Raw genomic sequence first — 144,179 nt, 5'->3', positions numbered from 1 at the left:
AAAAGCAAGAGGCCAAGGAGGCCTCTGGCCAACAGTCACTGGGTCCTGAGGCTGTCACTCTAACACGACTGCAGGAATAGCCATCTGCCGACAGCCACAGATCCTTTCCTGCTGGTGTCCCAGATGAAACTTCAGTGCTGCCTGACCACTGGACTGCAGCTCCTGAGAGGCCCTAAGCTAGATTCTTTAGATTCTGATTCTCAGACCCTGGGAGATAAGGGCAGAGGGTTGGTTAAGCTGCTAACTGTGTAGCAATCGTGTTGGCAATAACAGATAACTAAGTATCTACTCTCAGTATGACCTTGAGGAAGTCATTAAATCAATTTATGCCCTAGTTTCCTCATTTGGAACATGGAAAAAAAAGCTAACTTTGGAGGTCTGGGTGAGCATGAAGCAAGTTAACTGGAATATGCTTAAAGCTACCCCAGCTAGAGGTAACTTGTCACACATAAATGTTGGCTAATGTTTTTAGAGCAACAGCAGATTCTGTGCCCCTTAAGGAACAGCCTTCTCAGATGAGCAGTTATAATTGCTCCTGTCCTCTCTGCTGGCTCTCTCTCTCTCTCTCTCTCTCTCTCTCTCTCTCTCTCTCTCTCTCTCACTTGAACGTTTGGTGAACCTTACTTGCAGTTAGAGATTTTTTCAAAGCACAAAGCACTTTGCCTGGGAGCATGGCCCAGAACAGTTGGCTACCATCTGTCACACTCTGTGGCTCTCCCACATGGGGATCTTTCAGCACCATAGAAGGGGCAGGTAGCAGTTTAGCTTGGCCGGTATGTGGGAACTCAGAAGCACAGTATGGCTGTGGATATCTGCTACACTCATATTTCTTATAATGCATTCCTGTAGGGGCCAGCAGAGCATCAGAGAACTGTACCATGAAGCAGCTGAGAGAATTCTTTCCAGCTCTGAAGAGAGAGGCTTCCTGCCTCTCAAGGGTCCTTTTGCTGTTCTGCAACAAGCTTCCAACCTCTCCCCCTTGCATCTGATCAATGTCCACACTTCCTGTCAGTCTCCTTCACACATCCCTTCTGCATAAGCACCTCGCCTTCAGGTCCACCTTCTGCCAGGATCCAGCAGGGCACTCTATGCTGGTTCGCTTTTCTTCACAGTACCTAATGTGTGTGACCCTTTTACTTTCCCATCCAACAAGCCCTTCTGGTTTGGTGGCAGGAGAATAAGGCAGGAAGAGGAAGGTATGAAGATTAGCATGTGGGAGAAAGCGGCGGTAGATAGATAAAGGACAGACAACAGCCATGCATAAGGAGAGAGCAGGAGAAAAGCCTGAGACCTGTGAGTGAGCAAGAATGACCCATAAAGGGTTGAGCCTCTAGTGAACCCGAGCTTCTAAACCTCTGGGCTCTGGCCTACATTCCAGAGAGTACCTTCCCCTTTCTTAATAACTAAGCTGTCTATTTCAGCCACTATCCATGCATGTCCTTCATCTAGTAAGAACCTGGGAGTTTCAGCATGTGCCTTCTAGGCGCTGATCCGTGCTTCTGACATTTTCACACTCACCTTTGTCTCCTCTTCCCACCTCCCTTTGATCTGGTGGATGCTTCCCGTTGTCCCCCAAAGTCAACTGCCTAATGAACACACATGGCCTCCCTTCGCAAAGATACCAAGCAAAAGCTTTGCTGGCTAGCTGGTTTACATTCTGCTAGGGATGGGTGACACTCCAGCTGAGCAACTAGTTTAGTGAGACAGTACTTACCTACCAAATGGGCTGTGGGGTTCACACCCAACACACACACACACACACACACACACACACACACACACACACACACACAAGTATGAAGTGACCCTCATCAATCCTGAGACCAAGTTCTGACCCCAGGGATACAATCACACTTTCAGGATTCCAAATAGACACAGCAGACTACAGAACCATCTTGTTGGTGGTGTCCAATCAGCCATGCGAGAGTGTGTTCCTTCTTCAAGGACTGACCCCTCCAAGAAGTAGGTAAGCTCTCACTCTCAAGATAGCTTTGGATACAGTAGGAGACTGATTCTAACTTTAGCTTCTTTCAAAGCTCAGGGGTTGAGGATGGAGGAGTTTGGGAGGTAGAACACCACACTTCTGCCTGTGGTTGTGCAGCCTTTGTGAGAGGTGCTTCTGTCAGGGTGTCCTACCTGCTTACCGCTGCCACTCTGGAGAAGGCTTCACGGTGTGCAAGTTCCATTTCAGCACAGGAAAGAGAATTCTTATCACTGCTGACTTTGTAACTGGCTTTGTAACATGGGTTTGTGACTGTGGGCAAAAGTTTTCATGGATATAAATCACCCTCCAGAGAATGAGACCTACCATGGAAGGAAGGAGAGAGGGAGGGAGGAAGGGAGGGAGGGAAGGGGAGGAAGAGAGAGATGGAGGGAGGGAAGGAGAGGGAAGGAAGGAAGGAGAGGGAAGGAGGGAGGGAAGGAGAGGGAAGGAAGGAAGGAACAAAGGAACAGGAAGGAAGGAAGGAAGGAAGGAAGGAAGGAAGGAAGGAAGGAAGGAAGGAAGGAAGGAAGGAAGAGGTTTGCTTACAGACCCAGTATTGCTAGCACCAGGAGCACTCGAGCTTGCTCTTGGTCACCTTCCTCCCTCTCCCCTCATTTACCACTCCCCTCCATTCTCCCTCTCTCCCCTTTTGCCCTTGAGAGAGAGAGAGAGAGAGAGAGAGAGAGAGAGAGAGAGAGAGAGAGAGAGAGAGAGAGAAGCTGTAGTTGTGTGGGTGGGTGGTCGGACAAGTGGGTGGATAGACAGACGGAAGAGGGAGTTTCCTTCTTGGGATTCTTGTAATTGGTATGTGGTTTACATTCCATTCATCTGGAGGACTGTGATATTAATCGGAAACAGCTTGAGCTCAGCTTGCCTGTAGTGTCCTAAGGATGCTGAACTCAGGCAAAGGTCGCTGTTTCCCTTCCTACAGGTCAACCCCCTCTTCAAGTGTCTGTCAGCTTCAGTAACTGGCATATGTGGCTCACATCTGGTAAAAAAGCACCATTACACAGTTCAAAACAAAAACAAAAGCAAACCCAAGCAGGGCAAAGAAATGTCTAGTGGAACTGGAAAGATGTCTCAGGAGTCTGGGCTGCTGGCTGCTCTTTCAGAGGACCTGGGTTTGATTCACAGCACTTGGGTGGTGGTTCACAGCTGTTAACTCCAGTTTCGAGAGATCCAATGTTCTTTTCTGGCTTCTACTGGCATCAGGCATGTGTGTGGTACACAGACATACGTGCAGACAAAACACTCATACACATACAATTAAATTAAATTTAAAAATATGCAACGAAGCTACTGGTGGTCTTCCCCCAAAGTAACATTAATAGTTGTATACTTGAAAAAGTGTCTACCCCTCAACCAGTAAAGGTTATGTATATTTTGTTTACACAAAACATTTCTCTATACCCGTTGCTTGAGCCCTTCATGATTTTACTTACTACATATTAAAGATCTAGTTCGTTCTACTGCACTACACTGTATGCTGAATTTGCATATACTGCTAGCTGTAGTTCAATCTCTGTAACGAATAGGACAGACTGGGTAGCTTTAAAAACAGCCATGTGGAGCTGGAGAGATGGCCCAGAGGTTAAGAGCACTGACTGCTCTTCCAGAGATCCTGAGTTCAAATCCCAACAACCACATGGTGGCTCACAACCATTTGTAATGGGATCTGATGCCCTCTTCTGGTGTATCTGAAGACAGCTATAGTATACTCATATAAATACAAATAAATCTTTAAAATAATAATAATAAAAAACAGCCATTCAGTTTTCATAGTTCTGTAGGCTGGGGTGTGTAAGACCAAGCTCCTGTCAGACTGAGGGTCTAGCAAGAACCCACTTCTTGGTTCTTCTGTCTTGCTAATCCCTCACATGTCTCTTCCAAAAATGGCTCTAATCCCTTTGTGGCATAATCGCCTTCCCCAGATCTGATCTCCTAAAAACATCACAATGAAGAATAGGAATTGAACATGGATAAGAACCATTAAGCCAATGCTGTAGTGTTTGGGAAAATCGTGGTCTTAACGTGGTGTAACTGCTGCCATCTTGAAGTCAGACTGACCACCCTCATGAGACCCTCACAAGATTCCCCCCTGGAATGTATGGCTGACTCATAGGCTCCCAATGTCCTTCACTTTCCAGGATATTTACGTAGCTAATAATTGTTGAGGAAGGAAGGGAGTCTTCTTTCGTGGTATGGCTGCCTAGCTGCCTGTAATTATTCATAGTCCTGTAGGAAACCCCTCACGCATACTCTTGTATGTTATCTCAATTAAACTCATTAGTGCACCAAGCTGAACTCGGATGGAATCTGATATATTTTTGCCCTCTCTGTCTGGAGTAAACAGACATAGACTCCCCAGGAAGTCATGTAAAACTTGCTATCTGGATATGAACACGACAGAATCAAAGATGACTGGGAAGAACAAATGCATAGTCCTTGCTATGTGTGGTAAGACACGAAGCTGAGGCCAAGCATCTGAGGGTGGCCTATCTGTGGACTGATCCCACTATGGGCACCCTGTCTCCTGTGATTATGGTGGTGTGACATCTTACTGTGGCCACAGTTGTGAGGTCCCAACTGCCATCAGGTAGTAAGGCTCGTAACTAAGGATAAACTGTCTGAATGTGGAATACCTTAAAGGGAATCCCAGATGGTTGTCTTCTTCTATAAGGTATAAAGTGAGACTCCTCCTTGATACATGGAGTCCTCTGTGTGAAGATGGTGAATAGTACTATGAGTGAATCAAAAATCAGTTCAGAGTTATGGATGGCTCTGCAATCCCTAGAAGTGGAGCAGATTGGGTGGGATTGTAAGCAGGCTACAGCAGCCATTTGGGGCCTCTGCTATAGCAGTATGATATGCAACTGAGCTGCCTGTCCAAAAGGAAAGCACCTATGGAAAGGGAGAAATTCCATGAATGACATCCTCTGCATTAGCCTCTGGTTTGGAATGAGAGAGGGAGAGGGCGTTGGATAGCGAGGGGAGAGAAAATGTGCAAACAAAGGAGACTACCACTAAAGTCACATCCTCAGCACAGAGAAGGCAAGACTCTGCGATTCAGCATGCAGACAGGACTTCAGTCATAGTCCAGGAAACCGATAATCAGGGCATACTTTACCACTGAACTGCTTGAATTGGAAACAGCTTTTAAACAACAATTGAAAGAGGTTCTTAGAACCTGGCTCCAGGGGTGCAGATAGAATCAGCCAAGTGTCACAAAAGCAGAGAAATGCAGTGACCTAATTCCTCATCTTTCCTTGAGACAAGGGTGTCAGGACCTGAAGCACTGTGGGAAATCAGCCCCCAATGGGCTGGCCCAGTCAGGCCCATTTGGGATATGTGGTTATTTCTAGCTGAGATCCCCCAAAATATCACAGACTAGAAGGCATGATTAAGAGAGCTGGGCCTAAAAGAGATAGCATTTGATTTCCATTTCATGGGACCAGATAGCACCACGATCACAAGACAGTTAAAAAAAGAAGTTAATTTATCCGAGATCTCAAGACAGCAAAGCCATTATAGGGTGGTGGTATGGGAGTTTAGTGGCCTTGCTGATCCTCATGGCAGGCCATGGTCTTTTTGAGGTACAAAGGGGTATGGAAGGTTCTAAGGAACAGACCAGCAAGTTAGGCAAGGTGTAGTGGCACACACCTTTAATCAGTACTCAACAGGTAGAGTAGGTAGATCTCTGTGAACCATGCCACCAGACAGGAGAACTGGTGAGGCTGAGCAGGCTCAGATTCCAGGGACTCTCAAATTGAGTGGAGCCATTTCCTACCTCTCTCTATTTGCTCTGGACCATGTAACCACTATGTCTCACTGAAGACCATGGGCACTAGGTCACATAGCATAAAAATCTAGAGTTCTCTGTGTTAATTGTTGTGTCTGGCCAGTAGATCACAACATGGGTTCTAGCCTGGAAAGGCATTTTGGAAACCTGGAAGAGAAGAGGGGCTGGGCTGCGCGAGATAAGGAAGGAACCAAGACAAAGCTCTCTGCTCAAGGTTCAATTTTTACTATTTCGGCACTCAGTTATAAAGGAAGGGGGAGGGGCCCAATTCCCGCCAAATAATCTTGGAGTCCAGTAGCAGGGTGATCACGTGATGGCTTTGGAACAGCAAAGCAGCAGGTTCCAGCAGTGGGCGTGGCAGAAAGATTGAGCAGGAAGCTCCACCCCTGAGCAAGCAGGTTTCAGGCTGGGGGAGGAGAGACTACAGTTAATGATATATCTAGATAGGCCAATGAGCTTACCTTCTTGGACATGCCTTCCCCAAAAGGTATTTAATCCCTGGCTCACCTTGGATAAGCAAGGACAGTCTCTTCTTCATCAAGGATCCTCATGGGGAAGGTGTCACTTAGAACCAAACTGTTCTGCCCCCATCCCAGGCTCAGCCTTCCCCTTCCTGCCTGGTGACACCCTGAGGGGAAGCACTGACCAAGGACCCGATTCCTAACTTCCAGCGATAGCAGGAGCGCCTGGGTACACAGGAGACTGGAAACCAGAGCAATTGTCCCAGCCCCCACTGTTTCCTACTGGAGAAAATACGGACTGAGGACCCCCATTGTGGACTGTGTTCTGCCATCTCCACCCCCGTCCCCCAGCAGCTTGCCAGTGGCTCTCAGGTGATGCTTTAAGCACCCCAGTAGTGAGGCAAACACAAACATCGGGCACCATGACAGCCAGGGTTCTGTAAAGACCCTATCTGAAAAGCCAAAAAAAAGTAATAAAAAATAAATCAAATCAGTGGGTAAATTGAGTTCATAAAGTGCAAAGCAATCAAGGAGGAAAGGAAAAGCTAAAAGCAGAATCCTGAAGATGTAGCTCACGTTGTACACTCCTTTTCTGGCATGAATAAGGCCCTGGGTTCAATAACACTCCTTTGGGGTTGAGGCAGGAAGACAGAAATTCAAGGTCATCCTTGACTTCATAGAAAGTTCCAGGCCAGGGTGGGCTGCATGAGACAGTCTCAAAAAGAAAAGAAAAGGAAGGACGGACAGACGGAAGGAAGGTAGGGAGGGAGGGAGGGAGGGAGGGAGGGAGGGAGGGAGGGAGGGAGGGAGCAGACAAGAGGGTGTGCCCAGGTCACTGGAAAGAAAATGAAAAGATTGGTGACAAGCCAGAGTACCTAGGGGAGAAAATGACAAGAAACCAAGTTGTCTTGTGAGTTGTCAGTGCTTGTGAGCCCCAAGGAGGCTATAAACCCCAAAGGAATAAAGGAAAAAGCTTGTTCCAGGGGTTGGCAATTAGCCCTCAGTAGTGTGCTATGTACATTTCTCTCCCATCATAAAATAAAGTGTGTGTGTGTGTGTGTGTGTGTGTGTGTGTGTGTGTGTGTGTGTGTGTGTTTCTGAGGGGTTTGACCAACCTGGAATCTTTTTAGCTTTACCAGCCAAGTGTGGCCAGAGGCTATGCAGTGTCCTGAGACTTTGTTTTCAGGATACCAGAACTGGAGTGCTGGATTAAGCTGGTGCCAGCAAGGCAGACAAGACCAAGGCCCTACTCCCTCTTGAGTAGTAGGAAGTACTCCCAGGCTAGAGGAAGCAACAGAAGCCAGCCCTACTGTGTCCCCAGGGCTGGGGAGACTCACAGAAGGCTTTGTCAGTGCACTGGGATGACTGTGTAATTGTAGAGTACCAATAAGATAATACTTCTCACCCACACAAATATACCCATCTTTGAGGAAATGGTCCACAGTTGCAATAGAATCTTTTCATAGTGTATTGAACCTTGATAATGTTTGTGCACTTGAGCTTATACCCTTAGCTGCAGAATATCAAGGCCATATAGTACAGCACTGAGCTTCAGACATCCTGCCCATCCTTTGTACAAAGATCTTGCCATGTAAGTGGCATGCTACCTCTGAGATTCTTTTACAGAATCTGAAAGGCATCTGAAAGATGTATAAATGTATGTAAAGAAGCAAGGAGGGGAATTCAGTTCACTCAGGCTGCATGGGCCAGGCACAGCTGGGAAACTCTTGGGTGTTTTTTGTTGTATCAAGGGTAGATGGTACCCAACAAGATGACAGAGAAAAATCCTACAACATCCCATGCCTCTAAATGTAAGAATATCCATTAGAGAGTTTAAGTTCAGAAGGCATCCTATATGGGTGAGAAAGGCACACCTAGAAACCATAATGTTATTGAATATGATCTCAGTGTCAGGAGTAGGTTACTTTCCTATGAGTTGCTGGGCTGGGAGCAGAAGTGTGGATGAGACTACATATATGATGCAGGCTATGGATATTGCTGCTGATTGTGTGCCAGAATGATTACTGAAAGACTACACTGTTTTCACAGCATGAAGAAGTTGGGCTGGGTCTGAGCTGAAAAATCCCTTCCTCCTGGCAAGCTTTTGTAGTGTTGGCAGGGGATATGTAGACTGCTGGTAAAAGATTGTTGCCAATGGTCCTGCTTATTTATGGAGCCGAATGTTAATACTATTTGCATGCTAGATAATATGTGTCTATGGGTGCAACAGTGGTACAACTGATATGGGATGCAACCAACTACTTTTTCATTGGATTTAATGGTCACTCCTCAGGAAGGAATCTATGTTTGTACTACAATAGAGACCAAAAAACCTGTGGCTGGAGAAGTCATAGTCCTAGTGAAGGAGTTACAGTGTGTCAAAATATGCTTTCTAAACATTTATGTTTACAACCAAAGTCTGTTGTTACTGTTAGTACTGGTCGGGGAGCTCTTCTTCCTATGAGAAGAAGTTACTACAGAGTCTCAACACTAGTCATACTGTTGAAAACAACTGACTGTTGCTGAGGCATGGTGGTCCAGTGCTTCTAGCCACAAATGAAAGAAAATAACAAAACGTCTATATCACACCTCCTCTCCAAAGCTCAGGAAACATGGAAAAGACAGTGGAAACAATGGAAGAGCTAGAGAAGGATAGAGTGTTGTGGAACTCTCCATCAAGCACAACATCTTGGAATCTGAACAGTTTTGATTACTTGCATGAAGCACGCAGACAAGATTGGGCCAGTCGCCATTTTCTTGTGGAAGAGAACAACTCACTAGGTCCACAACCATCCCTCATGGATACAAAAGCAGTTCACAGTCATATGGGAGTAAAGAAGCCTCCTGGGGGTGGGGGTAGCTGACCATAAATTGTCTACACTTCTATAAGTCACCTTTTTGTCATACATCTACAGTAACCCTAATTAAAGTCATTGATTCATCAATGTGGGTGGAATCATTTCTTTGGCATGTTATTGCTTTCTCCATCTGCGGTGAATGCACATAGACTCTCCAGGAAGTCATATAATGCATGTTTTGTTTTGTTTTATTTTGTTTTGTTTTGTTTTTATGGTTTGTAGTTCTTAGCTGAGACCAAATGTGTATGATAACTTTAGGACCAGAAGATCCCCTTATCTGGAATTTGGGGCTCACCAGTGGTCAGAAGGAGACCACTTTGTGTGTTGTGTGTTGGTCTGTCAGCCAGTGGCTGAGTCCCTGGCCTCTGAGAGATGTCCCAACTAGTTTTGAAGCCTTTGAGGCAACAGGATCTAAAACAAACAAACAAACAAACAAACAAAAAACAAAGATAAATGGTGTGAGTTAGAAGCCAGGGGTAACAAAGGTACCACCATAGAAAGTGGTGATAGGCTCCAGGGGCCCAAGGATGCTGGCTGCAGACCTGCCTCTGCAAAGGAAAAGCTCTTCACTGCTCCAATTGCTGTGGTACTTCATACCACAGTATCCTCAGTTCCTGAACAACTGGAGCAAACCTGACCTGGGCATTTGCTGCAGTCATTTCTTAGACTAAATCTGAGCTGAAAACTGTTCCTTCAACTCTCCTTTGCCCTCTCTTCACCTGTACCTTTCTAACTTTATTTTTTAACCTTTAAAACAAATAAAGTGAAGTAAAAAGACTTTTTTTCCCCTGAGCACTCACAGTGTTCAAACCTCTTTTGCCCACTTTATTCTGTAGGCATCCAACTTAGGATGTTTTGGAGAAATAAATTGTCTAAGATCACAGAGACAAGAAGCCTCCCTGGCGGGCCATAGCATCTACATAATCTACATAAAGTAACAGGGATTGCAAGATTTACTCTCCTGACTAAGTCACTAAGGTCTTCCTACTGCCTGCAAGCTGGTGAGCTCCAGAACAGTGCTGACCACAGGCTCCTGCAGACTTCAGAGAGGTGTATTTTAGGCTGAGTGTCACAGGCAATGGTGCTATAAAGGGTGGGATCTTAGAGCTGCTTGTGGTTAGGGCCAAGAGAACAGTGTGGGGCAGATGATAGCCCAGTCAGACCTCCATTTCCATATCTAACTCAACTGCCTGTGGATGGAAAATGAGGAAAAATCACATCTGTGTACTGAATTTGGCCTGACACATTTTCTGCCTATTCATTGAATTATTCAGTACACAGCATATAATCCATTTGGATAACAGTTAGTCTAGAGATGATAAGCAAATAGGAGGTGGCTACATGTGAACACCACACTATTTTACCCGAGGAGTTTGAACACCCCCTCACTAATTTTTGGTCTCCTGGAAGGGGGGAGGTGTGCCATAGAGAACATCTTTCATGGGTGTCGGGAAACGATTTCACGTCCCGGGCAAGCTGGGGAGACTGAAAGATAGGAAATAGTCATACCTTCCTCTGCCCCTTCCCACACACACCAGCATCCTGCCAGTGGGAGCTCCCCCTACCTCCTATTTCTAGCCAGCCCTAGGGCTGTCAGCAAATCTAGAGACCCTGCAAAACCATTCCAAAGTTTACGTCAGAACAATCACAGCCATACGCAGGCAGTCTCTAGACCAGGAACTACTTTGGTCCATCACAAATCCCCACAGCAGCAGCCCTTCAGGTCAGATCCACACTTATATTGTATAAATAGGAAACCGGAATTTTGTGCCAGGAAATGTATCTCAGAGCCCAGAGCAGCTGGGTGAGCTTGAACCAGAGCAGGAACCTTGGGTGGCAGCCTATGGTTGGCAAGAGGTAGCTCTGGCTGGGGAATGGGCAGGCATTGCACTAGAAAGGCCCTTTGGGCCTTGTCCTCTGTGAATGGAGCCATTTACTGGTGTATCCGTAATGGTGGGGCCGACTGAGTTCCTTGGCAAAGCCCTTGGCAGGCCTTCCCCAGTGGAATGTCCAGAGAGAAAACGTCCCCTGTCCTCCCCTGTGGCCTGTGTAACCTCCGGCCTGGTCTGCGCCAGGCTGTGCCCCAGCGCCCCACCCAGGGGTCTTGTTTGCTCTGGCAGACAGGGAGTCCATTCAGCCCCTCGGGTGGCACCGGGGGTGTCTGGCCTGGGAGGCCCTGGCTGAGCTCCGGCAGGCTCAGTGGCCTGCGGGGTTCCAGAAGCTTCCCCAGGCTCCAGTGGGGGCGGGGAGCTGACTTTCTTCTGGCCGCCGAGAATTACTGACTTTACAGGTCCGTCTTGCTCCATAAACCAGAAAGCCACTTCCAGCTGGTGGGATGGAGTCTGGTGGGCGGGTGTCTGGTGCCATCCTGTCCCGGCTGGGAGGGGTCCCCAGCGCCGTGGAGGAGCTGTGGTCTGTCACAGCCCCTGGCCAGGCAGGTTTTTATGGCCTCAGTTCTGGAGTGGGGAGCACAGGCCACATCCACAGGGATAATATTTGCTGTACCTGGTCCTGATGCTGAGGCCACAGCTTCCCTGTTCACGTTCCTGCCTCGCTATCCCAGTTTCCTTTTCTCCTGGAGGTCTGCTGAGACTTGCTTTTTGAATAGGGAAGCAATGAGTTAGGATCAAACCACAAAGCTCATGAAAAGACTGGATGACTCCCCTTGCAAGCTGCCACTATGAGGCACACAGGTCTGGAGCCAGTGGGAAGCCTGGAGGCCCTGTTGGCCCCTCGAAGGGACAGCAGACCCACCTGAAGGAACACTTGCAGCTCCAGTTCCCTCGGCCAGCTTTCCTGGCTGCCAGCCACTGCTCCTGCATAGCTGAAGGTTATGATGTTTAAATATTAAAAATGCTTAGCTAAATACGCTGGCTTGTTTTCTTTTGCCGATAGTAACAGTCTGCCCACAGAGCCCTTTCAAACCTCTTCAGTGTTTAGAAAACGGATAAGGTACTCATTCACTGACGCTCAAGTTTGCCAGAGCCAGGAATGAAGCCCGGGATTTCGTGAAGGGAGAACCAGCCTGGACCACACACATAGGCTGTTCTGCTTCCTCCTCCCTGCCCAAGCTGGCTCTCCCCTGCGCGCTCTCTCTCTCTCTCTCTCTCTCTCTCTCTCTCTCTCTCTCTCTCTCTCTCTCTCTCTCTCTCTCTCTCTCTCTCTCTCTCTCTCTTCTCCCTTCCCCCTCCCTCTCTGCCCTCATTCTAACAAACTGGCCATGACTGGCAACCAGAAAAATCCATAATAGAAGTCAGAGGGGGGCTTCCAGGGCTTAGAGGGCCCTTTGGTATCCAGGAGATGAATAAAAAAAAAAAATGGATTACCAAAGTGTGTGTTCCTATAACTAAAGAGAGCACACACACACACACACACAAAGCTGGGGCCACCCCCAAAACATCTTTTATGAGACACGGGAGCCAAACAGAATTATTAAAATCACTTTTTTTTTTTGGTGGGGTTACAGAAAGAAATACACTCTCTTCAAGAATAGGGCTGGTTTGGGCCCCACCCACTAGCTGCCCCCCCCCCCCCCACACTGCCCTGAGACATTAATTATCTCCCCAGCACGGTTGGAGGAGTCCTTTGACTTGGCTGGATATAGTATTTGCATTTATCAAATAAGGACCTGTTGGGCACAGGAGACCAGGGCTGGAGGAGGAGGTGATTAGGTGCGAACTTCTTTTAGGAAACACGAGCAAGACTCTGTACTTTCTCCTCACGAGTACCCATCCTTGACTGCAGACTTCAAACAGGAGTAAGCTGGATCCAACTGGAGCCCTGTGGGAACTTGGAAAGACGTTGAGCTTCTTTTATTTCAGTGTGAGCTCCAGTGTGTGCAGAAAGAATGAAGCAGTTAAATTCAAGAAGTATTTATGGCGCTGCTGAGACGAAATGAGGCAGGACTTGGCACGAGAGGCCAGCTCTGGGCAGCAGAGCCTGGAGCACAGCCACCTCAGAGCAGCCCTGGCCCGTTGAGCTGTGGCAGGGCAGCTTCTGATTAAAGAAGTCGGCTCGCACATTTTTGTTGTGTGAATCAGCTTTTTGCCACTGTAGCAAACACTCAGGATGATCAACTTATAAAAGACAAAGGTTTCTCTTGACTTACAGCTTTAAGGCTCTGGACAACGATGAACTTAGCCCAGTTCTTTGGGCCTGTGGGAAGGAAGGTATCATGGTGGCAATGTTTGACAGAGTCCAATCATGTCGAAGCCACAGCCCAGCTGGTAAAAGAGAGGAAGAGGAGGAGACAGGATTTCCTATCATTGCCCCCAGAAGGCATTTCCCTAGGAACCTAAAAATCTGCCACCTTGAGGTCCTGGCCGGGGGTGGGGGGTGGGGTGGGGGGTGGGGTGGGGGAGATATTCAGCTTAGGGAATCCAGTGCAAGGGGGTTCTTTGTCTGCAGTGTAGTCTGCTTGAGCATAGCTGTCCTACCAGTTGATGTTGGATATTGAACATCTGTCAGTATACATTGTACTAAGCAAGATAGAGCCATGGAAAAAGTGTGTCAGACAGTATACTCCTCAGCTGACATATGCGCTAACTCTAGACACGTGCCACACAATCCACACAATCATGTCTTCTCGGGGGCAGACAACCTATATACCAATGGTTCCCCAAGGTTCCTGTCACCTAGGAACATTGTAGAGTGTGTGTGTGTGTGTGTGTGTGTGTGTGTGTGTGCGCGCGCGTGCTCAGGAAAGCCATGGATCAGTGTCAGGTGTCTTTCTTCATCGATTTCCACCTTATCTTTTGAGATAGGGTCTCACTGGACCTGGAACTTTCTCACTTTCTTCATGGAATTCTCAGGCACCGCTTCCTACCTCAGGCATTGCACCTCCTACCAACATCATCTTGATGGTATTCCACTACAAGTAGCTTGTTTCGCTCTTTTAAAATGAGGAGTTAAAGGGTGCACCTGTAATCCTGGCACTGGGGAGGGATACACTCTTGGCTACATAGAGTCTGGATGCCTGCCTGGGCTATGTGAGACCCATGGAAAGCTCCAAAATCAAGCAAATAAAAAGGACACTTGTGTCTAGCACCGTGTACTAGAAGCCTGGACTGTTAGCAGCACATTTACTACCACAGAAGACATTTTAAGCCAGGCAAGGTGGTGAAATCCCATCACCCAGGAGACAAAGACAGGCTTTCAAAGCCAGTCTGGTTACCTGGCCACATGTTGTCACAAAACAACATTCCAGTAGGCTACTCTAGTAGTAGAGTGTGACTTTTACACTCAGCCTAGCTAGTTCTTATTTTCCTTGCAAGGAAGATAGGCCAGGAAGGAAAGAAGAAAGGCTTTGTCTTCATTCTTTCACAGAAATCGGTTATCACTCTATGAAGAGCAGTTAGTGTCTTGTGGCTTCTCTGTTGTTGAAAAGATACCCAGACCTCTGCAAATTTTCAGTTATTCTCCAACTGGAATGTAAATCAGTATACTGATCCTTTCCAAAGAGCTGAGTCATGGCCTCATTAATAATATAACCTTGGAGCCCACTTGTACCCATAAGCCTGGCCCTGGGAGGCATTCATAGCTTAAGTTTAAGACTTGATTCCTGACTAATAACTGCCCCCCCCCAACAATCCATACCCCCATTTTACCCTGCACAAAAAGAGGTCATGATATTTAAGTGGAATTTTAAAATGCCAAAACCACACAAAAGAATGCAGGCCTGGGTGTAGCACCCATATGCTAAGGAGGAGATCTCCACCCCATCCCCCCCCCCCCCAGAGCTAGTTCTGTATGAGCAAGGTCAGCAGGAAAGGCAACACTACCTTAGCCAGAGAAAGGCCGATGGCGCCATTAACAGCTTTTGCCAGTGGTTACCTCAGACAATGTAAATACAAAACTGGTGCTTGTGTTTATTTAAAGTTATTGGCATCAGGCTCTTTCCTGGTAGACAAAGATTATCTTGTTTACAGCAGTATCCAGATGATGGACAAGACTCTGTTTAATATAAATCTAACTATGCAGAGGGGGGACCCGTTAGCATAAACAACTTCCCTCAAGCAAAACAAATCCTGCCAAGACTCAAGCTGGAATTCATTTATTATCCAGCTTCAAGTTGACTTGTCTCAACATTAAACAACGGAGGGGCAGAGGGCTGAAGCTGAGGTCCGAGGGCACGACAGACCGGGTTTGGAGGGTCTCAAGCTTTGCAAAGGTGTTTGTGCCTCTTGGTATGCACGCACGCAGGCACACACACACACACACACACACACACTCTCTCTCTCTCTCTCCCTCTCTCTCTCTCTCTCTCTCTCTCTCTCTCTCTCTCTCTCTCGCACGCATGGCTTGGGGCGCGGGACCACTGCTCAGGACCTTCCTGACACTCAAGTTGTTTCCTTTCTGAGTGGTAACAGGCCTTCCCCCAGGAATGTTTCAGTTCCAGGTACAGGTAACTGGTACACACCAAAGAGGTAACTGGACGTTTTAGGACAAAATACTCAACTAAACTGGTCACTTGCTGTGACTCTGTAACCAGCACCTGGTTCATTAATCTCTTACCACTGCCAGGAGTCTTCATTTTAACCAGCCTTCCACTTTAGCCTTCACACAAGCCACTTGAACTCTGCTGTGACCTCCTTGGCCTTCTTTCCTTCTTTCCTTCCTTCCTTCCTTCCTTCCTTCCTTCCTTCCTTCCTTCCTTCCTTCCTTCCTTCCTTCCTTCCTTCCTTTTTTCTTCCTTCCTTTAGAATTTGTTATCTTTTAAAGTATTTATATTTATCACCCATATCTATTTCTTTCTATGTATATCTATTTATCACCAATATCTATCTATCTATCTATCTATCTATCTATCTATCTATCTCATCAATATCTATGTATATCTATCACCAATATCTATCTTTCTTCCTATTTTTCTTTCTATTTATCATTAATATCTATTATTAATATCTATGTATATCTATCATCTATCTTAAATACCTATTTATATCTAAATACCTATTTATATCTACCATCAATATCTATGTATATCTATCACCAATATCTATCTATCTATCTATCTATCTATCTATCTATCCCTTCTCTTTTTATTATACAGGTCCTTTTTATATACCTTATGGCTTCCAGTTTAGTTTTTTAAAAGGATTCCTAAGTGTGTAAACAAGTGGGTCTCTGCATCTGTATCATGTGCCTTTTTGAGGGGTTCATTTCCTTCTGTTTGTTTTGTCCTATTCTGGTGTGATAGTTTTTGTTCTATCTTACTATATTGTATCATATTATTCTAGTCTATTATTACCTCTTAGAAGCCTGTTTGTTTTCTGATGAGAGCCAGAAAGGGGGTGGATGTGGATGGAAGATGTGGACAGAGAATGGGAGGAATAAAAGGATGGAAAAGTGCAATCAGGAAATACTATGTGAGAAAATAATCTATTTTCAATAAAAGGGAAAAAAGATATTATGGCTAAGCTTCCTTGTCAACTTTACTAGATTTAGTCACCCCCCAAGACACTCCTCTGTAAGAGTGTTTCCAGAAATATTAGCTGAGACTCCATATGATCACACCTATCCTTCGTTTCTCATCCATATAATCAATCACACCTGCCCTCCATTTCCCGTCCATATGATCACTGCTGCCCTCCATTTTCCCTTCCAATTCCTTTACGTTTCCCCTCACAATCCTTTCTAACATCATACTTTCTTAAAAAAAAAAAAAACAAAACAAAAACAAAAACCAACTCACTAGGTCCAGTTCTATTAGTGTTGTTACGTGCATATGGGTATGGTGTGGGGCCATCCACTGGAGCATAAAACCAACCTCCCAGCAACTATTAAAATATCTTTAATAAAATCTCCAACTCGGCTTCACTGTGCCAGTGAGTCTTGAAACTCAGCATGAAAGCTGCAAGCCCTGGTGTGTCTAAGTTGAGGTTTCTAGAAGCTTTGTCTGTGGAGGGTGGCCATGTCGAGTTCCGCCCACCTCTCCGTGCTGATGTTGACCTCTGGCATGTAGTCACCTAGCCTGTAGCTGCCCAAACCATGTACAAGTCTGTAGCAATGACAGGTAATCCCTTAGAACACTCGCCTCTTCTAGAAGCTACAAAAAGGATCCACTTTGCTGCCCGGGGTGCTCTTTCAGTTGAGATTCAGAACTGATTCCCTGTGGTAGCAGTCAGCATCATTAAAAGATCTTTTTCACCTGAAATAATCAATGTCTCACCTGGAACAGAATGTGTTAACTTAAGACATCATGGAACTCCCAGGCCAGACAGTGAACTGAAGCTTCAGTGAGAGATCTGTCTCAGAAAAAAATATGGTGGAGCTTATTAAAGGAAGACACTTGCTACTGACCACTGACCTCTGACCTCCACGCCCATATGCACATATGCATATGTGTACCTGCTTGTACATGTAAACACACACATAAACATGCACAATACACTACACTTCTGTCCCCCGTACCACCACACATAAACTGAACATGCTTGACAAATAGAAAGATTCTTTGTTGACATCCTTAAGCCAGTTGGGAGCCTTGAGAAATGAAGCTCTGTTGTACTGGCTGGTTTTGTGTGTCAACTTGACACGGGCTGGAGTTATCACAGAGAAAGGAGCTTCATCTGGGGACATGCATCCATGAGATCCAGCTGTGGGACATTTTCTCAGTTGGTGATCAATGGGGGAGAGCTGCTCCATTGTGGGTGTTGCCATCTCTGGACTGGTAGTCCTGGGTTCTATAAGAAAGCAAGCTGAGCAAGCCAGGGGAAGCAAGCCAGTAAGAAACACCGCCCCCCCCCCCATGGCCTCTGCATCAGTTCCTGTATCCTGACCTGCTTGAGTTCCAGTCCTGACTTCCTTTAGTGATGAACAGCAGTGTGGAAGTATAAGCTGAATAAACCCTTTCCTCCCCAACTTGTTTCTTGGCCATGGTGTTTGTGCAGGAATAGAAACCCTGACTAAGACACTTATACAGAGGAATGGAGCTATTCCCAGGCTATTAACTGAATGGCAGAGTAGGAGAGACCCAGAGTTAGGGGAAGACAATAGCATGTTGGAGATGAGCAGAACTGTGTTCTGGCCACACAGAGACTCCCTCTAGCTCTGCCAGTCACAAGCTCCTGGGGGGAGGCCTGCTGGTTTTAAGTTGCTGCAAGGACCAGTCCTTCTGTGCTTGGCTAGCTCTGGAGTATGACATGAGTGACAGACAAAGACTCCCAGAGGACAACTATCAAAAGCAGATGAGCTGTGTTTGTATAAATACACAAACCTACCAGGGAGATCAATGGTGGGAGATAAACTCCTAGCATTCCAGGCAAAGATAAAGAAGCCTTGACACAGCCAGGTCTTCCCAGAGTTCACAAGGAGATGTCTGAAGCAGGGCTGCTACTGGCACTGAGGCTATAAGGAGAGATGAGGCTGCGGACAGGGGCCAGGGCTGAGGCACAAGCAGCAGCTTTAGTTATAGTCACTCAAGCTCTGTAAGCCCTCAACTCCCACTGCCTCAAGTGATCTGCAGATCTGGGGCCCTAGTCTTTTCTTGGCAAGGAAAGCTAGCTATGTAGAGTTCTGGCTAGGAGTCTCTCCCCCATCCCCTGCCGTGTGTGTGTGTGTGTGTGTGTGTGTGTGTGTGTGTGTGTGTGTGTGTGTGTGCAAGTTCCCAGTCACTGACGGGTCAGGAACCTGTGATGTCAACTTTTTTACTCATAATGTATGTATTCTAATAGTTCCCCAAAATAGTAAGATTTAATTTTATGAGAGATGCTAGGGGTGTAGCTCGGTTGGTTGTATGCTTGCCTAACATGGACAAAAGCCTGGTTTTATCCTCAGCACCTGGCATGGTAACACAGGCCTGTAAATCCCAGCACTCAGGAAGTTCAAGGTCATAGCAAGGGGAGTCATAGTGAGTTCTAGGACAGATTAGGATACATGAGACCCTGTAGAGAAGGGGGAAGGGAGAGAAGAAAAAATGGGGAAAGAGAGATGAGAGAGACAGAGACAGAGAGACAAAGAGAAAGACAGAGAGATGAGAGAGACAGAGACAGAGAGACAAAGAGAAAGACAGAGAGATAGAGAGAGACAGAGAGACAAAGAGAAAGACAGAGAGATAGAGAGAGACAGAGACAGAGAGACAAAGAGAAAGACAGAGAGATAGAGAGAGACAGAGACAGAGAGACAAAGAGAAAGACAGAGAGATAGAGAGAGACAGAGACAGAGAGACAAAGAGAAAGACAGAGAGATAGAGAGAGACAGAGACAGAGAGACAAAGAGAAAGACAGAGAGAGAGACAGAGAGAGAGAGAGACTTGACTGAGGTGGTCAGTCTTCCTTTTCTGGTATGAGCCCTCACAGAAGGGCTCCTACATCTGGCCTGGCTGGTACCATTCTGAAATGGTGATAGGCAGTAGGTCTACAGGGAATATGGAAACAAAAGCATCCAGAGATCTTCACAGTGACTTTTTATTTACAAACAAATTGTAAACACTCAAGCAAGCTGGGCCAGAGCTTGGGGTCTGGCATGAGGCCTGCCCATCTCTTAGATCCTTGAGCTTGGGCGTCTCAGCTTTATGGCATTTGGAAAGCCACTTGATTGGAGAAGGCTGATGTTGATGCTGGGAAATTATTTTCTCCTGGATTCAAGCCCTCATTTGCTTATTGGGAAAGAGACAGCATTTATCCTGGCTGAGCATCAACAGCAGATAAAACATTTTGCTTCCCCTCGAAGCTGCCAGGCACTCAGTGCAGACCTCTGGGTGCTTTGGTGTGTGAACAGCAACGCTTCCTGCCTCAGTCTAGGGCACTCAGACTATGTAACTCTATCTGGACATGCCGTATCTGTCCTTTTGCTTGTGAATGGTCTCTGTCAACTCTGTGAGCTCAGGGGCCTTGTTTGAGTGATCACTGTTCTGTCTCTGGTATTTAAAACTATGCCTAGGGCTGGGGCCATAGCTCAGTTGATAGAATGTTTACCTAGCCTGAAGCCATGGCTCCATCTGTAACACCACAGATACCATGCATGGTGGTGCAGGCCTGCAAGCCCGACACTCAGGAGGTTTACACCATCTCCTTATGTACATCTGGTAAATGTACATTTGTAATCCCAGCCATGAGCAGTGGAAGGCAGAGACAGACAGATCTCTGGAAGCTCAACCCAAGGTTGTCTTCTGATTACCACATGTGCTGCACATGTGTTCCCCCACCCCAGTGAATACATAATTAAATAAACAGATAAGTATATAAGCAAATATCAAATGTACCAGCATTTGGGAGATGGAGGCAGAAAGATCAAGAATTTGAGGCCAGCCTAAACTATTCAGTGACTTTAGACCAGCCTGGGTTAACACAGTGAATCCTTGACTCAAAAAAACTAAGACCCAAAATATAGCTCAGTGGAAGACCCTGCTCAGCATGTGTAAGGCCCTGGGTTCAAACCCAGTACTACTGCTACACACACACACATACACACACACACACACACACACACACACACACACACACACACACACACACACACACACACACCACTCATACACACCACTCATACACACACACACCACTGACACACACACACACACACACACCACTGACACACACACACACACACACACACACCACTCTCTCTCTCTCTCTCTCTCTCACACACACACACACACACACACACACACACACACACACACACACACCACACATGCATGTGCATAACATATACACAGGTTAGATTTTCTTTTTTTGGGTTTTTTTTTTGAATTTTTAGAATTAATTTTTTATTAGGTATTTTCCTCATTTACATTTCCAGTGCTATCCAAAAAGTCCCCAATACACCCCCCCAACTCCCCTACCCACCCACTCCCACACAAGTTAGATTTAAAAAAAACAAACAAACATAACTATGATTTCATGGGAAGGAATGGATACCACAGCTCAGCAGGCTTCCAAATGAGTAGTTAATGATGTGGAGAGCTCTGGGCTGCACCGTGGTCCCTAGTTGTTGAGAACCTGCTTGTTAGGGTAGGGGAAGTGTGCGCACCACACAGTGATGTAGTGTGTGCTCTGGACTGGTTAGTCTGCTTAAGACACTCTTAGGCGATGTACTGTCTGTCTGTGGGAACTGGCTAACACTGAAGCGGGCAGTTCCTACAAGGCCTCCAATTCGAAGCATTATAAAATCTATGAAAACAAAACATGGTTGCTGGTGAATTCTCTCTGAGGGGCAGAAATGGTGGTGCAAGTGTTTCCAAAGTAGAGACAAGTAGTACTTGAAGTGAGCTACGAACTAGAGGGCGTGGGCATGGGCAGGGGCATGGGCAGGGACATGGGCAGGGGCATGGACAGGGACAGGGGCATGGGCAGGGACAGGGGCATGGGCATGGGCAGGGACATGGGCATGGGCAGGGGCATGGGCAGGGGCATGGGCAGGGACATGGGCATGGACATGGGCATGGGCAGGGACATGGGCAGGGGCATGGGCATGGGCAGGGACATGGGCATGGGCATGGACAGGGGCATGGGCATGGGCAGGGACATGGGCATGGGCAGGGGCAGGGGCATGGGCAGGGGCAGGGATGGTGTTGAGGGTAGGGTGGGGGTAGGATTTGGGGTGGAGGTTGGGGGGTGAAGGTCAGAGTGGGGGTGGGGTGGGGTCAGGGTAGGGATGGGGATCAGAGTAGGCATGAGGGTCAGTATGGGGGTGAGGTCAGGGTTGGGGTAGGAGTTAGGGTGGGGGATCAGGGTTGGGATGAGAGTCAGGGTGTGGCCCGTTTCTGTTGCTCTTGAAATCGGATTCTTCCTTTGGGTAGCTTTTCCGATGGTGTCTGCACTGGGGATAATTGTCTCTGATGACCTCTCCAGACTCTTTACTAGAAAAACATTTACTCAGAAAATTTCATGATGTTCAAAAACTCAGGAAACACAAACCTGGAACAAGGGGTCCATGGCCTCAGTTACAGGAGGTCTCCGACATCTCCTCACTTCCAAGGCAGTCATTTTGTTTGTTTGTTTGTTTGTTTGTTTGAATCTCAGTGCCAATGTGACCTGGGGGACAGAACAAAGCTGCATCGAAGCAGAGTGGACTCATTCTCATCTGATGCAGCGAGATGTTGCTGAGGCAGAGAAGTTCCACTCACCTTTGTCTCGTATTTCTGTATTCTCTCTTTATTTTTAAAGCCTTGGCTAGAGTGTCCACTGTCCTAATGAAAGAATCGTAGCACACTTCATCCCCAGAATCCATAAAAGTGTCTCTGGCCTGCTCCGTAATAGCTCAGTAAAATTACCACATTATACATCCACAACATAAACAAGCAGATAAACCACCCAAGCCCAACAAGCAGACAAGGGCTGCTTAAACCTCAGCAGGCAACAGTGTCGCTCACGCTGTCGTACGCAGGGGCACATTCTCCCTGGTGCTACAGAACATGAAGCGTGCCCTTAATCTATCGTAGCGATTTCCTGAAGCTGCAGCTCAGGTTAAAGAGGAGGTCTTCCCACTTCAAAGATCGGGATTTTAAAAGTTGGTCTTCCCATGCTGAGTGATTCTCACAGGTGTGCCTGGTCGGCTTGGGTTTTAGTTAATTCCAGAAGTAGTCAAGTTGATGTCCTGGTGTTGATGCCATCACAGGTGGCAAGGGAGTGGAAAAAGAACAGACACAGGTAAAGAAAAGCTAGGATTGGGTGGGCTCTGTGTGCTCTAGAGGGCGCTGTACCCACTACCACAACAATCCAAGCACGGGGGAAGAGTCAGCCAGACTAGGTGGTGGGGGTGGGGGGTCTCTGTAGGCCATCAGTCTCAGGCTGTGGTCATCCCAGAAAGGAAAGCTACAGTTGTTAATTTTTTAACACTCAGAGCAAAGGAAGGCTTTGCCTATTGCAAGCCTGACCTGAATGGGGAAAGCTTTGTCATTTCCATTAGTCTGTTACTTCGGGTCCCTGGCATGGCTGCACCATGCAAACAATATACATTCATTCACTCAAGGCTTCCTAGGTGCCCTACACTTGTGTAGACTGTGTGTGGCAGCTGTCAAGTGTATATGGCATGGCTAAGGGCATATAGTATGTGTCCACCTAGTGTATAGTATATGTACTTAGTGTATGGTGTGTGTCCTTGGTGTGTGGTGTGTGTACCTGGTGTGTGGTGTATGCACCTGGTGGTGTGGTTTGTACACTTGGTATGTGGTGCATTTAGCTGGTATATGATATGTATACTTGGTGTGTGTACCTGGTGTGCGGTATGGTCAGCTGGTGTTTATGCTTCATATGTGATGTGTGTACCTGTTATATCGAGTATGTACCGATTGTTATTGATATGTATAGCTGGTGTATGCTATGTATACATGGTGTATGGTGTGTATGACAGGTATGGTGGAGGGCAAATAGCACGTGTGCACCTGGTGTATGATGTGTGCTGTGTGTGCTAACAGCACATGAAAGCACAGTTGCAGGTGTCAAGGAGGTAGTTGAGGCTGAACAGCAGCTACCCACTTGCTGCTGGTGGGTGTACTTCTGTGCGGAGATCACCCAGAGCAGCCCACAGACTGGCCCTTGCGCAATGCACTCTCTTGCTGCACTCTCCCTTCTCCTCCATGTGTCCTATGCCAGTTAAGGAGGCTTCACCTTGTGCTCTGCACTGTGCAGTTGGCACCAAACCCAGACTTGTTCCCGGGCAGAGGCTTTGCCAGCTGGGCCTTGGGAGCTGTTGGCTGAGCAGGTGGCAGGAAGGAACTTGCTCCACACAGTTGTTGCTGCTTCCCCAGGAACAACCCGTACTACAGGTAACTTCTGATGCTTGTTTGTTTCTGAATCTCTCAAAGCTGCTTCAACAAACCAGCATAAACTGCCTGGAGGGACCAGGGAGACCCTGTGGTTACTTCCTTCCAATTGCTCTGAGTGGCTACTCCTTGGCCATGGTGGTTGTTACTGCAGAGTACTATATCTGAATCCCTTTGCTGTGCCGTGTTCTCATGTGGTCCCTCTGCGGAAGCCTGTCTTCTCCACTAGACTCCTCCCCCGCCCCTCACTCCTTCCTCCTCCTCTTCTTCCTCCTCTTCTTCTTTGGACAGGGTCTTACTATGTAACTCTGGCTGCCTGGAACTTGCTATGTTGATCAGGCTGGCCTTAAACTCAAAGAGATCTGCTTACTTCTGCCTCCCAAGTGCTGGGATTAAAAGTATTTCACCACCAATCTGGGCCTTCCCACTAGACTCTTAACCACAGGACTGCCACCTCTCAGAGTAACTCCTGAAAGTTGTTCTCTGACAACTTTACAACTATAGTAATATTTTTGAAACGTTATTCTTCCTAAACTTTACCGATAGAAATATCAATGCAAACAAAACCTCAACATAGGAAAATTGCATATTTACTGAAGAATAAAATCATCCTAATAAAATCTCAATTGGCAAAATTTGTCCTGAGACATTTTCTGCAAGGGGCAGTATGGGTCAGGTGAGATGGGCTGCACTTGGTTTAAAAAACTGACCTGTAATTGTGCAGATGAACTGACCGAAGAGCTGCTCTGCAACCATCAAATCTGGGCATCAGTAAGTGCCTCTCACTCACTCCAAGCACACCTTGACAGTGTGGATTAGCCCAGAGGAGCTATGCTAAGTGGGATAAGTCAGGTACAGAGGAGCAGGCACTGTGTGCCTGGGTGCTCCCTCTTTGCTCTTTGAGGTGTAAGCTGAAAAGCTCATATCAAATTGAGAGAAAAGGGAAGAACAGGGGCAGTGGGTACAAAGAAAAGTTAGGCAGGAGTAGGGATAGAGAGATGGCTCAACCATCTAGAGAACTGGCTGCTTTTGCAAGATGACCTTGGTTCCATGTTCAGCACACACGTGGCAGTGCACAATCATCTGTAACTCTACCTCAAAGGGGGTCAGATGTCATCCCCTAGTCTCCGAAAGGACGAGGGGTACACACAGACATGCAGTCAAGCACTCATACATATACAAATAAATACATCTTTAAAGTTTAGACAGAAGGAGATAAGGCAAGAGAGTGAGCTAGAGAGTGAGATCTTACTCCACAGTACTGTGGACTTACTCCACAGTAACTGCAAAGAGGAAAAAGAAAAGTGGGAGATGAAGGCCAGAAGGCCCTGCATTCTCTCAGCCACAGCCACCAAAACTAAAACACACATAACCTAGCTGGACATTTCAGATACTAGTCAGACATGCACCACATGAAGTCTGTATGTATAACTATATGCTACAAATAGTGTGCACAGGAGAAGCCCATGCAATGCAAATAAGCTGCTCTGGCTGATATGTGTGATACAAAAGCCCCCAAGCTGCTAAACTCCGGTTTTTGCCTGCTCTGGCCTTGGAATGGATCTTTTCCTAAAGTCTCATGCTTTGTTTGCTTTGTGTCTCTGTCCATCTCTGCTCCAGGACCAAGAACCTCCAGGGCCCAATTAGCCCTGCTACCTGATATCAGAGTTAGTTCTGGTGATCAGTTGAAGAGTAGGGTGACTAAGAATTTAGGTCAGTTGATAAGGTACTTGCATAGTTTGCAACCTGGGTTCCATGCCCATTTAAGTTATAAATTGGAGTGGTATCAGTTCGAGGCCATCCTCAGCTACACAGGGTTAGAGTTCAATCTATATGGTTCGCCAGACCTTATCTAAACCACATAACTACAAAAGAGGACTTCAAATGTTTTAGCATAGAGAAATTAAGTCAGCCTTTGGAAATGGGGCAACACTGCTTGCAAGTGCTGCAGACCTCAGGCCTGATGGTCTCTACTTTATCAAGCCCCACCTTAAGCAGTAACACCAGCGACTATCTTGTGATGTTTTTGGACAAATTTTAGAAATAATAGATTTCTGTTGGAATGGCAAAGAAGAAGCTACAGGAAGAGTTGGGGTGGGGTGGAAGTTGTGATCTAAATACATTGTATTTATGTGTGGGATCACCACAGAATAGATAAAAAATTTAAAAGAAAAAGAAAAACAAAAACAAAAGAATAGGTTTCTCTAGGAAGCCTAAAAAAGGAAGATCTTCAATGGACAGTGATGGTGGTAGAACTTTGAACAAGCAAGGGTCAGATTAAAAGATCCTTAAGCAGAGAAAGTCCAAGGATTGATTGGCTTCTTGAGAGGAACCTTTGGGGAGAAAAATGAATAGACCAGCAGTTTCTGCTGTCACTGAGTCAGGAGTTAAGGACGGGAGGAGCAGGAGTTGCTGACTTGATGATGAAGACATCTGCTCCAGACAGACTATGAGGCATCCTGAGATCAGCCAAGGGACTAAGGTGAAGCTACTAAGTGGTCCTGAGATTCAAACTATTTGCCACAGGCATATACTGATACAAAATATCAGTGGACAGGAAAATCCACAGACCTGTTAGATCACAAACCTTTTAGCAGTTCTCTCTTTGCCAGGCACATAGCCCTGTAGACTCTTTCCCTGGACAGAATTGTAACCAGGAATCCTGCAACCTTGTAACTTTCAAAGTTGAGTTCTCTTTTCCCATCAAGACTACTGGCCTGCCTCTCCTCCCAGGATCGCCCAGATCCAAGGCAGCCTTGAGTTATAGTTAGTTCCCAGCAGTGCCTTTTTAGTTAAGCAAGTAGAAAAAGATAACAGAACCAGAGATGGGATGGGGCTCAGTGCTCCATTCTGAAACAGCATCATATTTCTTGGTATATAGCTGAGGTTTAGTTCAGAAAGCACTGAAAATATAGTTGCTAAGAAGCAGGCTTATAATCGTGAGGCCCATGCCTAAGAAACCCTGATGATTAGCTAGACATAGTGACATAGTCCTGTAACCTCTAATGGCAGGAGGACCATGAGCCCAAGACCATTCGCTCATAGTGACCATGGGACCAGCTAGGATACATGAGATCCTCTCAAAGTAAGTAAACAAATTTAAAAACTACCAAAAGCTGGTGAGGAACAACAGAATGATAGCACTTGTACCCTGAAGGGAACCAAATCTTTGTCCTATTATGGATCTATATAAGAAAAGGAATAAAGTTTTTATTGGAAAGCTGCTAATAGGCACATATGCCAGAAGAAACAAACTCAAGCACTATTACATGTAGGAGACCAGAAGCAGAGGCACACATTAGCTACCAAATCAAGGTCTCCTACTCACTGCTATCCTGAGTCTCTGTTTCAGGCCACAGGAGAGCAGTGAGGGTCAGGCAAGGTATAGAGCCTTTGTTAACTCCTAGGTGGGAAAAATAGGGCTAGGGACTCAGTGATACCATTTTTTTTTAGGGTGGGTGGGAGGATGACTGGAAAAGGCCCACTGTTGATTCTAGATTTCCCAGCCACAAATTAAAGACTGGAATCCCACTCCTCCCAGACAATAGGAATCAGGACTCTTTTACAAGCAGAGGACATGGCCGGAGATTGTCAGGCAGGGATGCAAAAACATGGGGGGTGGGGGAGCAGGTAGGAGGGTTGAGAGCTCTAAAGAGCTTGTGTTGGAAGGAGGGACAGAAGAGTGTCTCCATCAGTCATGAGGTATCTCCTAGGCATTGTTAGTCAAGAATAATGTAATGACCTGGGCTTCTAGTGTTCAGAAGCCAAATGTGGGGGACTGTGCTAGTTTGATTTAATAGCCTGGTCTACTTACTAACTAGAACCTGGTGCTTCTGGGAGATTCTCAGGTAGAAGAGAAACAGTCCGAGCAGCTATTGCCAATACAGGGCTGTGTGGCCTCTCTGCCTAAGTTTCTTCCTCAATAAAACAGATAACACCTGCCCGGGAGAGGTCTAGGGCAGATTAAATGTGAAAAGCACTTGAAATGTTAAACAAACGACTAAGTAAATGCTCAATAAATGTGAACTGATGTAGTTATTCCCCAGCCCAATCCCCTTTACCCTCCCTAACAGAGGAAATGAGAGGTTTACTACAGCGGAGGTCCCTATGTTTCAACAGGCTTTGGGGATGCAGTGTGGAAAATGGATTAGAGAGGGAGGAGGCCGAAGCCTGGGAACCCAGGGAGAAGTCTGCAGGCATCCAGATGGGAGGTGGAGGGACAGAAACTCAGGCTCTTGGCAGTGGGATTCAGGAACTATTTCAGAGACATTTTCTCCAGGACGTGATAACAGGTTGGGAATGGAGGCTTGGCAGAAGGCTCTGGCTTTGAGGGAAGCTTGAAGGTGGGAGGGCAGTGAAGGCAACCGCAGGGCCTGTCCTAGAGGGTGTGTGGCCAAGGACTGGAGGCCCAGCCAGCAGGTCCAACAAGCGCAAGGGCAAGACGTGCACCGGCTTGGGGGAGTGCGTCTGGACGTGGGGGGCCGCTTCCCGGGGCAGCTGGCCGGGGAATCTTAGGTGGAGTTCGCCAAGGTGCTAAGTCGGATTTCCTCCTGGGCCAGCCTGCTGTGTGTTTGTGAGGCTTGCCTGGCTGCGTCCCCGCGGCCCTCGCTAACACGGAGCCTGGAACCGGCCAGGAGTTCCACCCTGCCAGTTTCCCACTTCCTTCCTAGCTCTGCTTTGCAGCTCTGTCTAGGTGCTTGCGGGAAGGGGGGAGCCTTCGTCTGGCAGCTTCCCAAGACTGCGCGTTGGGGATCAGTTGAAAGTGATTTAGACAGCAGAAACCGGCGCCTCTGGCCTCCAGGATTCAGAACATTTAAGCCTGGGGTGCACTCGCCCAGTCAACTGTGCCAAGCTGTGCCCCGTGGGGGTCCCCACCTGCTCCTGCCTATTGACTGTCCATATACTCGCTTGGTCTCTTGACTGACACCGCACTAGGTGACCATCCCCACTCTCCTGCCAGGATACTATAGGGACTCCACAGGATCGCTGACATACGGCGTCCCCTTGCTTTAGGGCTTCAGTTCTTTAAGCTCCTGCACTACCAAAGCTGGACCACCCACGGCGTCACGCTGTGAGGGATGCGGGAAGCCGCCTGGCTTTCGGCTGGTGGCAGATAACGCGCCCCCCACTGGCTTGAGCTCAGGAGTTTTCCGTCGCTACTGCCAAAGCATAATTCCATTAGCCATTCTTCTCTTTTAGGGTAGATGCTCTGTCCTGCCAAGTGGGAGGGAGAGCAGCGCTAGGCTTTGTGGCCCCTTTCCGGGAGTTGCCAGCCACCGGAAGTACAGAGAAGTCCTCATTTGGGGCTCACAGTATCTGCAGTTTGTCCGCAGGGTACGGCCAAGCTCATTTGGCGGTGGTCCATCTTGTTGCAGGCAGAAAAGGAAAAGCCCAGGAGTTGCACCTTGCCTACCCTCGGATGGTCAGCTGCCTACTGAGTGTCAAACCTATCTCTGGACTGATTCTGACTTACTCCGCAACCCGGGTGTACCCCCAAATACACAAGAGGTTAATCTGTCAACAGTTCTTAGTTTGGCTAATCCAAAGCCTGCTCCCCTACTAAAAGGGCCCCTTCATGCTCCCCGGGGAGTGGTGTGGGACTAGAGGCCTCCAAAGACTGGAGAAGCCCTCGGGAGCCCATTTCTTCTGGTTTCCATCAGTGGGAGTGCTTTACTGGGGGGCGGGGCACTGATTTCTGCCCATGCAAACACAGCTCTCCCTCCCCTATATGCTCCAGCTGCCAAGTGTGAGTGACCATGGCCGGCCCTGGGACACAGATTCAAGTTACCTCAAATGCTGTGTTCCAACATGGTAAGAGGTTCATGAGTTTCTTGTAGTAACAGAATAAAGTAATAAAGTATTCCTGTGTGTGTGTGTGTGTGTGTGTGAGAGAGAGAGAGAGAGAGAGAGAGAGAGAGAGACAGAGACAGAGAGAGACAGACCTGGAGAGCCTGCTGTTTTCTGAATAGATAGTTCCTATATGGTCCTGTGAGCTCAGCTGAATGTGGGCAGGTACTAGCCTGACACTTCAATGTGCCAGTCTCAATGCCAGGAGCTATACAACATGAAACTTTACAGATAGGACCTCCTTGCCTTTACATATAGCTGTCACTTAACACACTGTCACCTACACTGCTGCTCTTACCACTGTCACCTACATAGCCGTACCTATCACAGACCAGAGAAGCTGGGAAAGGGGTACTAAATGAATAAATCAGAGTGTGTAAACCATATATATTAAATTCGATGAAAGAGGTTTCAATTAAAATCAAATGTTTATTCATTTCCTTTTACTTAAGAAATACAAAGTTAGGCTATAAATCTATTTATATTTACTAAATCATAGTAATGTGAAAAGTTAAGGCATCGGAATCCTGGGCAAAGATAAAAATCCCATTTCTTTAGACCACAGCACACAAACTCTGAGTGATTATAAAAATTAGCATTTTTAACATAATGCCATACATTGAGTCCTAATTGTTGAGTCTTCATTATAACTTTTATCTAAAATAATTTAATAGTAATAGAACATAATTCCAAGGAAGAAGGAAAACAGTAAGTTCCCAATGCCAATGAGGAGAGGGCAGTGGCTGCCACTTGACTTTGGGGCATTCTGGAGTTTAAAAGTGGAAGGCTGTGTGTCGGTTATCTTTCAGATAATGAATGGGCAAGTCACTCACGTAAGGCCACGGACTCACACAGGAGGGAAGATGCCAGTTAATAATAGTTATATTATGACACGTTACAATATGATACAATTACATTTGTTCTGAAGACCAAATCTGGGGCAGGAGATGTAGCTCAGTTGCCCAGAGTGCTTGCATAAAGTCCTGGGCTTGACCTCCAGTACTACATAAACTACATACATGAGCGTTAATGATTAAAACAGATATTAGGGAAAGAACCCATGATAACATGCTAGGCTGTTTAGATTATACTAAAGCAATAATTTAATACACAAGTTTGTAAACAAATGTTCAGTGTGCCCCATACATGAACATCCATAGCCAGGGCCAGCAGCTCATCAATATCTAGGTTAATGGCACGTCCATGTCCTACTCTCTCTCTGTATTGCTTATGCTTTCATCGTCAACATCTGAGCTTAATGTCTTCCACAAAAACTTCTCGTTTGCTTTCCAAAGGGAAGCTTCCAGCTCATCTTTCCTTTTGGAGGCTGAGGTACTGGGTGCTTTGGTACACAGCGTCTCTATCACTGCCAAGTCAGTGAGTTTGCTGAGACTGTCATCATTCTGCTCATTCAAGATGTCCCAGAAATCTTTTGGTTTCTGCTTTGCTTTTGCCACAGGTCCTGAAAGAACATTCTTTGGCAGCTGTGTGGGACCTTCCCCGTGGCTTTTAAAGAGGTCGTTAAGAATAGAGGTGTCACCAAGTAAGCCATCCTCAGGAGTGTTTTCTGACCCTGGGTTTTCTACCCTTTTGTTTCTCAACTTGAAAAGTGGTCTGTTTCTTGAACCGCATGCTCCTGTGAGGTCCCACTGACGTCCTGGGGAATTTCCTAGCTCTGCCTCCAGGGCTTCAGAGTTGCTGTTTGGACAGAAGACTGTTGTGGTATCCTTGGGTGTGTGGTCCTTTCTCTCACTGTGAAGCTCTTCAGTAAAGCTGACAGGTGATTTGTTAATCTCTGCATCACTAGAAAATGTGTCTTCTCTATGGAAAACATGATTCTGAGATCTGACTGATTTTCCTTCACATATTTTTCTGTTGTAAACTTGAGACATTTTGTTGGTGGAATCATAACATGATAAAGTACTATCATTTGAGGGGTTTTCTTTTAAAAGAGATTCTTTTTCTTTAGATTTATTCCTCACCCTCTCTTCTTTCTTGTGGACAGATTTTATCAATTCTGAAGCAGAATTCACAAAGAACTCCTTTACCTCTGGGTGCTGAAGACTGTAGAAGTCTCTGAGCATTTTCTGTCGCTCTTCAGATGTGGCCCTAGTAACTTGTTCAGCAAACTCCTTTACAGGCAGCTTATAGTAAGAGGCCATTTCTTCAAACTGCTTTCTAAAGATAGGACAGACAAAGCCAGTGGTCATTTTAAAAAATTACATTACATTTTATTTTTAAAGAGTTTATCAGGAAGCTGTTGAGATGCTTCAACAAGGTACAAGTGACAAGCTGCGTTCAGTCCCTAGAGCCTATGTAATGGAGGAAAGAGGTCAACTCCACAAAGTTGTCCTCTGGCCTCTAGGCACATTTTGTGGCACATGTGCCTGCACTTACTGAATGTGCTCGTCAGCAGTGACAGGAAACACAAAGGTAAACAAAGGTCAAACAATGTGCCTCATCCCTCCACAACATCAGCTTAACTCCATTCTCTTCCCCAGTGCTTGCTACAAGAAATGGTCTTTGAGCTCACTAAGTCATCAGCTTTTTAGGTAACTCTGATTTATACTATTATATATTTCCTGGGAATTATGAGAGCCCATCAGGTTACTCTTCCAGTCAGCCAATTTATGACTAACATGAGAATCATCACTTATACAATCTGTATTTAAGAATCTATATAGCAATCAAGTCCCATAGAATAACATTGTTAAAGAATGGCTTTGGTTTTAGCTGAGCAGACTTAGGAGCAAGCAAACCTGCATAAGAACGTACCCAGAATCCCTAGGTAAAATCTCAATGTTTCCTTTTTTCTTTTTCTTTTTTAAATTAAATCATTGCTTTGGAAATGTCTCCCAAGCTCTCCTTAAATAATTATGTAAATATGTAATAAATAAACATCTAAGTAAATACATAACAAATTAAAAATAGAATGGCTTTGGTAAACAGAAAATTCGAGAAAAATTAAAATTTCCTTTCTTTCACAGTATAGAATTTCATGACACTTTGTTGAGCTTAAAAGAAAGCTCTGTAAGTGTAGTTCTTTTTTCCTATTGATTCACCTTTAGTGCAGACAGCTAATCTTGGAAGCCAGATACTACTTTCTAAGCATGGTGGTGCACAGCTGCAAACCTAGTCCTCAGGAGGCATGAGGATGAAAAGTTTAAGGTAGTTTGGTTTATACAGGGTGACCCTGTTTCAAAAGCAAAGCAAGCAAATAAGCAAAAAGAGTAAGAGGTTATTTGAAGAAGTGAATTGCCATTCTTGAATAAGATACCAACAAACACTTCAATATGTACACACACAAATGAGCCTTCTGGAAACCAGGTAAAGTGGAGGTAGAAAATTTAGGTTCCTTGAGCCACAGACTGCTGCTTTTCACAGGGAAGGATTTGAACTCTGAATTGTACCTACTCCTTAAACCACACTGAAGTCCAATGTTAGAGTACTGGCAAAAGTACCTATATGATTAATGTAAGGTTATGGGGAGAGAGCATGGAATCCCCCAGCGTTAAGTCTTCCTAGGGTGAGAGAAAGAACTAGCACAATGGTACAATGGTGTTTTTAAAATCTGAGTTTTGAGCCAGGCTTGGCAGATCAGATGTGTTTTTTTGTTTTGTTTTGTTTTGTTTTTTTGTTTTTTTCTGATGCTCTGTTTGGGCTTTAAGTTGTGAGAGGTCAGTGTCCATTGAATTGTCTTTACAAAAAAACCAAAGCCAGTGCTGCAAATGTTAAAGGTCCTACTCATTTTTATACAACAGGTCTACCAGTTTTTATAGAGTCCTGTTGTGTCCAAGCACCACTGTACAAACTATACAATAGCAAGACAGACCCAGTCCCCTGCCTCACAAAGTTCTGTCTTGCTAAGGGAGTGGAAGCAATGCAGTCAATGTAGTCTCATGATGCAGGGTAAATTCAGCTCTACAGGCTCACAGTGGGTACCTGAGTACTTGCTGGTAGGCAAGGAGGTTCTCTGCTGTCATCTCAACCTGTCAGGTAAGGATGAGCCAAGAACCACTCAAGAACTAGTTCTCATGGGATCTAGAACATACCAGAACAGGTGAAAAAGCAGAACTGGCCAGCAATCACAGGTCTTCATTGGTGGGTTTTAAGGCTGAATTTTCTCCTACATATAACATTCTTAGGGTAAAACAATGTTGTTTTAAATGTATGTTTGTAGGAGCATTAACACCACTGCTTTTTGTGATTTCTTGTTCATTTGTCTCTGCCTCCCAGGCCAGGTAACAGTCTCTTGTGGTTGTAGTGACAGCCTAAGATGAGTGCCCACATTCTTTTGTGGCTGAGAGGTGTGCCATGGCTTCTGGAGTTCATTCATGTCTTATCATATGTTCCACACCTGATCAACAGTTATACCCACCAACAACAATGTATTTCATTCCATCAGTAACCCCCACCCCCACCCCAATTCTATCCTGGAAACTGCCAATGTTCTTGTTGGAACACAAGCATGTCCTTAAATGGTTCCATTGTAATGTCAAATGAAGTAAGAGGATGCTACATTCGGCCCTTACTCATCATCAAATCCATTTCTAGGACCCAGTAAGTGTTTGTACTTATTTACAAAGATTTAGTAACCAGTAGGGTGTTAGGTAATGTCTTTAATTTATCCAAGACTTGGTGATGTCTCAGCAGATGCCAAGTAATTTTATCTCTTTTGCGCTAAGACAACACATAGCCTCACCTGTGACCCTGGGGCAGTCCCCTGGGAGGCGTGATGCTTCAAGGCTACTTAACCCAAGGAGCCTTTGAGTGAGTTATGCTTATGGCTGTCCTTTACAGAATGATTTTTGGCCTTCCCACTAATTTTCCTAATTCTGGGACTTCAATAGAATTTTCTTTAAGAATTCAAGGAAATGCAAAGTATAACAGAAACATAAGCTAACCACTCTTATGAAAAAAAAATGGTAGAGTAGCTTTAAGAAAAGGGAAAATAAAAACCAAGTTAGGAATCCATTAGCATGTCTACCAGAAGTCATGATGATTAAATTTGAAAGCACTTTCCCGAGTGGGAAGGAGCTGGACTATATCTGACACCACCATGTCACTACCTTGCTTTCTGAGGCTAGATGTATTGAAAACCCTAGAAGGTTATCACTCAGTTACTACAAGGTACAGCTTCGACTCTGACTGACTGTGACGGCAGCAGGAAGGGATGAGAAAACAATGAAAGGAAGGAAGAAAACATCAGTGCTATACTTGCTTCCTTTTGAACAGACATCACTATAGGGACCAAGACCCATGTGTCTTTAAAGACCGGGGAAATAAAGTGAGTCTTCTAGAAGAATCACTGATAACAATAAAAAAGTATACCCTGCAGAAGTCTGTTGCCAGGCAAGCAGGGCAGGATAAGGTGCTGCCTTGTGCCAGCTCTATGGGTTACTGTGGGGCTCACTACTCCTTTTCCAGGCAGTTCAGGTACCAACTGTAAGTGAGAACAGGTATCATTCCCACTGCCCACAGAGGCCATGAGAACCAGGCTAGCTGTGCCACCCCACCATCTCTTGACATCATTCTTGGTAATATTAATAACTGTGTGCGGAGATCCCAGTGCCTCACTCATTATTTCAGCTGGCCCCTGGGGACTACCTCGATACCATGTTTGTCCCATACTTCTACTCTCTGTGATTCCAGAACTTAGGAGTTAAGGCAGGATATTCATATTACCAGCCTGGACTATTCCACCAAATTCCAGGCCAATCTGAGCTATTTAGTGAAATCCTGACTCAAAAGCATTTGCTTTTATTTTTTTAAATATAAAAGTTCCAGTTTTCTGAAGTTTGGATGTGAGGTATAACTATACATTGCATATCTTATTATGAATCTGTATTTCTTTTGAGAATTGACCTGAAGTCTAGACACAGACAAACATACCTGCGGATTCCTCTTGGTGTTTCTCCAATGATGAAGGTAGTATGGTTAGTACGATATACATCTTTCTTTTTCTGGACTACAGGGTGGGATACGTACAGAGGAGAGGAAATGCCTCCATCACTTGGTGGTTGATCTTTCTCTGTAGGTGACACTATGTTTGCCTTCACCTGAGTTTTGTATGTCTGAAAAATAAGAGGAAGTACAACCTAAGCCTGAAGAAAAAACCAGTTTTGGATTGATATGACAAAGAATGTCACAGTTATTTTCCAGACACTTTTTATAGTGAAGCAGATCATGTTACCCAACTGAAGCAACTATTGGAGGATGTTAGTGTAGGTCATTAAAAGGACAGAATACAGAAAGATGTGGTATTGTCTGCTGTCAAGGCTATAGTTGCACTGACACACTGGCTGATCGCTACTACCCTAAGGATAATAACCAATGATTAAATGAACGAGGTTCAGAATTGGTCTGTCTAGGTCAGGTGTGGTTGTGTAGACCTTCAATCTCAGCAATTTGGAGGCAGAGGTAAGTGGATCAGGCACTGAAGGTTATTCTGAACAATATAGGGCTACTAGGCCAACATGAACTACCTGAGATCCAATCTCAACAAATAAGACAGGACAAAAGAGACAGCTCAGGAGGAAGAGATTCTTGTATAAGGCCCTATTAATTAGATCCCACAAGGCAGGAGAGAACCAATACCAGAGGCTTGTCCTCTGACCTACATATGTATGTTATAGCACACATGCATGCTCCATAAACAATATTTAAAAAAATAAAACCAAAAATAGTTCACCTAATTTTTAAAATTTTGTTTTTCTAAAAATTATCATGCAATCTGTATTTAATTTTACACAAGCACACAAACTAGAAAAATAAACTGTTATGTAACAAAAAGGAAAACCAGTTTTTAAAGTCCTACTTGTCAACCTCTGTAGGCTACAGCATATTTAATATTTTAAAATATTGTCTACAGTTTGTAAGGTATAAAGAAAACCAAACTTTACAATAATTTTATAGCTGTTTGTTTGTGAATTGACATAAAATAGTGGATAAGGAAAAAAAATGTTATATGCATCTAATCTAAATGATAAGTGTGACCAGGTGGAAAGTTCTATTCCATTACAAAAATAAAAATAAAGATACAAATTTACAACAACAACAAAAATATATTTAAGCCTAAAAGTGAGAAAAATCAAGCCTTCTGGGTACCAAAACCAAAGAAATGACAGAGCAATGAATGTAAGCCCAGCATCCACAGGTTAGAACACAGCCTGAGGGCCTGTAATGGAGCTGGAGGGTAGATATGACTTAATGCCCTGAAATAAAAAAAACAAAGAAACAGGCTGGGAAGACAGCTTCATTGGCAAAATGTTTACTGCACAAGCAAGAGATCTGTACTGGGAGCTGGCTAGATGGCTTGGAGGGGTGAGGTACTTGCTGTAAAGTCTGATGACCTAATTTTGATTCCCAGAAATCACTTGTGGATGGAGAGAACTAATTTCTGAAAACTGCTCTCTGATCACTGTGGCACTAGCACATATGCACACATGATTCTTAACTAAATAAAAGCATTAATACTTCTACTAATAATAAAAGATCCAAGTGTGATCCACAGAACTCATCAAAGCTGGGTAGTGTGGTGCACACTTGTAATCCGGATGCTGGGGAGGAAGCAGGGAGATCCTAGGGCTCACTGTCCCAAGGACAACAAGACACTATGTGCATATATACCGTTGCCCATATGAGAAATATACATGGAGCAGTAGCAGCAGCAATGCTGAAGATGTAGCACAATAGTAAAATGCTGGCCCAAAACATGCAAGTTTTTTAGTCCCGGCAAGAAGGACTGCTGATTTAAAGTTTTAAAGCTAGGCAAACCTAAACAGGTACACAGAACAGAAGCGGGGGCTACCTTCTTTCTCTAGACATAAAGAATGACGAGAGACAACAGAATGGCCAGTGGGTGACAACTGGAAAATCTGATTTTGTACATCTGTGTAGTAAGAAAAGCTATGCTGAAAATCACATAAAAAACTGGCTAAGAACCATTGAAAACCAGAGTCCAATGAGGTGCAAATACCGGAACAGTATAGGAAAGCTTGTGATTCAGTAGGGAAAGAATTCAGAAACTCATAGAACACTAAAAACCCACCACTGTTAAGCCACAGGTGCACCCAATATGAGAACTCTATTGCAGAATTGAAGGACACTTCCAAAGAACTTAGCTGGAAAAATTAAATAACCAAACAAAAACAAACAAACAAACAAGCAAACAAAAAAATCCAGCAAGGCATTGTATAAGTATACTTGAGACAGACCAAACATAAACTTTAAGAAAAAATTTAAAACAAAATAGAAACAATACATGGGTTAGACAGTCAATAAACAGATCTGCAATGATAGTTGATAAACTAGGAGAATAAAGTGACTTAGAATGTAGTACAGGATTGGAGGGAGAAGAGATAGAAAACATACTTTGAAATTCAAGGAAAGGACAGAGAAAATGGGAGATAATGCACCTATAGGGCAAAAAAATTAAAGAAAACTTCCAATTAAAAAAAAGGAGAGAGGATCTTTACTAGGAAAAATGAAAATAAATGTCCTCCTTTAGATTACAGATAAGGAAACATTCTAAAACCTACTGGAGGGAGAGAGAGGGAAAAAGAATCAGCCAAAGTAAGACTTGTAACTGGTGCTACCTGACAGAACAGGGCAATGTATCCAGCATACACTGCAACAGCACACAAGGCACCATCACCTATAATCACATAGCAGTCCAACTTCAGCTTGGCACTTGCTAACGCCAGGCCCTGTACTACATGCCTGTACGCCCAGCTACTTGAGAAGCTGAAGCAGGATTGTGATCTCAAGGTCATATATGCAGCTGCTACAAAGACACTAAGGTATACATTGAAGCCATATTTTCCAGAGATACAAGACCATATAGAAACTATGTACATTTAGCCCCTTCTTTTTCTTGTATAACACTTATAACTTAACTTATATTCACGCCCTCTCCAACTCCTTAAAGCAACTTGTATACAAACCATTTCTACTGAAGATTAAACAGAATTCTTCAGAAGCAACAATGCTGCACATGGACAAACAGTGCTAGGCAGACAGCTGATGTCAGTCAGTAATACTGAAGGCTGTTTTGCTAAGGTCATCAGATTTTTAACATCAGGTTTTTAAATTGTCTGAAAACATCAATAAAGAGAGGAAAATACTGATCTTTAAGGTAAATCCAAAAGAGATGTTATGTATTTATTTCCATTAGAAACAAAATGAGGGCTACAAGTTACTGACAGCTTCTGATACCAGAAATGATTATTCATTATTTTAAGAGACAAGAATGTTAATATGAGTATAAAGAAAGCAATTAGAAAGAGCAGCTGAGCCAACCAATATCTCTTCCTCTTACGCTGAGATCTCTGAAGCCATGCAGGGATGGCGCCTGGCAATGGCTCTTTTCAATTGTATATCCAATTGCTCTTTCTGACATCACAAAGCTCACATTTTATACACATCTAAAGAACCAGTTTTATACATCCTTCAGGAATTCTGCCTTCACAAACACAGATGCTGGACATATGGGTCATTAGATTTTTGTGACATATTCCACAATTTAAAACAAGATTCTTAAAAGGAGAAAATCATTTTCCCTCATATGAATTTTACATCTTATCTTTTATTATTTTAAAAAGACATCATTTCAGATTGCTTAGTAGATAAACTTTTATTGAAATTAGGTTATAGAACATAAATTTGTATTTAGCCCAACTGTATTAAGAGTTCAGGAATATATGTGCTGTCACTGTTATACTGAATTATAAGTATGGAATGAAGGTAGTGAATTATATTCTGATTGCTGTTTAACAAGTTACCATGGTATTACTGGCTTGAAACAACATAAACTTCTGACCTTACATTTCTGTAGGTGTGTCTGACATGGGTCTCCCTGGGCTAAAATCAAAGTGCTGGCAGAGTTATGTTCCTTCTTCTGAGGCTCTATGGGACAATTCATTCCCATACTTTCCTAACTCCCAGATGCAGACCACAGTCCTTTTCTTCCTCTAACACTTCTCTCAGCGTTGCACCACGCTACAAGTACATCCAGGAAAGATTCTTCTGAGAACCTTCTAAGCCCAGCGAGATACTCACAGCACAGGATTCTGGCCAGTTAGCTACTGTCCTTAATAGTATCCATCTAGTTAACTCAACAAGGTCAGCTTGAGTCAACCTGAATTGCACTTGCAACCTTAATTCTCTGTCAGCAGGTAAGGAAACATTAATGGGCTCTAGAGTTTGGCCATGGCAGGGGTCTTAGGGATTAGGGGACTTTTCCTTACTAAGGGTCCTTTGCCAGCATCCACTGATCCTTTGAAGGTTCTGGGACCACAGAGAAAGGTACTCTTGAGCCTTTTGAAGCTCCATTTGTAAGGTGTATTATATGTGAGTATCCACACATCTCTCAGACAGAAGAGCCTAGGACATTTTATCGCTGCCTTAAAGTATGTGTAAGCAGAAAGAATTATGAACTGCTGGTTTACACAGCTCCATTTATATAGTTTTAAAAATTCATATTACTTTTGAAAAGAAAAGTCGGTATTAATTTATAAAAATCTTGGTGCTCTTGTTATAGAGGTGGCTTCACTGTTTTATCATAAAGTAGCATAATGAACTCGTCATAAAAGCTGAGCTGGGCAATGCCCGTGAAGCTTCAGCTGCACTGATACTGTGCGGCCAGAACAGAACAATTCCAGATCACGTGACCTGAAAGTATGGCGTTCTGACAATGAGATAACACTAAGCCCCTAAAACAAAGTAGATTAAAAAGCACTTTTCTTCTCTGGGAGAGCAGGACAGGCAAACAACTGGATCACTGTGTTAAAACTGGATGGAAAACTTTGCAATTAAAAGGTAAAGGATGAAAGCAAAAGCCTGTTTCTGCACAGCCATAATTATCCCCCTTTCTACTGATTAGTGAATTGGTTGAGACATTGTTTCAAAATGTAGCCCAGGCTGGCCTTGAACTCATTATGAAAGTCCCATACTGGTCTTAAGTTCGCATTTTCTTGCCTGTTTCCTGTGTGCTAGAATTACAGACACAAACCTGGCATCTCTAATATTTTCTCTAAAATTTTTTTTACAGTTTATATATGAAATCCTCCTACAGGGGTATGAGTTTGAACATTTGGTCCCCAGCTGGTGACACTGTCTGAGGAAGCTGTGGAACCGTTGGAATGTAGGCTTTGCTGACAGACATAGACTATTAGGGTTTGCCTTAAGGGTTAGAGCCTGGCCCTGTTTTTGATCCCCCTCTTCCTGACTTGCCACACATTTCTGCTGCCACGAACTCTGACATGCCTTCCCATCATGACAACTGAGGCTCTGAGCCAAAATATGTCTCCTGTTAAGTTGCTTCTGTCATGTATTTTGTTACAGTGACAATAAAAGTAACTAACGCAGCTGCTTAAAAATATCAAGAGTAGGGGACTGGAGAGATGGCTCAGTAGTCAAGAGTAGTCGCTGCTCTTGAAGAGGACTTGGCTCTGATTCCCAGCACCCACGAGGTGGCTCACAACCATCCATAACTCCAGTTCTAGGAGATTTAATACCATCTTCTGACCTGTGTGTGCACCAGACATGCATGAAAAACACTCATACACATGAGTTGATGATGATGATGATGACGAGGAAGAGGAGGAGGAGGAAAAGGAAGAGGAAGAAGAAGGAGTAGAAGAAGACGAAGACGAAGCAGCAGCAGTAGCAGCAGCATCTTGACTTGAAGCTGGGCATGGTGGTGCACACTTATAGTTCCAGCACTCAGGAGTACAGGTAGGAGGGTTGTGAATTTGTGGCCAGCCTGAGCTATGCAACAAAACCTTGGCTCAAAAGAAAAAGAAAATTAAATCATCTCAAAAGAAAAATTAATAAAAAACATTTTCATTATTGAAGTACTTTCTCAAGGTGAAGGCACTAACATACTAATGGTTTGGAAGCTGCTATTACATATAATAAAATTCTGAGTTCTAAGTATGGTTATAGTAAAAACAAGAAAGGAACTATGAAAGTAAGACCCTTGTTTACTGTAGATTGAGTGAGATAATTTCTGTTAAGCTCTTACGTTAGAGAACATCCCACTTCCAACAGCCAGTCACTTGGTAGTTTCTAGTTGAGGACCACTCCCATAAACTATGCAGCACTGTTAGGCATGTTCACTATACTATCTGTACTAAAAAGAACAAATCTAACTTTTAGAATCTTTGTTAAAAAATAAAACTTACTACACAAATTTAGGAAATGCAGCAATCATTCCTCAATATAAACACAAAGTTAAATAAAACCGATGAAAAGATGTACTGAATAAAAACCAGGAGGCTACTCATAAAGGTGAACTTACCAGAGGACAGTAAAGTAATAACTCTAATTAATAAGCACTAAGGAACATCTCGCCCTTCTTTGGACTGTGGAGTCTACATGGAACAGTCAGTTGGAAGTGGGAAAATAAGGGAAAACTCCTGTACCTTTAGACTTTTAGACTAAAACAAAAAGGTAGACAGTAGGCTAAGCTAATTATGTGGACCCTAGTCTTACTTATATCACTAAAACTTTAAATACAGTGTACTGTCTTTACAAAGATGATTGCCATTAAAATTAAACTTCAGTATATAAAAGTTAATCTATATAAAACCCTTCTACAAAGGAAATTGCTCTGACGTAGGTTGGCCAAACCAGTCTTCCTATCTACCAATAATCAAACACTAAATTTGGAAATTGTTTACTTCAAAACCTCCATAAATAATTGCTTTGCAATAGCTTTGATAAGGCTATTGAATCATTATTGATTTTTCGGATTTACCTATAAAATGTGCTTCAAAATATAAAACTGCTATTTAAGGCAGACTAATGCATATATTCATGACTTGTGATTTTTAAATTATAAAAGACACGTGAGGACAGGAACTAAGAAGGCACTTGTGTAGGGATGTGTTCACTGTGCACCTGCCCTTCTCTCTCACGCTACATAAGAGCATGCCCAGTTGAATCTTATGCATGTTGTACAAATCTGAAACTCAAATCAACCCTTTCACACTTAGGAAGAAAAAACAAAACAAAACAAAACAAAACAAACAAAACCACACACACAAATAAAATCTCCAAAGCAAAACTTGAGAAAATAAATGAGTCCACACTAGGTCTTATCAGTCATAATTCTGAACAACTCACTTCTTACTATAGTTTTAGGCTTACATTGGTTATATACCATGAAAGTTATTTATCATCCTGTAACAATATGAAACAGTCAAATGTCCTTGGATAATCTGGATCTTATCTTTTTAGTATTCTTTTTACATTCATTTATTTATTTTGTACTCACATGCCAAGGCATGTGTGTGGAGGTCAAAGGACAACTTTCAGAGTCAGTTCTTTTTTCTATCACAAGGTCCCAGGGTTGCTGGCTTTTACCTGCTTGCTAAGCTGTCTCACTAGCCATCATTCCTTTAGTAAAGTACATGATCTGTAATTCAAAGCAATAGACCTAAGTCAAGGGCCTTACTTTTACTCAAGCAACAGTTTTTCAGTGCAGACTCAACTAAAAAAAAAAAGCTACAGATTTTCCAATATGAAAAGCTTAAGAAAACTGTAGATAGCAATCTTTAATGTCAGTATACTTTCAAAGGAAGGAATCCTTCTACCTTACAGCTCTATGATCACATTTGCATTTTTCTGTTTATTCGGCCACATATGGAATGTGTATATTAGAAAACAGCACTGTATAGTTCAGGGAATATTTATTAAAAAAAACCCAAAACCTCCTTTTATTAACATTAATTAAAATGTAATATAAATTTGAAGGTAAACTGCTAAAGAAAGGTTCTTACATAGAAATGAGAATTTGACAGGGAAAGGCCCTCTCATAACCACATCCTGTAACAAATGTATCAAGAGTTTAAAATCCAGGAGAGTAAAGAACTGTGGGTTTTTTTTTTTCTGTTTTCTTCTTTTCTTTTTAAACACAAGGGTTTTCAGTATAGCTGCAGGAGGCCTTAGAACTAATGATGTAGTCCAAGCTGGCCTTGAACTTGGGTACTTTTGCTTCGGCCTTGTGGTTATACAAGCTTGCCACCGTGATGCTAACTTTTGAAGATAATCATGAAGAGCCTTGTGGTTTAAATGAAAATGGCCCCTCTAGGCCCATAGGGATGGGTACTACTGGGAGGTGTGGCCTTGTTTGAGAAAGTGTCACTGGGCTTTGGGGTTTCTCTCTTCCTGCTGCCTGCAGATCCAGATATAGAACACTCTTCGATGCTGGATGCTGCCATGCTACCTACTGTGACAATCATGAACTAAACCTCTGAACTGTAAGCCAGCTCTAATTAAATGTTTTCCCTTGTAAGTGTCGCTGTGGTCATGGTGTCTCCTCACAGCAATAAAACCCAAACTAAGACAAGCCTCTAGTTTCTATTTTACAGAAAAGGTATTATGGATAATCTCTCTTGGGACTAATTCTGGAGACACATCCATAGCCAGCACACAGAATCTCCCCAGCTCACCTCATCCTACACATTGCAGAGGAAGGCTGCTCACAGTGGTGCACAGACAGGATAGCCTGTCTGTGGCAGGTTACCAGGAACTAGTGAAATCTTTGACTAGGTAGATGAGGAATGGATCTGGCTATGGCGCTGGTTCCTTTTAGGGCACACAAGAAAAGTGGATACCAGTCATACTGATGTCCTAAATCCAGGTGGTTAGCCAGTAATGGGAAACTGGAACTAAGTGGAGATTTTCAAAGGCAGTGGAAAGTCATGATGGTAGAAGGCTGAACTCAGAAAGCTGGTTCTAAGATGAACTGAGGGCCTGCCTATGCCAGTAAAGTCTGGGGCCTACAACTTGTTCCCAAAGCTAAACAGTTCTAAGCACACTCTAAGGTCACCATCATGTGTGGCCCTGCCTCTCCATCATCCTGATCACACCAAGTATGCCACGAAGAATACAAATCAAGTGTTCTTTCAGTTTCTGTTTTCATCAAGCCTTAAACTGTGAAGTCTGAAGCAGCAATGTTTTGTTTACACATCTGTTCAAACAAAAGACTTAAAAAGAGATCTCTTTGGTTAAGGGCCAAACTGTAAGCACACACAAAGGCATAAATTCGCTTATCTTTGCAATGCAAGGAACTGGGAGAGCTATCAAAACAGACAGAACAGTGAAAGAAAATCCATGCAAATGGCAGCTGGATCTAAAGTGATAAAACTGTTTAACGATCTTTGGGCAACAGTGAAAAATATTCAAATTAATTATGCAAGGTTATCATAAAGTAGGGTCTCTGTATTCAACAAAAACCTAAGGCTAAAACCTACTCCTGAACCTTAAACCACTGTCTAGGAAAAAACCAACTGGTTAGTGGATTGAACCCAAATATATACCAAAGCCACATTTTCTGCATATGTTCAAAACTGACAATCAGGCCTGAAAACACAAACATGTTGTGAGAGGAAGAGGGGACTGAAGTTGGAAACTCTAGCTCCTTTCCTCCCAGAAGGTACAATAGCTGCAATCTAAAGCAACTTTATTTTGTGTGTTGGCTTTACGGCAGGATCCTAGGCTAGCCTAAAACTCATCACGCAGCATAGGATGGTACTGAACTTACAATTCTGCTTGAGACTCTGGAGTGCTGGCATGATATAGATGTGCATCTCCATACCCAGTCTGTAGTAAGAAACTTCACAAAACTTGCCTGGCAGACGGCTCAGAAGACATAGGTGCTTGCTTCTAAACCCAATGACCTGAGTTCAATCCCCAAACCCCACACAGTGGAAGTAGAAAACCGAATCCTTCAAGCTCCATGTACATGTAACACACACACACACACACACACACAGACACACACACACAGACACACACACACACAGATACAGATACAGATAGACACACACACAGGGGGGGGGAGGGATACATGGTAAAACACACACACTAAACAAATGTAAAAGAAGAAGGAGAACGAAAATGAGAAGGGAAGAAGAAGGAGGAGGAGGAGGAGGAAGAGGAGGAGAAGAAGAAGGAGAAGAAGGAATTTCACAGAACTGTGGGAGACAGAGGATGAAGTCACATTGTAGCTCCATACATAGGCAGGCCATCTTCCTTACTCAATTCTCTACATGCTCCTTTATTAAGCAGGCTTCCTTTGCCAGCACTATGACCAACAATGATGTATAGTAAGCACGCATGCTGCTCAAACCTGACTAATTGTTCTGCATTACCTGCCACCATGGCCACTTTAATCTGAGCAGCTCAGTTGAAGGAGTTTTACTGTAAAATGGTAGTAGGGATCTGCTTTATGCTGTATTTTAATGTGGGATTAAGTAACAAGCATGTGCTGAATGCCCACTCTCTGTTGCTGTTGCTAAGTGGTGGTGGCCATGTTTAGAAATGTATGTTACTGTCTTTGTCTTCAAGTCTTGTAACATACATAAAGAACAGACACACATGAGGTCACGTTACAGGAAATTCACATCACGTCGGCAATGATGACCTGCATTGAGAAATGTGAATTGGAAGACTAGGTCTGGTTGGAGGCATGGGGTTACACACAAATCTGAGAGTATTTCCATGTTTAAGCAAAGCAAAGTGTTTTCCCTCTCGTCTTACACTACTGTCCACACTGAGGCTTCTGCTCTCAGTGTGTAGGGATTTCTGCACTAGAAAGCAGCAGTAAGCATACAGTTGGTATCCGCTAATTTAATTCTGGCACCATCTCTCCAAGACTAGCGATTCCCTGACTCCAGATGCCAATTGTAAGCCTCACTTTAGCACAGCTGTGCTTGTTAGAGCAGCTCACAAAACTTGAAAGCACTCACTTCTGCTCACTAGTTTATTACTGAGGCTATTCCACACACGGAAGCAATATGCAGAGGCAAATTTGTGGGGGGTGTGGTATGGAGCACCCATGCCTACTCTGGGTGTGCCACACTACAGTAACCTCCACATGCTCAGCGATTCAGAAGATCAAAACCCACTCTCCTTGGGTTTTATGGGTGTTTTACTGCACAGGCATAATTACTAGCAGGCTGAATGGGGACACCAACGAGGCCTATCTACTCCACTGTTCTTCACAGCCTCTTCCTCTAGGAATGGGACAGGACCCTTCCAGAATGAGGGTTTCAAGTCAGGGAATTTCTGTAAGTTGGCCCTAAGACAAAAAAGTGTTGGTGGAAGATGGGTATCTAGAACCCACTTTGGAGAGGGCATTATGAGCCAAACAGTGACCAAAACCAAAACATGTGTGTCAGAATATCACAATTTCTCATCCATATAGAAGGCTCTGGTCTGTATACACTCAGTGTTATCGTTGACTAAGGCAATTTCCGGGAAAATTATAAAATTGTTCATAGAAAAATGATTCAAACCACCTAAAGTGTTTAGAACACAGGTAGGGGTAAGACTTGGTGGGTATGTCTGCTCAGCAAGTACAAATGGCCTGCATTTATCTCCCTTACTGAAAACCAAACCAATTGCAAGACAGACACCTTAAGACCAAAACAGGGTCTGAAGTCACTAGACCTTGACAAAACTAAACAATTTTTCTGAAAAAAGTATTTATTCAGATATGAACTATATATATCATTTTAGGTTATTAAAACTGAGTCAGATACATGCTACTTAGAAAATCTAAGCTTATTTGAAGGTTATTTCTTATAGGCACCTAAAGAATGCTGAAAGTAGGAAAAACTGTGGCCTTACGGATAAACCCTCAGGGATTATCTCAAACCAAGCTACTGCTCTGAAACCATATATATATGTGATGAACATTACAAAGAATGAGGATGTTGTATTTATATTTGTAGGCATGTGTGTGTGTGTGTATAGCAGTAACAAGTAAAGAAAAAAAGGCAATGATTTTGAGAGGGAGCAAGGAAGAAACAGTACATGGGGGAGATTAGAAGGAGGAAAGAGAAGGGGGAAATAATTAATTTTAATTTTTAAAAAGAGATAAATCTTAACCCAACTATATCATTACTCTCAAAGACATATTTTAAAGCAAACATTGGCCACACAAAGTTCTTCCACTGAGTGAAGAAGGAAAGCATAAAAGGAAGGGCAATTTATTTCCAGGTAAGGAAGAAACTAGTGGAGACCGAGGGAAGAGATGATACATTTGTGGTGGTATATTTTGGAAGGCAGAGAGATTTGGAAGATATAAATGCAAAGCTGAATAGTATTCTAGGTAAAGGAAAAGTACACGTATAAATCAGGTTCTCCAAAGGAAAAGAACACACACACACACACACACACACACACACACACACACACACACCACACCACACCACACACCACACACACACCACACACACACACACACACACACAAAGGGATTTATTACACTGGCTTGATTAAACAAAGGTTAAATAATCCTACAATGGCCATCCCTAAGTGAGGAACTAGAGAGTACAGTACTAAGCACTTAGAGTGCTTAGTCTAAGAAGCTAGAAACCTTAGAACAGGAGGGACCAATGAAGCAGCTCCAATCAGGGGCTGAAAGTCTGGAAGCCCCTTGGAGAGTTGTTGATGGGAGCTGGTATTCAAAGGCTAAAGAATTGCCAATATCTGATGGCCACTGGCAATCGCAACAGCAGTGTACCCTCTCAGGAAGGATCAAGTCAGGACATGAGGGAGCGTTCTCATCTAGCCAGAGTTCAGGCCATGTTGAGGGCAGATCTTCCCCTTCACCTTACCAATCTCCAGATCAATTGTCTAGAAATCCATCAAAGACACACCAGAGGCTGACTACTAATTTTCTTAGCATCTCTTAATCTAGTCATGCTGATAACTAATACTAACCATCACAATGTTTAGAAAAAGTAAAATCATGCCTTTGTCAAAATATCTTTGGTAGAGTTGATTCTCTTTATAGTCTTGTCATGCTTCTTGTAAGTGTTTGGTATCTGGAGGTCAGAGGAGAACCTTTTTACCTCTAGGCATGGTTTCTTTGTTGTTAGCTAATATGTATGCTCATGGATATGCCTAAGCCCAGGAACTAGCCATGAGCTTCCAGGAACTCTTTGATCTCCACTTCACATCTCTCTATGGGAGCCCCGGGATTAGACAATTGCTACTACAGTAGACTTTATATGAGCTCTGGGGATTCAAACTCAGGTCTCACGCACATGCACCAATCACTACTTTCTCCACCAAGCTACATCTCCAATCCTTGGTTAACTTCTTGAGTCCAGACAGAGTTTAATTCCTTGAAATAAATATTTTAAAAAGAAGTATGAATTCAATCTAGTTGTTGGCTTGTTTTTTTAATAGGTCCAATTAGAATAAATTTTTCAAAAATTAGATATATTAGAAAAATAAGATTAATATGTCAAACATTAGAAATCAAATCTGAAAGCTTCAAGCAGAGACCAAAGGAAGTAAGAAAAAACACAAGAAAAGACAGTGAGAGAGGCCACAGTATGGAAGCTGACAGCCATTTCTGGGGCCTGAAGGAGACCCTTAGCTTCTCATTTTAAAAATAAGTACAATGTGTAGATATACTTCCCCAAAACTCTTCAAACTGAAATGTAATGATTATTTCCCAAATTTTATGTTTATATAACAACTCAGAATTTCGTGTGCAGAGGCAATGTTCTTAGATGACAAGGCAGTAGGTGTTTCTATTAAGTGTCTGTCTGATGGATACCATGTTTTTTACAGAGAGATAAAATATAGCCTGAAAAAGCACTGCACATTGTTTATTATCATCCCTTAATTCACTAGGTAGAATCAGTGAGAGTTCAATGAGGCTTTTTACCTCTGAACTTCTAACCTATTACCAGAAGGCATTTTCTGAAGAAATGACACTTTGCAAATTATTAAAACCTTACAACCGTCTAAACCAAGAAGTTGCTCAAAGTCAATTTCTCTCTACAATAATAAGGATCACCAGCTAGGAAAAATGCTAGAATTGTAACACTTCCTAATAAGAGAAACTACTTTTGTTAATCTAATCCAACGTTAGCCAAGGTTGTAGCTTCTTAAAAAAATATATGTATGTATGTATGTATGTATGTATGTATGTATGTGTATGTATATACGTATGTATGTTTTCTCTATCCCTTTTCATGGGAAACCAGCCATAGTTCAGGGCAGGTTCTTAATAAAATTAACCAGGTAGCTTATAAAGCATTCTAAAAGCTTTATTGGTACAATGAGCAAAAAGTAATAATAGATAACTATACAGATCCAAAGAGGAGTTTACTCCTCATGTAATTGTTAAGCAATTATCACAACTACAATAATAAAAGTATACGTTCTGTTTTGAGTAATCTCAGCACCTTTTTGGCAAGGAGGTGTATATGTTTTGGACATTAAGAGGAAGAACGCTGCAGGTTGTCCTTGACCCTAGTTGTAAGAAGGAACAGGCTATGTGTACAAATAGCACTGGCTTGCCCTTCTCCTGCTTAATAAATGAGTACTCTTCCCTTAGATGACACACTGTTTTTGTGGAACTGAATGTTACCTACAATATTCCTCCTCTTACGCCAATAGCACCATAATAACCTCATACATATACATAGCAATCTTAGAAGCCTTAATCCTATTTTATACTTGGGGAAAAAAACCTATCTGATAAAGCTACATAAAGTTAATATTGAGATAAAATAAATAGACTTAAGGAAAAATCCTACTAAGAGTTAATTCTGTTAACATGCTGCAACCATAAACTTTACCTACTGGACTACCTCATAAGCTGGTAAATTACTTTCTACCATTGACAACTCAGGATCCCGAAACGTAGAACTACAGCGTGTGCTCCTTCCCCAACAGCGTGCTCATACTAAACAGTCCATCCCTCCTTATACAAGCTGTATAAACACACTGCAATCAAACCCACCAAAGCTCACAAGTCCTTGCTTTAAGTAATCTCCAAGCTGTCAGTCCAACACATATACAAGAAAAGTTTCTGCTAACACAACAGTCTGAGTTTACAGTATTCTCAACAATACTTAAATCTGCATTGGTTATAAAAGAGACACTTCCACCACAGCCTGACAACTTGCTTAGTTCTCTCATTTACAGAACACTGCAATAATATAAAGAAGGCTTTACTATTAATCCAGGTTTTACTACAAAGCAACCCATTATTTTTCTGTCAAAAGCTGGCAGGAGTGCCAAGTGTCTGTCATCCAATTCAGGGGATTAAGTCTTCTTTTATAGTCTGATACTTGTACCAATGTATAAAAATACAGATATAGTTTCTTAGAGTTGGTCACAGTCTATATTTTGGCTTGGGTTCAGGCAGCAGAGGTTGACTATGACAGCTGGCAGGAAACTCAGGAGAGAATACATCCTCCTCCTTTAGTCACCATATCTCTGTTGCCATAGTGATTAATCCTTAATTGAATGCTGTCTTTGTACATTCTTTTCAGAAAACTTTAAGTAAACTTAAGTTGAGGACATGCAGCTGATTGAGAAAGGAGGCACTGCACCACCACAGGTGCAGTTAAAGTGTATGACACACACCACAGTCCCAGTGAAGTCCTTGACACACGTCACCACAGGTAGAGTTCTGTGACACACACACCACAGGAACAGTAGAGTCTGACACATAGCACCAAAGATATGGTAAAGTTTGGTGATACAGTCTGTGTAATAAAAGAACACAGTGATTCTAATAAAGGCATTATCATTCCTTTAGACATTTAAAACCTTTCTTTCTGATATGAACTGAAACACAAGACATATGGTTTTCATTCCAGATATCCTAACTTTTAAAAGGAGCTCTTTACAAAGATGGTTTTGAAATATCAGAGTATCAATTTCATTTTTTGTTATGGTTCAGTAGTATTCCATAGTGAGTATGTACCACATTTTCACTACCCATTTATCTGCTCAAGGACAGTTAGGCTGTTTTCATTTTAGAACAACAATGAATGGGATCCAATGCCCTCTTTTGGTGTGTCTGAAGACAGCTATGGTGTAGTCATATACATAAAATAAATAAATCTTAAAACTTAGGAAAAAGAGATATCTAAGTAGAATACATTGCTCTATCCATCCATAGTCTATCTTTCTCTCAATCCTCAACTTTTAAACTCATATTTCTGTAGTCATGAGTTTTACTTTGCACTCTGGTTTTATTGTTAAGACATTCTGAATCCTAATGAAGACAGCTGGAAAGTTTAGAGGGATTTTCCCCTTCTTCATCCTTAAAAGCAACATTACATTTTATCACTGTTATATGCAACATGTACTTTTAGCCCCTACCCATACAACAATAAACATTAAGCTTCTAGATGAATACACCAATGGATACATATTTAAAAGCCTCTGATGAAAATGACCACATATAAACAAAAAATTATATTTACGTAAGGCTTTATTTCCATGTAACAGCAATCTTAAATAGGAAAAATCCACAGAATTTATTATTTTAACATTATGAAAATCCTTCATAAAAGATAATAGGAAATCCTAGAATTTTGTGTATGTATCTTTCAGATTCAAAAACAAAACAAAACAAAACAATACAAACAAAAACCGGAAGAAACTGAATTCTATACTTTTCTTCTTTCATAGAAGAAGTAGTAGTTTAGGGTTATGAATTAATATGTACAACCCTTAGAGGTTGCTTTGAATTTGGGGACATAGGCTCATTTTTAAAAAGTGAAACTATTAGTCAACTCAGTATTATTGGGCATTTTAATTTAGGTTTGTCACTTAATTTGTCTTAGTTACTTTTCTTTGCTGTGATAAAATGCCACAATGAAGGCAACATATGAAAGAAAAAAGGTTTATGTGGCGCTTAGCGTTTCAGAGGGTTAGAGTCCATGACCATCACTGCAGGGAGGCTGCTAGCAGGCAGGCAGGCAGGCAGGCAGACCAGTGATAGGGTAGGCAGAAGTGCTAACTAAGGTAGGCAGAAGCTAAGGACTCACAACTTGATCCATAATTCAGAGGCAGAGAAAGAACTCTGAAGATGGTTAGAATCATTTGAAACCTCAGAACCTGCCCACAGTGACACACCTCCTTCAACAAGGCTACTCACACCTCCTAATCCTTCCAGACAGTTTCAACAACTGGGGACCTAGCATTCAAACATATGAGGCCTGGGGACCATTCTCATTTAAATCACCACAAATTCCAAACATTTGTGATTACAACTATTATGTTATATGGCTTTTCAACACTTAGCTGTGTCTCTTAACAGATTTAACAGCTATTTTGAGGGCGTAAAGAGGACCCTATTGATAAACTTTTGTGAGAAATAAGATAAAAACTAATGTTTCTTACCTTAGAACTGCAAACAGCTACATTAGCAGGGAGCTGGGAAAACTGCTTCAACTCAAACACATCACGCGTTGCCCATCGGCTCATGTGGTTCTCAGCTCTGCTTGAGCCGATCACATTCTGATTTGAGTGGATATAAGCCACTTCCTGAACACCATCTAGGAGGCAACAATATTTATCACGTAATTCATCACTATGAAGCAATATGGTTCTATTATCAACAGCACACTAAGAACAGGAAATACTTCTTTCTTATTTCCTCTATTTTTTGAGACAGTCTTGCTACATAGCCAGGCTAGTTTCAAACCTGTGATTCTTCTGCTTCAGCCTCCTAGCTATGTGTGCATGTATGCCTTCCTGCTCCACTTTCCCTATTTCCAGACAGTGCCTACTTTGTCGCCCTGGCTGGCCTGGGGCTCACCAGGATAGTCTTGAATTCATAGAAATCTACCTCCTCTTGAATCTGCAGTGCTGGGGTTAAAGTTGTTCATCATGACACATGGGTATGCTTGATTTATTTTAAAATTATTATCTTTTCTGTTTTCTCGAGACAAAGGCTAACTCTGTAGCCCAGGATGGCCTACAATTTATGCTAATTCTATCTCAGTCTCCCGAGTGTTATTAAAATTACAGGTATAAACTACTATGCTTAACTGCTTGCTTTATTCTGAAACTTTTAAAAAAATTATGTTATTATCACAATGTTTTCAGAAGTAAGTGGAAAAGAAGTTCAAATATATTGGTCCAGGCCAACTTAGAAATGACTTTCTACTTTCAACAATATAAGAGCTGCTGAGATTTAAGTAACAAACTTTAAATTGAAATCTGAAATAGAGATGTTTGTCTGTGGAAATCATGGTTAATGGTCTTCCATAGATTTTTCTTCTTTGTTAATTTCAAAATGTTTGGGCATGTAAGGAGGTTTATTGCTCCTTTAAAAGAGTACTTGATGGCACTGATGGAAGGGATCATGGGTTTATGACCAGGGAACTGTGTCTGATCGGTGGGACTTTGTTTTATTGTTTGTATTTTGTCCTTTTTGTACACATGCCCAAAGAATGTCAAGATGAGAGCTTTTTAGGAAATGGAAAAAAAAATTAACTCATAGCTTTTATCTAAAAGAGATTTTAAAAGTAGCTGTATTTTTTTACTGCTTTGCTTCTAGGCTCTAATAATTTATTTTGAAATTGTGGTCATAAAAGAGGAGGCTAGAACTGAGGCCTGTAAAATATCCCTCAAACAGCCCTGGCAATGTCCTCAACACTCTGCTGTTTTAGCCCTGAACTGCCCAGCAATCACAAAGCACAAAACACAAGATACTTCTACATCATGTAGTTAGGAAAACACCTACTTGCTACATAAAATTCCACTACTTCCAACCGCTGACACCTGCAGCTACAAAGCTCAAATGATTATTTTTAAAAGCACTGTAATAATTCCTTAAGCTTCTAATTTCGCTCTAGTAAACAAACCAGTTGATAATCCTGTATTGGATTAATACTGGTACCAATACACACACACACACACACACACACACACACACATATATATATACATATATACATATATATATCATAGGAAAAATTTAAACGAGTCTTAACTATAATAGAAAGCCTAATGTGTAAATAAATAAAATTTAACAATTAAGGTGCCTGTAGCACTTTTTTTTTTTTTTTTTTTTGAGACAGGGTTTCTCTGTGTAGCCCTGGCTGTCCTAGAACTCACTCTGCAGACCAGGCTGGCCTCGAACTCAGAAATCTGCCTGCCTCTGCTTTCCAAGTGCTGGGATTAAAGGCGCACGCCACCACTGCTCAGTCCTGTAGCACCTTATTTCATAGTTCTCCACATGATTTATGGGAATTAAGTAAGACACTTGTAAAGCAATGCCAAAACGATCACTAAGCAGTCTGAATAGGGGCTGTTCATTCCCTCAGAATCTTCAAGTGAACTCAAATAGTGACTAGACAATACAAGTAGACACCTATGGACCACATGAAAACAAAATTAGATGGCAAGACACCCCATGAGCCCTAAATTACCAAATTACCATCAAGTGGAGGCAATCTGCCAATAGAAACTATAAAACATCAGTTCTCAACTTGTGGGTTGACAACCCTTAGGGGGTGTCAAATGACTCTTTTACAGGGGTCAACTAAGACCACTGGAAAACAGATACTTATAACTCATAACAGTAGCAAAATTACAGTTATAAAGTAGCAATGAAAATAGTTTTATGGTTGGGGGTCACCACAACACGAGGAACTGTATTAAAGAGCTATAGTGCCGGGCGGTGGTGACACACACACCTTTAATCCCAGCCCTCGGGAGGCAGAGGCAGGCAGATTTCTGAGTTCAAGGCTAGCCTGGTCTACAGAGTGAGTTCCAGGACAGCCAGGGCTGCACAGAGAAACCCTGTCTCGAAAAACCAAAAAAAAAAAAAAAAGAAAGAAAGAAAGAAAGAAAGAAAGAAAGAAAGAAAGAAAGAAAGAAAGAAAGAAAGAAAGAAAGAAAGAAAGAAAAAAGATCTACAGCACTAGGAAGGTTAAGAACCCTGCGATATAGTATCCACATCTGTGTTATGGAAGAGGAAAGCTACAGGGTGTGGCATATGTGGCATATGGCAGATGTAAGAACAGGAGACCCCAGGATAGCAACATTCCAAGAGAATTAGAAGGCACAAAGGGCCACCCAGAGGTAAGCAGCTTCTGGGAAGGCGGCTGCTCTCCAGAGTTGAGGGGACCAGAAGAAGGCCTCAGGAGGCACTGTAGTTAGTAAGCTTACTATATAAATTCTCACACTGGCCCACTAACCAGTGCTCCTGCCCAAACAAAGAGAAGCAATGTGGTGGGGGGCAGGGGAGTAATCAGAGTGGGCATAATAGTAGGATTCAACAATAAGCAGGAAAAAAAGGACCAAGCAGCAGAGACATCCTTGCCAGAAATGACAGGTTCAAAAAGAGATGAAAGCCACAGTGGATCTTAAACAAGGTAAGAACATGAAAGAAGACACAAATTAACAATATAAATCATAATTAGAGTAACAGAAATGAGTGATAGAATGTCTCAAAAAGACTTAGACATTAAGAAAATGTTCTTTGCAAATGAAGACTAATCTAGAAGAAACATGAAGAAGAAACACGATAATGACAAAAAAATCCAGACAAATGAAAAATTAAAATTAATTTTAGAGTGATGAATTCTCAAGACAGGCAACAAAGACAGATCATCTGGACAACTGAAAGACGTGAACAAGTGACTAACAACAGCACAGATGTTCCTGAGAAACCAAGAGGAAACTACACTTGCACATGAGAATATGGACTCGGAATGCAGACAAACACAATCTGGCAAAACTACTGGACAGCAACGGTATTGGAAGGAATGAAAATGAAGCTATGTACTGAATACTCAACAAAGTGCCAGTCAAGGATTCACAAAACATTATCACAAGAGTGGCAGAGAAAAAAACCCAGTAACACTGTCTTAAAAAATTTACTAGAAAACAAGGTCCAGATGATCCAGATGCTGTATAGACATTGACACAGGAAGGAAAGCAACTGTAGTATTTCTAGTTACCTATACACCAGGAGGGAGTGAAACCAAAGCACTAAAGCAAGAACTTATAGACATAACAATGTCTCTGGCAGGTTAGACACAATGTATCCATTGTAAAGATGGAAAGAAATAGAATGGTATGTTTAAAAAAAAAAAACCCTAAAAGAATGTGTCTAGTGATGCTCTTGTAGTAATAACACTGAGCAAATGCTCTCTTATGGATACACCTTCAGCCTTTACTGTGGTACCATGTCAACTCATCCTTTAACTATTGTGTAGTATGGGACAAAACAAATAAGCAGTTATGGACTATTATAACTAAATCAATTTCTGTATATAGACAAGAAAGAGAACTTTGTAATTACCAAAACAAATATGAAAATATAAATAATTCATGAAGTATATTCATCATCATATACAACTATGGATAAATATATGTATACATATTCATACATGTATAAGTATATAATATATATTAAGATATATAATTACAAGTAATATGTATATACATAAAATACAAAGACATACATACAAATACTATATGACTACTGAAGTTTCAGAAATCCTACTCATTCACAGGTAATAAAGACATCAAGCATGACTGACTGCAGAGAACGGTGAGCGAAATGCACATTGTGAGAAACTATAAGTAAATTCTATGGTACTGAGAGGATGGAGGATTCTTACAGATTGCAGACTGCATGAACTGAGTGAAGTGGACAAGGCTAAACTATACCATCACAGAATATACATCCATGTAACAAAACCTTGGCAATATATGTAAGGAATGACCATACATGTCAGAATAATTGGTTGTCTGGCACACAAAGGCTGTGATGAGTGTGGGCCGGTCACATGGAAGGGCATTATAGGGATACAGCAACACTCTCTATCCTGTAGGTAGCCAGCCCTGTATCCTGCCACTTCATTACTTCTGCTTCAAAGCAGCATCTTGATTTTAGAGCTGTTTTATGGCTAACTGAACAATCTCTCATAGAATATGTACCTTAAAAAAAGCAGTTATTTAGAGAAATGTTTTCAGAATGTTTATTTACCTAATATTTTATCCATTGAGTTGCATATTTGCTCTTGACTGATAACTCCTTCATTTAGAAAGCTTGGTGGTTTTCTTGATATAAAAGTGTTATTTTTCTTATCTGGGCCAGGCAGCTTGGGGGACAAGCTGATTTTATCTTTTACAGTTTCTGCTCTGTGACTTAGTTTAGTGAAACTCAAGTGGCTGAGAGATAAATTGTCATCTGAGGATGAAAAATCCTCAATAACCTGAGAGCTACGGTCTCCATCAGCTGCACACACTTGATTTGCTTCCTTTGCTGTTACAGGAGAATTATCAAGTTTCCTTTTGTTTTCCTTTTTTCTCTTAAATTTCAAGGAAGTAGTGGCTCTTTGCTTTCTTATTCTTGACTTGGGGAACATGTCAATGTCATCAGACTCATCGCTAATATCATCTGTACCTTTTCTTTTCCTAACAGATTTTGAGGTCATGTTCTCGAGACACAAGAGATTTGGAACTGGTCCATTCCCTCTGCCACTGTTCTGTCTGTCATCACCATGATTTACTTTCACAGGGTTTTCTGCTTCAGAATCTTCAGATTCACCTAACAGCAGCTTAAAGCGTATATGGTTCTTAGGGATTCTCTGAGTGGGATACTGTGTGGGAAAGATGACATCACTGTCTTCTGACTCTGTGTCACCCTGTCCCATGCAATGATGTCCAGCTGTACGGTGATCCTTTGTCTCATCATCAGATTCAGAAGAAACATTCTGTTCTAAAGTCTTTTCACTTTTATCAGAAACACATTTTTCATCTGGAGTTTGGATGTTATCTGATTTCTGATGTTCTGAAGTACAAACAGAGTCCCAAGTCTTTTGACGAGCAGCCTGTCTGGCTTCTGCAGAAAGACACATGGGCTGCTCATCAGAACTTCCGTCACTGGGGACAGGGTTGCCATCGCCATCCTGGTCTGACTTATACTTTGCCTCAAACAACTTAGAGAATCCACATTGTAGCAAAGTGAGCTGTGCTGGGAAGCCTGGAGTTCTACTGGTGTCAGAGAATTTGTGTTTATCAGTCTTTCCCAGGGAATGGCCCACCGACTCCTCATCACTGATGTCGCTGTAGAGCTCACAAACATCTGTGGGTTCTTGACAGTCAGGGTCTCTAGGCTACATGAAAAGCAGATAGAAACATTAGAAAACACAAGGGAAGAGCTGTACGCAGTGGTGCATGTTTGCAGTAAGAAAAGCAAAGGGCTTGAAAAATAGACAGGAAGATCAGGGGTTCAAGACCATCCTCTACTTTACCTGGAATTAAAGGCCAGTCATGACTATATGAGACCCTGTCTCAAGAAGAAAATTTGCTACAAAATTATATCCAATTCCCTTTTCACAGTAACCAAGTTAAGGAAAAGCTTCAGTTCCCTAAAATTGAGGCTTAACTTGTTGAGATTTTGGGAAAGTTATCTAATACTTCTGCCAATATTTGACTTTTGTGTTTATCTAAATTAAAAACAAAACAAAACAAAAATCAACCTGGGCCAGCAAGATGGCTCAGAGGGAAAGGCACCTTTCACCAAGCCTAACAAACTGAACCTGATCCCCAGGAACCAACTTGGTATGCATACAAAATAGGTGAATAAAAATGAGTTTCTTAAGTTAAGGCCACTCAATTCACATAAATTTAAATCTCAGAAACAAAACAAAACAACCCCAAAAAAACAAGAACAAACAACAAATTACCCAGCAAGAATAGCAATGTAAAAATCTTCTTCATGTTTCCTGTACCTTACACCTAAAAGAGCCTCTGGTGACAGCATAGGGTCTCAAGAATGATGAGATCTTAAGGTCACAGACTCAAAGAATACAATACTCGCTCTGATTTACAGAATGGTTTTGATACACACTAATGGTCATTTCTCTATTTAGCTTGTCCTTTAATAAAACAACAACAACAACAACAACAACAATAATAATGATAATAAATAATAAAGCTGGTGTGTTCACTAACACAGGATGTTTAATTTGTGATTGACTGCTCCTGAATTTGTTTTTATAAATATTAATCACTGTAATAATTATTTTCATTCACTTTGTATCCCTGAGTTTTTAGAAGTTTCTCTTTTTTCGTACTGAAGAATGAAGGAAAAGAGTAAAGGAAAAAGATGTCACAGTCCTTATTTTCTGGGTACCCACTGTTTCTAGTTCTTGTGCTGAAGGTTCCCCTTTCAACCATGTTGTGGCTGTCATGATGCCAGCTTCCACTTGGCCTTCCCTCTGTAATTTCCACAAGGAAGAATATACACAGCTGTAAATACAGGGTGAAAACAACCAAAAAAGAAAACAGAAACAAAACAAAAACCAACCAACCAACCAAACAAACAAACAAAAACAAGCAAAGGCAGGCTAAGTGTAAGAGGGTTTGCATTCTTAACAATACTTTCTCATTTGCTAAGAAAGAAACTCACAGTTTCACAGGATACAAAACTAGTGCCTGTGTTCAATTTTACTAAAAGCACTGTTGGAAGGCACAAAAGTGTCAAACATTTGCCCAAGAATTCTGCCTGCATCAGCTGCTCTTACATAATTAAAGAGTACACAATAATACTGCCCCATCTAAGCATCTCAATGCTGAGTGTGCAAAGCGTGATGCTCCAGCTTGTGCCACTAGTGCATGTGCTATTCGTATCTTCTACACAACAGTATTGGGCAATTCAACTACTTGGAGTCAGTAGTGATGTAGAACACTAGACACTACTGAGCAGGACACAGACAGTACAGGTCTTCTCTCCATCCACAGATGCTCGTCCTTAAGGATCAGAGATGGTGACATTATATATGACACTCACAGCACATGTCTATTACGGGAATGTCCTCCACCTTTGCCAGTGCTCATCATGAATGATTATTGGAGCAACATGTAACACTGACAGTACATGTCCCGTGTCTGAATGTCCTCCGCCTCCATCTAGACTGTCATTGCTCAAAGACAGGGAGTAATTTTTCTTGAACTTTATTTATGATGCTTACTAAATGAAGTACAATTAAGAATTTTACTACAAAGTCCCAGAAGCCAAGAGAAGTAATCTGGAGCTCTCCTTGGTGATTCATCATCTATGTAGTAAGGAGATGAAAAAGTGATATTCCAGGGCTGTATGATCTCCACACTAAGATCAGCTGGAAAACAGGTCAATATTCTCAGTGTTCTGGTAAATTAATGAACTAAAGGAATTTTTAAAGCCATGTAAGTGTCTCATTTGAAGAATAAGAAACATCTGTATTGAACATGAACATAGTGGAGAGTTTGAAATATTGTTGTGGAATTTTTATTGGGAACAGAAAATAAAAAAATCTCTCAGAGACATGAGAGTACATCTCAGGGGGTATTTTGTAACTTCTAATCAAAACATATTTTACAGTTTTGTTTATTTAGGAAAAAAAATCTTAATTTTTTTAAAATTCTCAATTTCAACAGCTGTTTTCAAACTAATAAATCCCTCTCAACTCTGTCTGTCTGAAAATGCCCACGGAGGTCATATTATCTCACATGCAGATTGGACTCATAATGCATGTGTATTATCTATAAGTATCCATGAGTAAGTTTTGGCTTTGAGGTAAAATTCATTTCCCACTTCTTTAAATGTAGAAATTCTAAACATGTATTTTTGAGAAGGAATACCAAAAATTTCTCTGAAAAGGAAACGCCAATTGTATTTCAAAATCCCTGAGTGATACTGTTAAACTGTACTTAAAACATTATTGAAGAGGTCACAGAACAACTTCACACCTCCAGGATGTCTCTCGTAAGACATGACCCTTGGGACCTTAGTTTGAAGAGGTTGTGGACACCAAAGAGCTCTCCTCGATGTTCTTTTGATCCTTGTACTGCTTCAAAGTATCGCTTGGCATTTTCACTTCCAACCACCACACAGTGAAGTTGCTATAACAGAAAAATACAAGATATTTTTGAAGTGTTTGCTCCAACAGTATGTCAGAATTTCCTGGCACTCCCTGCATACACACAACTTTAGCTGGGGCTGGCTGGATAGCCTTAGGGAGAAGATTTTGTTTTAATTTCCCTGCAGATGTTGCCATTATGGTGAAATAATGATAATCTGGCCACCTCATTGGAGCACACATATTACATTTTCTATTTTATCATTGAATTAAGGTTACATTATTATAAATGTTTAATAATGTAAGCTGACATCTGAATACACATTTCTTCTTTAAAATTATTACATTAAAAACTAATATTGGCAGAATTATTATATTCCTTGTGTTACAATCTAAAGTATATAATAAACATGTGGATACCAAGCTAACTGTATATTTAATGACAGTGACAACTACTGTAAAACCCTAGAACTGCCATCCTCAAGAGTTTTAAGACTACCAACCATGAAGCCATTAAGGATGTATGCCACTTTAGCATCATCACATGGATGCACTCTCTACTGCTATTTCATAATGTAATATAAACACGTAAAATGTAAACATGATCTCTGAGAAACCCTGTGATACATGAGTTCAAATGGTCCAGAAAAAGAAGAAAAGCAATAGCTTTAGGAAGGAGAAGGCAAACATGGAAAATGTTAACAAACAGAAAATTTGGGCAAGTTTGAAGTTCTGTGAGCTGTTTTTCTGTAAAATTTTCTACATAAAATGGTATGTATGTGTGTACATATGTAATCCAGGTATATGAGACAATTTCAAAATGCCAAACTTGGTTGCATATGGTGTTCCAAATGAAGGAGCAGAGGTCTGGATAAATGTTATTTTAAACCACAGACTAACTGAGTCAGTGCACATAAGCACAGCACATTCAATTCCAAGTCCTTTTACCAAAATCTAAGTACTTTTACCTATAATGGCTTGTTATGTACTTCTGGGCATTGAGAGTGACTTTCTTGTGCATGCCAGTAAAAAGTGTGAGCTGTCTTCCTTGTTTAATTTCAGTGTTTCTATTTGTTGCTTTCACTCTGGACTAGACAACTGTTGACTGCATTGTGTGCAGCAGAGCAGAGTACATGCTAAGGCATCTATCAAGTCTATCACTTGATACTCTAAGGAGTCCTTTCTTGTGTTAGTGGCTGACACTGCAATGTCAGAATGTGTAAGTTGTGTCTGACTTTCTGGTAGTTTCCCCCTGGTTGAGTATCTCTGGGTCTCTTTCTTTTCTGTCCTTAAGGGTTCCCTAAACAATTTCTGGACCCTTGAGAAACATCCTGTGTTCTAACATATTTATAGTTGGTTTTTTTTTCTTACTTTTTATTCTTTTCTCCAAAGACTGTGAGGCTCAATATATGTATGTTGATATGCATCCTTGTTTCAAGTTCTAGGCTATCTTCAAACCATGTGTTACACCTTTTCCTTATATAATCACTACCTTATCTTTGTATATATCATATAAAGTTCTAAACACTAAATTACACTGTCTCCTGAAAATTTTGTTACATTTTATTATACAGTACATAATAAGCCATTTTGGGTAAAAGTAAAGTGCATGTAATAATAGGTTGAAAAACACTTACATGATTAAGGAAACAGTAATGAGGACTAGTCTAAGTACACAAAACAACAGGTCTTAAGGAGCAGCTTCATGTTTTTCTCGAGTGGTTAAGCTAGAATAGAAATTCGTTCAAGTAGTTGTGTCATATCAAAGACCAGAAACCAAATTGTTTCCTTCAGACCTAAATGATTTAAGAAAATACACATACTGCTGTGTAAATCCTATTTTTAGAATGAAGAAGTTAGCATGAGTTTTAAGATTGGATCATTTTTAGTAACGACCACCACATGTGACAGATGTTTGTTCTTAAATAGATGCCAGCCAAATATACAGGGAGCAATTCAAATTTAATACTTGTAATTAAACTTGAACCTCATTCCAGAGCTTCTCAAATGAGCAGTTCTAAATGAATAAATGTTTATTTATAGGTATAAAAGGAACATAAATTAATATCCTACACATTATTAAAGAGCCAATGAGGTTTCAGATGAACATAGAGAGCACCAAGCAGCAACAGCCGAAGCTCAAGCTGCACAATCTCATTTACTGGGCGTCCATGCAGTCGGCTTTCCTATGGTGCTCCTCATGTCTCTAAGGCGGTGCTCTGCAGTTAGCATACCTATGGTGTATCTTTCCTACCTCTAATCTTTCTTAATCTTTTTCCTGTTTAGGCACATACAGAAGAGGGTGACATAGGAACAACAGCCTGACGTGAAAAGAGGAGGTTTGTTAAGGCTGTAAGGTAGCTTAGACATTCTTGTTGAGTTTGAGATCAATGCCTCGGTGTACCTGAAACTCAGCTATGGCACACATACCACACCTTGGCTCATCATTTGGGGAGGTGTGCCTCATTATTTAAATTGTGATCAGTAGACTAAGAACTGGCATTCCTGGGAGCTAGTTAAAAATGCATTCTTGGGCTGTACCTCAGACCTACTTAATTAACAAAATCACTAGGTGATTTAAATGCACATTAATGTTTAAGAAATATTGCTTAAGGGGCTGGAGAGACGACTCATCGGTTAAGAGCACTGGCTGCTCTTCCAGAGGATCTTGGTTCAATTTCCAACATCCACATGGCAGATTACAACTGTTTATAACTCCAGTTCCAGGGGATCCAACACCCTTAAACAGACACATGTGCAGGCAAAACATCAATGCACATGAAATTAGAAAAATAAATTTAAAAAAAGGGAAATATGGCCTTAAGAAGCTTTCAGGAGTAAAATCCTATAAACTTAACAATTACTCTATGTCACAGAAGTATATTTAAGAGTATATTTGATAATCTTAGTAAATTCCATACTAGGGTAAAATTTAAAACTTTATATATTTGTTCCTAATTTCTAAAAATAGACAGATGTACCTTCTTACATAGAACGGGAGATATCCTTACCTGCTTGTAGACTTGTCGTAAGTACATGATCTCCTCCACTGTGCCCAAGGATATTAGCCTAAGCACTTTAACGTCTCTACACTGTCCAATCCTATACGCTCTGAAAATTAAAAACACTAAGTCAACTGAAACAGACTACAAAAGGTACAAGGAAACCTGTGGCAGAGGATGCATCCATTATCTTAATTGTGGCTATGGTTTCACATAGTCATCAAAACTTACCAACTGTAAACATAAAGTAAGTCAAGTTTACCATATATATGCCAATTATATCTTAATAAAGTGAGCTAAAAACAAAAACATTAAAAAAGTACCCTCCCAAACACCAAACTAAGAATCAATCTTGTTAAAACTAATTAATTGGAAATGTCTATGACATACATGTTTCTCCTGGGTCTGAGTGAATCACTCAGCTGCCTAATACCCCAGGTTGTGTTACCATGACACTAGGTTGTGTTACCATGACACCAGGTTGTGTTACCATGACACAGGTTGTGTTACCATGACACTAGTTACTACTCTATGCTGACTCCCCACAGACCTACAGGTCTGTTCCCTATGACTTCTCAAACAGGCTTTATTGGATGCTGTGAATAAAGTCACAAACCTAAGCACCAGTAAAGTATTTGCCATGCAAACATGATGACCTGAGTTTGATCCTGGTCCCTACGTAAAAACCAGGTGTGGTAGCAAGAGTGTGGAGACAGTAGGATCCCTGGGGCTGGCTGGGCAGCAAGCCTAGCCGCTTTGGCACGATTCAGGTCAGTGATAGATCCTATCTCAAGAAACAAGGTGTCACTCCTGAAGAACAAGTACTCATACCACACACATATACACAAAAACAAATACACAAATAGAAAATACAAAGTCACACCAAATGTTCCAAGACCAAAGAAAGAAAGGAAGAAACAGAGAGAAAGAAAGAGGGAGAGGGAGGGGGGAAGGAGGGACAGTGGTTTCTGTTTCACTCTGGATTTTACTTGATTGCATGGAATCAGAACCTGAAACTGCCATTCTATGAACCTAAGTAAGTAGCTAACTAAGGTCACTTTGACTCAGCTTCCTGCAAAGTAAGACAGGACAGGCACTAGCATCAAGTTAAATGAGAGAATTCATGGAGGCCATGGAGTACCTGGCTCATAATAAACATAAGTGCAATTATTGTCTTCTGTCCTTCTAAATGCATCTGCACAGTTACACTGAAAGAAAATATTATTAGTTAGTAAGCCGTTCTGCCTTAAATAAATAAATAAATAAATAAATAAATAAATAAATAAATAAATAAATAAATAAATAAAAGGACAGGGTTTCCTTATGTAGTTCTGCTGTCCTGGAATTATGTTACTACATAGACCAGGGTGGCCTCTACCTCCAGAGTGCTGAGACTAAAGGTGTGTGCTAGCATACCAGTCCCCTTTCTGCCTCTTAGGCTTTTCTGTGTATTGCCATTTTCAAAATTGTACTGTATTCTCAATTAATGATTTAATTTTTATGTCATGTTAAAAATAGTAATTTCTTCTATAATTTCTTTGCTTTTTTGTTTGCTTGCTTGTTTTCTAAGTTATACCATTCTTTTCATTCACTTTCAGTCTTTTCTCAGAAATTAATTTAAAAATAGGGGCTGGAGAGATGACTCAGTGATTAAAAGTAGTTGCTGCTCTTTCAGAAGGCTTGACTCCTAGTACCCAGTGAACTGGCTTAGAACCATCTGTAACTACAGTTCAGGTGATCCAAAGTCCCCTTTTAGCCTCAGTGGACACTGCATGCACATAGTGTACATACAGACGTACATACTTAATACACTTAAAATACAAATTCTTGCGCGCGCTCAACTGGCCAGGAAGAACGACGCTGCAACAGGATCCTTCTGCACACGTTTATTCAGTCCTATTTCTTCTTGTTTATATCTTTCTTGTTTATATCTCCCCCCGAATAGTAATCCTCTCTCGAATAATAATCCTCCCTCTAACCCGGGCCTCTCACTCTTATATACTCTCAGTTCCCATCCACGCACAGCAGGCCACGCCACCTCACCAGGCACGCAGCTTCAGCTAATCAGGGCAGCAGGGGCAAATCTCCACCAAATTGGATTCACCTGAATCCTGGTACACCTGCGCAGCACTCAAGATGTTTGTGTCTTATATGAGGAAGTCAGGTGCAAGTCATATGACTTAGCTGCAGTCCCTAGCGCCTTTGGGACTGCCGCCACACCCGCTCCCCACAATTCCCCCTTTTTTCTTTTTTGGCAGAGAGAATGTCTGTAGATAGCCCCCAGCAGCCATGCCCCTTACCCGTCCTTGGGTGACAAACAGCATTGGTTTGATCCCTGTCTTAGGTTGGTGACATGCCCAGGGAGTCTTATCACTGACTACCTCTCAATCATGCCAAGCCACTCCTGGGGAGATTGTGTTTTGCTTGTGGCAGGTGCATCAAAAGGCCAGGATGTTACTTAACCTATGGCCAGATCTTAATTGCTGCAAGCAAGCCTCATGGGTGAAGGTTTGTTGCGTTCTTCCTGGCCGGTCTCGAGAACGTGGGTAAGACATCCACATCTGTACTGGTCAGGATCTGATCAGCTTTTTTGCTGATTAATATGTAAATGCTACTCTAGAGAACATTTCATGTGTACTGGAGGAAAGCACAGTTTGCTGATGCTCTGTTGGCAGAGAGCATCTGCCACATCCACTCCGAGGAGCTGCTTGGTCCTATCTGCTGCGACTTGTACCATCCGTCCAGGACTGAGTCTGAGGTAAGACAGTCTCCCTCTACTGCTGCAGAGCTGTCGGTTTCCCCTTTTATTCTGTCAGTTGGCTTCAGAGTGTCTGGAGCTTCAGTGTTTGTATACTTTTGTTTGTAACTGTTATAATTGCTGGTACACTGACTTTTTAAAAAAAATCATTGCACAATGTCCCTCTTTTACTCTTATAGCAGGTTTTGACTTAAAAATCAATTTTGCCTTCTATTAAAATACAATACCTCTGTTCTTTTGTTGTTGTTGTTAATATCTTTGTGGAATGTCTTTTTCCATCCCTTCACTTCCAACTTACACATATCCTTAAATCTACACTGAGGCTTTTATAGATATCATGTAGTCAGATACTCCTTTTAAATCTGCTCTTAGATCGATGTCCTTTGATCTTGGAGTTTAATCTGTCTATGTTTAAACAAGAAAACAAAGGAGGTCTTGCTTTTGCTGGTTTATTTGGTTCTTGAGATAGGTCTCTCCCTAAATGTTCTGGAGCTCACTATATAGACCAGGCTGGCCTCAAATGCACAGAAACATGCCTGCCTCAGCCTAGTGGGCGCTGAGATTAAAGGTGGGCACCTTTATGCTCAGCCATCTCTGAGGTTTTTAACTGTTGTTACACTTCCTCCATTACTGATTTTCCTTTGTGTTTTTAGTTAATTTTTTTTCAATGACATATTATGAATCCTTTCCTCTGTTGTTTACATATATACACAAAATAAATATATATTTATACATGTTACAAATTATATATTATAAATGTACAGATAGATTCATAAACATGTTATGAATTTTCCCTTTGATTTCTGTTGAAAACAAAAGTAACAATTCTATTGGTGTTTGTATTTGCCTATACTGGTGAATTCTATTTCCATAAGGATTTGAGTTACTATTTGCTGTCTTTACTTTTCAACTTAAGTTTTCCCTTCAGAAGTATTTTGGAGGAAGCACTAGTAGTGAAAGATTTGTTCAGCTTTTGTTTGTGTGAGAATGACCTAAGTTCTCCTTTATTTGTGAATGACTGTCCTGTTCAGTAGTAAATTCTAAATTAATGTATTTTTCTCTGTTTCCAGTTGACATGTTGATATATATGTCAATTATTATATATTGTATATTATTAAATATATATTCAAAGTAGTAATATATTGGATACTAATATATTTAGTAAATAAGTATATATAATATATATTGGAATTATCTCAGTGATATATATACATATATATGTATGTATGTATGTATATATATGTATATATATTATTACTTTAAATCCATTAGCACACTGCTTTCTGATCTGCTAGGTTTATGCTCAGCTAATTGCAACTAAGCCTTTTAGAGATCAGTTTTACACAATATGCAGCTTAATCTTGCCACTTCAGGCCTTTCTCTCTGTTTTTATCTGCTGACAGCCTGAAAAAGTCTTGGTGTAGATCTCTTTGAAAATATGGAATTGTTTCTTTCTTATATTTTCCCTCAAACCAAGGAAGCTTTTCAATAATTATGTCTGCTTTTTTTTTTTTCTTCTGCTGAAAACTCCGTAACGTACAAAGTGGACTATTTGGTGAGAAGAAAGAACCAATATAGAAAAATATATCTTTTTGTTGACATTTATTTTTCCTTCTTTTAAAAGATTTCTTTTCAGGCTCGATAAGTTGAAGTTTGCAGACTCCCTTTCTTCTTTCTGTTTAAGTCAGTGCTAAATCTAGTCAATTTTTAAATTCCAGAACTGAATGGCAGATCCAGAATATTTGTATTTTTGTTCTCATAAATTTTATTTCTGTTGATACTCTCATTTTGCCACCAGTATTTTTCTAGTATTCTTTAGTTCTTTCTCTGTGTATTCTCCCAACTTTTAGACGTTTATTTTAACATCTGTCTTGTATGTGTGCTGTCTGTCTTTAAGCACGTCTGAGAGACTGATTTGTTGTACTCTGAAAAGACCATACTTTCCTGTTATAATTTCAGAACAACATAAAATACTCCCAATACTTCCAAACACTTACACAGTATATAAAAACAACCATAGGGGTTGGGAATGCAGCTCAGTGGCAGAGCACTTGCCTAGCATGTGCACAGTCCTGCCATGTCAACAACTGGGGAAATAAAATAAAATAAAATAAAAAGATCACAAATTGTAGTAGAAATCACAATACATGTCTCTAGATGAAAGATAAAAAGGCCTTCTGTTGAAAATCTGTCATTTGAAAAAACATTTTTCCCAATCTTTGCAGACAATCTTTGCTTCTTTTCTCTGCTGTTTTCTTCCTCGTCTTTGTCTCTTTTCTTCTCTTCTCTTTTCCAGATTGTTCTCCTCTGTCCAACTTCCTTTTCTAGGTTCTCTTCTTTTCTCTGGACTGTTCCCTGTTCTTGCCACTGCATTTTCTTTCTCTGTTCTCCTTTTTTCTCTGCTCTCTTTCTTCTTACTTCTTATCATAAGACTCTGGGCTTGGAGCTGAAGTAACTATTACACCATTCTGATGCATCATCTCTTCTTTGCTTCGCAATGTTTCTGTTAAATTCTATTAAGAATTTACTTAATACTAATATTGCCATTCTTTATTAAGTTGATTACCATCTTTCTAGTAGTATCTTATGTATTTTTAAATCATGTATATATGTATATGTTCCTGTGTATGAATCTGAATGTATCAATCTGTGCACAGAAGTGCAGTGCCCTAAGAAGCCAGAGGCTGTGAGCTGCCCAATATGGGAAGAGAATCTGGGTCTCCTGCAATAGCAGTACATGCCCTTAACCACAAAGCCATCCTCTCTGGACCCTTATATTTCATAAATTTTATTTTTAGTCTTCTGCTTCTTTCTTAATTTATACGTTTCATAATAAGTGTATATCTGAATTTAACTTTTCCATTTTATCACCATTCTGCTGTTCCTTCTTACAGAGTTCTAACCTATTCAAATGCACAGGCACAATCACATGTGCATACACTCACAGAGATATACACACACTTATGAAATAAAATAATGAAACCACAGAGCAATGGCTCTCAACCTTCCTAACACTGTGACCCTTTAATACAATTCTTCATATGGTGGTACCCCCAATCAAAAATTTATTTTTGTTGCTACTTCATAATAATAATTTTGCTACTCTTATGTATCATAACATAAATATGTGTTTTTTTCCGTGATCTTAGGCAAACTGTGAAAGATTTACATGTAGAAAACCACTGCTGAAGAGTCTCACTTCATTTGTAAAAGCAGAACATATAGAGGGTAGAACTTGTCACTGTGTATTCAAAGGTTGACCAAGTGACCACTGTGCCTCATTTTTACAAAAAATGCTATTTTTTTCTAGCATTTAAAAATAGCACTGTTATAAATTTTGAGACTTGATTAGGATATTGTTTCCTGAAAGGAAAGAAAACTTCTAATAGTTTCTTCTAACACAATCCTGATGCTTCACTATAATTATGTTGAGCTCCAGTTCTTAACTATTGATATTTTTATATCATCCTTCACTGTTTGGGAGAATTTTTCCTTTATAATTAATTGCAGGAAGCTTCTAGCCACACTGTCAATAATTTTTGTCCCTAACTATACACATTACACCCTTCATCTGACATTCTCTGAGCACTGGGCTCAGGCCACCAAAGTATATTTCTGAGTTCTCAGGAGTCAGATTGCTTTTAATCTCGCCTCACATACTAATGTGTCAGTCACTGATCACAATCACAAGTCAAAGCAGTTTTCTTTCTCATGAGGTCCTAACTGTAGCCACAGAAGAGAAGCCTGACCTGCAGAAATGAGTCTGATTCCCATTCATTGCTAACTTGATTTTTGGAGGGAATTTGTTTTTATAAATCCTCTTATTTCTCGCTCTGGGGCATTTTAGTCCTCTTCATTTTCAGAATTGGAAATATAACAAAGATAAACATTCTATCTTCCCAAATAATTGGGATAATCATTATTTTTACTAAGCATTTGGCAGCTCTTCAAATTTAATCATGTTCTTAAGAAATATTGATAATTCTCTCCTCTTTCTTCAGTCTGCTATTTTTATTTCTGAACGAACAAATGATGTTTTTTTGGGGGGGCGGCAGGGGAGTCTTTCCTTTCTCTTTATTCATATTCTATATCTATTTGATTTCACTTTGTTTCACATACGCATCCTTTTACTGTATCTCTCTCTATTATCATTCAGACTTACTAATAAGTTTTATCTTAGCAAAGGCTTTAATTTCTGAGAACATTTCTACTAACTATACATTTTTTCCATGTTACATCATATCATATTATATTTCTTTTCCTCATTTTAGTCCCTTTAATGCCTACTTTTCCTCATGACTCTTTTATTCTATTTTTTGTGAAAATGTCTCATAATTCTTACTTTCTCTTTTGTAATTAAAATCAAAACGTTAAGTGAGTTGTACTAGAAAGATGGTCTGGATTCCAATGCAGGCAATAGGTTTATTCAATTACTTCCTGTATTGTTTTCTATGGAAATATAGAATTACTTGATTGGCTCCACTGAGTCTTAACACACCAGGAACTTCTCTAGTCTCAGTGTCCTACTTAACTGGTGAGATGGTTAAGGAACCTAGTCCAGACAACCTTGTGTAAGCATGGAGTGTAGAGAGGAATCTACATCAGTCTCACACTACTCTTAGTTTCCCACACCCCTCAAGTTCTCACTTCATGCCAACAACTGTCAACTGGCAGTTTCTGTTCTGTTCTGCAGACTCCAACTTTGGCTTTTCTCTGGTGAGTCTCTCTCAGGAGTTTCTCAAAATTTCTGAATGACTAGTAACAAACGGTTCTACTTTATTTGTTATTATGGTCGTATGTCACATTAGTAGGATTTGGAGATCAGAAACAAATGGCTACTAAGAAGTTTAGGGTCATTTTTAATATAAATTTTCACCAGTACCCACTTTTTCTAACTAGTCCTATAAGCAATGTAGAAAGTTCAAGGCTAAGTTTTAGATCACAAGAATTCACAGGTCATTTATATTTTGTCAGTATCATACCTGTCAACAGCTTGAAGATCGTTGGCTGGATTCCAAGTTGGATCAAATAATATAACAACGTTGGCCCCAACAAAATTGAGACCTAGTCCACCAGCCCTGGAAAGAAAACAGCATAAACTGTTGTGAGGGATGGTGGTACACATGTAATCTCACCACCCAGGCAGAAGCAGGAGTCAAAGTTCCAGGCCAGTTTAAGCTATACGGTAAGACCCTGTCTCAAACAAACCAACCATTCACAACAGAACAAACCACTGTGCTATAACTCATTTTCTGCAATCAGTATAATACTACACTGCCATCGTTATATGAGTTGATGTTTCAAATAGAAAGATGCTTATATATTTATGGCATATTCTTTTTCTACAATTCAATAAACCCTTAAGCAAATTGACCATTTGAATCCATATACATAGGTTAATATGCTAGTTTTTATAATTTTTATATACTCAAATACCATTTCTATAAGATTATCAAATACAATTAAAATAATTTTAGTATTTTCTGAAACAAATAGAAGTTATAGAAATGTTTGTCCAATAAACCTAATACACTGGTTCCACATAAATTTAGAACTCAATCCAAGACTGATGTGATTGCATTGCACTCACACAAGTACCAGGAGTAATGTGTGTGCAATACACTCACTTGAGTGCCAGGACTGATGAGTGTGCATTATACTCACATGAGTCTATCTTGTGTAACAATGGTTATGGCCTTTTCAAGTTGTGAATTTTTTAGTTTTGCATTCCCTTTTTAACAGCTAATTTACAATAGTGATAAAATTATATACAATTTAAAATGAACACTAACATATATATATACATATATATGTGCATACATACATAAGCAGAATACTATTCAGAGTTAAAGCAAAATGAAGTTTAGAGATTTACATGAAAATGCACTTAGACTATTAAGGAAGATCACATAATCGCAGAAAGGAAAAAAAAACCCATATATTCTTTCTCTCATACATGGAATCCAGCCAAAAATATATGTAAACAAGTGTAAAACATGAAAAAAGGAGAACAAGAAAGGCTACAGATATGGAGATGAGGAGGTGATGGACAGGAGTCATAAGAGATGATGTAAAGATAATTATTATTCTAGTGCTAAGCCTGTGGTGGATATTTGGGTTTTGGTGGTGGATAAGTGCATAACATATGTTCAATAATGAAGTGTAAAATTTAATGTGAATCTCCACAGCTTCTGTTCTGAATGCCTATTCTGTCTAGCAGTTCACTACATTTTATGGACTTTGGGTATGGCTAATTTTGATGTGTGACATTAAATGAAAGGAACAGCAAAACTGAATCTGAGGAAAAGAGCTTTTCTTTTCTTTTCTTTTCCTAACTCTGTCTCTTAAGCCTTTCGCTTACCAGTTTGCTACTCTGTCACTAATGTCATCCTACACTTAGACCATTGGCACACCGATGCTCATTGTCTAAAGACAAAAGTTGGTAATAATACTCTTCGATAATACTTGTACCAAATGGAAAGAAATTCACATTGACTATGCATCCTCTTCACAGAGCTAGATATTTTCATATCTTCAGTCCTCAAGATACATTTGGTCTTTTTTTTTTTTTTTTTTTCCTCAGACACAGGATCTTACTGTGTAGCTCTGCTGTCCTGAAACTCATTATGTAGACCAGATTGGCCTGTGTCTGCCTTCCAACTGCTGGGATTAAGGGTGTGCATCAATTGGCCTGGCTTTCCTCAAGGTAAGTTTAAGAACCAAACATTTTCCAGTTAGGCACAAAGGATCTCCTTAAATAGGCCGAGTCTGTATTCAAACTGAAGCATACTCTTAAATTTTAGTGCTCAAGAGAAATTGAGTTCTTTCTTCTTAAAATCACTTTCCGGAGTTGATAGTAAAAAGATTCCAGAGAGACCTAAACCAAAGGCAGAAAGGTGAGACAGGGAAAGAGTTTTGAAAAAGAAGACAACAATAAAATCGCAGTATGGAAAATTCAGAATGAACATAGGAGAGATTCAAGTGCCCAGAAAGGAGAAGTTATAGGAGCACCTGTTTAATAACCTTCCAGCTGTTCCAGGTAGGCTCCTGATGGAGAAACCAGACATCCCAGGATGTCATCTCAGACAACCCAGGGAGCTCAAAAAAGTCCTCTGCTAATTAGGGGAACAATCTTCTAAGGGACTGAAAGTACAAATGACACCTGGCTGGTTAAAGCAGAGGCAGACGCGATGATTCTGATATAATACAAATTAAAGCCTACTTGTAAGTCATGTGGCTAATTACAAGGACTTATTTAAAAGCAATGTAATATAATTGTTCACTTCAGGCTAAGGACTAGTTTTTGAGACAGAAATCTCATGACCATGCGTACTGTCTGTGTCTAAGAATGTCTTCCACTCTCTACTCTTGTCCCAAGTGAACACATCAATTTTAACTACATTTAATGTTAGACAAAAATATCTTTAACAAATTGCATTTTATTATTATGTATTTAGTATTATAATAGGTCAAACTAAGTATCTGCTTTAACAGTACATCCAAAAAACCTAATGAGTAGAAAGGAAATATCATAAAGATATTAACTTTCCTCAAAATCACTTATAAACTCAATGATTTTAATTTACTACAACAACAACAAAAACTTGTAATCCCAGGTGGGAGGGATAATGTAAATATAGTACTCATCTATAAAATTCTCAAAAAAAGAATTCCAAGAAAAATGACAGATGAGTTTTCTTTAAACATGTTTCAAGAGTATTTATGGAAATCTAAGAGTTAAGGTGCTAGTATTCTAGGAAAGAAAGATAATCCATAAAAAACAAGATTAGAAAGCACAAAAAATTCTGGGTAAAAATATGACTGTTTCAAATAAAATAATCTACAAGATTGGAAAATGGCATTTTCACAGACTATAGAACAAGGAGTACAAAATGTAAAATATCTGACTTAAAGAATAATACATGAAGATTTGCTGCAAAACTGAGAAAGCAAGAGGACAGCAGGCTCAAGGCCAGCAGTGATGCATGCATCACCTAAAACAGTGGTTTTCAACCTGTGGCTTGTGACCCCAGAGGACACTGCATGTCAGATAGCCTGTGTATCAAGTATTTATACTACAATTCATAGTAATAGCAAAATCACAGTTATGAAGTAACAAAAAATAATATTATGGTAGAGGTTCACCACAACATGAGGAACTTTATGAACAGGTTATAGCATTGGGAAGGTTGAGAACCACTGGTCTAAAACAAAACAACAACCAAAGAAAGTGGACGATAAGGGGTGTAATCCCCCATAAAAAAGATCAAGTGAGAATTATCTGGGTCAAATCCCAAAGAAAGCACACAGAAAGTGGAAGGAAAGGGAGCTGTTTAAAATAAGTATAAAAAAGCATCTCCCCCAAATGAGATGGCATGCTTCCAGGCTGCGGCACCACACACGACCATCACCCAACGTAAGTCTCAAACATCACTGTTAAGTTTCAGTAGATTGCAGAGGGAGAAAAATTCTTATGAGACCCAAAGAGGATCAAGAACCAGAGTGGTATTTAACAACACTAAGTACTAGACTAGAAATTACAGAAAACAATATGCAAAGAAGATGATAGGGTAGATTTGTAAATATCTAATAGGATTTTTAAAAATAAAAGATTTTTATGTTAACATTAGGAATGTGTTGTGCATGTAGAACTTTTTTAGACACAGTGAGAACAGAGCTGCTGGCTGTTTTCAGCTGGGCCTGAGGTGGTCATGATGAGTTCTGCAGTGCTGGGACCTCCATCCAGTGTGTTACACATGACTGAAGTTAAGAAGGTTTATGCTGGAGCTTAACCGAAGATCACTCAGTGCTTTGTATGTAAGGACTCGGGCGAGGACATGCTGGATTTCATCCACAGCAATGAGAGTTCAAAGCTTCTCTCCTTTACTCAGCTGCAGGGACTCCACAGAACAGCCCATGGCAGTCATACCACGGCAGCGTCACCCCTCATCCCCACACTCATTTTGAGTTCTATTTTTGCTCTTTGCAGTTTATTTCTAAAGTCCTCTGGTTCTCTTTTTGAAAACAGTGATAGCAAATCTATAAAATTCTCACATACAATGCCAAAAAATAAAGTATTTATTATAACCCAAATATCTTCCTTAGGTGTTTCTACTAACTGACATCTTTCTCAAAAGAGTGAATTTTCTTTAAGCCATTCTAATTAGAGATTCATTAAGTAGGTGCTGGAACAAATTTATTCCTTATAAAATCCAACAGCAGCTCCAGCTGGGACAAGGCAGAGAAGGCAGCAGTGGCAAGCTCTGAGTAAGAAATCCAACTGTTCTGAAGATAGGGCACTCACACTACCCAGGAACTCTAGTCTTATCTTTTAACTCTGTCTTTACAAGGGGAATTCCAGAATGATAAGAAAATAAAGGATTGTTATTCTGTATATAACTGACAGTGTTTTAACTGCTTCTTTAAAATCAAATAAAGAAAACAACATAAGCCTATTTATTGAAAATTAATCTCAAAATAGTTTAGAAAACAACCAGATGAAATCAATCTATCATGTTTTATTTATTTTTCTTACATTGTGGAGACAAGACAAATGTTCACATCTTGTGAACTGTTAAACTCCTTCACAATCTTGAGCCTTTCCTCGGACTTTGTGCTTCCATCGAGTCGCCGGTAATCGAGGCCCGAGGCCATACAGTACTGCTGCAGCACATCCAGCAGCTGCAGGGAAGAAAGGCAGGGAAGCTAAGTTCTGGTCACAGGTTCTGTCCAATAACGGCCTGTTGACTGGTGAGCACTGACCACTGGACCCACTGTTTCTTTCTTCTACTTAAGCAATCGGTATGGAGTCCTGGCTGTCACTCTGTGGGAGACTGATTCCTTAATGTGTGCCAGGCCTAGGATCTATTTCCAGTTCCAAAAAATACTTTTCCTCCCTTTTAACCCATGTATTTCTTTCTGTTATTCTAAAACAAGCAATCTTTTCTTTTTTAGCAAGTATTTCTTTAAAAACAACAAACTGAAACCAAATAAAAAGAAAATCATTGGTCAAATAATTTATTTAAACCATTTTTTGTCATTTTCTAAACTCTAAAAATCCTAAATATCTCAAAAGAACATCAGCAGAAAATACAGCTTTACCTTTGAGTTTCATAGGCTGGTGGCCATCCCTGTCTATAGCACATAACTAAATGTGCTGGAAAGGTCATTCTCTCACCACAATATGCCATGTGGATGAGGAAAACAGACAGTAATGTGCTACTTCCTTGTGCTTAGTGCCTAGAGACCCAGGCCAACCAAGCAAGAACATTGTGGATGGAACTCACCTTGGTGGAAAAGGAAAAGAGAAGAACCTTATCTCTTTGTTTCCTAAAATGATTCAAAAGCTGCTGGAGGACCTGGGAAGGAACACAGGTTATCAGTAGGCCAGTGCCAAGAACAAAATTACACATACAGAAAACACTGGAGATTTCCTGAAAATGATCTATACAACACTAAGCACAGTCATCTCAGCTAACTCCCCTTTATATATTCAAAATTAACAAGTACACTATTTACCACACCAAATGCTATTTATCATCCTGTTTGTCAGTAAGGTGGTAAAGTTCCCAAAGCCTGGTTCATTTCAACTGGTTTTACTAAAAAGAAGCATTTCAGATGATGGATTAATTTAATTTTCAGAATACACTTTTATACCCACAGTATGTTAAGACTAAATTAGCAAAACTTACCTTTTAGCAAGTTAATGGCTTTCTAGACAGATGACATGCAATGCTTGCAGTTGCTTCTCTGCAATTTCTGAGAGACCTGATGCTCACCTCTTAAACGCACATCTCTTTTCACTGTTTATTTACAGTCAGCCCTGATTTCTAGATATGATTTTGACCTCAAATAGCTTAATAATCTGCCCTCATACACAGTTCTTTAGAGAGGAAGCAACAGTCCAAAGATGGCACAGCAGAAGCAGAAGCATTCCCACACTGGGAAGACAGAGCACCATGAAAAGGCAATCCACAGAGGGGAAGGGAATTTTCTGTACCAAGTTTTACTGAACTTGGTACAGAAACAATATTTTGATGGAAACAATTTCTTTGATAATAAAGATATAAACAAAAATATACTCAATACAACAATCTCTTCTTAGTTTATCTAGTAAAGACTTCTTTCAAAATTTGAGTCTTAACCTCACTCTTTGGGGGAAAAAATGCTTTGGAAGTTTTTTAAAAATCTACTCAGATGGTGAGTAAAACTGTCATAGTCTGAGGAAATATTTTAATATCTGGACAACATATAAACTTTTATTTACATTTAGTTTTATTTTTAAATGAAATAACTGACTTTATGCAGGACATACATTTTAAGTTTATATTATATAAGACTACTGCTTTTAATTGATAGACATCAATTTTTTTTTAGGTTTTCAGTACTGAGTATAAGTGCAGAAATCTCCCACATACCACACCTCATCTCTCTTTTTGCAATACTGAGGATCAATCCATAGCTGTGCATGCCAGATAAACACTCTACTGCTGAACTATATCCCCATATGCCTCCTATAAATGTTTATATAAAGCTAATGTTACTAAAAATATGACTATCATTATTATTTATGAGGTATCTATACAACTCATTAAGAACACTGACCTTTTATTAACAGCTTATGCTATTGTCCAGCGTGTATTAGAGTTCAGTCATTTTGTTTACAGCTCCAAATTCTGATGAATGAATCTTGACGCTTTCACATTACATCATAAAAAATAGTGTTACTGCTTAAAAGTCCCTGATGTTTTACTCATTATCCAATGTTTTATCTTCTCCCAGAACCCCTGATCTGTCTCTGTAGTTTTTCCTTTTCCAGAGGGTCAGAGATGGAATCACACAGCAACACAGCATGTATCTTTTCCAGGCTAGCTTCTTTAATTTAGCAATATACACTTAAGAGTTCTCCAAGTGCTCTACTTTTTTTTTTTTTTTTTTTTTTAAGAGCAGGTCTCACGGTGTAGCTGTGCCTGGCCTGTAACTTGCTACGTAGACCACGCTGCTTTGCAACTGAATGAGATGCACCTGCTTCTGCCTCCAGAGTGACGGGATTAGAAGCATGCACCACTACATCTTACTCAATTTTTATTGTTAAAAACCATTCCATTTTTGTATCACAGCCTATCCATTTGCCTTTTGAAGGACATCTTGATTACTTCCAAGTTTTGAAAATTATGAATAAATTTATGTGGGGTACTTATGAGGGCATAAGTTTAGTAAAATTCACTAAATTTATTTCTTACACAAATAACTAAAGAATGTGACTAATGGATAACATGGTAAGAATATTTCACTTTCATATTTTAAATATCAAACACATTTTAAAAACAATGTAACTGACATTACTGAAAAGTCTAAGTTTTGACAAAAGTCACTACACTACTCTTCAGAGGGACCAACTCACTCAGCAGTTTCACCTGTACTGAAAGAAGGTCCGCAGCAGCACCTGGTGTCTGGACTGCGCCACCTTAACAGGCGTGCAGTGTCTCCTATCTTATTTTTGCAGGTGTAACAGTGGGCAGCATCTCCCTTGCACTTACTTGCCATCTGCACTTCTTTCTGTAGTAAGTTATCTGTTCAGATCCTTCCCCATTTTTAAGCTAGATTATTTACTTTCTACTACTGAGTTTTAAGAATACTCTGTATACTTTGGATACTGGTATTCTTCATTATTTTGAGAAGATATTCTGGTCTGTGCTTGTCTTTTTATTCCCTTAGAAGATGCTAATGTATTAAACCAGCAATAGGCTGAACAAAAATCTACTCTTGTCATTGGCTATAGCTTCAGATCTGTTGTAATTTGGGGTATTTAAAAGTGAAAGCAAAAGTAAGTAATAAGGAAATTTTTTTCTGATTGCAGGTTTTCATTAGGTTAATTTAAAGAAAAAACCCTCACTAAATGAATAATCATAAATTTCATAAATAATCATAAATTAAATAAATAATCATAAATTTGTGACATATCACCTAATGGATAAAATACATTCTCAACTAAGTGGTTGCAACTCGTGTTTATTCCATTGACAGGTAAGTGAATGCCACTGGCATCAAAAAGTCATTGCTATAGTTCTAAGGCGATGACAGCTAAAACAGTCATTATGTGCCCAGAGCCTCTGCAGTTGCAGGCTGAGCTACAAGATAAGCAGAACCAGAGCTTTACAAGTCAGAATTCACAAAAGATACACAAGTCAAGGACTTAAAGGTCTTAACCTCACAGGCAATAAGTCTATAATAAGCCTATATAGGCTGTATATCACAAATCAGTATAAATCACAGATAATGATGTTAATCAAATGTTGTAAAAATAGTCCTACAATACATATCCCCAGCTATTACTGTCAAGATCCGTTTGACTGACAATCAGTTAGAAATTGCGAATCAGCTGTTCTCCATAGAAAACAAGATGTCTACCTAGCTTCCAACAAACAAAGCCAGAATAAAAATAAAATCTAGCCAGGCGTGGTGATGCACGCCTTTAATCCCAGCACTCAGGAGGCAGAGGCAGGCAGATTTCTGAGTTTGAGGCCAGCCTGGTCTACAAAGTGAGTTCCAGGACAGCCAGGGCTACACAGAGAAACCCTGTCTCGAAAAACCAAAAAAATAAAAAAATAAAATCTAATCATCTTAACTATACAGTGTAATTTCTAAAAATAGAACTCTAAATGAATCTGGATTTTATATGTTGAAATTTCATAAAAAGCAGATTATTATATTTTAATTACTTGGAATAAATCATGATATTCTCATGAATACAAACTAATTGATTTTTATAAATAATTTTTAACCCTATCCTTTTTACTACTTCCACCTATTTTGTTTCACTAAATATCTAGGTTTTAAGCAACTAAATCACGTTAAGCTTATCTAGATTAACTGCTAAAAATATTCCTAGATAAAACAATAATTGACTAATTTGAATTACTCCCGTTTTATTCCCTTTGCCAAAAAAGTAAAACATCTTACCTTATTCTTAACTATAGTTTAAAGTTGGGAACTGTGAAGCCATAAATGAGGATTTTTGATAGCTATTGAGGGATTAAACAAGCTTCTTGTAGGAGGCCAGAGGCTACTACCAGTTCACACTACTATGGCAGGTAATGCCCAGATACCTAGGTCAGGGCAACAGACCCTGGGCTTGCTTTCCACACCCTTCCTTCACTAATGCAGTACCAAGAACAACATGGCCACGTCAGTTCCAATGTGCAGAACAAATGTTGTTACCTTGCAGTTTTACTATTTAGGTCAGAAAACAAAAATTTAAGGCAGAAGATTCAATTTAGATATAGAGGCCTTGCCCCTGTTCATATGTGATAACAACATACATTTAAAATGTTCTTCAGCCCAATAGATTAGTAAGGAAAAGCTTGATGCATGTTTGATGCAACTGCCACTAAGAACCCATAGTGTGCTCTGATCTATCTGTATGCACACTGAATGAAGAATACATACCTTCATTTTCCCACTATATTTAGGGTCAGAAAGTGTCTCAAAGGCTGCATCTTTGCTTTTCTGCACAAAATCTGGGAATCTGGAAAATACCCGATCACATATCCTCTTGATAACTGTTTCCTTAAGAAAGAAGAAATTTCAATGCATATTTAAACCTACAAAAAATAAAACTTTATAAAAATTTTCTATTTGTGAGAAGCAGAAATGTAATCTACCTTCTTTAAGTGAAATTAACAATTCAGAAAATCCTAAAGCTGTACGTTAAACATGTATGGTTTTGATGAATTCTTGGTATTATGAATACAGACACTATATCATTACTTCCTCAAGATTTCAAAAATAAGGAGACAAACATTCCCTAAAGAATAAATAATACTATCCAAAACTACTGTATCAGATTCTTAATAGGTTTCAAAAGTAAACACACTAGCTACATCACAAGAAACTATTGTTAGATGAAGATGAGACCTTATTACTAATGCTGTGCTCTAAAATAAGATACAATTGCAGTTACCATAGCAAATGCTATTTAAAATTCAAATTGGATTTTGACCGTTTAGAAAACAGATTAAACAAATATAATTAAACACAATATTAGCAGAGTAGAATTGACTTATCAGCTATCCAAGTAATTACACCAAAACATAAACACTATTAGACACATAAAACAGCTATTACTTTAAACTCAATCTTTTTCTGCCTGATTAAAAATGTAAGTGCACGTTTCTCAATAGTTAAGTTTTACTTTAAAAAATTATTAGTACTGATGTTGAATACTGAACTCAGCACCTTGCACATGCACAAGGTTGTGTAATTCAACTACTAAATTTTAAAATAAGCAAGTCAGATGCCTCTGGAAAGAAGCTGTGTCTGAGGAGATTGACTGACTGATTAGAGCTGAAATATTGTGGAGAGATTGGAATATTACAGGTTCAGAAGTTAGTTATCTTATGTTGGGTGGAGTTTTAACCCCACATCGCTAACAGCCATTCCTTGCCCACCTCTGTGTCAGAACTAATGTCCTGTGACTAACAGAATAATCCTTTGGAATAAAATTTCTATCAATCCAAAAGCTAAGAATGTTATCGGACAGGATCCTGGACATACAGAAAAGCTTCCCCCATCTTGTTGTACCCATCTCTCTGATGTACCCACCAATATATTTTAAAAAACTCCTCTATTTCTGACTTTCTTCAGCAAACTAAAAACTTCATAAAACCACTTCCATGTTAAAATAGTGATTTGGTGTAATCTAAATCTCTGTTCCCAGGCTCTGGCCACTAAAATGGCTCCAGGATAAAATATCTCTTACTCTCTTTTAGATGAGAACTATGATTTTTGTGTCAATAATACTGTATAGTATCTGTTTTATATAAATAGTATCACAAAGACATGTAAAGTCAAACCTGATGTTTGGAGGTGCTAGCAGCCTGCAGCAGTGCAACATGGTTAGCTACTTTCTGAAGCACAGTCAGGTAACTAAGGCACAAGGTTCTCACTGTGTCACCCCGTGAGTTGGTCTGTAACAGAATGGTCAGAAAAAACAAACAAGAAAAGCATTAATAACACAGCTATATGACCAATTGTAAGATGCATCACTTAGTACTCACTGTCTAATTATCTAAGACAGTAAAAGCCAAGTACTTAGAAGGATATCCATGATTCGCTGCCCTGGAATCACTCTTGATGATGTAGTGACTATAATGTAGTGGTGTTTACTTAATAAAAGGGAGGCATTATTTATAATAGCCAGAAGCTGGAAAGAATCCAGATGTCCCTCAACAGAGGAATGGATACAGAAAATGTGGTATATTTACATAATGGAGTACTACTCAGCTATTAAAAACAATGAATTCATGAAATTCTTGGGCAAATGGATGGATCTGGCAAATGGATATCATCCTTAGTGAGGTAACCCAATCACAAAATAAGTCACTTGATATGCACTCACTGATAAGTGGATATCAGCCCAGAAACTTACCCAAGATACAATTTGCAAAACACAAGAAAATCAAGAAGAAGGAAGACCAATGTGTGGATACTTCATTCCTCCTTAGACTAGGGAACAAAACACCCATGGAAGGAGTTACAGAGACAAAGTTTGGAGCTAAGACAAAAGGATGGACCATCCAGAGACTACCCCACCTGGGGATCCATCCCATAATCAGCCACCAAACCCAGGCACTATTGCATATGCCAGCAAGATTTTGCTGAAAGGACCCTGATATAGCTGTCTCTTGTGAGGCTATGCCAGTGCCTGGCAAACACAGAAGTGGATGCTTACAGTCATCTATAGGATAGAACACAGGGCCCCCAATGGAGGAACTAGAGAAAGTACCCAAGGAGATAAAGGGGTCTGCAATCCTATAGATGGAACAACAATATGAACTAACCAGTACCCCCAGAGCTTGTGTCTCTAGCTGCATATGTAGCAGAAGATGCCCTAGTTGGCCATCATTGGGAAAAGAGGCCCCTTAGTCTTGCAAACTTTATATGCCCTAGTACAGGGGAATGCCAGGGCCAAGAAGTGGGAGTGGGTGGGTAGCGGAGCAGGGTGGGAGGAAGGAATAGGGAACTTTCGGGATAGCATTTGAAAAGGAAATAAAGAAAATATCTAATAAAAAAATAAAATAAAAGGGAAGTCTCCATTCTGGATGGGACAGTGACAGAAAAGTTGCCATTAAGGAGGTACTAGGAACAACACTAGGTAGGTCACAGTGCTCTAAAGAATTCTTTACTCTCTACTTACGTTGTCACAGCCTGGAAGAAATGAACATATTCTAAAGAAATACTTGTCTCTCAATCTATCAGACTATTGAAACAATAGAGTGCAAGAAAATGGGAATTCCCCCAGGAATCTCACACAGTTCTAACTTGTCAAATCACATCACAGACTGAAGCCCAGGCACTGATGAATCAGTGGTGGGCGGGACCTCACTTTGACTGACACTGCTTACATGTGTACACCCTCTGCCTTCTATTTAAACTTGATCTCACTTCTGGACCCTGAAGATGGGCTTGAGGAATCTGATGGACCCTTGTCCCTCTTCCCAACATAGCTGAGCTGAACAAATCTCCTTTTTCTGCTTTCCATTTTTAAATTTGCTTTTTAAATTGTATTACTGATGAGTAGCCAGACCTGACTTGTGGAACAGGTGGCCCCATAATCTGATAACAAAACTAACTGGGAATGGAAAGGACTGAAAACAGCAAAACCACTTAGGTAGAATAAAAAGCAATCTGGATAAATACATAGGGTCCCTGTAATCATCACAGATATATGACAGAAGAGGTTAAAAAAAAAGAGCAAGAAATATAAAGAGCAGATAGAAAAACAAGTGACTATCCCTTAAAAAGCATTTTGTTCTATTAACCCAAATCTCTATTAAATGGACACTGTGACTAGTAGTCACATCTTCCCAGCAAGCAGTGAATCATTCTTACAAGCAGTGGTGGGAAATTTGTGAAAAGAAAAAAAAATTAAGACGAAAGTAGACTACTTACTAATATGAAGTAAGAAGATACAAATTTGAAGTTTAGTTTCTAAACTATGTTTTATAGCTATTGAATATTGTATTTTGTATGTGGTTATTAAGCATTGTAAAGCATTATTGGTAAGTTGTGTTTACAAATGCGTATGCATGTGATGCAGGCATGTATGTGCTATGGCATGCATCTGAAGGCCAGAGGATAACCTTTTTTAAAAAAAGATTTATTTATTTATTTTATGTGTGTGAGTACATGTCTCTGTCATCAGCCACACCAGAAGGGGGCATTAGATACTATTACAGATGGTTATGAGCCACCATGTGGTTGCTGGGAATTGAACTCAGGAATAGAAGAGCAATCAGTGGTCTTAACTGCCGAGCCATCTCTACAGCCCTAGGGGGTTACTTTCAAGAGCCAGTTCCTGCCTTCTACCTGTTTAGAAGCAGGTTCTCTTACTGAACCATAAGCTCCCAGGATTCTCCATTCACACTCAGATCTTGTGAGGGAGTGGTGGGATCACAGAACCTTTTAATGCACCCCAGGTGGGCTCTAGGGATCAGAACTAAGCTGTCAGGCTTAGCCCCTTGATAACTTCTTAAAAACACTACTTCTGAAGTTAAAGAAATGAAGAAAAGTGGTGTTGCTAACACAAGAGCAAACTGTAGAGATGAATGGAAATGCTTGCCTTGTAACAACACTTTCTGCGCTTCTGGCCACTGCCACAGGTACAAGGCTGAGAGGATGTGAGGATCAGAGCCACATCTTCTGTTTCTAACACTGTTTGGTAGACAGCTTTCTGGAAGTCTGTCAAAGAACAATACACCATCTGTACACAAAGGAGAAGACAATTATTAGGATTCTTCTAGTGGTGAGAAAAATCATCACAACGGGCACTGGATTTGACCAGGGCAACAGTGCTATCACCCACACTACCTCTGCTTATGTCTCTATGACAATTACCTTTCCTCCTCATCCCACTTTATACTGTACATATAAGTAAACGTTATCATTTGTTCTTGTTTTCTCTTAAAGGAAAAAAATTACATGAAAAACAAATAATGTGGCTTCCTTATACATTCTCAGTATATTGTGGGTCTCCTTAGACATTTTTATCAGTTTATTATGGAAACAAATCACAATAAGGTAAAACAAAAAATTTAGAACATTAGTATAAATTATAAATGTTACTGAATACTGAAAAACTGACAAAAATGCTAAAAATTTCATAATATGTTAGCTACTTGTTTTGAGTATCTTGCCATATATTCTAAAATTAGTGAGGAAAATAAATATTTGCAAAAGCAAACATAATTTTCTATTGTATGTCCAAATTCAAGTACAAAATATTATAACAAAACAAGTTATAAAGAACACATTTCTCTCTTACTTCTGGCAGCACTAGAAATAAATAAAATTCTTCTAGACATGTATGTAACCAGTGTTAAAATCAAATTTATTTATATCAGGCCATAAAAATGTGAGCAATAAGGAACAGTATTTCCTTATTTTTTAAGTATTTCTAATAAATATTTATATAAATACAATGGGAGAGTATTACAAAAAAGTATGCATTCAGTGAATACAGGAATGTCTTTAAAAACAATGCTACAATTTAAAAAACATGTCTACAAAATATAATTACTCCTTGAAGAACATAGAAGATAACAGTCGGTGACTAGATATACAGTGCATTTACTATGTTAGTACTCAACACTAACAGTTACTAAGCATTTCTTACGTGTCATGCATTTCAGAGCAACCATGTGAAGCCCATCTGACACCATTGGTTTCACTTAAACAACACTGGTCTCAGTGGGCTGCTCAACTGAGGAAACCTTTAACTGGGAGAGTCAGAGCCCAAGTTCTAAATCTTTAGGCAAAGTTCTCGCTTGATGTATTTGTTTGTATTATTCCTACTTAACAGATTGCACACATATCCATGTACATACACACACACCTCTGCATGCAACATTTTAAAAAACAGGTTCACAAAGTACTCTAGCATAATATTTGCTTTAGATAAATATCAAGTCACATATTATCAATTTTCTCCACCTCCACACCAGTACCAGCCTTTATTTTCAAATCTATTTTTATAAGGTATCCTAAGATTAGAGTACATTTGATACTATCACCACAGCATGAGTTAGATTTGGCTCATAATAATTTACAGAATCTTTTCTCTACTGCTAGAACTATTAAGAATCACAAGGTTAAACAATCAAGGAAATGTAAAAAAAAAATCCTAGACAACTTCAATTTTCTTAAAACAGTAACAATATTATTTTCTTACCAGTTAAAAATTGGGTCAGTAGCATAACTACAAACAGCATTTCACATAAAGCCAATGTAGAAGAAAAAGGTCTTAACCACTTTAGTCCTACAACTAGAATCAAGATGTCAGAACACACTGAGCAGTACTGTGTGTGTGAAGAAAAAACTCAATACAAAGGGAAGCTCTCCCTACTTCCTTAAGGCAGAAATGAATCAAAAGCCTTGATAAGACATGAAGATTTGGTCTGGTTTTGTTTTGTTTTGTTTTCTGAGAAAGAGTTTTACTGTGTAGACTTGGCTAGCCCGAACTCAGAGATCCACCTGCCTCTGCTTTTTGGTGCTGAGATTAAAAGTGTAAGCCACTATACCTAGCTTAAGATGTGTGTTAGATGATACTGTCATGGCTTGGATCCCAAAGGCTGCCCATAGGTCCATAAGTCAAAAATCCAGCTTGATGGCTTTTGGCACCACTGGGAGGTGGTGGAGCCTTCACAAGGAACCAAGTTCAGTGAGACCGTGTCCCTGAAGGGGACACTGGGTTCCTGACCCCTTCCTGTCTCTTTTTTCCTCCCCAACATTGTGAGGTAAGAGCTTGTTCACCATGTTTTCCCATGAGCCACAGGTCCAAGGGACCATAGACTAAAACCTATAAAACCAAGGTAAACCTTTCCTCTTTGTATAGTGATTTATCTCCAGAATATGTCATGGTAATAGAAAGCTAGCAAACACATGCACTAATAATAGTTCTATTAGCGATCAGGTTGGTAAAATTAGGAAAAAAATAAAACTGAGCTCAATTCATGTTTCCTGAAATCCCACACATAACAAACTAATTCTACAATAGCAACCCTAAAAAGAAATGCAATCCTTTTCAGAAAAACACAAAGTGTGACAAGGAATTAATACTATATGCAAACGCAGTTCTTACCCGGTCTTCTTTCTTAGGCAGCTGGCCCTTGATAAGAGTCTTGGTACGCCTGAGAAACCAGCCAGACATCTTTTTTGCAAGCCTGTGCATGGCTTTTCGGCCAGTAGCAAGTTCTCTTTTTGTTGCTGTGTGTCTCTGGCCATGTTCCACTGGGTCAGAAAATTGCTTCTTGAAGTGAATCCTGCTACCTAAAAGTCCTGGCACAGCCCTTCACAAAGGCAGTAAGAAAAAATTTAAGAGTTACTAATTTATCTAAAAAGAAAAGAATGAAATTCTATTGATTATTCAGTGGCTTACTTAATAACAATTAAAACAAGACTCTGGAAAACAGCATTCCCTCTTTATGACTGTTTATAATTGAAGATGATGGACTAGTAATTCAGCATTTATTACCCTGGGGATCAACAATAGCACGCTAAGACTTTCCACAGGACTTTGGACACTGAAACCTGTTGGGAATGGGTATTTCTGTAAGCAGTTAAGTGATCACTTTTCTGGACGAAGGGCTGTAATTTAAAGAACCAGCAATCAGAAAACAGGCAGCATTCATCTAAACACTGTCCTTGAAACGTCCATACACTCACCAGTCCATGACACACCACAGCTCCTTCATGTTGTTCTGAAGGACAGTACCAGTGAGGCCAATGCGGACCTTACACTTCACAGCCTTCATAACTTCTGTAACTCGGGCTTTTGGATTCTTGATTCTATGAGCTTCATCTACAATAATAGCTGACCATTCCAAACTACAAGAGAGATGGGGACGAGTGGGAGGAAGGAACAGAAAATTTCCTTACTTTAGACATTTACACAACAATTTTTTAGAAACCCCTAACCCCTTCATCCTTTGCTGATCCTACTGAGCTCTCATCTGGCTAAGTGGCCCTGAGTCACAGAACATCACTGATAAAAATACAGAAAACATAAGAAATGAGAAAAGACATCATTTTGTAAGCCCCAATAAAATGTATATGATACTATAACTGCTTTAGAGAGCATATTTGATAATGCTGGAAAAAAAGTTTAAGCATTATTAAATGACAATTCCTCCTTTAAGCAAAAAGCCAAAAACAGACACATCAAAGAAACAAACTATACATTAAATCGGAATGAAAAGCATCAATATAAACCTCAGTGCTTCTTGAAACTTGTTATAAACACTGTTTACAGAAGAGGTTCGCAGTGATTGCTGTGCATCAGTGGGGTGGTTTGTTCAGGAACATGGCAGAAATGCTTAAGAGCCAAACCCAGGATAAATGTCAAGAACAGGAGCCAGTCTAATGAGAATATTGAAGCATCAAGAATAACAGTTACAATTGGGTACAGAATATTGAATAAATAAACATTTAGAACTTAAAGGGAAAAAACAGATACCATACATAAAAGTGAACCTAAGATATATTACAAATCTAAAGATTAAAAAAGCAACAAAATTTATAAAACAGATCAATTTTCCTGATTCTAGTCAGACACAAACTTCTCAGAAGTTTTTGTGATAAATTGGATGTTGTCAAAGTTACAAACTTTTGCCGTTCTGAAGACACCATTTAGAAAATGAAAGAGACTGAGAGAAAACAAACATCTGCATATGGACTATATGTTACCACAGCTCAACATTCTAATCAAAAGATAGGCAAATCACTTCAACTCTGAGAACATACACATTGCAAATAAGCATGTCTACAGCTCAGGAGAAAAGAAAAGAAGGATAAACTACCATCATTGTAGACTTGCTCATTGGTTTAACTTCTTATTCCAATGCAATCCGACATTCATTACCTTGCTTTAAGTTAAAATTGTATCTAATTCCTAACCAATGAGACTCTTCTTTATAGAAGTATACCATTAATAAGATAAAGAAAGTGATAAACTACAAAAGCAGATTATGCTATAAGACCCAATAAGATAAATGGATTCAACTAAGGATAAATGTTACATGCCAAAACATCTACATAATGGACATAAGAATCAAACTATTTACAATGCTGCTTTATAGCTTTGCTATTGTCAAGAAAAGACTGTATTTTGAAGATATTGTATGGATGCTTCCTTTCTTACCCAATAGGTAAATTTAGTGCCATTAACAATGAACAACATGGAACTCCCCAAAGTGACAAATGTGAAGTTCACTGCCATATAAAGCATTCTTGACAACAATGTCAACCTGCATGTAACAAAGCTTTATTGAAATTCAAATTATAAATGGGATCACTCAACATCAGGTGAGTATAAAAGACTTAATAACTAAAGTCATGATACAAACCTTTATTGAATCCTGCTTCATAGATATTAACTATTAATAATATCTTAAGGATAATTAAAGAAATTTTAATTGCTTTCTGTTTCCCCTCATCTTTTAATTTTTTTTTACTACTTTCCTTTGTGAATGTATGTATGTATGTATGTATGTATGTATGTATGTATGTGTTTAAAAACCCATCTGTATGGGTACACATGTGTGCACATGCCATGTGAAGGACAGAGGTCAACTTCAAAAGGTATTACACCTTAGGTGCTGTCCACATTGTTTTTTTTGGAGACAGGCTCTCTCCCTGGTCTGGAGTTGGGCAATTAGGTGAGATGAGCTAGGTAGGGAATTCTCAACCTACAGATATGTGCCACAATTTTCAGTGGGTTCTACGGAATCAAAGTTAGGTCCTCATGCTTCATAGCAAGCACTTTACCAAGTCACCTACCCATAAGATAAGAATAACGAGGTATAAAGGACACTAATTTAGATATATAACAAAATTAAAATATGGGCTCAAGCTGTCATGCTATGTGAAACTTACTAAAGTCATTCACTAGTGTACTTAGACAATGTGTATATTTATATGTGTATAATATGTGAACACACATGCATGCTTACACACACATGCACGTACATAGACACACATGCATGAATGCACACACATGCATACACAAAAAGATCTATGGGTTCTAACTGTTAAGTAGATAAATTTTCGTACACATTTGTCCAACTTTTCTACAGATTCCTTAATTTAAAGGTACAAAAAGATAGACCCTTTCTAGAACACAGAAAGGAAGAAATGGAAAGAAGACAGACAGGATGACTTAGAGAAACAGAGAAAATGGTCTGTAGGCAGCAGCAGAGCAAACCAAGGAGCACTTTTATGCACTTGTGTAGTTCTTAAAAGGTTAGGGAGTGGGAATACTGGGTGACTCAGGAAACTAGAGTCACATAAATACCCAACCATTTGTTGAAGAAGTTCAAAAATAATGATTCTCACTCTACAATACATACGTGAAAAGTTTCTCATATAAGGAAATAAAAAGGCAAAGTATGGCAAAATCTTAATTTTCCCCAAGAAAAAGACAGATACATAAAAATCTTTAAAAATTGTAGCATAAATATGTTGTTAGAGATGTGGATATAAAAGTTAGATTACACTTGTAATCCAACCACTCAGGAAGTGGAGGCAGGAATATCAAGAACTTAAGGCCAAAGGTTCCAGCTGCATATGTAGCAGAGGATGGTCTTATTTGGCATCAATGAGAGGGGAGGCCCTTGGTCCTATGAAGTCTTGATGCCCCAACATGGGAGAATGCTAAGGTGTTGAGGGAGTGGAGGGGTGGTTGGGGAGCACCCTCATAAAAGTAGGGGGGAGGGGAGTTGGGTTAGGGAGTTTGTGAAGGGGAAACCAGGAAGGGGAATAAAATTTGAAATGTAAATAAAATAACCAATAAAAACTTTTTATAAAAATTGTAAACCCTCCCCCCCCAAAAATGATTTTAAGGCCAGCCTGAGGTATACAGAAAAGTCTAGCTAGCCTGGGTAAGAAGAAACTATTTGAAAACTAAGCAAAACTGAACAAAGTGGGGTAATGGGAAGGATGGGCAAAGGAGAGACAGACAGACAGACAAGACAGACAGCCTGACTGAATAGTATCTGTTAACAGCTCGAGGTACAGGTTAGAAAGAGTGCACAAAAAAAATGCAGCCTTATTTGGCTTTTTATACATATTTAAATCTACCAATACTTCATAAAATATGATGAATATAATAGTAATAATTATTGTTCAACGACAATATACCATGCATTGTCTACTCTGTGGATTATTTATTATAAATATACAGAGTATCAAATGCACAAAATAGTACTCACTCAGATCTAACATAAAACATTTAAAGTATATCAAAACAAAGACATTTGAACTAGTAACAAGTAACAACAAAAAAGGAATGTCCTCATTTGTCTACTTTTATAAATGCATGGTTTACAATTATGTAATTTTTGAAACTCTTAATACTTGTGCCACATAAAATAATCACTTAAATATTTCTTTAGCAAATACATGTTAAAATACAATAAGCATTGAAACATAGAAGTTAAATATGAAATCTATGTTAAGGAACACACTCTAAAAGGACAGGTAAACAATTAAAATGTGGCTATAAGATAATTTATTACATTTATCTTATTGCATAACATCTAGTTTTCAGGTTACATGCTGGTTTAACCCAGAGGTCTGGAGTTAAATTGGTAATCAATGTTAAAACCTCATGCAAACCACTGACTTGACTGTGTAAGCTTGGACAAATTACTTAATAATCTCTCCAAAACCAAGAGTATTGTCTTTTGCCAAAATCCATAAAACAGTAAAAAATCACAACCAAAGCCTACCTAGTAAAATTTAAGTTTACCCATGCTGCATTAAATATGAATGGTCTAAATATCTACCTCACAAATGCAAAGACTGTCAGAATAGACATTAAGAAAAAAAATCACAGTTCAACTAAACTCTACTTGTAAAGAAAGTCACTAAAAATATAAAGAAAATGTTGCAATAAAAGGGTGGAAAAACTATACTACACAGTAGGCATCAGAGGACTGTTAGAAGTTTATTAATATTACATAAATGACTATAAGATATAAAATTTAAGAGGTATTCTTCAAAATTAACCCATCAGAAAAAAATTAAAATTTGAAACTGCATGTAAACCTAGAAATAGAACTTAAACATATAGTACTTAAAGTTCCAGAACTGAGGAGATATAAATAACTATGTGATTTCAAATCTCATCTCAGAAATTATAATCCAATCCCAAAGAAAATCAGCAGAAAACATTCAAAACTACACAGATCAATCTAGGCTTCTTGACACTTAGAGAACACTACCTAGCAACTGTAGAATAAACTTTTCAGGGGCACATGTATTATAAAGATATAATTCCTATCATGATGTCATGTACTATATCTCCCTAAATTGAGTAAAAGCAAAAAGACTCACAATGCTAATATAGGTGAGACTATGAAGCTACAGAGCCCTTATACAATTCCGTTAAAGTACAACGGCATAATCACTATGGAAAACAGGTTTGCATTTTTTTCCATTTAAACCTGTACTTACTCTAAACTAAAATAGACACTCTCATTTATCTACCCAACAAAAATAAAAACCATGTCAAAAAGGGCTTCCATAAACATATTTCTTGACATTTTACTTGTACTAATAATGAGCTAGGAAACAAATTAAATAACTAATTTCAAATGAATGGGTAACAGAAAGAGGAACATTCTCATAAGACGGAATACAACTCAACATCTAAAAAAATAACTAGTGATTTGGTGGATGGTCCAGGGGAGTCTTAAAAACGTGTTGGGCAAAGATGAATGAGGAGACTTGCAGCTGACTTGCGTTACTGGAACTCTCTGGACTAGCTTGAAACAGTCTGTGGTGACAGGAGTCAAGATGCGTGTTCATGGTGAGAACTGCAGAATGTTTGCCTGTAAGGAGGAGGACAGTTGGGATCATACAAATGTGTTCTCCCTTGCTTGGGATAGGGGTTGAGCTCAGGTGTTCATTTTTCAAAACAGGTGTCAGCAAACTGTGGCTGTTGGGCTAAAACCAGATTGTGAGTAGTTTTGCATGGTCAAGAAACTAAGAATAATTTCATATTTTTAGTAAGTTGAAAAATAAAAAAGAATATTCCACAGAAATTATGTATAGCCTCAAAATATTTACTAACTGGACCTTTACAGAAAAATCTAAGTATGTTAGGTCAATATTCACGGCACTATAAAAGGTACCCCTTAGTATCTGAGGATTGGTTCAGGGACCAAAATATGTGGAAGTTCCAGTCTCTTACATAAAATGACACAGTATCAGCAGATAATCTACATATATCTTCCTGTATTCTTCAAATAACCTATGTAATATGTAATACCCTCCACAGTGTAAATGCTATATAAAAATATACTGAGTTGTTTAGGAAAATCATTAATCTGTTATAGACACATTTTTCTAGCCATGTGGAATCCGTAGAAATGGAAGCTAACTACGTGTAAAAATCACTATTGATTATTGTACCTCATTAGGTTAATTCTAATGGAAACTTTCCACCTGTGTTTGAATAGCCCATTTTGGCAAAAGCGATCCAATTCATCCTGGCATTTTCTAGATGAGATGACTTACCCAAATCTACATAGCTTTGTAGCATGTGCTTTTTAGTATATATATTTTTGTTGTTATTTTTGAGCACAGGCCCCACTGTGTTTGTTCATGCTGGCCTTAAATTCATGATCCTCTCACCTCAGCTCCAGAGCAGGTAGGGTTTTGGCTATGCACCATCTCATCTCGCTACATTTTACTCATGAGTACATCTGTGTGATCTCATGCCAGGGCATTTTAGCTGATTTGAAAGAATCGCTTTTAAGGTAGTTTTCTGCCATTCTCTCTTTCACTGACTATAATTCATACTAGTTAAAACCATGGTATTTTAGAACTTAAAAGACTTATTAGGTAACTCACATATCCCCTATGCTTTTATGCTCATGGTACTTGTCTGTTATCTAGTAAGGACACCTCATTTTGACTTATAATCCTATGTAAACAGCCCAATTTTTTCTTAATCACATCTTTAAGCTTGATTACATTCTAACATTGGGACCTATACACTTAAACTGGGAATTTGGGCAAAAATTAGGTCAGAAAAAAAAAATCTCTTAATTGGTTTTCTTCCATCGACGTAGCTCAACATACCAATAGGAGCTTTTTTTCTCCATAACCTGCTGGAAATTCATCAGGGGTGTGCTACTGATCTAAGGTGCAGACCAAAATGTTCTAAGTGGTTTTCAATGTTGTTGTAGGCATCACCTATGCAAAGTGCTGTACATGGAACTTGGGACAAATCTTTCCACTCTCTAAAATGCACTTTTTAGAAAGGAGTCCTGTTCTGAGTTTAAGAATTACAATATGAAGTGGTGGGAAGCTGTGCCGATGGAGTCAGCTGTCACACTATGGTTTACAACCCTGACATGAAAATCAAGCTGAAGGAGCTTGAGCTTTGAGCCACGATATAAAGATGCACATGACCGATGTCGGCAGCACACTGACGTCACTGCTCTCACCAGTTTACCTGTTAAGCTCCTCCAGACACAAGCGCAGTGTTTCATAGGTCGTCAGAGCAATTTCACATTTCCTCTGCTTTAAACGAAGCAGCTCATTGTCTTTTTTGCTACCGTGTAAAACAGTAACTCTGAAATATCCCCAGGTATCCAATTCATCCTTCCAGTTGTAGAGGACAGAAAGAGGAGCAACTATTAAGAACATCTAAAAACAGGAAGAAAAGCATCCACGTTTTTAATAAGAACTCCAACATGAAATGGCACAGTATCAATAGTTCCACTGTTTGATTTTGATGCTATAAGTAAGCAATTAATACAACTAATTGGTTTGCTAAATGTGGGCAAAAATCTTCAAAAATATTCTTTACTTAATTAGTTTTTTGTTAGAACAAACAAGATAACCCGCTGAAAGGAATAGTTATTTTCATTTCTATTCTTAAAGGCACTGAAGAAGAGAAACATAACTCTCTAAGAGAGAGAACAGTAACATTAGGATCCCAACAAATGGGCAGCATCCTTCTCTGAACAGCCCTCTGGGTTCCTTTCTTCTCTTTCCTAGTCCCTTTTTCTCAGACTCTATCAGTCAAAGGCATGAAAAACTGGAAAACTGGAGCAAGCAGAGGACCTCTACTTAGCTTTCTGTTAGTAACTTTACCTGTGTTTATTTCCACATACCCTGCCTTCCCACCTTTGACTACAGGTTAACTGTTTATGTTCCTCAAAGACAACACAGTTTGATTCTACTCAGTAGCTCCCATCTGTCTATCAGTCTGAAATCAACATGGTAAATTTGGCCCCAGCCTTCCCCACATGACAGCTTTATTTTTATAAAGGACAACTTTTATCAACTGGCATATTTTCTATTAAAAAAAATGAAACTGAAACAAGATCGAGCATGTTTTCTCCATGCACATGTTTGGTTACCAGGCTCTTCTTCACAGCTAAGTTCTCAAGACTCCACACTTGTTACCTCTATCCCCTGCTCTCTACTGAGCTTCTAGCTATTTAGAGATAAGCTACAGTCTGGATATGAAATGTTCCCCAAAGGCATGTGTGGAAAAGGCTTGGTTCCCAGGGAGATGGCGAGACTTTAAAAAAACAGTGCCTTGTGAAGGGAAATTGAACTATTGTGAATTGGGACATGGTTCAGTGCCCTTGGAGAACATCTCTCCTATCTTTTTCACTTTGTCCTCAATGAATGAACAGCTTCCTCTGCCACATATTCCTATCATGATGTACTTACTGCCTTGCCACAGGCTATAAAGCCAAGACAACTGGTCATGGACCAAAACCTCTAAAACTAAGAGCCAAAATAAACTTCTCATTCTTTTAAGTTACTTATATCTGGTAATTTGTCACAGTGACAGAAAGTGGATTAATTCAGCTTTCAAGTAGCACAATCTAGTTTTCACAGTTGTGCTTGGAGGCTCCATTTTTTGTTTTTAACACTGAATATCATTCTCATCAACTACTTAAAACTTTTTTGTTTTTACTTTTCTTTATGACCAATACTCCTAGGTTATTACATATAAGAGGATTAGTGATAAACTTTTCTAAAGGTTTATACTTGCCCACTCTCAAGAGATGAAGCAATAAAACAGCATAAAATGAAAGATTTTGTGTAATGTTTCGTCAGGCCACTTATGACCTGAAAGAAACAGAGTATGTGACTGTGTTTGTAAAGAGAAAGAAGAAAACAAAAGTCTAGCTGAAACTAACTCCTTACCCCACTCACTAAGCACAGAAGCACCTTCCCATCTGGCTTCACTTCACATACCTTTGGCTATTGTAGTTTACCTTACAATTTAACTTTTCTCCCACTTTCGAATACAATGTCAAGGCTCAAAATGCTATGTCTGGTTATGATGCCTCTCTTTAGATTTTGTATATGACAAGTTCTTCTAGCTGGGCTGCCTTGTCTGGCTTCAACCTGGACCCTTGGAGCTCTCAAAGACTGAACCACAAACCAATGAACATATACCGGCTGGACCTAGGCCTCCCTGAACACATACAACAAATGTGCAGCTCCGTAGTCATGTGGACCCTGAATGAATGGAGCAGGGGTTATCCCAAAAGCTGTTGCCTGTATGTGGGATATGTTCTTCTAGCTGGGCTGCCTTGTCTGGCTTCAATGGAAGAATAAGCACCTAACCTCACAGAAACATGAAGCCTTGGGTGTGTGAATACACCGGGGGGATGAGGGTGGGACAACTGCTTAGATGAGAAGGGGAGAGGGGAAGGGGGAAGGATTGTGGGACAGGGTGACTGGGAGGGGGGCAGTAAGCAGGATAAAAGGTGAATAATAAATAAAAAGAAAAAAAGGAAGGCAGGCAGACAGGCAGGGAGGCAGGAAGGCAAGCAAGCATGCATGCAAGCAGGCAGCGGTTTTTTAGCTAAGCTGGCTGGCTGGCTGGCAAGCTGGGATCTGCCTGTCTGTTTCCCAGCACTGACATTACTTTTCTACACAGGTTCTGGGGACAAACTCATGTTATCATCACAGCAAGTACTTTACCCACTGGTCTATTTCCCCACTGACCTCCCTTTCATTATACATTTTTCTTAGAATCTCCAAAGTTTGATCTTACAAGATGATATTTTCAATTAACTTACTATGATTTATTTCGTAAAGACCAAGCAAGCTACAGTATAAACTTAGCTTAAATTTAAGGAATGGTTCCAAGAAGCAGCACTTAAAATGCATGATTTGTATCTTTTCCTTTAGGAATTCATTGGCACTTATATTTCATGCATTCCTCAAAGACTTATTCATACCTGAAAAGTTTTAGAATACATATAAAATAATCTCTCTTACACATACATACAGCCTTAGTTCAAACTACTAACTCATAATTTGTAATATTTAATTTATTCATTGTTTATTTTTCAAGGAGATTGAAATCGGTCTTTCAGGATTCTGTTTTGATTCTGGCATTATCTTTATCTTTATTTTATTTATTCTCTTACCCACAAAACTTAAGAAATGTATGCCACTTCAAATGGACTCTCTGAAAACATATATGCACTGCTGCCAACCAAGTGAAGAACAAATATGGAAACCAATCTGTAACAGAGCTGTGACACCTGGAAAGGAGTCCCAGCAGAGTAAAACAGCTCAGAAAGACAGCAATGAGTATACCACTCCCACCCCTCACAGAACTGAGAAGGCCATATTGTACCTATGAGAAAGAAATCATGAAACAAATAGCCATAAAAACAACAACAGAACCCAACAGACTGAAGCAGTTGGAAGGATCAGATCAATAAAAGCAATGCCCAGGGATTTTAAGAAAAACTAGTGGAATCAGTCTCTTGTAAAAAAAAGTTTACTCTGCCACCAATACTTAGAATCCCCTATAAAAATGTACTCTACATATTTTTAAATTAAGAAAAAATATTTACTAAATTTCTGTTTTTATACATATGTGCACCACATGCATGCAGGAGCCTATAGAGACCAGAGCATCAGATCTCCTAGAACTGGGGTTAAAATGGTTGTAAGCTATGTATGCTAGGAACCAAACTCTGGTCCTCTGCAAGAGCAGTAAATTCTCCTAAGTGTAGAGCCATCTATCTAGCCTCTGGGCACATTTTTCAAAAGTGAACTTATTTGGTAGAATTCTACAGTACATATTAGAGCTTTGCAGTGTGGAGGGATTTCAAAGATGGAATCTTAGGTATTCCCTTCAATGAACAAAAAATCAGTTTAGCATTGAACCATTATCTAAATGTACAACAGAAAATAATTTTTATCTTTTTTATAATTATTTGGGTCAAGTTATAAGGTAAAATTCTGAACTCACAAATCAACAAATAATTTGTCAACTGAGTGCCAATATACAAATGAAATTTATAAAACCAAACTTAAAGAGATTAATGAGAACCAACACAAACACAATATAAATGAACAACTTTAGTCATAACAGAAAATTTAATATAGATTTCTCAGAACTCAGTTGCTGAAATAAACAAGAAAATCATATCAGAAGAGGAGACACAGCTGCCACCTGTCCAAGTCTGAGTTCTCTTTTAGAGACTGTCACTCACAAGAAGTCAGGATTCTTCACTACACTGCAGAAAAGTTTCAGGATGAGAAAGTATGAAATAGAGTTGCAGTTTATTAAGAAAAGATTTTAGCTTAGGTTCAAGAATAGATTTTAACATAAAAAAGCTATTTAGGAAAAGGACAGTACATATCCACATATGGACATGAGCTTCTCAGGAGAGTTGAGCGCCTTAACAGTAGCCATATAAATAATTTTGGTGGATATGAGGTTTCTTTTTTAAATAGTTTCTAATACCCTCCCACAAACTGTTCTCAGTAAATGATATTATAGTGTATTTCCTGAGACACACTGGACAGGTTTACAGGTGACAAATGTTTTGTTTTTATTAACTTTTACATTGTACATTTGTGTCTTGCCTGCATGTATGTCTATGTGAGGGCACTGGATCCCCTGAAAAAGGAGTTGCAGACAGTTGGGAACTGCCATGTGGGTGCTGGGAATTGAACCTAGGTCCTTTGGAAGAGTAGCCAGTGCTCTTAATCACTTAGCCACCTCTCCAGCCCCCAGGTGACAAATGTTGAAGGAATCCTTACTATATTGGGTCACAAGGTTTCCCCATAAACATAGGCTTTCCCATAAACAAAGTTTATAGTCTAGTCCGCATCTCAAAAAAGAGTAAGGCAAACTCAAAGGTCTTTCACAATTGTTAAACTTAGGTCTTATGCAAAATTCATTATCTTAGTATTCTTATTTGGAATGCCCCTATCGTTTGTTTACAGGCAATTCTCATAGTAAATCTGCTAATTGTGCTGGAATTCTTGACATTCATCAAGCCAAAGGATCACTGTATTTCTAACTTGCCTTGACTAAAGGATTAAGGCTTTTAACAAAGTAATGAAGCTTGGTTAAATAGAAAATACAGAACCATGCAGCCATAGTAACAAAGAAACAAGTGAATATTTCCAAACAATAAACACCAAAACACTAAAAATACTTTACATAGAAAACATCATGGCTATATTATTCTGTAAGAAAAAGATACAGAGCTTTGCTGTTCACTCTGTACCAAATATTATAATCATGTAGAAATATTAAGAATTGTCTTTGAAATAGTATTTGGGTAAAGAGAACAAAATTGGAAGTGCAGGTAATTTAGAGAAGAATAATGAAAATAGTACTACTTTCCAAAATTAGAAAGGAGCTAAAGTAGTACTCAAAGGAACATTTACACATTAATGAAAATTATAAGAATATAAGACAACACAAATTAATAAAATTTTAGCTACAGAAGATCTAATAAAAGCAATGTACACTGTGACAAAGGATTTCAGTATGTATGCACAGATACATAATTCAGTAAATAGGCACACAACATAATTCAGTATATATGCACACACACAATTCAGTATATGTATACTCATACATAATTCAGTATATATGCACATACACAATTCAATATATGTGCACATACACATAATTCAGTATTTGTGCACACAAATAATTTAGTATATATGCACACATACATAACTCAGTATATGTGTGCACACACAAACATAATTCAGTATATGTGCACACACACATAATTCTGTATATAAATAAATATACACAGAGAAAGTAAGGAAGGGAAGAACAAGGGAAGGCTCCATTGTCAACTTTGTCAACCACATGGGGGATACATTTCTCTTTTCCTACTCTTACTCTTGCTGGAACATTCTGAATACATTTAACTGTATTTACGTTTTAAATCACATTACTTCCTTTTTTCTCTTCCTAGTCTAGTTGTTGTAAGTGGCATAAAATGGATATATAAGCTCTGTAGAACCATTTAGCACCACAGAACTGAACCCAAAGCAATATGACAGGAAGTAATAATTACTTTTCCTTAATATCTCTTAATATTAACGGATTCAATTCCCCAATAAAAAGACATAAACTAACAGACTGGATACGTAAACAGGACCCAACATTTTGCTGCATACAGGAAACACCTCAGGGAAAAAGATAGACACCACCTCAGAGTAAAAGGCTGGAAAACAATTTTCCAAGCAAATGGTCCGAAGAAACAAACTGGAGTAGCCATTCTAATATCGAATAAAATCAACTTCCAACCCAAAGAGCCTGAGGAAATCCAAAACATCATCAGATCCTACCACAAAAGGCTATACTCAACAAAACTGGAAAACCTGGATGATATGGACGAATTTCTAGACAGATACCAGGTACCAAAGTTAAATCAGGATCAGGTTAACGATCTAAACAGTCCCTATCCCCTAAAGCAATAGAAGCAGCAGTCATCAATAGTCTCCCAGCCAAAAAAAAAAAAGCCCAGGACCAGATGGGTTTAGTGCAGAGCTCTATCAGACCTTCAAAGAAGACCTAATTCCAACTCTCCTCAAACTATTCCACAAAATAGGAAGAGAAGGTACTCTACTCAATTCATTCTATGAAGTAACAATTACTCTGATACCTAAACCACATAAAGATCCAACAAAGATAGAGAACTTTAGACCAATTTCCCTTATGAACATCGATGCAAAAATACTCAATAAAATCCTCACAAACCGAATTTAAGAACACATCAAAACGATCATCCATCATGATCAAGTAGGCTTCATCCCAGGGATGCGGGGATGGTTCAATATATGGAAATCCATCAATGTAATTTACTATATAAACAAATTCAAAGACAAATACCACATGATCATCTTGTTAGATTCGGAGAAAGCATTTGACAAGATCCAACACCCATTCATGATAAAAGTTTTGGAAAGATCAGGAATTCAAGGCCCATACCTAAACATAATAAAAGCAATAAACAGCAAACCAGTAGCCAACATCAAAGTAAATGGAGAGAAGCTGGAAGCAATCCCACTAAGATCAGGGACTAGACAAGGCTGCCCACTTTCTCCCTACCTTTTCAACATAGTACTTGAAGTCCTAGCCAGAGCAATTAGACAACAAAAGGAGACCAGGGGGATACAAATTGGAAAGGAAGAAGTCAAAATATCACTACTTGCAGATGATATGATAGTACATATAGGTGACCCTAAAAATTCCACTAGAGAACTCCTAAGCCTGATAAACAGCTTCAGTGTAGTAGCTGGATATAAAATCAATTCAAACAAATCAGTGGTCTTTCTCTACACAAAGGATAAACACGCTGAGAAAGAAATTAGGGTCAGCTACTGGAAGGATCACAGGGCCCCCAATGGAAGAGCTAGAGAAAGTACCCAAGGAGCTAAAGGGATCTGCAACCCTATAGGTGGAACAACATTATGAACTAACCAGTACCCCGGAGCTCTTGACTCTAGCTGCATATGTATCAAAAGATGGCCTAGTCGGCCATCACTGGAAAGAGAGGCCCATTGGACTTGCAAACTTTATATGCCCCAGGGGAATGCCAGGGCCAAAAAGGGGGAGTGGGGGGATAGGGGAGTGTGGGGTGGGTATGGGGAACTTTTGGGATAGCATTGGAAATGTAAATGAGGAAAATACCTAATAAAAAATTTAAAAAAAAAGAAATTAGGGAAACAACACCCTTCACAATAGACACAAATAATATAAAATACCTTGGTGTGACTCTAACTAAGGAAGTTAAAGATCTGTATGAGAAGAACAAGTCTCTGAAGAAAGAAATCGAAGAAGATCTCAGAAGATGGAAAGATCTCCCATGTTCATGGATTAATATAGTAAAAATGGCTATCCTGCCAAAAGCAATCTACAGATTCAATGCAATCCCCATCAAAATTCCAACTTAATTCTTCACAGAGTTAGAAAGAACAATTTACAAATTCATCTGGAATAACAAAAAACCTAGGATAGCAAAAACTATTCTCAACAATAAAAGAACCACTGGGGGAATCACCATGCCTGACCTCAAGCTGTACTACACAGCAATTATGATAAAAACTGCATGGTACTGGTACAGTGACAGACAGGTAGATCAATGGAATAGAACTGAAGACCCAGAAATGAACCCACACACCTATGGTCACTTGATCTTTGACAAAGGAGCTAAAACCATTCAGTGGAAAAAAGACAGCATTTCAACAGATAGTACTGGCTTAACTGGCAGTTATCATGTAGAAGAATGAGAATTGATCCATTCTTATCTCCTTGTACTAAGCTCAAGTCTAAGTGGATCAAGGAACTCAAAATAAAACCAGAGACACTAAAACTTATAGAGAAGAAAGTGGGGGAAAAGTCTCGAAGATATGGGCACAGGGGAAAAATTCCTGAACAGAACACCAATGGCTTGTGCTGTAAGATTGAGAATTGACAAATGGGACCTCATAAAATTGCAAAGCTTCTGTAAGGCAAAAGACACTGTCAATAAGACAAAAAGGCCACCAACAGATTGGGAAAGGATTTTTACCAATCCTAAAACCAATAGGGGACTAATATCCAATATATATATAAAGAACTCAAGAAGCTGGACTCCAGAAAATCAAATAACCCCATTAAAAAATGGGGTACAGAACTAAACAAAGAATTCTCAACTGAGGAATACCCAAGGGCTGAGAAGCACCTGAAAAATGTTCAACATCCTTAATCATCAGGGAAATGCAAATCAAAACAACCCTGAGATTCCACCTCACACCAGTCAGAATGTCTAAGATCAAAAATTCAGGTGACAGCAGATGCTGGTGAGGATGTGGAGAAAGAGGAACACTCATCCATTGTTGGTGGGATTGCAAGCTTGTACAACCACTCTGGAAATCAGTCTGGCGGTTCCTCAGAAAATTGGACATAGTACTACTGCAGGATCCAGCAATACCTCTTCTGGGCATATATCCAGAAGATGTTCCACCTGGTAATAAGAACACATGCTCCACTACGTTCATACCAGCCTTATTTATAATAGTCAGAAGCTGGAAAGAACCCAGATGTCCCTCAACAGAGAAATGGATACAGAAAATGTGGTACATTTATACAATGGAGTACTACTCAGCTATTAAAAACAATGAATTCATGAAATTCTTAGGCAAATGGATGGATCTGGAGGGTATCATCCTGAGTGAGGTAACCCAGTCACAAAAGAACTCACATGATATTCACTCACTGATAAGTGGATATTAGCCCAGAAACTTAGAATATCCAAGATACAATTTGCAAAACACATGAAACTCAAGAAGAAGAAATACCAAAGTGTGGATACTTAGTCCCTCCTTAGAATGGGGAACAAAATAGCCATGTAAGGAGTTACAAAGTTTGGAGATGAGAAGGAAGGAAGGACCATGCAGAGACTGCCCCATCCGGGGATCCATACCATAATCAACCACTAAATGCAGACATAATTGCATATGCCAGCAAGATTTTGCTGACAGGACCCTGATATAGCTGACTCTTGTGAGGCTATGCCAGTGCCTGGCAATACAGAAGTGGATGCTCTGAGTCATCTACTGGATGGAACACATGGCCCCCAATGGAGGAGCTAGAGAAAGTACCCAAGAGGCTGAAGGGGTCTGCAACCCTATAGGTGGAACAACAATATGAACTAACCAGTACCCCCAGAGCTCGTGTCTCTAGCTGCACATGTAGCAGAAGATGGCCTAATCGGCCATCATTGGGAGGAGAGGCCCTTGGTCTTGCAAAGATTATATACTCCAATACAGGGGAATACCAGGGCCAGGAAGTGGGAGTGGGTGGGTTGGAGAGCAGGGTCGGAGGAGGGTATAAGGGACTTTTGGGATAGCATTTGAATTGTAAATGAAGAAAATATCTAATAAAAAATTGTTAAAAAGTAGTCTTACAAAATAAATATTTTTATGTTCAAACTCTTGTATTAAAATGTAAGATATATTACATTGTGTTTAAATGCTTCTGTGTTTGCAATGTCAACTTTATGAGTTGAACACTTTTATTCACCTTTTTAGCTGTAGAAGGCGGCTTCTTTTTCATACTTTTTAGTAAAAACTCTGGCATGTTATTTTCAATATCTTCACGAGTTCCCTTTTTATGCAAAACTGCAGCCAGAAATGAAATAACCTGGAAATAAAAAAGCTTTTTCTATTACTATGCATAACTTTACTGTACACATGACAATCTAATCAGTAGCACACCACAGGCAAAAAGATGTTAGGGGAAACAGAAAAACACTGGGACTTTCTTTAACTTAACAAGCAACACATAAAACTCCATACTGGCATCTCCTCTCGGGACAATTCTGCCCACCAGATGAGTTCTTTTGTGATTCCATCATCTGAGATAGTTAGTACCTTAGTATTTGTTTCTATCCATGGAAACTATCTTCTCAAAGCCTCTAGAATAAACTATCCATTTTTTTTTCTTTTCTTGTAGAAAATAAATTCCTTCAAGGAGAAAGTACTTGACTCAAAATTTTGTACCTATCTTTATCTAATGAATGACAGGGGCTAATTTAAGCTATGCTAATACGCTCATCAAAACATACCATTTGAATAGCAACTTTTCTCCAAAAATTAAATGAGAAGGATAAAAATAAGAAAAGGATGCAGACTCCAACAATCAAGGGCAAGGAACACTCAATCAATTAGATACTTGTTGGTTCAAATGTTAGCTCTGGTTATTTGGCAACTATGTGAACTTCAGTAAGGTAATTAAACTCCCTATATAGTTATCTATAAAGATGACAACAATAATATCAGTAGGGTTATTTTAAAGATGTGGGGTAAATATGTATGAGTTGGTATCTATATAGAAGGAAAAACATTACTTTTAAGCATAAATTATAAATTATAGACTTACAAAAACTATAATGAAAAGTCTGTATTGGGGCTAAATAAGGGAGCTGACAGAAGGTCTCTTTTGAGTCCTGTGTAGCCTAAAACTCACTTGGGAGTCCTGTCAAGGTGGCCTCAAACTTTAGCAATCCTTCAACTTTACCAGGTTGTTTACAAGTTACAAAATACAGGTGTGACTGTAATTCCATACATTTTCTTGTCAGTGCACATCTTATAAGAAAAGTAATTTTTAATATGCAGATATCTATAATCTAAATCCCAAATGATAAAGGAAATGGTAATGAGATTTATTTGAAGAAATAAAAGTTGATCATTTGAAGCCCCATAGGAGGAACATCAATATGGGGTTAACCAGTAACCCCAGAGCTCTTTGGAACTATACCACCAATCAAAGAAAACACATGGTGGAACTTGTGGCTCTAGCTATATATGTAGCAGAGGATGACCTAGTTGGTCATCAATGGGAGGAGAAGCCCTAGGTCCTGTGAAAGTTCTATGCCCCAGTATAGGGGAATGCCAGGGCCAGAAATAAGAGTGGGTGGGTTGGGTGGGAAACAGAGGGAGGTAGGAGGGGGAAGGGGATTTTCAGAGGGAAAACTAGGAAAGGGGATAACATTTGAAATGTAAATAAAGAAAATATCTAATAAAAATAAGATAAAATAATATCTTAAGCCACAGGATCATTAGTGATGAATATTAATTACTCACCATGGCAAAATTTTAAAAATTAACAAAAATTCACAAGTAGGTACTTCATAAAATAAAACTGAGACACAAAATTGATTTAAAAGAGGCTAGAGTAAATAAAATCAGATTACCTACAATACAGCAACAATTAAATACAAAGTAATAAAAAACAATAAAGACACTATACAATACAATACTTTCAAAGTAAAGTAATAAGGAGAATAATATAACCTAGGTTTTTATACTCAGTAACAATATTTAAGAATGTAAAATGAAGATATTTTCAGACAACTAAAACCAGGCAATTGATTACAAAAAGAACCACACTCTTGTAATGTGTAAATATAAAAATATTAATATAAAATATAAAAGTAGTATAAGTGAAAATCTAAGCACAAGTAGATGATTCTAGGCAAAAGAGCAGTACAGCAGCAAGAGCAAAATGTAAGAGCAAGAAAAACGGCAAGCAGGCAGGAAGACACGGTATACTGACTAAAAGAAAGCCAAACAACCTTTTGTTGGCATTAAATGACAAGAAGTTAGGCTACAGCTCTTTTATCTAAGTCAGGGGTAGGGGTAGCTACAGTTCCTAAGGCCCTTATTATGTCCACAAAGGAAAAAAAAGTACATGCTATATTTGATAAGCAGAAAACATCTATCATGAGCTCTGGGGTAATCACTAAGATAACTATCTACTTAACAAGCAGGGTTCAAGGCAATGCAACACAATCTATCCAAAAGACAGCAAAAAAAAAAAAACCCAAAAAGACATATATATAAGTAAAAACTAAATAGTAACATAATAGCCCAATAGCACTCTATGTATAAAATGGATGCTCTACATAAGAAGCAAAGCCTGGGCCAGCACACTTCAAGTGTGCTTGTATGTGCACAGAAGACAGCACATATACCCACTTTTTTTTTTAATATCGTAAATTTTTTTCAAAGACAAGGATTGTCAGACACAACATATGTATGCTATGTAAAAGATAAAAAATCAAGGACAGAGAAAATTATGATTATAAATTGAAGACTGAATATAAAAACAGAAAGCAATAAAAACTGATGCAGCTACATTAACGTTAGATTTAAAAAAAAAAACAAAACTGAAGCAACCACATAGACAGCACACATCTACTACCCATGACAAGACAGGCACTGTGCTGGGTGCTGAGACAGTCTAGAGACTCCAGTAACTGCTTTGGTCACTCAGCAACATGAAACCAAGGGGTCTGAAGGACAGAAGTGACAAGGAGACAGACTGAAAATCCAGTTAAGAAAAAGACAGAGAAAACCAAGAAAATAAATAGTTATTGTTAAAGAATCCAGGGAGGGCTAGGGAGATGGCTTCTGTAGACAAAGGCACACGTCACCATGCCTGATGACCTGAGCTCAATTCCCTGGTACCCACATAGGAAAACTGCCACAAGCCATCCTCTGTGGCACATGTGCATGAGTATGCATACACACACACACAAATAAATATGTGTATGTGTGTGTGTATATGAATGTGTGTGTATGTGTGAATGTGTGTCCAGCCAGGCAGAAATTAATGGGATTAGTGAGAGCAAAGAAGACATATAACAACTCCAACCTAGGGCAACTTGACTTTAGTTGAGAATACACCCTAAATGAACAGGGAAATTAAAACCATGGAAATCTCTCAGCTTAACACGTTAATTAAAGTAATGCTAACTATAATGTGCTAATATCCAAAGGGAAAAGAAGGATCATAAGGTGGTTCATGGATTAGAAAAACACTTTAGTCAGGCTACTACTCTGCAGCAAAGAGAACATGAATATTTGGAAAAGGTTGGGCCTGCTCTACCACAATCCACTGGCACAGTACAGGTCTATAAAAATTAGAATTTGCAGATCTATGACAAATTTAGAATGAAGATTTACAAAACTAATTTCAAAGAAAATCATCAGAAGGTGCTTTATTGTAGAATATTTACAAAATTGCTTACAGAAAAAAAAATTAATTCTGTCACATCTAGAATAATAAAAGGCCATGACCTACATTTCAGAAAGGGGTGGAAAAAAACAGTCAGGGAAAGTTTTGTTTTCACAGACATTCCTTTCTAAACTCTGCAAACAACACTTTTATAGGCCATCTTTCCTCACATGCAGTCACCTCATGATATAGAATAAATATGAGGCTGGGAAACAGCACCTCAAACATTCAAACAAAAGGCCTAGTCTCCCCACTACAACCCCCACAAAAGTATTATCATTAAAAAAAAGATGAACACATTCCTCTTTTTTTTTCATCTCATAGGACATAAAAAGAAACAAGAGTGTTTCAGGATCATACTTTTAAAAAAGTGCTAGTGCAGAGTGGAAGAACTTCGGAGCACTGCACTAAATGGATGTCTTCATCACACCCCACCCCTCAAGGCTCTCAGACTGATGCTGAAGAGGAAATGGAAAGACTGTAAGAGGTCATGGACAACTCCAAGGAAACAGATATTCTAGCTGTAACAGGGCTGATGTATACATCAGCTCAGAAACTGCAACAGCATACAGAAGATCTGCACAAGTTCATGCCAATGGAAGTGGGAAGAGTCACATTCATAACCAAAAAGCTATTTCCACACAGCTGATCACAGAGGGAAAATGGGTGGAGTGACATTGGATGTATCAACCACATTCCAGGGCAGGCCTTATGCTCAGGAGTTGTTGACCAACACAAGATGGATTCCATGGGTTTTCTTTGCTTTGTTTTTGAGTGTGTGTGCTGGTGGTGGTTGGGTGATATTTTGGTTTGTTTGTTTCTTTCTTTCTTTCTTTTATTAGGAAAAAAAGAACATTAAGTTGGGAAAGGGGGAAGATTTGAGAGGAGCTGGGAGAGGGGAAAGAACATTATAAATATTATACATCTTTTAAATATAAAATTAAATGTCATTTTGAAAGGAGATCTAGCACACTTCTCTTTACAAACCTCTAGTCCACAATATGAATTAGACACCAAACCCAAACAACAATTTGCAAGGGCTATATTATTTCTGTCTTAAAGAGCTTGGGGCTCTAGAAGTTAATTAACTTTTTTCATTGTATATAGCATTTTCTCTAAGAATAAAAATTAATAAAAAAAAATGTTATTCCCCAAATACTAATAAAGTACTGAGCATAAAACAATGAGACATTGAGTCACTGTCTTCAATTTTGAAAACTTTCCATCAAACTAAACACAAACAAAAACAAACAAAAACACAAACAAACAAAACACAAACAAAAACCTACGGTAACAGGTGCATTACAGAGATTTGCAGTGTATTCACTCTTATACATATGAGCTTATCTTTAATTATAAGGTAACTAATATTTACCTGTATTGTTTTTCCAAGTCCCATGTCATCACCAAGAATACACCCTCTCCCCTCTATGTAGTGTCTGTAGAGGAACTGAGCCCCCTCCCTTTGGTAATCTCGCAAGTACCTATTAATAGTATAAGGAATTGAGTCTCCATCTTCAGATAATTGAAAAGCACTAGCCAAAGATGGAATTTTTCGATCTGGGAAATAAGGTTTTTCTAAATCTTTATCATCAAATATAAGACTTCTGGAGTAATCTTTAGTTGATTTTACTTCTTGAAGTCTTTGAAGAGGTATTGTCTTTTCTTGAAAGTCTGGATACAGGACAACTGCAAAAGGTTTCCCATTTCCATCCACAGTAATAGATTTTATGCTTGCTTCACAAAGCTTTTTGTTATCCAAAGATGGAGCAAGACATCTTTCTCCCGGACACCACCTGTCTATAAAAAGGAAGAAAATTAACTTTTCAAAAACTTATGAAGTCATACCTTAGTTACTTATTGAGAAAAAAGATTTAACATATTTTCCAAATAACTGAAACAAAATAGCTTATATTTATTTTCATATATATATGTATATGCATGTATGTGTGTGTATGTGTATGTATATATACATATATGTACATATATGTATATATATATATATATATATATATATATATATATATATATATATATATCAGATGTTTCCTATAATCATCGGTTTGATTTATTTTCTGTAGTTCTTCTCCTAGATGTGTAGCATTGAAAGTATATTTGCTAGGTTTAAAAATAAATTGCCAGGAGACTAACTCTGGTGATTCCAATTAATCATGTAAGCCATGAACATTTGTTTTCACAATTTGTTTAGTTGTTACAACCAGAGCTGAAAGTCCTGATTTAAATAGTCTTGCTGACTCAGGAAGATTACACATATTCTCCTTATATGATGCAGTAAAAGAAATAGATGCAGTAAGGAGTAAGCTAAAATGTTCAGGACAGTAATGCTTTTGTGGCATGTGCTTTTTATATTTACTCCATGCTTCCCTGGACACAGAGTATTTAACTCACATAGGGAACCTCTTATTTAACTACATTGATGTCACAATCATCATAGATTATCCCTTTTGGGTTTACTAAGAGATGATGAGTTCTAGGAGCTAGAGAGATGGCTCTGAAGTTAAGAGCATTTAAAGGTCTTGCAGAAGACCAGAGTTCAATTCCCAGTATTCGCATGGTGGGTCACAACCATCCATAACTCAAATTCTAGGTTATTCAACACTCTCTTCTGATTTCCCTGTGTTCCAGGCAGACATGTGATACACATGTATATGTAGGCAAAACACTCACATACATAAAATAAGTCTTAAAAAAAGAGATGAATTCTAAGATCCTTTTGTAAGAGCCTGTCATTCACTGAAGATTCTGACTCTAAACATATGAACTTATTCTGTATTAACTGTCCAGCCTTCTGTTTTATTTTCTATCCTAAAGACACACCACTAGGAATGGAGGAAAGGTCTTCTAAAATATGCTACTAAGAACATTTAAAGGGCAATAATAGAGGAAACTAAAACAATTTTCAAGTGGAATCACTCATTGCAAGGATCCAAGAAATATATAGCTGTAACTGTAAGGCTAAAGGAAATGATTTTTCTTACCCACACTGCACTAACCCCACAAGACCATTACTGGCTTCCTGGGATCTTCCTGAGGAGCTCCAGTTAGAGCTTCCTAACTAATTCATGGATACAATGATGGGTGTGTGTTGTCTTAAGCAACAACAGCTCACTGTCACAGTCTTCTTCAATTTTTCCTCAAAAACATTATTCCCACTAACTTTGCTGAAGTGGTTTTACCATAGTTATCCTAAATACACATGAAAAAAACATGTTCTCCTACTCAATTCTTTTAGATCCTAACTGAGAACTATTATACTATTATGAAAATAACACCCTACTTTACTACAGAAGTAAAAGGTTGTGAGGTCCAAGTATCTTCTTTCTAAAACAGTGCAGGCTGAGCCTAAGCTAATGATACCACTACAGTCATTCTTAACACATTATTTCTGTTTTAAATGATGCATCTCCCTCTCATTTAAAAGACACAATTTCTTAATCTGACACTCAACATATATGTTTCAAACATCAATTGTTCATTAGACACCGTACCACACAATGGATATAAAATGAAGAACAGTGTCAAAAACAGTAGTGAGCAGTTTCCCTGAATCTTATTAACTAGCATTATTTAAAGACAACTTTTCAAGGTAGCCCTTTTTCCTCTTTTTCTATTACTCCTACACACACTCCACTACAATCTCTTTTCTGATTTTAAGTCAAAATCAAATCACAGCTGGGTATGGTGGTGCAAATCTTTAATCCAAGCACTCAGGAGACAAGAGGCAAGCAGAACTCTGAGATCTCTGCGATAGAGGTTAGTTTGGACTAAGAACTATAGAGCAGAACAGCCAGGGCTACACAGAGAAACCCTGTCTCAAGAAAACAAAGAAACTGAAACAAACAAAAATATAATTTTTCTCTATGCCAACATCTCTGGAAAGCAAGAGATAGCAAACTTTTTCTATAGGCAACTACTAGCTATTTGTTAAATTACAGTTTAGAGACCATTTATTCTCTTACTCTTTAAAGAAAAAAATCAGTCACAGACAATAACTAAATGAGCATGGCTGTATTCTAATAAACCTGTATTTTAAAAGGCAACATCAGATTTGATTTAGTAAGTAGTTCGATGACTTTGTCCTTAGTACATGGTACCATCACTTATTGAAAAAACTCTTGAAAAAATTCTGTATATCAGTAGTTTAAATATACTTAAACTATTCTAAATGTCTGATTCTTTATCTATTGGAATAATACATATTGAAACAATAGCTCTTCTAGTTAAGAAAAAATCTTAGACTAACACACAAAAGACAGTTAACAAGCATAAGCTGATTTTTTTTTGTTTGTTTTGTTTTGTTTTTTTGAGACAGTGTTTCTCAGTGTAGCCCTGGCTGTCCTGAACTCACCCTGTAGACCAGGCTGGCCTCGAACTCAGAAATCCGCCTGCCTCTGCCTTCCGAGTAATGAGATTAAAGTCGTGTGCCACCACGCCCGGCTATAAGCTGAATTTTTAAGTGAAAACAAATTATTGATCTAGTGAGATAGCCCCTAAAAAACTCATAGACATAAACATAATGGCAAAAGGTGCTTTGGAAGAAGAGAACAGAGTGCTATGGAAAAGAAGTATTGGGAGACACATTTCAGAAAAAATTTTCAGGTAGACCTGTATGTATGTGGAAAACACCAGGACATCTTTTATGGGCACCTTTGTACCTGAGTTTGGGTTATTTCTAGAACCAAATAGATAAAGTTGGAGTCAGGAATAATGATTCTGTTACTACAGAGATTGGAACTGCTGATCAAGGGAGGACTTTTCTCTGAAAGGTAGGACTGGGGGTATTGCTCCTAATGATTGGGATGCCTCTCTCAATTCCAAAGTGCCTTTTTTGTTTGCTTCCAACATAGGAAACATACTTCCTTCTTGGACACTCTTGAGTGATCTGTTCTTCCCATCAGCAATTTTCCCCCTAAAATACCAAAAGTGACTAAATCTTCTAATAGCATCAAGGAACAAACATAGCAGTCCCATCACTGTCACTTAGAAGATCCACCATTTGCCTTTAGCAGTCAGATTCATAAAGGCATTTCTATTTGTGGGCCCTTAATTATGACATGACCAATTTTTAGTCCTACGAGTTCAAGGTTTGTTGCTTACCCTGAAATTAGCATTGAGCACCTGCTTACTTTCATGAGATATCTTCCTCAAAGGAAGAGCAAGATTTACCCAATGATTCCTGGGCACAGAACACTCAGTTGTAAATCTGTTCTGTCAGGGCTTGAAGGTTGACTCCATCTGTAAGCCAACTTGCTGCTAATACTGCTGACCTGGATTCCAGCCTCTGAATTCATAAGGAGAACTGACTCACCCAAGCTATCCTCTGACTTTCACATGCCTGATGCACACATATACACAAAGTTTGTAATCTGTTATATCAATCAATTTTATTAATAAAAGCTAGAGGGCAAGTCTGCATCCCTGATGGCTTGTGAGATAACTGCACTTTCAAAAGCTCTTGGTGATCTACTAGAGGCAAAATTCTGCTTCAATACGCCATGTAAGTGAACTAAACTAAATAAATAGGCCTTTGATCATCTACCTAACAGATCCCTGCTATTGACTAATAACTGGCATATACAAAGACAAAAATGACATTTACTGAACGCCAAGGGTCAAAAGTGGAGTCACTTGCATCTCATCTCATCTAATAGTCACAAGAAGCAATAGTCCTCGTTTTACAGATGAGGAGTCTGTTCCCACTGCTCGGCGAGTAACTGTGAGGGACAGCACTAAATTCTTTCGTCCAGGCGGCTGAGTCGCAAAGCCGAGGACTTCCCGCGGGGCAAGAGTTCGAAACCCGCAGCTGTCAATCACAGGAAGCACGCGGGAGCCGCTTCCGGAAGTGCCCTGAAGACGTGTGCCTGCGCAGAGGCGCGAGCTCGGAGCTCATACCTTTGCGGGAGTCTGCGCGGGACTGCGGGGCGGAGATGTCCATCGGGCTAGGGGCAGGCACCCGGCAGCCCCGCCGCTCTCGGCGGCGAGGAGAGCACGGCACGTGGGCCGGCTGCCGGGCATCGCCCGCCCGGAGCGGGGGGCGCTATGTGGGGCCTGACGCGGCGGCGTCACCTCAGCGACCAGCCAACGCTCGCCAGAGCCCGTAAATCCCGCGAGAACGAGCGCCTCTGCGCTCCATCGCTCGCCTCCCTCCAGATATCGCGAGAAGATGGACTAGCCTTTCAGCGGGCGGAAGCGGCTTCCCTTCCAGACGAGGTCAGCCTCGCGCAGTTCGCGAACGTCCCAAATATCGCGAGATTTGGCATTAGTCGGCGACCTCGACCCTCTTCGCTGAGGGAGTCCACGACCTGAGGTGTGTGACATCCTCCCAGGGCGGAAAAAGACAGTGTGAGCCCTGCACAGACCATTGACACTGTGGTGGCCTTGTCGTCTAGGAGCTTCAGGAGGCGAGCCTTAAGAGGGCGTTTTCTTGGGTTTGCCTACTTTATCGTAACTCACTCGTGCACAAACAAGGCAACCCCTGGGGTTCGGTTTTCTTCGCCATCTGAGAAGAGCAGCGACTGTGCCTCGCCCTGAGAGAGAAGCACACACCACGCAGCCTGCTGCCTCCAGCACAGCGTTCTGCGCACGAGCTGAATGGATTTTGCCTGTCCCAACATCTCCTGAACAAGCTCGTGAAGCCAAATGTATTCTTCATGTCGAATTCTTGTGATTTTTTTTTTTTTTAGGCCACTGTGCCTGTGTACGGGTCTCGTAGAGCTAAAAATCCAGAAGTCAGAGAAATTGCATTCCTTCCTAGAAAGTGGAAGAATCTCCACTCCTTGGCTTGACCTCTTTCTTCAAAGCCAAGGATAGTGCATTTCCTGAGCCTTCCACAATGGGTTTGGGTTTTGGGGGGGTTTGTTTGTTTGTTTGTTTGTTTGTTTTGAGCTCACCAGAATAATCTTATTTTCAGGTGTACACTCATAACTACATCAGAAAAGGCCCCTTGACATGTAAGATAACATGTATGGGTTCCTGGATTTAGAGACACAAATTCCTCTTGGGGATCATTATCCTGCCTACTGGAGGATCTTATTTGTATATACTATATGCCTATTCAACAAAGAGATCTCCATTCTTTGCAGATACTACTAAGACTAGTAGACTATTTTCAAAGGAGTGCTATATTAAGAGTGTCACTTGTTTGCAAAGCAATAGGAAAAGCTTTATAAAGAGAAACATTTAGGAATATTGATTTAGCTAGTAACAACAGCCTGAATAAAGGGGAGTAACTGCAAAAAATAAAGAGTTAAATAAATTTTGGGGGGAGGCAGGGATTTTGAGACAGGCCTTCTCACTGCGTAGCCCTAGCTATCCTAGAACTCATTCTGTAGACCAGGCTGGCCTTTGCCTGTTGGTTTAAGATGTAAGGCCTTACTGAAACTACAAGTGATTTGATAAATCCAAAATAAACATTGAAATGAAAGAAATCACCTTGTTAAAGGAATATCCTTCTAGCTAACAAGACGACTCCTCACCTTTGAGTGTCTCTTATGTAACTGCATTGCCATGATTGTCCTGTTTAATGAAATGGGAACAGTCATAACATGAACATGTCTTAAAGGTTAAGCATCCTGCCCTTAGGGTAGCTTTTGTTCTTGTCGGTTGCCTGTCATCCTCTTGTGTGGATGCTGATGTTGTAAACCTCCAACACTAGGATGCCAGTTACTTCAAGGTGAAATTGTGATATATTTCTGAAGTCAGTATAAGTGTTGTTGGATTGACTATATTGCATGCAAAACCACTGACAATTGATAACACAGCAAACATTAAGACAATTTAGACTACAAAAATATAACTGTAGTATAGCATGTTTGATATGCATGAGACCCTAGGCTCAACATCTAGCACCCAATAACAGTCATGATAAGCATTTCAAAAGAATTTTACTTGGATGCCAAAGAGACTTTTAATATAATTAACCCTGCAATACTTTATTAAAATTGGTTTCTACTTATGTTCACAACATAAAAGGCAAATATATATTATGTGATAAATCTTTAAAATAATGGATTTATTGAGTTCGAGGCCAGCCTAATCTACAAATTGAGTTCCAGGACAACAGCCAGGGCTATACAGAGAAACCCTGTCTCGAAAATGCCAAAAAAAAAAAAAGGATTTATCAAAAATCTCATGAAAAACAATAGGTATGAAAACATAAGAGTGTTAGGTGAGTTTGGGTTGTAGCCTTTCTTGATATATTGTTAGATATAAGGTAGATGGAAGAAGATGTTAAGTAATAGTAAGAGAAAAGAAATGAAGTAGATCTATATCCTTTGCCAATAAGTAAATTAAATGTTAACATTTACAAATCAAGGGTTGGTGCTGTTGGTAGATAGAGTACTTGTCTACCCTGCATGAAAACCTTGTGTTCAATCCCCAGAGTCACATAAACAGAGTGGTGACAAACACATGGGATATAGAGGCATAAGGATCAAAGTTTAAAGTCATCCTCAGCCACATAGCAAGTGTGAGGGCAGCCTGAGATATATGGGGCTGTGTCTCAAACGAAAGGTCTTGTGTGTGGTAGACATGTGTTCTATCACTGAGCTATGTTCCCAGCCCTCCTGACTTACTCTCATATGATGTCTATAAAATAGTGTTCAGAAGAGATTTTTAGATTTGAAAAACTAAAGCTGTACTACTTTGATGTAGTATTTTATCTCATGTCAGATAATAAGCCTGAAAATTCTACAGCTAAACAAGAACTAGTGTCAGAAGATGGTTTGGTCAGTAAAGTGACCTGAAGTCAGATTGCCAACATCTGTACACAAAGCCTAGGTATGGGTGTTTGTACCTATAACCCTGACTCTAGTTTTGGAGGGAGAGAGACAGGTAGATTCCTTAGGCTCGCTAGCTAGTCATTCGGTCGGCTCTGGTTTTAGACAGCCTCTCAAAGGATAAGGTAGAGAATGATCAAGGAAGATATGTATTATCAACCTCCATGTGTGCATGCACGTATATTTGCACGTACATGTCTACACATATAAATGGGGATTTCCTAGACAACAAAAAAAGAGAAGCATGTGCCTATTTAAGCATCTTTTTTCATGAATGCTGTTGATTTTCTATGATACTTTTCTATATCTAAAGCTAGATTTAGGATTTGCATTTGCACGATTCATACCATCTAAGTAATCCCAAAACAATAACTACCAAATTAGGTGCACCCAGGTAGCTGGAAAACACAGGTACATCCTTTCAAGAGAACCATGTTTATCATGTCTCAGGCCTCAGAAATAAAGCCCTATCAAGCAGTTTACAATCCCAAAATTCAAGCAAATAAATAAAAACAAGCCATCATGAACAAGATCCAGTACAGAAAATATGCAACAGAAGTAGAACCCTGGTAGTTTCCATTATTAGAGTAAAAGGTATTTTTAAACTGTAGCTAAAGTATTTATTGATGTTTTAAAATTACTAACCAGGAAGCATGAGGATAAATAAAACGCCAAAAAGTACCAGATAGTCAAACATAGTGGCATATATTACTTTTAATGTCTGCACTCAGGAGGCAGAACATGTGGATCTCTAAATTTTAGGACAGTCTGGTTCTACATGGGGAGTTCCAGGCTAGCCAGAGCTACACAGTAAGATCCTGTTTCAAAAAGAAAAAGGAAGAAAGAAGGAAGGAAAAGGAGGAAAAGAAAAGACACTTACCTTCAAGATTAAAATTTTAAAAAGACTCTGGAAATGAAATTTTCAGTTACTGGCATCTAAAATGCAGTAGTGAGATAAAGAGCATATGAAACATCTTAACAGAAAATTACAAACTGAGAGATCTGAAGGAATGACCCCAAATAAAGTGCAAAAGTTCAAAAACCTAGAGGGAAATATGAAGAGTGTGCATGTAAATAAAATGTGTCACCAGACACAGAAGTAAAATTTACAAAATAAAGTAGCAGAGATTCTTGAGAGTCTTTAAAAAGGTCAGATTACCTCTCAATGAAATGACACCAAGAAAAGCAGCCATCTCCATAGTAACACTGAAGCCAAGAAACAATGGGAGTGTGACTTCAAAGTGCCAAAGGAAGATAACTGCCAACCTAGATTTTAATTAAAGCAAATAATATTATCAAACAAGACCAATGGGCTTTCACTAGAGAGTCTTTTAAAGAATTTTGAACTTAAAGGATTAAACCAAATAAAAAGGAATAATTAACCTAAAAAATTGGTAAGCAATCACTGGCCTTATAAAGCAACAATAGAAACAATTTGAATATATAAAAGTAAAGGAAAATAAGAATGTTATATAATAATATAGAATATGACTACAGTGCTATAGATCGGGTGTTGCATACCCTCCAAAGTCTCATGTAGGAAATTCTTATTCCCCAACCTGGCACTACTGGGAGGTGAAAACTTGTAAGAAAAAACTAGAAGCTAGTGGGAGGACTCCGGTCACTGGGAGCATGCCCTTAAAAGAGCTACTGAGATCCCAGTCTCTCCCCTTTCTCTCTTTGCTTTGTGAACACTGTGAGGTAAGTAGCTTATTGTACCATGCACCCCTGTTACGACATTTCAGGCCCAGAAACAATGGGGCCAAGGCATCATCAAGGCTGAAACCTCCAAAACTGAACCAAACATTCCCTCCTTTTAAGTTATCTCAGATAGTTGTTACAATAATAGAAAGCTGCACAGACAGTGACAGCATTCAAAGTATTAAAAGAGGTTTTTACTGGAAAGAGGAACAGAAATTGGTAAACTTCTGATGAAGAATGCATGTTAAATGTCAGAATTAATGTAATGGGATACTAAAGGGGTATACAAGTTCTCAATAGGAAAAGCTAAAATTCCATTACCTCAATATAAGGCAGTTATTATAGAATAAATATGAAATGTCTCCCCCACAGTGAGCTGCTGAATTATTTTACAGCTGGCAGCCCTGGTTTAGAGGCTCTGGATACTTTAGGGAGTGGAGCTTTGTTACAGGAAGTAGGTCACTGAGATCATGCCTTTGAAGGTTATGTCTGGTCTTCTGTCCTCTCCTTACTCTCTCTGCTTCTGTCCTTCATAAAATGAAACAAGTCCCACAGAGAAAAGAAGGCTTCTACTGCTGTGAGTTCAACCTCACCATGACCCTGAAAACAATAGAGCCAATGACTACCTAACTGCAATTTGGAGTTAAAAAAAAAAATCCACATTTTTCAATTGGGCATTCTGTCACAGTGACAAGAAAACTGACTAGCACAGCAGAGACAGGGAAAGATAAGTAAAACTATGATTAATGGAAAACACCAATAGTACAAGTCAACCCACATGTTTCAAAAAGAACAGGCATGCTGGATTGAGTTTGCCTAAAGATTCAATGAAAATGAAATCCAGCTGCTTGTCACAAGACAGGTGTAAATAAAATAAAAGCAAGATTGAGAGTAAAATCAAGGGGAATAAAGAAATGCTGAGTACCTCATAATGATAGTAGACCTGACAAAGTAAACTTTAATGCAGAAAGCCTTAAAGAGATGAAAACAATTTAAGTAAGAAAAGGTTTTGTTGTTGTAAGGTTTAGTATATTCATGTGTTTGAGGCAGGCTCACTCCCAGCGTTTATAGTGACAAGATGCACATTTCCTTTGGAAGAGATGTGAGTCATAGGTAAAAGAAAGCCAGAGATTTCAAGATGACCCCAGTGAGAACTTGGACAACTGGCTTCTTGGGGAGGAAGTAGTGAATCTGAAGAATATAAAAGAGCGTCCAGGATGAAGAATGTGTTAGATTTATACAACCTCATGGAAGATCATTGCTACTCCTTTATCTCCCAAACCAATCCTGAGGAAGTTAGAAACAGCCTGGGAAGTAGGAGCACAGACAAAGCATAAGTCATATAATGAAGCAATAACCCCCACATACTCACCGTAAACAACTTAGGGCAAGTCTGGACTCTAAAAGGCTAAATGAATATTGAGGTCTTTATTTTTTATACTTAGCAATTACCAAACTGAACTTTTTGGCCATTTGTCTCTTTCTTAGTGGCTAGAAGTGACCACAGGTAGTGGTGGTGGTGGTGGTGGTGGTGGTGGTGGTGGTGGTGGTGGTGGTGGTGGTGGTGGTGGTGGTGGTGATGGTGGTGGTGGTGGTGGTAGTGGTGATGGTGAAGAAAACTGGCCAAAAGAATCAAGGAATTTTCTACTTTCCTTTCAAGGGTATGGAGAAAAATTGGCTCTCAAAGTAGGGTTTGATTGAGCATCATGTGAATAAATGAACTCATTCATGTTCATCCCCTGAGTCCTGCTGTTTTAACATCAATGAAAGCTGATTAATAAAAATACTATATATCAAAATTTGTATGTAATAATTCATGGAAGATAAGGAATGCTTACATTGAAAAAGAAACTAAAAAAAAAGAAACTAAGAATAGAATCAAAGCAAAAATAACAATTAGTGGAAGAAAAAAAGACACATATTAGAAATAAAAAGTAGGATAAACACCAAGGAGTATTCAGAGATACTAAAGATACAAGTGATTACCAGAAACGATTTTATGCCAGAATTTATTAGATGTCTATATCCTTAAAAGGATGTAGTTTCCATCTAAAACCAGGACTCTGATGTCTGTTGCTACTTCTAGTCAATGTTGTACTAATCATTCTAATAAACCAATGTTGGATGTAAGTTATAAGATACCAGAAGCAAATTATTGTTCATAAACAAGATTTTCAGCCATGTATAAAATGAGAAAATGTTGATAAATGTTTAGAATAAGAGGATTATTGAGGAGCACAAGTCAACTATATTCCTATTCAGCAGCAAAACATTTAATAATATAATTTCAAATAATTTTTACACATATTAACAAAACTTATAGTAAATAGGTTTAAATGTATGGAAGATGTTTGTAAGATAATACTAAAACTTGAAAATCTCCAATAAAGAGAGACCTGTCATGGGAAGAAAGCCAATATGTTAAAGATAAATCTATAGAACAGTTATTTGCCAAATTACTAAGTTTCCCTCACACCTTAACAATGAGATTGTAAGGATTCATGTGGAAGCATAAGTGAAGAATGGCAAGAGCACCATTGACAAGACTTCAAAGACTTCAAAGGGGCATTGAATAAATAGCACTGGAACTGACTGTGAAACTAAGTATGAAGTGCAAAAAAAAATTATAGTTTAAATTTTGCGAAACAAAAAATTTTAGGTCAGATTTTCTTGTCAACCCAGTAAACCATCAAATACCAAATGACTGGCAAAGTGCTAGAGCAATGACTGAAGCCTCAAAGGAAGCACGGGAAGGATGTATGCAAAGCCGTGGCCTTGTGTGGTTTTTACACCTGTTCTAGATCTTTGAGCAGGACTGTGTTTTATTGTTTTCATGTCAAAATCTGCATGTTGTTGAAGCCTGTGTGATTATATTCAAAGCATTCCTTCTGGCATACTTTCATTTTATTTAATGTAAGAATTTAACAACAAAATAAAAAATGTATAAATGGGATACATTTATAAAAGCTCAATATCATATATAATTAACTTATGAGTATGATCAAAATAAAACACTAGTATATCCATATAACGGCATGCTGCCTAATTTTGCTGGTAGATTGTTTAAAATGAAAATGTAAATCAATATATTAAAAAGATTCAAATAAGTCTAATAAATGCTGGCTCATCAGATAGCTTAGACAGTAAAGTTCTTTCTTTGTAAGCATGAGTTGGGTCTGCAGAACCAACGTAAAAAATGCCAGTTGAGATTAGGCACCTTCTGGGTGGTTATTTGAAGAAGAGCAAGGAGGAGTATGTGAGAGGGCTTGGAGGGATCCAGGTATGATCATGTGCAGCTATAATCCAGCACTGAGATGGCAGAAACACGTAGATCCCAGCCAGCCAGCCTAGTTTACTTGATGAATTCCAGGATAGTAAGAGACTCTGTGTAAGACCATCAAAGCACATGAGTAACCAGGCAACCCCCTTGAGGGCCTCCAACAGCAAGGTCCCACCACAGAACACTCTTTAACTGCCCTGATGGCCAGATCCAACTCTGGCTTTACAGAGTATAAACCTTAACCTCTGGACTTGGAATCCTACCAATCCCCACCCTGAAAATCTCCACCCTAGAAAGCTGCACCCTGGAAAGCTACATCCTCCCAAGAAATCCTGTATAAGCCCTGTTTCTGCTCAGGCCTCTGCTACTTCTCACCTGAGCAGAGGCAGCCACTCTCCAGGGTTTTTCCCTCCCAATAAATCTCTTGGGTGAGGTTTGTTGTACAGTGTGACTTTGTAGAATTTCCTGGCACCCAACTGCTAGGATACCTTTCCATCTGAGCTGTAACACACCCTGTCTCAAATTTTCAAATAATGGATGTCCTCTAAGAGTGACACCTAAGGTATCCTCTGGCCTCTGAATGCACATGCATGCATGGGCCCTCACACACATGCATATACACAAAATACATAAATAAGTGTAGGCTTAATTACACTATTTTAAAATGCCAGAACTAATTTTTGAAAGCTAACTTGAAAACTGAATACAATTTAATGTATTGTGTATGATTGAAAAATAACATTTAAGCTTTGTTTTTATTTGTCTTCCCTCATGTATATCAAAAGCATTGTAGCACAGGAAGTTAGCTAATACAAGTTCTGTGGAAAAACCTCCCCAAATAGGAAAAAACTAATTAAAATGTGGTTTTGATCTGTACTAAGCATGCAGACCATCTTATTGTTAATTTTTAAATTATTATTATTATTATTGTATGATATACTCTGTGTATGATATGTGTGACTATGTGGAGGTCAGAAGACAACTTTTAAGAGTTGGTATTCTCCACGTTTATATCTTTCTGACGACTGAACTCAGGTCGCCAAGGTTGCATGGCAAGTGCCTTTATTCACTGATCTGTCCATTCAGCCTAAAAAAATGTGTATTTTTAAGGAATTAAATTTCAAAAACTCACTGCATATTTACAGTAGAATTTTTCCTGAAATTTTTCAATTAATGCTGGGTGGTGATGGCTCTTTAATCTTAGCATTCTGGAGGCAGAGGCAGGCAGATTTCTATGAGTTTGAGGCCAGCCTGGTCTATAGAGCAAGTTTCAAGACAGGCAAGGCAGTGAAACCCTATCTTGAAAAACCAGGAAAAAAAATTAGCTTGAATTACATTTGAGTGGCATCAAGATAAGAGAAAAATGGGTAAATTACATCCCAAATGTCCTCCCAGTGCCCTCTCCCAGAGTTTTTCATCCCCTACCTCCACTCCCCTTCACCTCTGAGAGGGTCCCCCCTCCCATCTCCCTTCCCTGGGGCATCAGGTCTTTACAGTATTAGGTGCATCCTCTCCCACTGAGGCCAGACAAGGCTATTCTCTGCTGAGGCCCTCAGACCTGCCCATGTATGCTCTTTGGTTGGTAACTTAATAGCTCCCAGGGGTCCAGGTTAGTTGACACTGTTGGTCTTCCTATGGGGTTGCCACTCCCTTCAGTTCCTTCAACCATTCCCCTAACTCTTCCTAAGGGGTACCCAACCTCAGTCTAAAGGTTGGCTGTAAGTATCTGCATCTGCCTCAGTCAGCTGCTGGTAGTGTCCCTCAGAGAACAGCCATGCTAGGCTCCTGTCTGCAAGTACAACATAGCATCAGTAATAGTGTCAGGGTTTGGTGCCCACCCATTGGATGGATCCGAAGTTGTGCCGGTCATTGGTTGGCCATTCCTTCAGTCTCTGCTTCATTTTTGTTCCTGCATTTCTTTTTGACAGGAACAATTCTGGATCAGATTTTTAAAGTTGGGTTGGTGTCCCCATCCCTCCACTGGGAGCCCTGTCTAACTACTAGAAATAGCCTCTTTAGGTTCCATCTCCCGTTGGGCATTTCAGTGAAGGTCACCCACATTGAGTTGTGGGAGCTTCTCACATTCCAGGTCTCTGGGACTTTCTCCCCCCACTCCCACCTCCCACCTCTGTCAGCCAAATATTTCCATTCATTTTCCTGGCCCTCTGGTCCATGTAATTTCTTTTTAAGATAGCTTTTCTCTGAGTTATTTTAGGGAGCATCACTTGATCTTTGAAGATTGTCTTTGGAATTTGTATCACTTAAGTTCTTTAAGAAAAGAAAACTGAAAAAAAAAAAGAGAGGTGTAGTTCTAAGTTTTCAACTCAAAATTTAAAATGTGCTTATATACTTTGTAAAAGATTGTTGCTGGTTTTACTTTTCAAAAATGTTCCCCAGTGAGCACCACCATGGCTGTCATGAAACAAGGGTAAAAGAAGTGCTATGGTGGTCATAAGATGTGCAGACCTCAAGGGCTTGTTCTAAATAAATAGAAAGATCAATTTGATCACATTGTTCTAAACTCATATTTTTGAATAAGATGTAGGTTTCAACTGCATTTGATTAGAAGTTAAGGAATTAAGATGTGAGAAATATGAAAAAAATATGTAAAAGGCAAGTGAGTTTATTTTTAAACTGGAAACTATTTTTTCAACATAAAGCAACTCTTTCAGGGGGACTGTTCCCTCTCTCCAACTTAGGCATAGATTATTTGACAGGATGGCTGAAATATCCCACACCACTTATACACAGTGGAAATGCAAAACCCAAGAATTCATATTTTCAGGATTGTTAACACCTCCTCAAATTTCGATAATTCATTCAATTTCTGTAGAAAAACATGGCCTTTGTTTTTCTTTCTTCTAATTATTTATATAGCTCAGTTTTACAAATAGGTTTTCAGAATCTGAAGGCCTGCAGGAATGCTGCCACCCAAAATACATTTCCTTACTCTCTTCTTATTGTCCAGGATATTTACAACCATAGGAAAAACAGCTTTTCTTCTTCCTCTCACAACTTTTTTGTTGCTTTGCCTCAAGATAGCTGCTTCAGGCACTAAGTCTGTAGCCGCACTCTAAAGATGTCTGTGTCTGTCGAGCATAGACAGCTCTAAAATGATAGACAACGGTTTAGGGTGCTGGTGAAAGAGGTCACACTCAACTGTCACTAGAGAAAAGTCTCTGTACTAAGCAAGCACCTAGAATTATAACACATAACATAATTATCACACCGATTGCTTAAGCAAAGCCTTCCACTTCAGTGTGTTCACTTAGCATTCATTAACATGTGTAGATAGTTTTGAGGGAAGTAAAGAAATCATCTCAATTCTAGATATCTTAGTAATTTTTGTAGTGGTATATAGCCCAAGTCAAATGGAGTACAGTACACCTACAGTGTTCCTAGAAAAAATATGTGATAACTGGTTACACTATAATGGAGCATAGGGGTCTGTGACTAAGTGCAGTGCAGTATTTACACAGTGGCATGAACAAAGGAAGGCAGGATTTTTCAACTAGGACTAGTATGTTATTCAGACTACCGGTATGGATATAAGCCAGTCATAATTTTCATGTCTTCTTTTTTGTATATTTTCTTGTTTCATATACTCTATAGCCCATTTAATGGAAATTGTTTTCATATTATAGTCTACTAAATGATTATTTCTTATTTTTCTGCTATAAAAATGTTCAAGCAAATGAAAAGGTTATAAAAAGAATTAATAATATTAGAGAACTGCCTGAAAAGTTAGCAATTCCCTGAGTATTTAGACATTCATTCATTTATTCAACAAATGTTTATTTAGCAAATCTACCATATGCTGGAAACTCTGCTAAGCACTGGAGATAAAACCATGAACAGAAAAGTCACGATTCTGGCTTCATAAAACTGAAAGTCTGTACCATGTCTCAGACATTAGCTAGAAGAGAGATATACAGACTCTTAGAGTTGAATAATGTAGGTTACATTTTGTGAATTGTTTTCATACACAAATCCATTGGTATAAAAAATGCAATACAGAAAAGAAAAAAAAAACAAAGATTAGAGCAGAGGTGTAAACAAACTATAAGCAGTTACTGAAAATTGGATAACATGGATAAAATGGACAAATTCTCTGAAAATCCATAATATATCAGAACTAAATAATAAAGAAATAGCCTGGATAGACCCATAAATTGATAAGGATATTGAATAAGTAATCAAAAACTTTCCAGCAATGAAGAACCTAGAGTCACTGATAAATTCTATCAGGTGCTCAAAGACTAATTAATACTTATTATTCCCAAGGTCAATTTAAAAAGCTTGCATAGCTGGGCATGGTGGTGCACACCTTTAATCCCAGCACTAGGGAAGCAGAGGTAGGTGGATCTCTTGAGTTTAAGGCCAGTCTGGTCACAGAGCAAGCTCCAGAATAGTCAGGGCTACACAGAGAAACTTTGTCTCGAGAAACCAAAAAAGAAAGGAAAAGCCTTCATAACTCATTTTCTGCATCAACCTTTTACCACAGCAAGAAAGAATCTATCAGAAAAGAAAACTTCTATCAATATCACTCTACAGACTACTTACCAAACAAACTTAGCAGGATAGTAAAAGGATTATACACCAAGTCCTAGTGGGTGTTATTCATGGAATTCAAGAATGGTTCAACATCCAAAAATCAACGCACTATACCACATTAACAATGAAAAAATTAGACATAGTTCCCTAAACTGATGCAGAGAGAGCATTTGGTACATTTTAATACTTTCGATAAAACAACAACAACAACAAACTAAAGCTAGAAGAAAAGTTAAACATGAACATGAATAGCCCATAACTTCTACTTCATATCAATCAATAAATAAATATCATTTATAAAAGGTTGAAAGTGTTTTTTTAAAGATTAAGAACAAGAGACCCCCAGCTGTCCCCACACTCCAAAGCCTAGGACCAGCCCAACCAGGTAATGTTGCGTTCACCCCTCATCAAGCAAGGTCCTCTTCTTTCTCTGCTTCCTCCCTCTTCCTCTTCATTCTTCTTAGTCTTATTCTTATTTTTTTTAACAGTATATGGAGGCTACTACAGAGATCCAAAAACTGGTCAAAATGTAGAGAGTAAGTGATCTGGGATACCCACCCCCAGTTAGTACATCTACAATGCAGTCTCACCACTAGACCTAAGGCTCATAGCAACATCATGGAAGGGAGGGGGTGGAAAGATTGTAACAGAAGTCAGAGCACCTGCTGCTAGATAGTGTCTTCTAGAAGGTATGAATTTGTGTGGGAGGATACAGAGGAATTGGAATGATGAGGGGTTAATATGATCAAAATGCATTGTACTCATATATGAAATTCTCTCCCCCTCCCAAAATGGACAAAGAATATATAGAGGCAAATTTAGACAAATGTAAATCTAGGTGGCCAAAGAATATGTTAACAGATGCTCAAACTTATGCAAAACCATTTAGCAGCCATCCATGAGATAATCAAACACTTGAAAAAAATGTGCGACCATATGATAAAACACTATACACACTGCTAGAGAAAGCAGAATTTAACTATCAGTCAGTCAAATTCAGTGCTCATCAACTTAAATGCGTAACATGACACAAACCTAGCATATTTAGGAAGAGGGAATCTTTTTTGTTTTGTTTTTCGTTTTTTGTTTTTTTTGGTTTTTTTTTTTTGGTGTGGTTTTTTTTGTTTTTTGTTTTGTTTTGTTTTTCGAGACAGGGTTTCTCTGTATAGCCCTGGATATTGTGGAACTCACTCTGGCTAGCCTCCCAGGCTAGCCTTGAACTCAGAAATCCACCTGCCTTTGTCTTCCAAGTGCTGGGATTAAAGGTGTGTGCCACCATTACCCGGTTGGGAAGAGGGAATCTTAACTGAAAAAATGCCCCCATAAGATCATCCTGTAGGCAAATATATGGCAACATTTTCTTGATTAGTGATTGACGTAGGAGGGCCCAGCTCACTGGGTGCAGTACCACCTCTGGGAAGGTAGTCCTGAGGTATATAACAAAGCAAACTAAGCAAGCAAAGGGGAGCAAGGTAGAAACCAGCATTCCTCCTCCATGGTTTCTGCTTCAATTCCTGCTTCCAGGTTTTTGCTCTGACTTTCCTTGGACTGTGACCTGGGAAGTGTAAGCTGAACACTTTTATCCTCAAATTGCTTTTGATCATGGTGTTTATCACAGCATTAGTAATCTAAGATAACCAGCTCATTCTTACTAGGTCTGTGTCACATGTTGACACACAGAAATCATGTCTTTGGTAGTCAGTGGCATGCTGTAATACCCCTGCATTAAAGGAAATATTGGTGTATGCTGAAGGAACAGGTGAGGAAAATGCCACACATATAATGAGCGTCCTTTGGAAATTTGAACTAACAGATGTCCACAGAGCAATAATAACAGATCTTTAAAACATGCTGTAAATAAATAAGTATTGTGTCTATTAAGACATAGTACAACCAAACATTTTGAAAAAATGCAGCCAGGCATTGTTTAATAGGGGCATGTTCTGAGGAATGTATTGCTAGGCAATTTTGTCATAACGTGAACATCACAAACTTCATTTACATGAACAACAAAAGCATGGTGATGCAGTCTTATAAGAACAGCATCGTATGTGCAATGTGCTTGCCAAAATGTCATGTACCACATGGCTTTGCATTTATGATATATACCAAACTTATTAGAACAGATACATTGGGGGTGGTAATGGAGAATACAATTAGGAATAAATGCCTGAAGTATTTGCTTCTGGAACCCTAAAGACTGTGTACTATGAACCAAGGAATACTATTACCCCTATTTTCTGCCCTGGGATCAATTGGAAAGATTGATAAGATGTGATCTCTTCACCTCTAAATATACAGTGTGATAGAGGAAGATGACACAAGATACACTTAACCACATAGTAAAAATATGCTAGGCTCTGGAAACCATGAATGAACGAATGAACGAACAAACAAAACCAGGCAAGTGCCACCAGGAAACTTGGAAGAAAACTGGCATTCTGGAAGAGATGGAGTCTTTAAATGGCAATGAAGAATAGTTAACATTTGATACAGTATGGTCAAATTTTATCCATTAAAAAATATACAGAAAAATCAGAAATTAGAAAAGGATTCTAGGAACTATAGGAGAAAAAAAAATTACGTCCCCTTGAAGTATCTACTGTCTGCGGGAGATTAGCATCAGGGGGTCTTAAAGTCAAGGCTGAAAGTCCAGTGACCCAAAGAGCAGTAGAGTGCCAGTGTGGATTTGCCATCAAATCAATGGCATCTCAAGGACAGACGAAGCCGTATGATGCTCCCAGTGTGCCTACTAAGCTGAGCTGCCAAGGCCATTTGATTATTAGCAATGACTTTAGGGCTCAAACCGAGTTCTTTGATGTCTTCTTGAACTTTCATTTGACCTACTAGTGAAAGCCTTAGGAGATTGAAGCTGCCTCCAAGAAACAGTGAAAACAGGTCTTGGGAAATCCCTACAGCCTAAAATTAAGCTCTGGGTAGTCTGAGTTTTTGTTCTGGCAGCTTCATTAAGTTTCTGTTTCTATTTCCATGCTAAGATGTTCTAGCCTTCATACTAGGCTTTAGTTTTACAAGTTCACCATGCATTTGTACAGTAGGGATGAAGACCCAGCTCTGAACCTGGTCAAAGGCCAGCAGAACAGCTGCTATATCTGGCCAGTGCATGGACAAAGATGTTAAAGAGTGAAACATGAGCACTAGGTTCCCTGGACCACTTAGCCCCAAGTCAGAGCAACCTGGAGGCAGATGAATGCCACCACTCAAAAGGCAGGGGACTAATCTGAAGAAGCTGGATAGCTCTGACCTGTAAACTTGATCTCATTGTCATTTAACTTTAGCCGTAAAATTTAACAAGTGGCAGAATGCCAAGAGCTCATCTCAGTTGTCCCAGCTTCTCTGGGTCCTCAGGTGTGAATGTCATAGTGTTTTTCTTTTTTCTGTGCAAAGCTTTTCTATCATGAACAGCTCTAAAATCCTTAATCTTACCTGTCTAATTACCTAGAAATTGACCTCTAGTATTTAAATATGCCTTCCTTGATGACTTTGTTTTTGTTATTGTTGTTTGTTTTAAAGATTTTCTGTAGTTTGGCTCTCTTTGCAGTTAAAACTCTGGAGCTCTTACTGCCAATAGTAGGCTCAGCTTCACCACAATTAGAACGAGCCTGGATATAGGAACAGAGCCTTGTGGTGCATGATAACCCAAAGTAGGTTCTAGTAGGTTACAGTACTCGGAAACGAAATGTTGTCCTTGGTGCTTTGTTTTACATGTTAACATGTGAACATTTTCCCAACTGGGCTTCTGTCAATACAAACTAATTAAATTCTCCTCTGTAGAAGGGACAATCTGAATCAAGTAGCCAGAACAAAGAATGAATCTAGTAACTCGTTTGCTAAATTACCATATTTACCAAAGTATATTTTAAGAAAAAAAAACTTCTTTAATATAGTAAATGTATGTGTTCATGGAGAGATTGTAGAGAATATGTATTTTGTAGCAAGTGAGAATGTAAGGGGTCTAGTGTCCAGCTTCAGTTTTTAAAGGGTTTGTGTGTGTGTGTGTGTGTGTGTGTGTGTGTGTGCATATGTATGTAGGTGCATGTGAGTATAGGTGTCCACGGAGGCGAGAAAAGGGTATCATATCCTTGGGAACTAGAGTTCTTTGTGGTGTGAGCCTCTTGAAATGGATGTTGGAGACCAAACTTCTGTCTGAGCAGCACTCTTATCTGCTGGGTCATCTCTCTTGTCCCAGTGCCCAGTTTCTTAATACCATTTCACAACCCCATTTGAAGTCATATAACTGAGTGTTATAGTTGTGAACAATTTAGCCATCAGCAGGAAGTTTCTGAACACAGATTGACCAAAAAGTTGCTCCAAATCAGAGGTGTAAGAGTCCAGAGAGCTTCGGGTGCACTTGCCAATGTCTCTCTGTAGGACTGCATGACAACCTTGGTTCTGAACACACAACTGTGCTTTTTGCATGATGAGTCTCACCACCCAGTGCCAAAAAATGGTGACAGAGATAGCTCAGAATTGAGACATAGTAGCTTAATGATGGAAAAGTCAATATTTTTCTACCATCCCTTAGTAGGTATCAAATTAGTATGTCTTTCAGTAGATTGTGTTAGAATTTTTTATTTTAAAGATTGCTTGAGGGCCTGACTTGAGTTTCATATCAAATGGGTCTGGCTTGAGATTTGGATAGAATTTCCAAATTTCCAAAATGGCCTTAAACATTCTTCTGCAATTTTTTTTTTCTTCTGCAATTTTGTACAATGTAATTATATAGACTGGCATCTTCAGCACTGGCAAATTAAATTAAAATAGTGATCAATTCTGAAGAAGTTCTACATCCTATCAAATAGCTGGCTAAGATTCATTTCTTTATGTAAAAATAAATGAGCATATACATCTTGTTAGTGAACACATTTGTTTCTGCCTTTAATAAATGGTAGACTTATACATGTATGTCAAAGAATTGCTATAATTGATTACATATTAAAAAACTTATCCATGATAATAGATACTAGAAACTAGACAACACTTAAGAAGTATATCAGAGCTGGGTGTGGTGGCACACACCTTTAATCCCAGCACTTGGGAGGCACAGGCAGGTGGATTTCTGAGTTCGAGGCCAGCCTGGTCTACAGAGTGAGTTCCAGGACAGCCAGAGCTATACAGAGAAACCCTGTCTCGAAAAACAAACAACAACAACAACAACAAAGCCAAAAAACCAAAACAAAACAAAAAGTATATCAACTACAATCATTTTTATCAAGTTGTTCACATTAAATTAACTTCTAAAAGAGTAATTTACAAAAAATTGATCTCTACCAAATAAGCACTCACCTCAAGGGCTAACCAGCTTTCTTCATAAGTCTCTAAATGAGTGATTATATGGATGAAAGTCTTTTATTTCTGGCTTTCTCTGTATAATATGTGTGACAATTCTGAGTCACAAGGTGATATACAGAGTAACAGGCTGTACATTCTATTGCTTTTCTTTGCTACTGAATTTATGTCCTGGGCTGGAAACATATGTGCTGTCTCTTGCCAGTTCACCTATATCTGACACCCCCATCCAGCTAAGGGCTGAAGTTTGAAAAGTGAAAACAGTTGTCCTAAAGAAAAATATTATCCATAAATAATCATTTCAGTCATAAGTATGTACCTACCATCTCAGGGGAAGTTCAGAGAACTAAGCTGTCATTATAGTATATCTGTAATAGACTTGACTTGAAGTCACTTGGAAACCTTAAAATGTTGCGCTTGATTAAAATGCTCAGATTTGTTTAGAGACGATTTTACTTTATGTTGTTCACTGCTTATAGCATGTATTTTCCTCACAATGAAAAAATTGCTGAAGAATTCCTCATGTTTTAGATATTATTAAGTCTTATCTCCACATATATTCACACTTTACTCACTTATCCTACAGAAGACTATATTTAAGTATAGATAACCCAAGAGAGAAACATAATAAGGTAAAAAGATGACCTCCTAACAGGAAAAGAATCATTCATTTTTGAAGGCTGGTGAGATGATCCACTGAATTAAAGTCTTTTGGCACCAAGCCTGACAACCTGAGGGGACTCCTACAACCCACATAGTGGACAGGGCAAACCAAAATCCATAAACTATCCTCTGCCCTCTATCTGCCACACACCACCACCACCACCACATACACAAATAATTTTTTAAAATGTAAAGAATCATTTTAATGTAGAATACCAAATTCTCAATAAGAAGGGAAAAAAGGATGTCTTAAAATAATACAAAGAGTTTGCATATAAACAATGCAACTCACTACTTGACTTATTGCTACATATTTTGCTAACAAATCATTCGGCATGGAAGAAGCCATGTGTAATGTTGCACTTGTATGTTAAGAAACATAAAGATTTTTGCTGGATAAGGGTCTTATTTACATGCAATGATTTTTTTTAAAATGTTGGTCAAAATGGCTGTCAGTAAAAGCAAGTATTTAAGACAGATCTAGAAGACTCAGCTTAGAATTCATACAAAACATACCCAAGAGGTAAACCAATCCAATGACATGATGACAAAATAATCAAATCATTGGAATGTGAATCATACAAAATAAAGCCGTGATTTACGAATTCAGTATCATAAACAAAATATATGTGAGAGAGCATTGTGTGCTTCAGTACTGGAGAGAGCATTGTTCTAAATTAAAAGAGACTGAGACAAAAAGATAAAAGCCAGTATCTAAAACTTGACTTTTTAAGGAATATCACACTGTTTACTTTATAAAGTGCATTACAGACACTGGAGGAAAGTTGACTGTGGCTGGGGAGTAGATAACATTACAAAACTATTAGTAATTACACAGCAGAACACCCAATTTTTAGAAGCTGCTCCTGAAATTTAGGGTAGAGTGTCAGAAAGTCTGCAATTCATTTTCACATAGCACCACTAAGCATACATGTTCACACACAGGCACACATGAAAAAATATTTATTTTTTAGTATATAATGTTTGAATTTAGATGGTAGAGATGTGATGATGTGAGCCTTTGGTTGTGGTTTGTTGTTTTGTCTTTCCATTTTTTGACATAGTAAAAATGTTTACAGTAAAAAATAAAATAAAAAATATTTACAGTCAAAATCTGGGGAAAATATAAAATCATTTCTTATAAGATAGTTCCAGAATGTCTAGAAAAGCTCTGAAGAAATTCTCTTTATGAAAGATACAGAGCTAAGCTCAGATCTCCAGCTAAGGTGAATAGCCAATGACCAGGAGGTGAGAGGGTTAAGAGGAATAAAATGCCCTCCATGAGTCGGATACTAGGATGAAGCCCGCCATTCTGTACAATTAATACAGAATAAAAAAAATGAGACAGCACCCTGTACAAGCAAGTTAGTCACTTCTAAATAGAAGTCCATGAAAGTAACTAAATCCTTAAAACTTAGGCAGTTAGCCTTAAAATATCAGTTACCTGCATGTCTAAATAGCTTGTATTCTCAGGATGAAGAGGATGCAAATACTCTAGAGGACCATATACCTTTATGTTCATGAAGGTCAGTATGTTTTTAATTATTTTCAATGTTAAAGGTTTTGAGCCTTTACAAAACCTTAGAAGAAGATTGAGTTGAAGTTCTGAGCTAGTGACAGCTAACAGGTTTCATGAGCGGAATGCCTTGAGTAACCACTGTACGGCTTCAGTAACATAGCAAAGAAGTAGATGAACTTACCGGAGTAGTTGAGGGTCACATTGAACTTGTGTCTGGGCATCTCTGTAGTACAGTGGTGAGTGCAGAATGCTTCCCACTGCTGTATTTTTAGAGCGCAGGCTGAGATAGACTCCCAAGCAGCATGTTCTACCTGTTCAATGTGAGGGTAAAACACTGGGCTGGAGAATCTGTCTGCTGAGTGGTGGTGGCAGTACTGCTCTCTCTACAGCTGCAGTCGGCACTGGTTCACCTAGGAGTTAATAGAGTGATGGAGGAGAAGCTGCTTATTTGGAGAATTTGGCAAAAGGCAGCCATGTGCCTTTATAATAAGGTTTATGCATCAACTGAGTTATCTGCTATGGCCTAAATTTAACACAAATTATTAAAAACTAAGTAATTTGTGTTAAAATGTTATTATTAATTTCACACGCAGCACTCACTTATTTTGTTTTTAGTCATGTTCATCTTCCTCTGTGTTTCCTTTTATTCTACTACCCCTTGTATGTTTCTTTTTACTCTGCCCCTTCACTTTCAATCTTTGTTTTAAAGACAAGATCTCACTATGTGGCAAGGCTGGCCCTGAACCTGTAATCCTGCCTCAGCCGCCCAAGTGCTGGGATTACAGATGTGCACCACCATGTCTGTCTTTTAATATGTGCTTTGAAAATCTCTCATAGTTCACTGTAATTTCCAACAAGCCCTAGGATCGTCTGCCAATGCTCAGTCCTAGTCCCTCATAGCTTTGTCTTATACTTGTACTCTCTGGCACTCCCCAAGTGCTCAGACGATCTATATCTGCTTGCAAATGTACCAGAATTAAATACAAGATTCCCCAGGCAACTGAGAATAGAAAACCTATGTTTTAATCTCTCTTCTATTGCTAATAATAAAATACCATAGTTAAGTTAGTAATAAAAAGAAGTTAAGAACTAGGCAGAGATGCACCCCAATTATTTGGGAGACTGGGGTATAGGGATCACAAGGCCAGCCTGGACTGTACAGTCGAATCTGGTCTGAAAAGAGAAGTGGGAAAGGGAGATGGACAGTAGAAGAGAGGAATGGAGGGAAAAATGCTTACTGTGGCTCACAGTTCTGGTCCAAGGTCAAGGAGCTGTATCTGGTGAAAGCTTTCTTGCTGGCAGCATCTAGATGGTGCAGGGTAGCACATGTTGAGAAACATGTGTGTTTGTGTGTGTGTATGTGTGTGTGTGTGTGTGTGTGTGTGTGTGTGTGTGTGTGTGTGAGAGAGAGAGAGAGAGAGAGAGAGAGAGAGAGAGAGAACTAGTCTCTCCCTCTTTCTATAAAGCTGCCAGCATTAGGTCAGAGTCTCCACCCTAATGGCTTCATCTGACTCTAATCACTTCACCAAGGCTCCACCTCCAACAACAGAATCAGATTGTTTCTACTCTCTTACTACCTCACAATGGGATTCAATTTCTACAAAAGGTTTTACATGAGCTAAATGACATATGGCAACCCAATATAACTACTGGCTTTCAAGTTACCTTCAACAGAAGCTGCTTTCCACATCACACATCAAAGTCTGTCTTTCATTCGACTGCACTCAGACACACCAGGCACATGGCAGCTTTTCAGCTTCCTCCTCCTCGTAAAATTGGAAACACACATAAACTCTGGATCACTAAAAAAAGGACATCTTTTAAAAACTCCTGTTACGATAGAAAATCGTAGTCACTGGTCTTCTGAGGGACAGAGACTGGCAAAAACAAGCACTTGGCATTGATGGACAAACGTTGTAATTTTCAGAAGGAAACTTTCTCAGAGTAGACTTACTAATTATAATTGAGGAGAAATCACCTGAAGGAAACATCTACATAGCAACTCATTTCTTCTACTAAAAGTTGTCAAAGTGGAGAGTCATAATGAGATTATTTATCAGCAGTGAGCACGGCACTGAGTCATACAGGGAGCATCTAAAGTGGACTTTCCAGAAGTTGCAAAGCTTGATCAGTAGAGTAAGGAGGGGAGCTTTCCCTCCATGGTCAATACACTGCCCAGAGGCTGATAAATTGATAAGTCAGGCAGGGAAAGCAGAGCATCTTTTCCTCAGAGATACATCTGAGAGCGGATGGTTATGTTTTCCTCTTGTTTCCAAGAATGTCACTATGTGTGCAGATGCTCAGTGTACAGGCACACAAAGAACAGTCCCTTTGGCTTCCAACACCGCCTCTTTCCCTTTCTCTTTTTCTTATGCTCCCCATGCATACATCACATCTTCTGTGGATCATCCACAGTTGCTGGATAGCTGTGTGATTTTATTTCAATCTTTTCCATATTATTTTGAGCTTTCTATTGTTATGGCCTTAAGCTCAGTTCTGTCAAGAGGTAAGCCTGTGAAATGTATTCATTTTTGCTTCGATTTTTCATCTCTGATTCATTCTTAGGACCTCCCTTTCTGCTTGCATTAGCTATTTGTTCTTACGTGATAATTGATGGTTTTTTGTGAGAGCCTTAAAACATTTCTACATGGTTGCTTTAAGTTTTCAAGCTGCTGATCCCAGTATCCAACCATGTCTGAATTTGGTGATAGTGCCTATTCCGGATCCATGTTTGGAGGTTTTGTTGTTTTAGTTTGGGACTTTATATATGCATGCATGCACATAGTTTTATATTTTGCTTTTTAATGTAGCTTGTTACTTTGTTTTTGTTGAAAGCCTGTCATGAAATAGTCCTTTAATATAAAATAAAAGAAAGAAAAGTAAAAAAGAAAAAGAAAAAAATGGTCCTTTATTGTAATGAAGGTATTGTAAAAGCTATCTGTGGTCCACTGTGCTGTGCTGTCTTCTGGTGAGCCAGTGCGCACCCAGGCTGTGACCATGCAGTGCTTTTCAGAAATGCCCCATGCTTAGATGGTCAGAATGTCTACAGAGGTATAATAATGGATGTATTCCTTCTCCTAGACAGTTAGGTTCTACCAAGCCTGCATCTGGGCTCTGGCAAATGATCTCTCTTGAGACAGGCCTTATGAGTGCTCTGACTCATTTTAGGCTTTCTGTTGAAGCACACAGGAACTTCCTTCAGCCTCACTGTGAGAATCAAGGTTCTCTGGTAAAGACTTAAAGACATAAAACACACACAAGTGTGCTTGACCGCTTGGAGCTCCTAATTTCCAGACTCATCTATACTGGTGGATTTATCATGTTTATGAGCCTGGTTTCCTACTTCAGCCCTGGGAGTTGCAGTTTTGCTTATATCTAGTAGGTTGTGTTCTCTAGACATAAGTCTTCTTGTTTAAGATGTCTTAGTTTGGTTTCTGTGCTATGATAATGGGAATACCATTATGGTAATGGTGATCCATTACCAAAAGCAATCTTGGAAGTTCTAAGTCAAAATGTGTTTATATATCCCAATCACGGTCTTACCATTGAAGGAAGCCAAGGCAAGAACTCAGAGCTGGAACTTGGAAGCAGGAACTAAAGCAGAGGTTGTGGAGTAGTACTTACTGGTCTACTCAGTCTGCTTTCTTATGCAACACAGGGCCACCTCTCCAGGGATGGGACCACTCACTGTGTGCCAGGCCCTCCCACACCAATCATTAAACAAGAAAATGCCTCACAGACTTGTTTACCACAGGCAATCTGATGGAGACATTTTCTCAATTGGGGTTCCCTCTTCTCAGATGACATTAGCTGGTGTCAAGTTGACAAAGAAAACAGAACACAGAGTGAGGAGGCAAGTTTACTTGTGGTATACATAGAGTGAGATGTTCAATTTTTACTTTATCATTTTCTCCTTATTTAAAGAGTGATGGAAAAAAATGGCTTCCAAGCTCCTTACACAGGGAACAAGAAACATGTCCTTTTTGTTTTCAGTAAAGGGACATATTGTGTGTGTGTGTGTGTGTGTGTGTGTGTGTGTGTGTGTGTGTGTGTGTGTATGTATATTACATTACTGAATCTTTTTTTCAAGGTGAATATTGTAAAGGTATAAGGTTAGAATATAGCAGTTGCTCAGGCCACAGTACATGCAGCCACCCTTCCTCCTTTGCAGATATGACAGGGCCCTACTGAGGCATGAGACACTGTCTATGACTCTTTAGCTAACAGACTTTTGGGTACTGGGGTTTCTCACTTGGAAGAATGAGTTTACATTGAAGTGGGTACTGGAGCATCTTTCTTCTTATTGCCTTCCCACTTTAGGCCTGGGAATTAGAGAGCCTGGCTGCAGACTTGTACTGTGAAACCACCTCATCCTCAGAAAGATTCCATTTCTGCCACAAGGGGCCTGATTTCCTTTCTCCAGAGCCCCATCACCATCTGTCTGTCTTTCTGTGGCATCAATGACTTCACTAATAAACCCCTTACTCCCAACAATCCTACTCAGTTTCCCCTTGAACCTGTATTTGAGATCTTTCAAATATACCCGTTTGCATGCCTCAGAAGTTTTGACAACTACTACTTTCATTTCAGCCTTTCTGTGATCTGTGTAGTGACCGTGCATCATGCCAGGGACCACTGGTGCTGAGCACATTTTTTTTCCGTACTCTATTTCACAGTTAAAGTCCTTTGTGTAGAATGGTCTGAGACTCTTCTTTCTGAAGTTATTTCTATAGTATTTGTCTTATACTCCTCTTTTTCTCCTGCCTGTCATGTTGGCCTGATTTGCCCAGTGAGTCCTAGCTCTGGGCAATTCAAGACTGTCCATTTGCTTCAGCTGCCTTGGAGGGCAGTTAAAAACAACCAAATAACAGCATTTGATCACCCTGAACTTCTTGACCTTAAATGGAGATAGGCCTTAAGGCACCTTGCTAGATCCTTGACACATCTATTATGTCCAAATCACATGGTGAATGCACCACATTTTATTGGGGTCTCTGGTGCCATCAAGTAGATCACAGCCACAATAAAAGAATTTGGGGTTTGATTGCTGGATTTTTATTAAGTAGAAAATATAAGGAATGGAATTGACTCTTCTTTGTCATATATATATATATTTTTTTTCTTTTTCTGCGTGCTAATCCAGGGGCTGGAGAGATGGTTCAGTGGTGACTAAGAATATGTACTTGTCTTGCAGATGACTCAAGTTCAGGTCCCACAACCCTCATCAGGTAACCCTCAACTGCCTATAACCCCAGCTTCAAGGAATCTGACACCCTCCTTTGACTTCCTAGGGTACCTGCACTCAGATGCACATACCCACACACATACACATAATTAAAAATTTTTAAATTTAAATGTATTGAAAGCTAATTCAAATTGTCACTTCACAAAGACCCTTGAGCTAAATTTAGCTATTGATTCTCAATAACTTCTGACTCTAGGTGCTAATTTAGTTATTATGAATCCACAGGATTTATATAGGTCATTGGATCACAGAAGTTAACATGCTCATGCGTGAACTTGTCTAAGTATAACTTATAAAGTTGATAAAACTCACTATACTAAGACCTGACTTGATTTATAAGAAAGCTGTTTCCAGTTGCTGTACCCAGGGACACTTTTAGCCACTCGATTCAATTGTGATTCCCCACCCCACCTCCATTTTTTCTGAAAAAACTACAATCTACACATAGCCACAGTTATTTATGTTAAAAACTATAAACAATAGCAAGAACAGGTAGCATATATCAAATATAAGTTAAAAGCAAGAGGGCACTATGAGTTCTGAACCTAAGCCTAAAAGGTTGATTCTTGGTTTGGAGGCTTAGGAGTAATTACTCAAATATCTTTCATGAAGCATTGAACGAGTCCTTAGATAAAAATTTAAAAATTGGTTTCAGATTCATAATAGTTGGCTTTTACTAAGTCTGGAACAAAAATCCTCATACACACAGAAATCAGTCATTGTGAAAATTATCTTTTGAAAGATAGTTAAGCTGAAATGGTTTGAAACGTCTATTTGAGAGTACAATTTCACCATTGGCTTCTTCAAATGGGTTTGAAACAGAGGTTCTCAAGCAGGAGCAGGTACCTGAGGGTCTTATCAAAATACAGATTCTGGGACTGGGCACAGTGGTGTATACCTATAATCCCAGAACTCCAGCACTTTGGAAGTAGAAGCAAGAGGGTCAAGTAGTTCAAGGCCAACCTTGGCTACATGACAGTTTTTAATTTTTTTAAGTTTACTTTAAGTTATGAGTATGGGTGCTTTGCCCACATGTATGTCTATGTACTACTTGTGTGCCTGGTGTCTATGGACACCAAAAGAGGGTACTGGATCCCCTGATATTGGAGTTACAAATGGTTGTAGAATGCCATGTGGTTGCTGAGAAATGAACCTGAGTCCTTTGCAGGAGCAGCCAATGCTTTTAACTACTGGGCCATCTTGTGGCAATTTTGAGGGTAGCCTGGGCTATATGAGAGTTTATCTGAAGAAGAAGAGGAGGAGGAGGAAGAGGAAGAAGAAGAGAAGGAAGTGGAGGAAGAAGAAGAATAGAAAAAGAGAATATGGAGAAGAGGAAGGAGAAGCAGCAGCAGCAGAAGACTGATTCATTAGATCAGAGTGGGGCCCAAGACTCTGAATTTCAATAAGCTCTTAAGAAATGCTACTGTGGGAATAACAAAAAACCTAGGATAGCAAAAACTCTTCTCAATGATAAAAGAACATCTGGTGGAATCACGATGCCTGACCTTAAGCTGTAGTACAGAGCAATTGTGATAAAACTGCATGGTACTGGTATAGCAACAGACAAGTAGACCAATGCAATAGAATTGAAGACCCAGAAATGAACCCAGACACCTATGGTCACTTGATATTTGACAAGGGAGCTAAAACCATCCAGTGGAAAAAAGACAGCATTTTCAACAAATGGTGCTGGCACAACTGGCAGTTACCATGTAGAAGAATGCGAATAGATCCATTTTTATCTCCTTGTACTAAGCTCAAGTCTAAGTGGATCAAGGAACTCCACATAAAACCAGAGACACTGAAACTTATAGAGGAGAAAGTGGGGAAAAGTCTCGAAGATATGGGCACAGGGGAAAAAATTCCTGAATAGAACAGCAATGGCTTGTTGCTGTAAGATCGAGAATCGACAAATGGGACTTCATAAAATTGCAAAGCTTCTGTAAGGCAAAAGACACTGTCAATAAGACAAAAAAGCCACCAACAGATTGGGAAAGGATCTTTACCAATCCTAAATCAGATAGGGGACTAGTATCCAATATATATAAAGAACTCAAGAAAATGGGCTCCAGAAAATAATCAAATAACCCCATTAAAAAATAGGGCTCAGAGCTAAACAAAGAATTCTCACCCAAGGAATACCGAATGGCTGAAAAGCACCCGAAAAAATGTTCAGCATCCTTAATCATCAGGGAAATGCAAATCAAAATAACCCTGAGATTCCACCTCACACCAGTCAGAATGGCTAAGATCAAAAATTCAGGTGACAGCAGATGCTGGCAAGGATGTGGAGAAAGAGGAACACTCCTCCATTGTTGGTGGGATTGCAAGCTTATACAACCACTCTGGAAATCAGTCTGGTGGTTCCTCAGAAAATTGGACATAGTACTACTGGAGGATCCAGCAATACCTCTCCTGGGCATATATCCAGAAGATGTTCCAACTGGTAAGAAGGACACATGCTCCACTATGTTCATAGCAGCCTTATTTATAATAGCCAGAAGCTGGAAAGAACCCAGATGTCCCTCAACAGAGGAATGGATACAGAAAATGTGGTACATTTGCACAATGGAGTACTACTCAGTTATTAAAAAGAATGAATTTATGAAATTCTTAGGCAAATGGATGGACCTGGAGGGTATCATCCTGAGTGAGGTAACCCAATCACAAAAGAACTCACATGATACGTACTCACTGATAAGTGGATATTACCCAGAAACTTAGAATACCCAAGTTATAAGTTGCAAAACACATGAAACTCAAGAAAAACAAAGACCAAAGCGTGGTCACTTTGCCCCTTCTTAGAATTGGGAACAAAATACCCATGGAAGGAGTTACAGAGACAAAGTTTGGAGCTGAGATGAAAGGATGGACCATCTAGAGACTGCCATACCCAGGGATCCATCCCATAATCAGCCTCCAAACGCAGACACCATAGCATACGCCAGCAAGATTTTGCTGAAAGGACCCTGATATAGCTGTCTCTTGTGAGGCTATGCCAGTGTCTGGAAAACACAGAATTGGATGCTCACAGACAGCTATTGGATGGAACACAGGGCCCCCAATGGAGGAGCTAGAGAAAGTACCCACAGAGCTAAAGGGGTCTGCAACCCTATAGGTGGAACAACAATATGAACTAACCAGTACCCCCAGAGCTCATGTCTCTAACTGCATATGTATCAGAAGATGGCCTAGTCAGCCATCAATGGGAAGAAAGGCCCCTTGGTCTTGCAAACTTTATATGCCTCAGTACAGGGGAACACCAGGGCCAAGAAGTGGGAGTGGGTGGGTAAGGGAGTGGGGGGCAGAGGGTAAGGGGAACCTTAGGGATAGCATTTGAAATGTAAATGAAGAAAATACCTAATTAAAAAAAAATTAAAAAAAAAAAAAAGAATGAGGACATCCTGACTTTTGTAGGCAAATGGATGGAACTAGAAAATATCATCCTGAGTGAGGTAGCTCAGACCCAAAAGGACATGCATGGTATGTACTCACTAATAATTGGATATTAGAAATAACAATAACAACAACAACAACAACAACAATAACAAAATCCAGACAGAATACACAAGATATAGTCCACGGAATTCAAAAGGCTCAACAAGCTGAAGTGCCCAAGTGAGGACGCCTTAGTCCTACTTGGGAGAGAGAAGAAAGCAATCATAAATGGGGAGAGAGGGAGGGACTTGGAAGGGAAAATGGATGAAGTGGGGAAATGGGGGGGAGAGGGAAACCTGATCTAGTACTGGGTGAGAGAAAATGACTGAAAACCTGAGAGCCTACAGAGAGAATGTAAACAAGCAATATCAGGAAATATTAGGTTGGGGGGGACCCCCAGAGTAGACCAGAGACCTGAGCAGTGATAGACTCCCAGGACTCATGGAGGGACCTTTGATAAAATGCCAGACAGTAGGGAGAAGGAACCTATAGAGCCCACATCCAGCAGGAAGACAGGACATCAAGTGAGGGAAGGGGTTGCCATCCCACAGTCACATCTCTGACCCATAATTTTTCCTGTCTGAAAGAATTACAGGGATGGAAATGGAGAGGAGCCTGAGGAAAAGAAGATCCAGTGACAGGCCCAAAGTTGGATCCAGCTCAAGGGGAGGTTGAAGGCCTGACACTATTACTGAGGCTATAGAGTGCTCACAAAAAGGGATCTATCATGATTACCC

The 144,179-nt window shown here is 39.7% G+C and overlaps 1 protein-coding gene and 2 long non-coding RNA genes across 9 annotated transcripts in view; 1 reads left to right on the top strand and 2 right to left on the bottom strand.

Moving 5' to 3' along the window:
- The window catches only part of Gm30950, a 10,883-nt gene extending 8,270 nt beyond the window's left edge, over window positions 1-2,613 (bottom strand). Inside the window, exons 1-2 of the long non-coding RNA XR_382567.2 lie at window positions 2,531-2,613; window positions 2,137-2,254 (exon numbers count right to left, since the gene is read on the bottom strand). This is a non-coding gene — a long non-coding RNA (predicted gene, 30950). The remainder of the gene's footprint in view (window positions 1-2,136; window positions 2,255-2,530) is intronic.
- Window positions 2,614-23,649: 21,036 nt separating this feature from the next.
- On the top strand, window positions 23,650-29,609 carry Gm46423. The gene is made up of 3 exons (XR_001780983.2): window positions 23,650-23,812; window positions 29,185-29,317; window positions 29,547-29,609. It is a non-coding gene; the product is annotated as a predicted gene, 46423 (long non-coding RNA).
- Window positions 29,610-30,065: 456 nt separating this feature from the next.
- Window positions 30,066-119,389, bottom strand: Ercc6l2 (excision repair cross-complementing rodent repair deficiency, complementation group 6 like 2). Of its 7 annotated transcripts, XM_030247457.1 has the most exons (20): window positions 114,851-115,049; window positions 110,313-110,737; window positions 105,440-105,559; window positions 95,579-95,772; window positions 89,329-89,475; window positions 88,783-88,944; window positions 88,199-88,406; window positions 85,682-85,822; window positions 82,914-83,027; window positions 81,508-81,627; window positions 77,346-77,417; window positions 76,595-76,740; window positions 72,042-72,137; window positions 64,311-64,410; window positions 61,190-61,342; window positions 59,599-59,679; window positions 57,441-58,572; window positions 52,835-52,989; window positions 35,549-35,730; window positions 30,066-31,834 (listed from the first exon to the last, which is right to left on the bottom strand). In XM_030247457.1, the coding sequence occupies exons 6-20, from the start codon at window positions 88,869-88,871 to the stop codon at window positions 30,865-30,867; spliced, it is 3,759 nt and encodes a 1,252-aa protein (XP_030103317.1). In that variant the 5' UTR covers window positions 88,872-88,944; window positions 89,329-89,475; window positions 95,579-95,772; window positions 105,440-105,559; window positions 110,313-110,737; window positions 114,851-115,049; the 3' UTR covers window positions 30,066-30,864. The 7 variants fall into 7 exon arrangements, with proteins under 7 accessions (XP_030103317.1, NP_001013626.2, XP_006517514.1 ...); NM_001013608.3 differs by lacking the exon at window positions 89,329-89,475 and having other exon boundaries at window positions 114,851-115,128; XM_006517451.4 differs by lacking the exons at window positions 35,549-35,730; window positions 89,329-89,475 and having other exon boundaries at window positions 114,851-119,389.
- Window positions 119,390-144,179: the final 24,790 nt, after the last annotated feature.

The sequence above is a fragment of the Mus musculus genome, chromosome 13 (assembly GCF_000001635.26).
Source record: "Mus musculus strain C57BL/6J chromosome 13, GRCm38.p6 C57BL/6J".
NCBI lineage: Eukaryota > Metazoa > Chordata > Mammalia > Rodentia > Muridae > Mus > Mus musculus.
Note: the sequence above shows the minus strand (reverse complement) of the source record. Positions and strands in the feature narration are given on the sequence as shown.

Coding starts and splice junctions, on each gene's coding strand:
- Ercc6l2 (NM_001013608.3), bottom strand. CDS start 114,893: ATGGACATCTCCGCCCCGCAGTCCCGCGCAGACTCCCGCAAAG. Junction 52,990..57,440: donor CTCAATGGATAAAATATTAG/GTAAATAAACAT, acceptor GTTGCCTCCTAG/ATGGTGTTCAGGAAGTGGCT. Junction 31,835..35,548: donor ACACCAAGAGGAATCCGCAG/GTATGTTTGTCT, acceptor TCCTATCTTTAG/AAAGCAGTTTGAAGAAATGG.